This window comes from Panthera tigris, chromosome E1, assembly GCF_018350195.1.
Source record: "Panthera tigris isolate Pti1 chromosome E1, P.tigris_Pti1_mat1.1, whole genome shotgun sequence".
In the NCBI taxonomy this organism is placed as follows: Eukaryota; Metazoa; Chordata; class Mammalia; order Carnivora; family Felidae; genus Panthera; species Panthera tigris.
This window is the reverse complement of record NC_056673.1, coordinates 40932662-41058947: the sequence shown is the minus strand read 5'-3', so window position 1 is coordinate 41058947 and position 126286 is coordinate 40932662. Positions and strand designations below refer to the sequence as shown.

Below are 126286 nucleotides of genomic sequence, written 5' to 3'. Positions count from 1 at the left end.
CCTATCTGTGCCCCCGTGGACACCTTGTATGTCCCCCAGCTCTACTGGGACTCCTGGCCAGCCCAAGATTTTCTTTCTCCAAAGGGAAAACATAGGTACACAGAAACTAAATTATTTGTTTAGGGAAATAGAGAAAGAGCTAGAAATTTAGCTGAGCCAGAATTAGAACCTTCAGATCACATGGCATCTAAAATATAGTAATCAGTAAGACTTCATTCTTAAATAAAATGTTGTTTTAATAAAATACTGCACATATATATTTTTCTTTTCAAAGATGTCATGACCAGGATGATTGGTGTGAATGGTAATATATGGCGAACTGTATAATTAGTAGCAAAAACAAGGACTCTCAAATAAATAGACTTTAACATTTTTTTAAGGCATATTCTACAAATCAACTGAGACTGAAGAACAGACAAGGAAGAGCTGACTTTTCCTCCAAGAATGTGCTCTTGGTTGGCTTGGGATAGAGAAAGGAGTCATATTTACCCTCTAGGAATCAAAAGTAACATTGGAGTGACCTTTTGGAGAGAGGAATCCTTGTCTCTCCCTGCCCTCTCCTCGCCTTTTTGCCCAAGATTTCAGAACTTAACTAGACCATACAAAGCACTACCCAGAGTTGCCTTTAGGCATCTGAGCATCCGACAGGATGTGGGGCTAGTGGAAAATTCTAGGGAAAGCAGAGCTGAGCTAACAAGGAGGAAGATCTAGTGTGATAGAAGAGAAGCTGACTATACCTGAATGCTCCGACCTAGTACAAATCTAGGTCTCTGTGGCCATTCAGAAAGCCTCGTAAATACAATGACCATAGGTATATAATAGAAAAATACAAGAAGCAGAATTACCCCACTAACTACCTATAATTAGACTTTAAGTTGGTCCCCCACTATTGAGAGTCCCTTACCTAAAGATTCAAATATGAACAAAGCCATTTAGGTATTGTTTAACATAAATTGCATGATACACAAGATCCTAAAAAGTCTTCCTTAATGGTCCTGCTTTCCCTATCAAATTCACTGCTCCTTTCCCTTGTCTGGGTAAGGATGGGGACAGGTAGAAAATTTTCAGTGGGGATCTCCCACCTGGGATGATGAACTGACCCTTCCTGGAAGTCTTGCTTTTGTATGTCTAAAAGAACAAGCAAGTCTTCAGGGAAAAATCCAGAATGACCGAACTTTTAACAGACAAGGCTTTCTCAGCTGACTCTAGCACCTCTGGCCCAAAACAGGCTGGCAGAAGATCCTAGCCATCCTCAATCGTTGGCACAGTCATTGACTTTGAATACTGAAGACTCCACATCCTTTACAAAGACTTCTTGTCTGGCTGGCCCAGGACCCGGGCAAGACAGTAGGGTATGAGGCTGACAGATGCCAGGGGCACCGCTGCACTCTTGCAGAAGGACAGGATGTAGAAGATCAGCTCAATTTGGGATGGGGGTTTCAAAGAGTCAAAGAGGTGCAGGAGGATGAGAGAGACCACAATACAGCTGAGGCGGAATGGGAACCACTTGCTAAGTGTGCCCTTGCAGCTCTCCCGATACATGCTGGAGTTGAGAGCCAGCCCCAAGCCGAAGAGGGTGCCCACATTCTTGAGGAGGCTGGCAAAGGGCGTGGTGTCAATGTGGACCCATTCTGGCCGCTCACACCATCTCCTGGCTTTTTCTAGTGTCCACAGGAGGTCTACACCCAACCCCTTTAGCAGCAGGTAAAATCCAATGGCAAAGCTGAGCAGGAAGAAGGTAATGAGAAAATATTTCTTGAGGCTGGCATTGTAGATGCTCTGGATGTGGCGGAAAGTTTCAGCAACAGCAATGCCTGAGTGGAAGAAAGAATGGCAGTGAAAAATTGGGGAAGACTCTGAACCTTCAGCTATGGGTGGGTTTGGAGCAATGGGTGACATATCATCCATCCTGCCATTGTGGCATTAAATCACAGACGCTAGAACAGAGGGTCACCTGGTTTATTCCCGTATGTAACTCCAGTCTGTCCTCAGCCATAGACTCTTTCAAATGGAAGAGTCATGTCACATACATTCTCCTACTTCATGCATCTTTCCCGTCGGGAGTTCTCATATTTCTACTTGAATGTCCACAGGTATGGAGAGCTCACTCCCATTTGGGCAGCCCATTTCATCTTTGAATGGATTCAATTTTTAAAAAATGTTTATCTTGAGACAGAGAGAGAGAGAGAGAGAGAGAGAGAGAGAGAGACAGCATGAGTGGAGGAGGAGCAGAGAGAGAGGAGGGAGAGAATCCAAAGCAGGTTCTGCACTAACAACGCAGAGCCTGACTTGGGGCTCGATCCCAGGAACCATGAGATCATGACCTGAGCCGAAGTCAAAAGCCAGAGCTCAACCAACTGAGCCACCCAGGTAACCCTGAATGGATTTGATTATTTTAAAAGTTCTTCCTTGTGCTAAACTGAAATGTGGCCCCCTCTAATGCCATCTGTTGATCTCATTTCTTTCCATAGGAGTTAAGTAAATCTAGAGCCTTGTTAACACATGTGAAGACATTCTTCTCCTCTCTAACCTAAACATTCTCAGGTCTTTCATATAACATGGCTTCTGGGCTCTTTCTCAAATATGGCACCCAGTGCTCAATACTACATTACAGTTATGGCTGTCATGAAATTGTTATCTCCCTTGTACTCAACACTCTTCTTGTAATGTTACTGTATTCTGCTCTTACCCATCTCCAGGGGGGAAATTCTACAATTTCCCTAAGGTCTTATATTCCAGTACCTCCCACAAAGTAAAGAAATTCTTTCTTACACTTAACCTAAGTCTTTTCTGCCCCTTATTAATGGGATCTAAGAAAACAGAAGTATAGTTGACCTTGGGTTTGATCTAGGTGGGTCCACTTATATGCAGATTCAAAAAAATGTTTATTTATTTTTGAGAGAGAGAGACAGAGCGTGAGCGGAGGAGAAGAGAGAGAGAGGGAGACACAGAATCTGAAGCAGGCTCTGAGCTGTCAGCACATAGCCTGACACAGGGCTCGAACCCACAAACCATGAGATCATGACTTGAGCTAAGTCGGATGCTTAACTGACTGAGCCACCCAGGCACCCCCATATGCAGATTTTTAAAAATAAATACAGTATAGTAATATAAATGTATTTTCTTTTCCTGCTGATTTTCTTAGTAACATTTTCTTTTCTCTAGCTTACTTTATTGTAAGAATGTGGATATAATACATATAACATACAAAATATGTGTTAGTCGACCATTTATGTTATCGGTAGGGCTTTCAGTCAACAATAGGCTATTAGTAGTTAAATTTGGGGGAGTCAAAGTTATATATGGATTTTCGGTGTGTGTATGTGTGTGTGTGTGTGTGTGTGTGTGTGTGAGTGAATGCCCCTAATGCCTGCATCATTCAAGTATCAACTGTATTAAGAACTCTAACCTTATAAGAAAAACCAACAGTGGGTTTGAAAATTAATTTACCCAAATAAAGAGCTTTTCTAGGACACTGCTAATTTGGTAGACTCCCTTAAAACTAAACTAGGGGCCATTTCCATTCAAAGACCAGTAAGAAATAAAGAATATACAAAGTAAGGAAATTTAGAGGCACCTGGGTGGCTCAGTAGGTTAAGCGTCCGACTTCAGCTCAAGTCATGATCTCATGGTTTGTGTGTTTGAGCCCCATGTGGGGCTCTGTGCTGACAGCTCAGAGCCTGGAGCCTGCTTCGGATTATGTGTCTCCCCCTCTCTCTGCCCCTCCCTGTTCCTCTCTCTCAGGAATAAATACACATGAAAACCTTTTTTTTTTTTTTTTTTAAGTAAGAAAATTTCATGTTAATTCAAGTGGGTAAGTTAACTTGATGTATTGCAACGTTTCTGAAGCATATTTAATTATGTAGATCTGGGCACTCCTATAGAAATGAATAGTTTCAAGTTGCCCACCCTTGACTTTCAACCCACTGAAATGCTAACAGCATTGGTTATGCCCAGAACATGGATGGAATGCCGGGATTTTGTCCTGGTTTGGGAGACACGGTACAGGAGGGGAGGAAGGGAGACAGCCAGAGCAGCTGATACCTGATAGGACTCCAGCGACAACCTGATGGGGAAAATGAGCAGCAAGGTAGATTCGGGACAAACAGACGTTCAGCTGCACTGCCCAGAATCCCAACCACAAAATGACGTTCAAGCACCTGCAACGGAAGAGGCAGTCATAACAGAACCCAGATACAGATCCTTCAGCAAAAAGAACAGCTCTGGCAGGAATGCTGACGCTTGGCAGACTTAGGTACAGTCAGTGGAATTTTTGTAAATTGAAGCCCGTACTCAAAAGCTCAGAGATACTGGTGTCACGTGGTGAACCCTTACATGTGTGAATGTTAAATATTTTATGTTTGATAATTAAGCGTTTGCACAGTGGCTGTATTCTCGGAATTCCCTGTAACAGGAATGTCTTATGTTTCTCTTTCTATTTTAACCTGAACAAGGTGACTCTTTGGTTGGTACAGAAATGGTTTTTTTGTTTGTTTTTGTTTTTGTTTTTTGTTTTAAACCTGCCACTACTGCACTACCTGACCCCGAGAAGCTCCTTTACCATATTAGGCTTTGTTTCCTTATCTGTAAAATTCAGGGTTGCTCTCATCAGTCCCTTCCAACCCTGACATTCTGTGACTCTAATGTTTGCTCTCCGCAGAAAGACCACAACTCTGCTCAGGACCAACCCAAGACAGGGTGGGCTAGGGGTGGGGAATGTGAGGAAGAGCAAGGGGTGTGTCAGTTACAGAGTCACCTCCTGCCCTCCACCACCCACACCCCAGTGCTGGGGGTTCTTACCGAAATCTGTAGGTTGGCTTTTTCTTTCCCCGAAACATAGAGAGGGTGGATGTGACCATCACATAGTATACACCTGCTGTACCCATGGCATGACCAGAGGGACTTCCTAAAGGATAGGGAAGAGATGAATGGATGAACTAAAGGTGAAAAGTCTCCATCTGGGAGACTGCTAGGGGATGTCGTCTATCTTATCCACCCACTCTTCTCCTCCTTCTCCTCCTTCTTCTTCATTATCATCTTCTAACATCCTATATATTTTACTTATGTATGATGATTTTGTATATTGTACTTGCATGCCTACACCCATGGCACACCACTTGAATTTTAGTTACACCAGGGCCGGAATCTTTGTCTGCTGTATTCACTGAGGTACTCCAACTTTCTGGAACAGTGTCTGGCACAGAGGAGGTGCTCAATGAATAACATCTGAATGAATGAATATGCTCTGAAGTGAACAAAGGGCTTATGAGAACAAATAACTAAGGTCCATGCCCTAGTTTGGGAGTCAGGGATAGGGTCCCTGAGGAAGGGAGGCTAGAGCCAAGACTTAAGGGTGAGCAAAGGGGTTGGATATTCCACCACCTACTGAAAAAGGAAATCTATCATTCGATTTTACAATAACTGTCTGGTTGTCACTAGTAAAGTACAAGCACAGTGGGGGGTTGTACAGGCAGCTCAGGAAGATAGATCTACTTGACCAGGCCTTGGGGAAGGATAGCCAGGGGCATAGGCTTCTACTGCTTTCCCTTCCCTGGGCCAAGGACCATAATGCAGTTACTCTCATGAGAGTGCTTGGAGAGTGCCCTTGCCTCTCCGGACTAACAATTTATGTTCTGGAAATATTAGGTGATTTCTTTTTTTTTTTTTTAATTTTTTTAATGTTTATTTATTTTTGGGAGACAGAGACAGAGCACGAGCGGGGGAGGGGCAGAGAGAGAAAGACAGAGAATCTGAAGCAGGCTCTAGGCTCTGAGCTGTCAGCACAGAGCCCGACACAGGGCTTGAACCCATGAACCATGAGATCATGACTGGAGCCAAAGTCAGCCACTTAACTGACTGAGCCACCCAGGCGCCCCTCTTAGGTGTTTTCTAATGTAGCAGCAATATGTTATTCAGAAGGCCTTCTTGAATTGAATTAGAATGGAGTTGTACCCAATTAAAGACCATGACAAAAGCTTGAAGGAGTGGCTCTCCTCATGTCCCCTCAAAGACAGCTTCATCTACAATGAATACTGATAGGTGTCCACAGTGAGCAAGATGCACCCAGCTTCTGTCTCTACAGGGGCTGGGACTCTCACCTGGTCCAGTCTCGCAGGTGACTGGGAACTGCTTTATCAGTGGCACGGAGGTGTTGCCGTAGTAGTCGGTGTCCATGACCCACCAGTATGGACGCTGTCCAAAGAGAATCCTGTAAAAAAGCAGACCCGGCGTCTGGAGTGACTGAAAGAACCCTTTTTTTTCTCAAAGCCCACACCTTTGAGAAGAGAGAGTAGCTTGGGGAGAAGATTCATGCGATCCTAAACAAAACCCTGTTAGCTTTGGTTGCCTCCAAGAAGGAGAACCGAGTGGCTGGAGAGCGGTAGTGGAGGGAGACTTTTTCTGGTACATTCTTTATACAACTTTTGAATTTTGAATATTTGAATGTATTATTTATTCAAACAGAAATAAATAAACCCAAGATCCTAAAAATCCATAGTAATGGAAGCTATGTGACTTAAAAAAAATTTTTTTTAATGTTTTTATTTATTTTTGAGACAGAGAGACAGAGCCTGAGCAGGGGAGGAGCAGAGAGAGAGGGAGACACAGAATCCGAAGCAGGCTCCAGGCTCCGAGCTGTCAGCACAGAGCCCGACGCGGGGCTCGAACTCACGAACCGTGAGATCATGACCTGAGCGGAAGTCAGACGCCCAACCGACTGAGCCAGCCAGGTGCCCCAGCTATGCGACTTTTTAAAAACCCCAGCAAGAATCTGTCTGGAAGGATGCATACATTACAGTTTGCAGCTTGGACTTGCATATCTTTCTAGGTCCCTATTCTCTTTCGTCAGGCCTCCGGGAGTCTTGGGTTTCCTCTGACATCAGAGAATGTGCCTTAGCATTCTAGGGAGAAGCACCCTCAGGAGACTTGGCCTCCTTGTTATAAGAATTGTTGTCTGTAAAGACATATATAGCTTCAAGTGCTTGCTTTGTATCCTCTCTGCTTTGGAACAGGGCATCTCACACAAACCACTTTGCCTTTAAAGTACTAGACACATTTTTCTTTGTGGAAACAGGTGTCAAAGGTCAGCCACTCCAGAGGTGGAATAGTGATTTTTCACCGAAATCAAAGACAGTCACTAACTCTGACCTCAGAGAAAATCTATGGTTCTTCAACCGAGATCAGATATTTGAAGTAACTCTTTAGCTGTTTACTTTTTAGGATCATGCTATTGAATAAGGGGACATTACAGACAAAACTTAGTCGATTTTTCAACAGAAGTTTCAGAAGCACATCAATATGCCTTGGGCCTCTGAGCCCCATGACAACTTTTTACCCTACTTTTAAAGGACTTTTATTGTTTATGACTAAAGAATATTAGAGCTAAAAAGGTCTCAGAATTACCTGACAGTAGACATAGACAGTTTTAAGGATGTTAAAGGTCTTAGATGGCCCAATCTCTTTATTGTCTAGATGAGGAAATAGAAGCCAAACCAGTGATGTTCTAGAGTCCGATGGTACTGGCTAACTATTGAGAAATATTTAGGATTTTTGCAAGCTTGACTGATGAGTAGATTGAAAGTGGCCCCAATGGGAATATATATATATATATATATATATATATATATATGTGTGTGTGTGTGTGTGTGTATTGTGTGTGTGTATACACACACACACGCACACACATATATATACAGCAGAAATTGACAAACGCTAAAATTAGGGCTTCCTCCTGCTCCCCGAGAGAGTCAATTCATCAGCACTGAACATAACGTAGTTCTTAAGAGCCTGACCTCTGAAACCAGCTTGTCTGGGCTTAAATGCTGCCTCTGACATTGACTGTCTATGTTGATCTAGTTGTGGTCACTTAACTCAGTGCCTCTGTCTCTTCATCTGTAATATAGTAGTAACCATCCCATAAAAAAGCACTTGGCACATGACCTAGTACCTACTAAATGTTCAATAAATGTTAACTAGAATTATTATTAAGGTCCCAGAGATAACCTAAGTTTACAGATTATAAAACAGAAACTCAGAGAGTTGCTTTGACTTGCCCAGGACATAGAGTTGGTAGGTGGCTGAACAAGGGTTGGAGCCCAGTTCTCTGGGTTACTTCTCATTTGTCCATGCAATAGGTTTTTGAATTATCTACATGCTTCCTGATTTCATGCATCATCTTTCTTCTTTCCTGCATCTATCTTTACATTGCCTATTCTGCTTCAAAGTAATAAAACTGTACTTCTTTGCTTATAAGCTAGAATTTCAGACTTTTCACTAAGTCCAGCTGGCCTTCCATCCATACGAAATAGCCTTGCCTGTATCTTCAACTCATTGACAGGGTTTTCTCTGTCTTCCCTCTTTATGTAGATGATCCAAAGTCAGGAGGGGAGTAACCTGTAGCTCCCCGAATAGCATGGAGAAGGCAACTTCCAATGGACAGACATTTCCAGAGAGAATGCCAGCCTCTTCCCTTGCCGATCTCCTCTCTGTCTGGCTCTTACTCACCACTTAAAGACGAGGTTGAGCCAGTCTCCAATCACAGCTACCCAGAGGAGTTTAATGCCCACAGCTTCGCGAAGATGGAACCAGATGGGGAAGAGGACATAGAAGGCATTCCTGAGGTCTGCAATCACGGACACCAAGATGAACCAATCCTGGGAGTCCTGGTAATTCACCTGGAGGTAGTGCGTTGACTGGATCCCAAAGTCATGAAGAACATTCATTCCTTTCTCCATCCTTACTCTGTGGCCCCTCGGGCACCCTTCAGCTGAGCCTTTGCAGTTATTACAGTCTTGGTGGTGATTGCTCTGCTATCAGCCTGTGCCTTGCCCCTGTTTTTATACACCCTGTATCCAGTCTGCAGGTCAACCCAGCCCTGCTCTTTGGACTCAAAAACCACTTTTGTCTAAAATCTATTGATCAAAGGTGCATCACCAGTAGGTTGATGCAAACATGTTCGGGGTGATTTACGTAAAATAGAAAAACGGGCACACAAAAACAGCCTGATTTGCCATGTACTCGGCAGGGCCAATGATTAACTTTGGCATGCTGCTTGATAGTTCAGGGGCTGCCTTCCTGGCTCCGAAACCCAGCCAGAGACACAGGACAGAGTCTAAATCTGCCATGGTTCTTGCAAAGATCCTGATTCCCTGTCTGCAAGTGCACTTATCTGAGGACAAAGAAAAGTCTTGGTACTCTAGCTATCATGTTTTAAGAGTATCACTTTTAAAATAAAGTAAATTCGGGGCGCCTGGGTGGCGCAGTCGGTTAAGCGTCCGACTTCAGCCAGGTCACGATCTCGCGGTCTGTGAGTTCAAGCCCCGCGTCAGGCTCTGGGCTGATGGCTCGGAGCCTGGAGCCTGTTTCCGATTCTGTGTCTCCCTCTCTCTCTGCCCCTCCCCCGTTCATGCTCTGTCTCTCTCTGCCCCAAAAATAAATAAAAAAAATAATAATAAAATAAAATAAAATACAGTAAATTCTATTGTACTGGGAGCTCTCACCTTGCTGGGCCTTTCTTAATGGCATAGAGTCTATGAAGTGCCTCTGATTTGGGAGATCAAACCCTCTTCCCAGTATTGGCTCTGTATCTCTTAGGGCAGGAAAAGAATCATCTTCAAATGCACTGATTAATTCATTTAATGTCCTTCAAGTTAGGACCTTTGGGGTTTTAACACATAAATTTAAACAGTAGAATGAATGTGTGCTCCTGCAAAAACAATGTGATGAATATATGGTTCTAAATAAAACCACCAGCAAATTGGTCAATGGGGACTAGGGAAAGGGCTTATTTTTTGAAAAAATGTATTTGGATATAGTTGACATGCAATGTTACATTAGTTTCAGGTGTACGATGTGGTGATTCAACATCTCTAGACGTTACACTGTGCTCACAAGTGTGGCTGTTATCTGTCTCCACGCAATGCTATTACAATGTCAATGACTATATTCCTTATGTTGTACCTTTCATCCCTGTAGCTTATTCATTCCATAACTGGAAGTCTGTATCTTCTATTCCTCTTCAATCAGTTTACCCATGTCCCTCCCTACCGTCCCCTCTGGCAACCATCAATTTGTTGTCTGTATTTTTCTGCCTGATTCTGCTTTTTGTGTCCGTTTATTCATTTGTTTTGTGTTTTAGATTCCACCATGTATGAGTGAAATATATGAGATTTGTCTTTCACAGTCTGACTTGTTTCACTTAGCCTAACACCCTCTAGGTCCATCTGCATTGTCATCAATGACAAGATCTCATCCTTTTTTATGGCTGAGTAATATTTCTGTGTGTGTGTGTGTGTGTGTGTGTGAGTGTGTATGTGTGCATGTGTGTCTTCTTTATCCATTTATCTATTGATAGATAGTTGGTTTGCTTCCATATCTTGGCTATTGTAAATAATGCTGCAATAAGCATAGGGATGTGTATGTCTTTTTTGAACCAGTGTTTTTGCTTTCTTTGGGTAAATGCTCAGTAGTGGAATTATTGGGTCATATGGTATTTCTATTTTTAATTTTTTGAGGAACCTCCATACTGTTTTCCACAGTGGCTGCATTTATTCTCATCTACAGTGCATGAGAATTCCTTCTTCATCACATCCTTGCCAAAACTTGTTATTTCTTGTTGATGATGTTGTTGTTGTTGTTGTTGTTTTAGCCATTCTGACAGGTGCAAGGTGATTTTTTTAATTAATTAATTAATTAATTATTATATTTTTAAATTTACGCCCAAATTAGCATATAGTGCAATAATGATTTCAGGAGTAGAATCCAGTGATTCATCCCCTACATATAACACCCAGTGCTCATCCCAACAAGTAGCCTCCTTAATACCCCTTGCCCATTTAGCCCACCCCCCAGCCACAACCCTTCCAGCAACCCTCAGTTTTTTCTCTATATTTAAGAGTCTGTTACGTTTTGTACCCCTCCCTGTTTTTATATTATTTTTGCTTCCTTTCCCTTCTGTTCATTTGTTTTGTATCTTAAATTCCACATATGAGTGAAGTCATGATATTTGCCCCTTTGAAACAGCACATGTGTATCCTTTGGATAAATATCTAGTAGTGCAATTGTTGGATCGTAGGGTAGTTCTACTTTTAATTTTTTTAAGGAACCTCCATCCTGTTTTTCAGAGTGGCTGCACCAGTTTGCATTCCCACCAGCAGTGCAAAAGGGTTCCTCTTTTTCCACATCCTCACCAGCATCTGTCATTGCCTGAATTGTAAATTTCAGCCATTCTGACTGATGTGAAGTGGTATCTCATTGTGGTTTTGATTTGTATTTCTCTGATGATGAGTGATGTTGAGCATTTTCTCATGTGTCAGTTGGCCATCTGGATGTCTTCTTTGGGAAAGTGTCTATTCATGTCTTTTGCCCATCTCTTCACTGGATTATTTGTTTTTTGGGTGTTGAGTTTGATAAGTTCTTTATAGATTTTGGATACTAGCCCTTTATCTGATATGTCGTTTGCAAATATCTTCTCCCATCCTGTCGGTTGCCTTTTAGTTTTGCTGATTGTTTCCTTCACTGTGCAGAAGTTTTTATCTTGACGAGTTCATTTTTGCTTTTGTTTCCCTTGCCTCTGGAGACAAGTTTAGTAGTAAGTTGCTGCGGGCAAGGTCAAAGAGGTTTTTGTCTGCTTTCCCCTCTAGGATTTTGATGGCTTACATTTAGATCTTATCCATTTTGAGTTTATTTTTATGTATCCTGTAAGAAAGTGGTCCAGGTTCATTCTTCTGCCTGTTGCTGTCCAGTTTTCCCAACGCCATTTGCTGAAGAGACTGTCTTTAATCCATTGGATCTTCTTTCCTGCTTTGTCAAAGATTAGTTGGCCACACTGATATCTTTTTTAAAGTATTTACTTATTAAGTAATCTCTACACCCAGTGTGGGGCTTGAACTCACAACCCCAATATCAAGAGTCAGATGCTCCTCTGACTGAGCCAGCCAGGCCCCCCTGTAAAGTGATATTTTATTATGGTTTTAATCTGCATCTTCCTTAGGGGATTCTGTATTTTGAGCTTTCTTTCATTTGTAGTTGGAGATTATAAATATCTATATATTATATATATTATATATTTATTTTATTTATATTATATATGCATAAAATAGTCACCAGGAAGTCAATACAATTTTGTTATAGTCCTGGATATAGACAAAGAATAAATAAAAGTAACAAGTACCAAGTTATGAGAAACAATGCTACCTGCTCACCTGCATGAGCAGAAATCATTGTGTAGCAATGCACAGATCAAAACCTCACACACTTGGGTCACCTAAAACTCTGAATGGAGCAGGGGCTGAATCAGGTGACAGACTGACATTTTCAAGGATTAGAGCTACTGGGAATAAAGCTTTTCAAAACTTGCTTGGATTTCCCTTCAGCAAGTACAAGCCTTGTAAGGGGTGGGTCGGGGACAAGGAAAAGAAACTCAGAGCCAATGAGTCTGTAGCAAAGGTTGACAACATTCCATACTGGAAATGATTAAAACATCATCCAAGAGGTATGATCTGGAGTTTCATCCCCACCTCCCCTGGTCTCCCACCCAGCTCAAGCCAACTCCAACTGCCCTTGACCACATTGTATTTGCTGGTCCAAGCAACCCTACCCTGCCACCTCCAGCCTAGAGAGCTGGTGATGGTGGTCGTGGTGACTGTGGGGGCAATGCAGTTGGGCATGTACTTGGAAGTATTGTGGAGGAGAGCATTATGCATTGTCAGGACTGTGAGGCCACAGACAGTAGGCCCCATCAGAAGAGATGGCCCCTTCCTTTTACTCAGATAAGCCTTCCTCAAAAGTATTGAGTAACTATTGTGATGATCCCTGGAGTTTTTATGATCTGAGGTGATTCGAGGGTGAATAGGGCAGCTCCTCTGACCAAACACTCAAAGGCCACTGTCTGGGTCTACACAGGGTTGCTAAGAGCCAGAGACTCTGAGTCGAGTAGAGTTCCATCATGTGTTCAGCAGATGGGGAACCAGTGGACAGCCTTACCTTCTGGAGGAACCACAGAGAGATTGTTCGTGCTGATAAAGGGTCAAGATGGAGCTGGTACCCCCTTCTGGGCACACGGGGCAGCCTTCTGGCAGGCTGCCTGCCAGGGAGGGGGACCCTCTTGGTCAGAGCAATTGTGTACATCATAAGACCATTTGCTAGTGTTTATCTTTCCACCCTCCAGCTCCTTCCTGCTGCCTCTGGCAAATTTGTATCATGTGCAGGAAAAAATGAGGCCCCAAAAGACCTGAGCTAGAAATCTGTCAGCTAGAAAGCTGACTGAAGAGAGACATTGTAGAGTTCTCAGATCCTCAAAGGACTTGTGGATATTTGAGGTGAATATTGTGGAGAAAGCATTTGAGTTGCTAGAGATTTGGGTGAGGATCCACTCATTTGAAGACCTGTGTCCCAGAGGCAGGGTTCCATCATTTCCCCTACCTCCTGTCAGCTTCTTCAAGAAGCTTCCCAGTTTAACTAAACAAACATTTCCTGAGTAAAGCACCTTGCCTGGCTCTCTGAGGATCCAGAGTCAAATCCCCTGTGTTCTCGGGGGACCTTGACAATGTAGTGGGGCAGAGAGGTCAAGTATTCAACAGCTATGTCAGTTGGGGGATCCTTAAACCAAAGCTGAGTCCTCAGTGGATTCAGAGTCCTTATTATTTTGTCTTCAGTGGAGATGACTCAAGACTTACTAAGCCTTCTGGGGAAATGACCAACTGACTCTGGGAAGCAATGAAAATGGAAAATTATAGAGGCCCTTTTTTGACAGGTATACTAGCCGGGCACTCCTCAGGCACTTTCTCCACAAACAGAAACTCAGAGGCTTGGAGATCTTGGTTTGGGAAGAACATGAAGGAAAGGGGCCAGAAAGTACAGTCTGGTTTGCTACTAAAAAAGCACAGCTGCTTCCAGTGTCCTGGCACCTTCTTCTCCAAGAACAAGGTTGACTCATTCACTCAAACAAGTTTATTAGCCGACAGGAAAGTAAAGAGGAAAAGGAGCCAGAATTCACCACACACCTCATCCAAAAACTGCATTTCTTACCAAAAAGAAATTCTGACTTCACTTCCAGCCAAGTCCTGTATTCTGGTCGGGGCTCCGGGCTCTGTTGAGGAAGGAGATGCCTTTACCTTGTATCACTAGCGAGGGTCTTGTCTACACACTGTAGCAGGGATGCAAAACCCAGCTTTGATCTGCAGCTTTGAGCGGGGTAGACTTCTCTGAAGGGTAATGGGCCAAACTGTACAAGATAGAGCTTTATTATTTTTTTCTAATTTCTTTATTTGTTTTTTGGGTGGGTTCCCCCCCCCCCCTACCAAGTGATCACTGGGGGTAGGTGTTTATGGGTAGACAGTAGACACTGGCTGGATTGACTGCTGTCACCTTTTAAGCGAGTGACCCAGTTCATTTTTTACAAAAACATGTTGGGAAAAACAGGTAAAGGGAGATATGGATTAATCATTGTCAACCAGTGAAAATGGCTGACTTATCTCTGGCTTGGTGAGAAAGTTCAGCTTCAGGACCTTGAACTGTGCATTGATTGACCAGGCTGGGGGAGCATGGTTCATGTCTCAGGATGGGCTGGACATTTTGTCCACAGAAAAACACTGGAGGGCATTTGCTTCTTTGTAAACAGTTAAGAACTCCCCTCTCACTACCTTTCTCCTGCCACCCCAAGGTCTGTCTTCTACTAACATATGATGAATCATCAGAACTTTTGCAGGAATCACAGATTCCTATCTTTTGCCTGCCCCCATCTTGCTTAACCGTCCTCCCCAAAGGAGCTGTTGCTTCTTCCAGAGAATATCCTGTTTCCACAAATGGTCAACCAGCCCCCTCACCGCCGGGTGGTAGACATTTCTCTCACTCTTCTTCAACCCTTTGGCCCTGCCAGATCACATGAACGTTCAGGACAGTTCCTGCTGTCAAATGCAATCCTCCCCCACCAGGGGTTAAACTTTTTTGATGGTGCACACCAGAGGCAAGGGAAGTAAGCCTCCAAAACACTGGTCAGAACTTTTTGCAAAAAGCTCATCTTCCCCTTTGTTCTGGTCCGTAGCTCAGAAGCAAAGAGGGGCTGTCTGAGGAGAGACGGGAAATGTGACTCAAGCTGAGAATCCAGCCTCAAACAGCTGTCCCTCCTTGCTTCCACTCACTGGATTCTTTAAAAGAATCCAGGGGACCAAGGAAAGAAGGAGGGGAGGGAAACCAAGTCAGGTCGCAGCCAGGGCTCAGCCTGGTGGGAAGTGGAGTGAGGTGAGGGGGTGCGGGGCAGAAGGAGGGTCTTGGTTTTCCTTAGAAGATTTTCAGAAACACCCTCAGGCCTCCAGCAGGCAGCCCAGGAGACTGCCCGCCCCCCCCCCCACCACTAAGATTTAAAAGGAAAAGAAAAGATTACAAAGGAAGATTAAAGAGCTGTGTGACCTTGACTGAGTCGCTAGAGTTGTCTGGGTTTTACTTTTGTCAACAATTAAGTAATAACACTCAGCGTTAACATTCTGAGTCTTAGGTGCTCCTTTGAAAGTGACTCCAGTGAGGCGGTGCCTGACTTTTAATAATCTAACAGAAGTAAATGATTCATTACTGCCAGAAGGAAAAGATAAATGTATTCATATCTTTTTAATTAAAATATTTTCAAAAGTAATGTAGTCACGGGGCGCCTGGCACGCTTGGTCGGTGGAGCGTGTGACTCTTGATCTCAGGGTAGTGAGTTCAAGTCCCACACTGGGTGTAGAGATGACTTAAAAAAAAAAAAAAAGTAATGTAGTCACATAGTTTTTAGAATTTCAGAGTTCAAAGGAGTATTCAGTGAAGGCAGTTCTTACACCCACCTCTGGGCACCTTCCAGACACCAGGGCTGCCGGAGCCCAGCCGAGACCTGATGAGCACTGAGAAACCCCAGGGGATCTCCAGTGGCAGCAAGCTCCCTGCACGGATGCTGGCATCCAGCCCAGATGTAGGATGGAGGAGGGGGCCATCCCCTCCCCCTGTTCCCTCCCCCCCCTTCTTTTTCTCCCCCAGCTCCACCCAGTAGTCCTCTAATCAACTCTTTCTTAATGGCTGCAGAATTTTTATCCCAACAAAAACACCATGTTGTAAGTCAGTTATTAGGCCTTCCCTCTTCCGGAGCTTAGCCGGGGGGAGATAATTAGGAAATCAGTAGTCTTGGACCTTCTTAACCCACACCTTACCCCCCTCTGAGAATTCCCAAATGAGGACCACAGTGCAGAGAAAGAGGAAGAGGTGAGGCCCAGAATTGTCCTGAAAACAAACAGTGAGGTTTCCCCGCCCCCCAGGCCTGGAGAGGGACAAGGAACTATTCTGAGCTATGAAAACACAGCAGGGCTCTGCTAGGAAATAAACAGCCGTCTGTCCCGCCAACGCCTGTCTCCTTGGACACGAGTCCTGACAGCACCCGATCTCTGGCCAGCAGGCAGGAGACAGGGAGAAAGGCAGGGAGACTCTTGCGTGCCTCCCTCCTCTAGGATGAAAGGGAAAGACAGTGTTTGTTTTATTTTTAGGATTTTAAAGATTTCCTTCACTTTAGAAGGTTTGAAGGAGGGTGGCACTGGGGTCACGTAAGTCCAGGGGATCTCTCCAACCTTGAATTCCGGAGAGCAGGAAGCCTGTTGCTCACTCCTCAACCCCGTGCAATGTCAGTCTCCTCTGCTCTACTGGGAAGTCACCATGACCGTCTCACTGACACTTCTGACGGCCACCTTGAAACATTCACCCGCTCTGTGTTCAGTGCGACTCCAGCAAGCTCTTCTTTCCTTTCTCCTCTTCCTCCTGCCATAGCATGATGTTGGGCCCTTCTTGGACACCACCTGGATGTCCCATACATTCCCCAAATCCACGGGTTCCTTCCAGACCTGTTCCTCCTCCAGACTTTCTTGCTTTGCTTGTGTACCTCCTCTTCTCCTGCCATCCTCCAGGCACTGAGCCTGGCGACCTTTGGGTCATCCTTGAGGCTGCCTCATCGGGTTCTGACCATATATTTTCCACTCTTGCTGCTCCTTGTCAATCTCCCTGCCTAGACCTGTTAGCCCCTCCCTTACCTAATGATCTACTCCCTTTCCCACTCCCAGCCCAAGCCATCTGATACACTACTGGTAAAAGAGCCTTCTTACAACACAATTCTTCTCACCTGTCACCTGAAAAATCTCCAGTGGCTCCCCATTGCCTCCAGAGTGAAGTTCAAATTCAAGCTGACTCACAATCAGACCAGGTTATCTTTCTAGCCTTATATCTCCAATCTCTCCTTCATGGATCCCTTGTTCCAGTTATATATCAAATGGTTTGGATTCCCCAGAGGAACCTTGGGTTTCCTAAATTTGCACTTCCCTCTACCTGGAGTACAATTTTCCCCATCTCCAGGTGTCCAGATTCTAACCATGTTCAAGGCCAAGCTAATAAAGCCTTCTCAACCCACTGATGTGCACCCTTTCTCAGATACAAAGGATCACACTGACTGAACTCCCTTAGCACTTTACTGTTCTATCTTGGGGCACTAATCTTGTTCAAACCTTGCATTACCGTTGTTTCGCATATGTCTCAACATTTTTCCTGCTATCTTGAGCCCTGAGGACCAAGAAAACATCTCTTCCAGCCTTCAGAACTGAGCTCTACTTGTAGATCTGATATCAGTATGGTAGCCTGTGTAGGTGGCTGTGATGGGTTTTCCCATCATTGACATATGCCTTTTTGTGTTGTGACTTTGCCTCTCTTCCTATCAAGATGTGAACTTTTTATCTCCAACCTTTGAATCTGAGCTTGATCTTGTGCCTTGGCCAATGGGACCTTAGCAAATGTAATGCAAGCAGAGGCTTGAAAAGTATTCGTTCACTAGGATTTGTCCTTTTTGGGTTGCAGTGGGAACCCTGGACCGCAGAGGGGAGAAGTCAAGGCTGGTCTGTGGAGACTCATTGCTGTGAGTGACCTGAAAGCCAGCCCCAGCCATCAGACATGTGAGTGAGGCCGTCTTAGACCATCTGGCACCAGTCCATCTGCTGGATATCTGCAGCCCTGTGAGTGATCCCTGGTGACTCCAGCAAAAGAACTTCCCAAATGAGCCCAGGCCTGATGGCTGACCTATGGAAAACTGAACAAATAAAATGGTTTGTTGTTTTAAGCCATTAAGTTTCAGGGTGGTTTGTTATGCAGTAACAGAAACACCCAGCAGGTGCTCGTTAAAAAACTATTAAATACTAGCTAGTATTCATTGAGCATTTACTATACGTCAAGAACTAGTTTTGAAAAATTACATGGATTAATGCATTTACTCCTCATAAGAATTCTGAGGTAGATTTTATTACTGTCCCCATCTTACAGGTGAGGAAAGTGAGGTACAGAGATGTCAAATAAGTTGCCCAAGGTGTAAAAATTACCAGATCTAAACCCCAGCAATCTGGTGCCAGAAGCCACCCTATAAAACCATTATACCGTGTTGCAGAATGAGGAAAACATGAACTCATGGAGTTGCTGCCTCAGAAACACCCTTCCCCACATGCATGCCAAATTCTATGGCATTTGGGGTCCAATGCTCAGTGTCTGCCTCTAACCCTCTCACCCCATGCTCCTTTGGGTCTATTCCAGGCTCTGAGCCTCTCCTGTGTGTTTCAGGGAAATCCCAGGATGGGGAATTGATTTCCAGACCTGCCAATGTACACCTACGCAGAAACCCTTCTGTCCCATCTCCTCTGTTCCTGCGACCTTTGTTAGGTTGTTGATTCCTGTGGTGGAGGTCTCATCTGGAGAGGGAATGCTCAGGTTCAGCGTGTCAGTATCGCCCTTTGGACCCATGTCCTGGCTTAACCTGTACAGCCAGGGTGATTTTCTCCAAAGACTCAGAATCTTTGGGCTTCCTTAGACCTTTCTTTCTGAGTTAGTCAAAGGAAAAATTGGATACGAAATGGCTTTTTACAAGACCAAGAATTACTTGAATATACCAACAGTTATTGTTTGCTCAGATTGCAACAAAGATGTATTTAAGCACCCATAATGGGCATGACACCATGCTGAGCACCAGGCCAACGGGGCCAACAAGACATGGTTCTTGCCCCAGAGAGCTCAGTCTCTTGGATGGGGAGTGAAGGGAAGATATGTGTAGATAATGAACTAGAATCCAGTGCATGAACCTCTTCTATAGGGTTCTGTCCAACGTACTGAGACACCAGGGACAACAAACCAACTAGGTTTGCTCAGGGGGTGGTATTTGAGTTGGGTTTTAGAGGATGAATAAGCATCACCAGAAGAAGAAGGGAGGAAGGCAGAAGAGGGAGGAACCAGAGGAAGGCAGGAGGGAGTGCATGGGCAGAGGTGTGAATGGATTGGAATGGAGTGGGGAAGCACACACAGTTGGGCCATCTGGAGTTCAGGACACCATGATGGCAAGAGGTGCTGAAACTGATATACCTGACAGAGAGTGAGGAGCTCCAAAGATTTATAAGCATCAGTTGGCAGAAGGAAAACTATAGGGGGAGAAGGGAAGGAAGGTGGGGATTTGCTTACAGTGAATTTCTGCTCTGGAAGTTAGAAGTGAAGTCCAGGCAAGGCTGGGTGGGTTGTATTGAGAGAGTCTGGCTGATGTCTCCAGGACACCCTGGTTCTTTGGTGAATTCACCACAATTCAAGGGAGGAAACTAAATCAGAAACCGGATTCACGAGATCACCAAGAGGGGTGCGGTTCATCTTTCCGGGAAGATCTAACTTTACCAAAGTAACACCTACAGGCTAATCTTTATTTATAGTAACTGTCAAGGCAAAAGCAATTTTTATCAGAATACCAATTAGTTCATTTACACAAGGGGTATAATTGACTTGCCTGTTTTCTTCCCATGACCAAGGTGTGGTGGGAAGCTAGCCCGAGGAGCTGTGAATCAGAATCAGCAGTTGGTCATGAGATGGGTTTGCAGGGACTTGTGCCTCCATCCAAGTGGCTACTGTGCCTCCAGGGTTGGACTGGCCTTGGGCTGGGTCCTCTGTTCTAGACATGGTAGGATTGTCCTGCCAGGACAGACTCTGTGCCTTCTGTGCCTTCCAATGAACACATTATTTATGTATCTTAGATACATTCTTTCTATATTTTTATATATCAAGCCTCCTCTGGCAGACTTGGAACTGAACTACTGTCTCAGGGTTTTCTCAACTTTGGATATATGTTAGAATCACCAGGGGGGATTTAAAAGCTGCTAATAGCTGAGCCTCATTCTCAGAAATTCTGATTTTATTGGTTTGAGGTACAGCCTGGGTATGTGGAGTTTTACAAGTTCCGCCAATGATTTAATACATAGTTAAGGTCAAGAAACTTTGCTTTTTAAGGCAACTGTGCATATTTCTGCTGTGGTCCATTGAGTGTTGATCTTGCTCTTAGAGGGTCATTTACCATGCATCAGGTGCCAAATTCAACAATGATTCTCAAGCATCACCTGCCTGCCAGTGAAGAGCAGCGATGCAGGAGAAAACAGCCAGGTATAATTCCATGAAGACCTGGGTTCAATCCCAGCCCCACAGCTTACTAGCCAGATGACTTGGGGGCAAGTTACCTAATCTCTTTGAATATTAGTTTTCTCATCTGTAAAATGGGAATAATAATATCTGCTTCTCAAGGTTGTTATGAGGCAACAGATGGAAATAAGCTCACCCGTGGTAGTCTCCACCATACTGGCTTCATTTCAATGGGAGAAGCAGGAAAGACTGAGATATCACTTTCCTTGAGGGTCCTTAAGAAAGGGGGAGTTTCCCCATCATATTCTGGCCCACAGACATAAGGTTGCAAAGTATGAGAAACATGCCAAGGACAGGTGTCTAGAATATAAGCCTCATAACAGATTTAGATGTGGGGAGGAAGAATTCTACTGAACCTGCAGATACCCACCCACAGAGCCTGAGTGGAGCACACATGGCCAGCCATTGGCCACAGGCCAAGTGTTGGAGTGGGGACATGAAGCAGGTGCCACTAAGAGGTCAGCTCACATGGATAATGTGTATTTGTGTGTGTGACAGTGGTCGAGGTCCTTTTAGTGGGGTCTGTAGGCCCGAGGGTCACCAGAGGGCCCACATTCCCAAAGTTCTCTCCCCCTCACTGGGTTCCTCCTATACCTTTGCTACTCTCGCCCTTTAGATCTCTCTGGGCTACATTCCTCAGTGTCTGGTTGTTTTATTTTCTTGTGGCTGGAGGGTGTGTTCCCAGTAGGGCTATGCAATGGGGCTGCCTCGAGGCTTTTCCTGAGAGTTCCCTGTGCACACACTCTTTTGCAGTGGCTCCAATTGTCTCCTCTGACCCCAGTGGGGAGCCCCATCACACACTCACCGGTTAGCAGGTGAGCCACAGTAGCAGGGCCCCTCACACAGACTTCAGCCTGGGGGACACATGTCCCCTCCCCCATCCCTGCATGTGAAGAAGCAGAGGTGGAACAGCCAAGAGAAGCATCCCTGGCTCCCTCCACCACATTTGCTTGGCCATGAGGGAAGGGAAGATGAGAACATCTATACCCGTCTTGGTCCAAATTTCTTCACATAAGAAAACACAAGAAAGTCGAAACAGGATATTATCTGGGCTGAAAGAATAAAGAGACACTAAATCACTGAGCCTAGAAACAAATGGAAGGAAGCATCAGCAACTACCTTAACCAGCTCTGCCTTAACCCCTTCCGCATCTGAGCACTTTTCACGATACCCTGTTGCTGTTCTCGAACTGAGAGTGTGGCTCTTAATGGGGTTCTTGAGCAAGAGGCTAAGAAAATTCTGGAGACATCTTTGGTGCAAAAAGGTGATTTTATTGAAGCATGGAGACAGGACCTTTGGGCAGAAAAAGCTGCATGGGGGTTGTGAGGAGTGACTGATTATATACTTTTAAGTTAGTGAGGGTTAAGGGTAGGGTAAGTCTCTAAAGAATTTGAAAGTAAGGCTTTCAGGACCTTGAGGGGCTAGCTACTGCTAAGATAAGGTTACTTTTAGTCTTTAATAAAACCAAAACATTAAGGCAGTAAGGCAGTAAGGCAGCCATGAGTTCCCTGAGCAAGGTCACACTCTGCGTGTTTCAGGTGTCTACCAGTGGGCTGAGAGACAGATCTAATTCATGTTACATTTCTCTTGCTGTTGTTCCCCTCATTGGCTCCCATGGCTTTTAGTCTTTGTATGGAGGCCCCTTTTCCAGAACTTAGTTCCTTTCCAGCTCACCTGGTTGAGCCTGAGAGTGTAGGCAGCTGTTGAGGGAACCACAAGATTTCCATGGTGTCTGAGCTCTGGGTTTGCCATTTCTCTCTGGTCACAAGCTGAGCAGGACCCAAATTTCTGTGCCCTCAGTTGCCCTCTTGCCCCAGCCTGCCTTCCCTGAGGGCTGGGTCAGTGGTTTGGGCTTCCTCCTGGGGAAGGAACCCCCTCTCCTCCTGACTCGACAACCCCCTTTTCTAGAAAAGAGACTGAGAGAAGTAGGCATGCTGTAGAAGCAGAGGTGTAGACACCACATAACACATGGTTTCTCTGGTCTGGAAGCACCTGAGAAAGCTTGGTCTTTGAGCCCTACCTCTTCCCCACCTTACTCCTGCCCCCATACTCTTTTCTGGAAAATGTTCCAGTTCTTATTTATGCCCATCCATAGTCCACATGTCAGGAAGGCCAGTGGGGATGGGAGGTTCTGGAGGCTACTGCCAGACCAGGCTGGGCCAGTCCTCACTGGGACACCCCTGGCTCATTGGCATGCCCTCCCCTGACCAGACAGCTCCTGGCCTGGGGGCCAAGCTCCTGATGCTTTTTGGTTCCTACCTTTGGTGACATTTTGGTCATTCATGTTGGCTGCTGCACAGTAATAGAGGCCACTGTCACTCATAGGCCCTGGGAACAGATGGCCTTTCACCATTCCACTTACAAAACCTCCTGAACTGCTGCAGTCACTTGACCATCCTGCCCCCTCTCAAAAGCACACTCCACATGGTTACGTACATGGCAAGAGCTCAGAAGAACATTTGGCAGTGTAGACAGATGACGGGAGGAGCATTTTTGTTCTGATAGTGAGAAGAGGGAAATAGCAGGGAGTAGAAGTTGAAGTAGCAAGAGGAAGGGAAGGAGGAAGAGGGGGAACAAAGGGAGGAGAAGGAATGTGCAAGAACAAGGGAACATAACGACGGAAAAGCGCCTTCCTGGCTTCTAGGACACGGGCCTAGTGGGGACCCTGCCCTGGTACTTGAAAGAACAGGTGGTCCATAGAGGCCTCATCTTCAAATTCAAGGCCCAAGGGCAGAGGAGGAGCTGGGGAGGCCCCAGCAAGCTTCTGAATGTACTTAGTGACACTGAACTGTATGTTTAAATTTGGGCAATTTGTAAATTTTAGGTTATGTATGTTTTAGCACAATAGAAAAAAAGAAGAACAAGAAGAAAAGGAAAGGAAAAGTAATGATACAGCCACTTTGGAAACCAGCCTGCGGTTCCTCAAAAGGTTAGGGACAGGGTTTCTATACGACCCAGCAATTCCACGCCCAGGTATGTATGTACTGAAGAGAAATGAAGACACATGTCCTCACAAGAGCTTGTATGTGAATGTTCACAGCAGCTTTTTAAAATAAACTTTTATTTACTTGTTTGTTTGTTTATTTTAATGTTTGTTTATTTTTGAGAGAGAGAGAGACAGAGACAGAACGCGAACGGGAGGGGTAGAGACAGAGAGGGAGACACAGAATCCGAAGCAGGCTCCAGGCTCTGAGCTGTGCGCACAGAGCCCGATGCGGGGCTCGAACTCACAAACCGTGAGATCATGACCTGAGCCGAAGTCGGAGGCTTGACCAACTGAGCCACCAAGGCGCCCCCACTGCAGCTTTACCCATAAAGTGGAAACCACCCAAATGTACATCAGTGGAAGAGTGGATGAACAAAATGTGGTCTGTCCAGTGGAATCGCATTCAGCCATGACACAAGCTACAAAATGGATGTACCTCAGAAGCAAGATGCCGCGTGAAAGGAGCACAAAAGACCACATACAGTGTGAACCTGTTTATATATGAAATGTCCAGATTATAAACAAATCTATAGTGACATAAACACTAGTGGTTGCCTAGAGCCGGGAAGGGGTTGGAGGGAAACAGGGAGCGACTGCTAACGGGCCTGAGGTTTCTTTTTCGGATGATGAAAATGCTCTAGAATTGGATAGGGGTGATGGTTGCACACTTTGTAAATATACCAAAACCCACTCAATCTTACATATTGACAGGGTGGATTTAATGACATGTGAATCGTTAAAAAAAATCTTGTTACAAAAAATAAGATGAAGGGCACCTGGCTGGCTCAGTTGGTAGAGCATGTGACTTGATCTTAGGGTTGTGAGTTCGAGCCCCACATTGGGCGTGGAGCCTACTTAAAAAACAAAACAAAACAAAGATTAAAAAATTGTTAGAAGAAACACAAATCTTCTGGGAAAAGCTTGGCCACCAGTCCAGGCTTCGGCTGGCCACTCTCTCTGGGACAGGAACCCAGCAGGTCTGGGGCCAACAAAGCTGAGTTGTGTCTCTGCCCCTCCCCCAGGGTCAGGCATCACAGGCTCAGGATGCTCCCAGCAGGGAGGGGGTGTCAGGGAGGGCCATACAGAAGGGTCTTGGGAGAAAAGAGGGTACCAGGCTGCCTGGCCCAGTGCCCACTGTTCCCCTCCCCACACACCCTGGCCCTGGAGCCCCTGGCCACATTCCCCATCCCAGGGACCCCCCTAGCTGTGAGAGAAGCCCCCGTGAGAGAAGGCAGGGAGGTCTGGGGCACAGGCAGCAGCCTGGGGGAGGCAGGCCATGGGATTGACCTCACAGGCCCCAGCATCCTGGTCCCCCCGGAAATAGACGGAATCAGGAGAATCGAAGGAAGGGTCCTGGTCAAAGAAGTTGTAGGGTCGGAGGAAGAAGCCCACACCGTTCCCCACAGTCACCGTGTTGGGAATGTCTTCTGCATGTGGGATGTGCAGGAAACCAGCTGTCACCCAGGCCACCAAGTCCTGGCAGGGGAGAAGAAAGATGATCCTGAGGCCTGGCTTTGCGGAGGACATGCCTGCCTCCTCCAGTAGCCCTGTGTGTACGGATTCAGCTCACTAGCCCAGGAAAAACGTGAAATCACAAAGCTTTTTTCTTTAGTGGGTTCTAAAGACCCCCAAGGAACCTGGCTTGGGAGAGGATGAAGCAGCTCATCCCTGCTTCCCTCACCCCCCCATCGAGCCTCCCCCTCCATCCTCTCAGCTGACCTGCCCTGCAATGGTCTCGTTGTTGATGAAGTCAGTGAAGTCCACAGTGGGAGTCCAAGGGTCATTCAGATTGTAGACGCTGGTGCTGCTGGGCTCCTCTTCCTTCCGCCGGGTCACGGCCAGCTGGTACCTACCGGAGATTTGGATTAGACGCACAAGGTCATCAGCCTGTCCTACTGCCCGAAACGACACTGGAGAGGGAGCACAAAGAGGAAGTGAGCACAAAGGTCTCACAGCATCGAGCCTTTTTATTATTCTGTCTCCACTTGTTCGCTTTCTTTCTGTCCCGAGACTTCCTGAGTGTGTCCAGTGTCTCATATTTCAAACATCAACTGACCCGTTGTTCAGATCTCAGATAGGAATGTCATCCTTGTGCATCCGTCCAGATCTGAGCCTGCGCCCTGGATGCATGTGTGCAGACATGACCTGATTCCGATCTTAAGTCAGTTTCAGCGTGTCACCTGCCTGGGTTTTAGGGCATATTCCCTCAGATCTGTGCTCTTCTCGTGCTGTTTTTTCCTCCAATTTTTATTGTGAACATTTTTAACATACAGAAAAGTTGAAAGAAGGGCGTAGTGAACAGCCATATACCCATGACCTAGAACCCACCTTCAACATTTCATTATACTCGAGTTGGCACATGACTCTCCATTGATCCCTCCGTCCAGCAGGCTGCATCTTGAATACCACTAAGATCGTGGCTGCGGGAATGTGTGTGTGTGTGCACGATTGTGTATGTGCATGCACACCTGTGGGAGGTGGGGGCAAGTGGCTTCTGAGCAACTTGGGGCCCTTCTTATAGTCCACCTCCTCCAGCCGCTAACACCCTGCCACTCACCTTCCCCAGCTGAAGGCTCTCTCCATGGAGCTGTTCTGGGGCAGCGGCTCCCCAGCAAAGCTGAGCATCTGGATGCGGTAGCCCCGCGGGTGACCCCACTTGTTGCTGTGGTTGCTGGCCAGGTACACGTAGCGGGGTGGGGTGCCTCCCAGGGGGAAGGCGGCCTGCTCCTCAGTCTCCAGCAGCTTCCGGGTCACCTGCAGCCTCTGCATCTGGTGCTCGGGGCTCCAGGGTACCGCCGTGGGGCCATAGGACATGTCCTCAGCCCAGACCCAGTTCTCCAGTCCTGCCGGGGTGGGGTGGAGGTGGGCGGGAGGGAGGGCTGGTCACGCAGCTGCCCTGTCCCCTCTGGACTCTGTCCCCTCCCCTCCACTCACTGCTTCAGAGTGGGGCCAAAGAGAAACCCAGAACTGGGTGTGCCCCCTGCTCCCCTTCCCTCTCCCCAAGATATCTCCTATCCAGAGATTTGGAGAAGGTCCTGACTGATGTCGTCTCTGGTAATAATCCCAGGTGCCTTGTGACTGGATCTCTACTGACCTTCTCCTGCTGGGGACCTGCCAGGGAGGATGGTTTCCCTGAGGTTGGAGCAGCCTGGCTGGCAATGTGCAGGAGTCAGATTCTTCCTGACCCAAGGAAAGGGTCTACGCCTCACGTCTAAAGCCCTATAGCATCACCAGAACTACATTGCCATTAAAATAAAAATAGCTGTACCTCCTCCTCGAGGAGCTCTGCACAGGCAGGGCACTGGTGCTTTACTTGGACTACAACCTTATGAAGGAGGAACCACAATTGTCCCCATTGTATAGATGGGACAACTGAGGCTTAGAGATTTAAAGAATGTGCTCTAGTTTGTCATCAAGAGCATGTGGTTAGTATCACGGTAGTGCTGGGGACCCCTGTCTTACTCTGGCTCTGTATCGTCCACAGAGCAGCACACAGAGGAAAGCAACATAGAATGGCCCCACCACACATGGACGGCAGAAATGCTGGCCAGAGGGAAGGAAAAGCAGACCCCGGGCCCAATGCTGCTGGAGCTTGGGGGTATTTCTTATCATTTGAGGCTTGGCAAGGAATTAAGAGCAGGGCCAAATGCACAGTCTGTTCCCTGAACTCTGGGAATTTTGAATGACTTTATTAGAATCCAACTAGATCCCATATTAGGAATCAACTTAAGTGATCTGGGACCAAAGAGAAGTAAACCAAAACATGCCGAAACTCCCTCCATACCTTCCAAGGACCAGAGGACAGCAGAGACTGATGAAGCACACTCTCGGTTTCCTTTTGTGGAGTCACTGCCCCTAGTCCACACCCCAGGGTTTCTACCCATAGGTGATAATTAAAGGCCAAGAGGGGCGCCTGGGTGGCTCAGTTGGTTAAGCATCCGACTTCAGCTCAGGTCATGATCTCACGATTTCTGAGTTCGAGCCCCACATCAGGCTCTGTGCACAGAGCCTGGAGCCTGCCTCAGATTCCATGTCTCCCCCTCTCTGCCCCTCCCATGCTCATGCTCTGTCTCTCTCTGTCTCTCAATAATAAATAAACATTAAAAAAAAAAATAAAAATAAATAAAAAGGCCAAGAGTTCTTTCTGGTACATCCACACGGGCTCATGTGGAGGACAACAGCAGCAACAATGGCTAATACTCCTCACTATGCGTCAGGCACCGTTCAAAGTGCTTGAAGAGATATTGCTTAGGAGCAGAGCTAAAGAGAGGTGTGTGTGTCGGGCAGAATACATACCTATATTTTCTAGCTAAGTCCAATGAGCGATCCTAAAAGCAATGACATCCCAGTGACAATGAGCACTCTGGGTACCCAGCTCTTGGTTTCTAAATAGTATCTTCCAATTAGAAGGAACCAGAATACCTTGGAGAAGTGGTTGATTCCAGGGCGGGAGCAGGGAAAATACAAGATCAAATTCAAACATCTTGTGGGGCACCTGGGTGGCTTAGTCAGTTAAGCATCTGACTCTTGATTTTCGGCTCAGGTCACGATCTCACGGTTCATGAGTTCGAGCCCCGCGTCAGGCTCCACACAGTGCGGAGCCTGCTTGGGATTCTCTCCTTCTCTCTCTGTCCCTCTTCTGCTCACTTTTTATCTCTCTCTCTCAAAATAAAAAAAATAAGCATTAAAAAAAATTCGAACATCTTGTGCCAGAAAGTAAAGAAGTGCTCAAAAAAGGCTGGAGGCACATCAAAAGAACACAGGAACCAACCTGAAGCATCTCCCAATGGCCAAAACTGGAACAGTTCAAGGAACAAAATAAATGATAGTACTGGGTTATAACCCTTAGACTAAAATAAATATCCATGAATCCATGCAGTTGTGAATAATTACATATATAAATAAATGTAAAAGGAGGATAGCCCTTCCTTATGAAGAATTCTAATTAATAAATGAATAAAGAATAAGGAAAAAAATTTGAAATGACCAGTAGGGTAACACTGCAGTAATAATTGTGGCATAAAAAAAAGTCTACCAATAGATGCTAAAAATTAGTGGGCAAGAATTTGAGAAGAAAAAAAAAATAGGATATTCACATGGCATCAAAGTAATTGCCCCAAGATATTTATTAGCAGGAAATGGAAAAATATTAACTTTTACAATGGAGAAAGCTAGAAGACACCATCTTAACTAAGTGCTTGAGGTCAACGTCACTATATCTCTTGATATGACGGACTGAGAAGGGCATAATGTCATTTCTCTTGTTTTCTTGCAAAACAAAAAGTACAGTCTCAATCTAACCATGAGAAAATAACAGAGAACCCCACTTTGAGAGATATCATGCAAAATAATGACCAATATTTTCCCTAGTGTGAAGGTCATGAAAGACAAGAAAAGCCTAAGAAACTGTCACGGATTGGAGGAAACTAAGGAGATAAGTCGTGTAAATGCAGTACAGGATCCTGCGTTAGATCCTGGAACAGAAAAAGAAAATTAGTGGAAGAACAAATGAAACCCTAATTAGGTCTGTAGTTTAGTTAATAGTATTGTAATAATGTTAATTTCCTGGTTTGATGGCCATACGGTGGTTATGTAAGATGTTAACATGTAAGGAGCTGGGTGAAGGGTATATGGGAACTGGACGAAGTTTGCAACTTTTCTTAAGTCTAAAATTATTTCAAAAGATAAAGTGTTTTGGAGGCGCCTTGCTGGGTCTGTCAGAAGAGCATGTGACTCTCGATCTCAGGGTTGTGAGTTCGAGTCCCATGTTGGGTAAAAGGATTACTTAAATGAATGAATGCATGGATAAGTTTTTTTTTAAGAGACAGTGTTTTAAAGTACTCATCATTAATCCTCAAACAGTCTTACTAAGAATGTACTGTTATACCATTTTTACATTTGTGTAAACCGATGTATAGAGCAGTTAAGCATAAAAATGTTTCTATCACACGTATTTTTCAAGGTGCTGCACACGCTCTCCACTCCCCCATTAGAATGCAAGCCTCTTAAGAGCAAGGATGTTGTTTCTTTTGTTAAATTGCATTAATGCCGTGCTTGGCACAAATATGCATTCAGTAAATATTTGTTGCTTACATGAGTGATACGCTGTTATGTGAAAAAACAGATGTGGCAAAATATATGTACATTATGACCCAAATTTGGTAATAAAAACTTTAAATATTTATATCAATATATCCTATTTGTAGATAGTATACAATATCATAAATGTTATAATTTATTAAATATTGCAGATGCAACATTTTAAAATATGGAAGAATTTTTTTTTTTAATTTTTATTTATTTTTGAGACAGAGAGAGACAGAGCATGAACGGGGAGGGGGCAGAGAGAGAGGGAGACACAGAATCGGAAGCAGGCTCCAGGCTCCGATCCATCAGCCCAGAGCCCGACGCGGGGCTCGAACTCACGGACCGCGAGATCGTGACCTGAGCTGAGGTCGGACGCTTAACCGACTGAGCCACCCAGGCGCCCCAATTTTTTTTTTTTTTAAGTATGGAAGAATGATCTGCTAAGGGTGAAAATCTCTCAGGAATCCAATGACTTTCACGTTTATTTCATACACTTTTATATTTTTCATGTTTCAGTGACAATTTTTAAAGCTAGGCATGGAGACCTCAGCCCCCTCTTCTGGAATCCTTGTTTCTGCTGGAATATCTTACCTGCTACATCCAGATCCACCTTGAAGTGGGCGCTGTGGGTGTGGACGGTGCCCAGCGTGTGCTCCCCAACCTGGTTCCCGTAACTTCGGGCAGCACCAAAGAGAAATGCTGAGCTGATGTAGCCGGTGGCATGGAGTCGGACCTCTATGGCCCCATTGGCGTGGAAGACCATATCCCACACATAGTCATAGTTGAGCATGGTTGAGACAGATCTGAGGACCAGCACTGTCTCTGCAAGGCCCCCAAAATACTGGGAGTAGATATCTGAGTGGTGTCGCCTCAAGGGGAGGCCCTGGTTCTGTTCAAACACACAAATGGCATCACGTATTGTCTTAGGGGCTTGGGACTCCAGAAGGAAGTGCCAGTCCACGTAGGTGGCCAGGTAGGGGCAGTCCACCCCCCGGGTCAGGGTTGAAGAGAAGTGACCCAAGCCAAATCCACCATCTGTGTACCGGCTTCGAAGAGCAGAGGGAGAATTTCCACCATAGATGGCCAAGGCCTCCTGGAGACTGATCTCATAAGCTAGTCGTTCTCCCCGGAAGCGGATGTCAAAGATCCTTGGGCCACTGAAAGCTCCAAGGCCAAAGGAGAAAGTCCACAATGAGGAGGCCACTTGACTCCCCTGGACACTGAAGCGGGGGCCCTGGGGGTGGAACTGCAGAGGAGGACTCGGACCCCGAGGCACCTGGGACTTCAAGGACCAGGACCCACCTGTGCCGTTGTCTGGGATCAGCACCACATTCACCAGGCCGGCCTCAAACTGGTCTTCCAGCTGGGCCAAACTCTCATAGTAGCGGCCTTGAAAGAACACCTTCTGGATGGTCCAGTGGGCAGGCTCCAGAGCCCTGTGGTCTACCAGCAGCTCCAACCCCACGGGGTGCAGGAAAAACCCAGCCCCTGAGATGTTGTAGTAGAGGCCAAACCAGGTGGCCCGGTCCCCTGACTGCATACCACGGGGGGCCGTGTTCATCGCCACCAGGTTCCGTCCTTGGCGTTTATAGAAGCAGCAGTGGTGGAGGAGACCAGCAGCCTGGGGCAGCTCTCTGTCGAAGATCAGCTGGTCTATGTCCTGGTACTCTCGCATCAGCACGGGGCGTCGGTGATAGGGCAGGGGGCCCCCGTGACGCTCCACCGTCACATCCCGCAGGTAGGAGGGGTGCGGCAGCGGCCCCACCACCAGCTCACTCACGTTGGGCTGGGGTTGTCCGCCAAAGAAGACGATGGCCAGTGCCTCCCGGGCGGGCGGGGGACTCCCCCTGTCCAGGTGGGCCAGGGCAGCAGCCTTGGGGGGCAGCTGCAGCTCCACCGAGAAGACGCAGTTGTCCGAGGGGCGGGCCTGGGCTGCGTCCGCCAGGCCTGGCCCCAGCTGCTGGGTCAGGAAGCTCATCACAGCCGTCAGCTCCTCTGGGCTCAGGTCTGCAAACAGCTGGCTCTGGCTGGGGGGTGTCCGGGGCTGGGCACTGGGGGAGACAGAGGGGCAGCGGGGAGGCTGGCCAGGTTCATATTCCCTCTCCAATCCCTTTTCACTCCCACCATTACCCATGCCAGTCACCAGAACACTACACAGGGACAAAATAATGAAGATAGCCATAGGTAAATCTCCTGGACTGTCCTTAGGCTCCTGAATCAGAATGCAAAATGGGAAATAGAAAGATAAAAGACAGACAGGACTTGGGAGCAGGATGCCTCTTTGAGTCTCTGGAGGTTCCTGGTCTCTGAGCAGAGCTGTTGGGCAAGAGGCATGATGGACACATTGAAGATAAGCAGCCAAGGGCAGATGGGTGGGTGGGGGTGGGGGTGAAGCTGGAGGGGGCCAGAGGTCAGGCCAAGCTTGGGAGGTGGGGCTGAGGTAGGAAACTGGACTTTAAGTAGCCCATGTAAGCCTCTGTCCTCTTGTTCCAAATCAAACACTTAGGGTCAAGGCTGGGGAACCAAGTGGGGGGAAGGGTAGGTTTTGGAGATAACACAGGTAGAAGCAAGAGGAAGTAAAGGGGACAGAAAGGGACTGTCCTTGGGCTCTCCCTCCACCCTCCAGATGGAACCCTTCTCCTGGCTATAAGGCTGCAATGGAAATTCACCTGCCCAGACCGCTCCAGCCAGATTCCCCTCTTCCCTCCAGGCTCTGCTTCTCATCACTCTCTCCTGCTCCCCACCAGCTATCAACCAGAACCCTATGGGCAGGCATGGGAGTAATGCTAAGAACATAAAGCACCTGGGAGGAGCTGGGGGTGGTGAAGGGCTGAACCAGATCAACACTGTGGAGGCTCCAAGCACCCTAAATCACTGGAGGTGGGGTACACAGGGTGTGCAACCAGTCAGAAGTGGGGGCAGGGAGCAGGTGCACAGTGTAACAGAGATCCCCGTCTCCCCTTTGAGCAGGACTGACGGGCCAGGTCAGAGGTCAGGGGACTTGGAACACTGGCTGCGGAGTTACCTTGGCAACCCATCGCCCTCAATTCCAGGAAACCTTCCTCCAAAATGTTGCAGAGGCAGAGAGCAAAGCCACCTCCATTCTCTGCCAGGTGATGTGCAAGAGGCCACCGTCACCTGGGCAGTCAGGTCCTGAGAGGAACAAGGAGAGACCGAAGGTTCCAGGGAGGGGAGATGCTTGCCTCATGAACCTGGAGGAGAATCCTTCCCAACATGGACCTGCCCAGGAAGATTTCCCCAGAAACAGACATGAGACTGACCTTGCGGGAAGAATGCGTTCTCTGGGCAGAGAAGGGGAAAAACATGTCAGTCAAAGGAAACAGAAGGTACAAAGGTAGAGAAACTCGAAACAGCTCAGCATGGGCAGGGAATGGCCAAAAGGTCGGTGAGTTTGGTATGAGGTGGGGACAAAATGGGGGCAGAAGAGGTAAGATAGGGAAGTTTTGTGTGGCACATGTTTTTTTTTTTTAATGTGAAATTTATTGTCAAATTGGTTTCGATACAGCATCCAGTGCTCATCCCAACAGGTGCCCTCCTCAATGCCCATCACCCACTTTGTGTGGTACATGTTTTAAGCAAGGCAGTAATTGCGGGTAGATGGTGAGGTATCTGGGAGCCTGGGAGAGTTAAACCAGGTAAATTGATAACAAAAAGGTCAGCTTATCCAGAAATATTTATACATCCAGCTGTAGTTTGGTTTTGGTTTTGGTTTTTAAAGATTTTATTTTTAAGTAATCTCCACACCCAGTGTGGGGCTTGAACTCACAACCCCGAGATCAAGAGACGCACATTCCACAACTGAGCCACACAGGGGCCCCTCATCCAGTTGTATTTTGATATGGAAACTCAAAGGGTTTTCCTTTCCCTTGTTCTTTAAAGAGGTAGGAGTAGAGGTGCTCTCTCTAAAATGGTGAGAAAGTTGGGGTCCTCCATCCCAAAATAACCTCCCTCCCCAGGGAAGCAAGCCCTTGGGGTTGGGTCCTCAAGGAAAATGGAACTGGTTTTTCTTCTTTCTTTTGTAACTTTTTTTTAACGTTTTATTTTATTTTTTGAGAGACAGGGAGAGACAGAGCTTGAGCACGGAAGGAACAGAGAGAGAGGGAGACACAGAATCCGAAGCAGGCTCCAGGCTCTGAACTCTCAGTGCAGAGCCCCATGCGGGGTTCAAACCCACAAACTGCGAGATCATGACCTGAGCTGAAGTCGGACACTCAACCGATTGAGCCACCCAGGCGCCCCAGAACTGGGTTTTTCTTTCGCTGATCTGGTTTTCATACTCTGCAGAAGCTCTTTGTGGAAGAAAGTATTTAAAAATTTTTTGATTTAAAAAATGTTTTGAAAACATTTTGATGAACACACACAAGACAGTTGGTAAATACATGTAGAAAGCATAAAGGAGTGTACTGTGACAAATCCACTTCCCTTTCATCCTTCAGGTCCCCTCCACAGTCCCCTCCCCAAAACAAGAGCTTTAACCAGTACCTCTTGGGTCATCTGGGCTATTGTCAGGGCTCTTGTCAGGGCTATTGTCAGTGAGAGAAAAAGGAGAGAATAGGGCTTTTGCACAGGAGAGTGGGTGTACGTCAATCCCAGGGCAGGGCCCGCCTCCCAACTCTGCCCCAGCAAGGCTGGCCTCAGGGCCGCAGAAAGTGAACATAATAGCAGTGACCACTGTCATCTGAAAACTAGTTGACCATTCCCCCCAACCCCCACCCAAATCTCAGACTACAGGGTCTTCCCTAACCCTGAAGATGAGAACCCCCACAAGCATGCCCGTGAATGAATTTCCTGCCAACCAGGTACAAGGGCACCGAGCTTGTTATCTGATATAGAAGCATAAAGAAACATGACATTTCATACCTACCCCTGAGTGCTTGGGAGTAGAATCCACATCCAGTGCTCCCATCAACTGAGCAGTAACATAGAGACAAGGGACTGGAGAACTTGTGGTCAGGACAGAGACAACAGGATTACTACCACGAAGGCAGAACGGGTCATTGGAAATGGGCCTGTGTGGGATAAGAGGAAACAGAACCTAATGTCAAGGCCTAAGCCCTGGCCACAGGCAGCGCGTAACCCCGGGAACTCGGGTCCAGGCTCTTTGGTAAGTTATCGTCCCAGCTCCCAGCTAAGAGCACATCATTATGATGGCTCACGTTTCTTTGTCTTGACCTACCAAGCAGAAGTCAAGAATGTTCACTCCAGAGATGCCTGGATAGTCAGTCTGTTAAGGGTCCGACTTCGGCTCAGGTCATAATCCCACAGCTTGTGGGTTCAAGTCCCGCACGAGGCTCTGCACTGACAGCTCGGAGCCTGGAACCTGCTTTGGATTCTGTGTCTCCCTCTCTCTCTGCCCCCCTCCTGCTCATGTTCTGTCTCTCTGTCTCTCAAAAATAAATAAACATTAAAAAAATAAATAAAAGAATGTTGGCTCCAGTAAGGTATCACAGGGCTCTCATGTGGGGAGGTGGGTCATGACTGGGGGAGAGCCCTTTGCCTTGGCTGGTGGGGAAGCAGGTATATAAAAGATGCCCCCCCAACCATCTTTCCTAGGTGTCTTGCTGTCACACTGTTCCCTCTGATACCTCTTCGCAATTGTCACAAAAGGTGTCCCTTTTGAAGCATTACTCCGGAGACAGGACCACGTGCCTCTCATTAGGTCTTATTTCCCTTTGAATAAACTTGACCCCTGGCCTCTGTGAATAGGATGAGTTTATTCCCTGGAGCCAGAGGCCACCCCCTGCCTGCGGGCTGAAGACTGGGCCCCAGAACGAGCTGTGTCTCAGCGGGGTTGCTGCTACCGAAGCCCAGGGGGGTCAACCCTGTGCACACAGGTCATGCTCCACGCAGGTCTGCAGTGTAGGGTGACAGCTGTGGCAACAGTGTGGAAGTGTGGAGCAGCGCTGGGGTGTGGGGTGGACTCAATGAGGTCAGTGACCTCAAGAACAGAGAAAAAGGAATAAGTCTAAGATGTTGAAGAGCAGAGGTGACAGGACTGGGTGCCCAATTGGGTGTGGGTAGGCGAAGAAGAACACAGTGTTTTAGGTGACACAAAGGTTTCCTGTGACTGGATGGGTGATGGGGCTTTTCACCAGAAAGGACATACATGAAGAGTAGCAAGTTGTTTTTTTTTTTTAATGTTTTTATTTATTTTGAGACAGTGAGAGACAGAGCATGAACAGCGGAGGGGCAGAGTGAGAGAGGGAGACACAGAATCCGAAGCAGGCTCCAGGCTCTGAGCCATCAGCACAGAGCCCGACGTGGGGCTCAAACTCACGAACCGTGAGGTCGTGACCTGAGCCGAAGTTGGACGCTCAACCGACCGAGCCACCCAGGCGCCCCGAAGAGCAGCAAGTTTAAGGGGGAACCAACGAGGTTGAGTTTGAAGTGCTCATGGGAAGTCCCATCACAGAGGCTTAGAAATAGGGCAATTGGCTTTATGGGTCTGGAGCACAGGAGAGACGTTCTAGGCTAGACATAGACATTTCAGCCAACAACAGTATTAGCAGTTAAAGAGAGGCTGAGATCACCCCAGGGAGGACTTCTGGAAAGAGAAGAGAGGAGGCCCAAGATGGCATCCTGGAAAATGCCACGGTCTGGGCCTATGTGGGCTGGTGGGGGAGCAGAGGTAAAGGAGCCAGCATATGAGACTGAGAAGCAGCATGGATAGGGAGGGGTCAGAATGTGGGGAAGTCAAGGCAGGAGTAGGTGGTGTTGTCAAATGCCACCAAAAGGTCCAGAAAGTAGGCGCCTGGAAAAGCCCGTCGATTCTGCATTTAGAAGTCACTGGTGACCTTTGTCAGAGCAATGTCTGTGGCTGTGGGCCGGCAGAGGGAGGGCAATGGGTCGAGAGTGACTGGGGAGGCAGAGGAAGCAGACCCAGGAAGGATAGAACATGCCTCGGAAGAAGGGGTTTTGAAAAGGCACAGACTGAGAGAGAGAGAGAAGACCCTGCCAGGGAGATGCAGGGTCCCCAGGAAGGCTTAGCAAGATGAGAGTCGAGAAGAAGAGCCAATAAAGAGGGAGAGATAAAAGATACAGACAGAGGAGTGGATAACTGAAGAAGAACCTTCTGGGGGGAGCCCGAAGGGTGGGGTCCCCCTTAAGCAGGTAAAAAGGCTGTGGAATTAATGAGCCCATCCTCATCACGGAACAGTCAAAGAAGCTGTCACGGGGGCACCAAGTTCCTTTTCTTTTATAGGGGTTTAAGTTTTCTCAAACCCCCTTTGCATTGTATAAAGTCTACAAGGATGAGTTAACCAATTATCACGTAACTGCACCAACTATAGAAGAGCCGCACTGTTGGGATTTTTCTTCAATCAGCATCTGACCTTCCCAAGTGATCTGTTAAGTGCTCGTTAAATAAAATGCTCTTCCGTTCTGGAGGAAAAAGACCAGTTACTGGCCAGAGAGCCCTCCTCATTTTCCCAGCAACCTCAGCAGAAAGTGTGGGAGGGAGAAGGGAGGAGGGAGGCATGCAGATGTGGGGTTCTGATTGGAGCAGCTCAGAAAGGCCAGACTCCCCACAGGGGTCCTCCCCAGGCCCTGCCAGGAGTTCAGGCCACCATCATTTCTGACTTCTGACCCACTGCCCATGGCCAGGTCTTCTGTCAACTCTGTGCTTTGTATCTGGGCCAGAGGGAATGTTCTAAAAGGCAAATCTGACACTTGTCACTCTCTTGCCCCAAGTCTTTCCATGGCTCCCCGTTTCTCTTAGAGTAACCATGGCTTGCAAGGACTCCCTCCCTCATCTGTTCCCTGCTTGCCCCTCCAGGCTCTCCCTATAGCCCACATGCCTCTCATTGAACTTGGGTACTTGGATGGTGCCACCTTGTCACCTCCTGGTCTTTGATCATGCTGTTTCCTCAGCCTGGAAAATTCTCTCCACTGTCCTTATCCCCAGTTTGGACATCATGTCTCACAGGAAGCCCTTCCCAAACCCAAGTCAGAAGCCCCTGCTATTGTCGCCCTCCCACCTCCCTTTTAACGGTCCTGCCTGCAACTATTCTTTACTGGCCTCACTTGCCCGAGGACAAAAAATATGCCTCCTATTCACTGGTGTATCCTAGTGCCTTGCATGTGCCTGGCCCTTAGAAGGCACGCTGTAAATCTTTGTTGGAAGCATGAAGGAATCTTCTTGTACTTGGAGCTGGGGCCCTTCCTGGGGGCCACAGGAGAGCAGAGGCAGGTGAGTACATGTGCTCCTTCCAGGGCGTTCTAGTGTCTACATTCCCAGAGAAGTCCCAGTTATGCCCTCTGACCCAAGCCTCAGGGCTCCCCTTGTCCAGCTCCTCTTAGGGCGATGAGTCCATGTCCTAAAGATTTTAGCACTGGGGCACCCGTCCCTTCAGAATTTAACATCCTTGATAAGTATTCACTCCTATCGCTTGATCACAAATGTGACACCAACACACTAAGCTGGCCTCAGTGGTCTAAGGAAGAGATTGGATTGGGGTAGGGGGCTGGAGGTCCACCTTGTAGCCCTCCTGACCCCAGCTGGGTGGACGTTCTAATGATCCACAGGTCCATCTTACCTCCTCTTATTTGAGGCTGGGGCAGGTGGTGTCATCCTTACGGTGACATGTAGAGACACAACCACACACAGTTACATTTTCAGACAAATGCTGGCGAGCATTTGCACCCACTCACACATATGACGGCACACAAGCGCTCACGCTCTTTGGTGTGGACATGGGTTTCGAGGTCATAAGCTTCATGTCAGTGTGATGGGGAGGGGGGAGGGGTGGACACCAGCATCCCTTTATTCCATTTCCCCCAGCAGTGACCACTGTGCAGCTGCCCATAAGAAGAGTCAGCCTGTAGCGGAGAAGTTAAATTACTTAGGTCGGAGAAAGAGAAGTACAAAGTCAGTGTCAGAGCCCACAGCTGGTCATGACATCCTTTTTCTCCTCTGTCTCAGTCTTCAGTCACTCCTTGTCCTCAGTCTCCTTCTGTGTTGTCACTCCTTTCACCCCAGGCAGGCAGTGCCACAAATTAACGCAGCTGTCACTGGCCCGCTGTCCTCGCTGAGGTCTTCCTCCCTGTTCTTTGGAACCTAGTTTCTCTCCAGCTTACTGATGTATCCCCACCCACTGTTTCATTGACCTAGAAGTGAACTTGGGCTTGGGGCAGCACAGAAGGTAGCAGAAGCTTCTGTGATGCCTGAGTTCCCCAGACAGGGTCTCCCTCTGGTCAGAGGCTGAGCGGAAGCCCAAACTGGTTTCCTGAACTTCACCTCCTGGCCTGGCCTGGGCTTCCAGCAGGCAGAGGTCACTTCTCTCCATTGTTTCTCATTGTCCCCTCTTTGAAGAGAGACAGAGAGGAGGAAAAAAGAGAGAGAGACAGAGAGGGAGTGAGAGAGGGTGGCTGAAGTTTCGCATTGTTATCGGGGATAGACAGACAAGAAAGTGCAAAGGAGTTACCAGAGGCCACATCCATTCTCCGGGTCTCAGAAACTTTACCAAATTGAGTCCCTGGGTCCATACCTTCACTTACTTTACCCTCCACCTACCCTCAACCCTTCCTAAAAGACTTGTCAATTAAAAAAAAAAAAAAGTCAGGTCCTGGTTGGGTCCATTTTTTATTAATTTTGAATAGGTAATACAGTCACATGGCTCAAAATTCAAAATATACAAAAGGGTATATAGTGTGCTAAGTCTCCTCCCTGCCCCGTCCCCACCTCCCGGTTCCCCTCCCCAAAAGTATCACTAGTCTCTTGTGAATATGCATATACAAGTGAATATGTATTTATTTATTTTTTTAAAGCTTATTTATTTTGAGAGAGAGAGACAGAGAGAGATAGAGAGTGGGGGAAGGGCAGAGAGAGAGAGAGAGGGAGGGAGAGAGAGAGTCCAAGGAAGCTCTGCACTGACAGTCCCAATGTGGGACTTGAGCTCACAAACTGTGAGATCATGACCTGAGCTGAAATCAAGAGTGGGACGCTTAACCAACTGAGCCACCCAGGCACCCCCACGTGAATATGTACTTATAGTTTCCTCCCTTCTACAACCCAGAGGGGAGGGGCACTACATACACCTTGCTGTTCGCATTGGAAGATCATTCCATATTAGTATACAAAGAGAGAGAATTCTTTTTATAGCTGCATAGTAAGGCGGTACAAGAATTAAGTTAACCAATCCTCTAGGAAAGGATGTTTCTGTTGTTTCCAATCTCTCACTATTGGTATACCCATCCCTCGCCCAGACCCCCTTGAAGGACAGCATGGTAGGAGCCACCCCCAGCCCCTCCCAGCTCATTTGCATGGCCACCTGTGTTGGACACCTCTAGGTTGCTGGAATTCTTGGGTCTCACTGCTTCTCACCATTGGTGCCCACCAACTTTCCATGTCTGTTGCTGTGGGGTAGAGGTCACCGGTCACATACACCGCTGGCAAAAATGACCGCTCCTCATTGCCACTGTACCCACAAATCCACCTCAAATGCTAACTTGAGCGGCTGCTGTCCGTGTGACCATCCTCTGCCAGAGACTTCGAGGCAGGTGAATACAAAGGGGCGGAGGGAACTTTCTCGGGGAAATTATAGCTTGCCCCAGGACAGGGGTGGGGACAACTCCTAGTCCGGTTTGTGACAGACACAGGGGACAGACAGGGATTGTCCTCTCAAACTAGATGCCCCTTGCATTTTGAGACTTCCACAGGCATAGAGCCAGGGGAGGAGACCTAAGTTGAGAAATCAAGGCTAGGGGAGCATCGGGACAGAGGAACATCTTCTCAGGGCTGGGAGGGAAATCTCAGGATATAAGAACAGGTGGGAAATGAAGAAGAAACAGTAGGCAAAAGGGAGAAGGAGGGAGAGAAGGAGGCCTTGTATAAGAGGAACATGGGCTAAGGAACCCTTTCTAGCTCATCCGTGGATATGTAGGCCTGGCAGGAACCCTGCCCTGGGGCTTCTAGGGGACTATCCCCAGGGCAGAAACGCCACCCTCACCTCCCAAGTGAGGGACTGAGGAGGCTCAGGAGAAACCTGGAGATGGTGAAAAAGATTTGGGAAAGCCAGAAATAAAAAACAAAAACAAAAACAAACCCACAAAAAACAGGAGTCTTCTGGAAAAAGCTTGGCCATCAGTCCAGGCTTCAGCTGGCCACTCTCTCTGGGACAGGAACCCAGCAGGTCTGGGGCCAACAAAGCCGAGTTGTGTCTCTGCCCCTCCCCCAGGGTCAGGCATCACAGGCTCAGGATGCTCCCAGCAGGGAGGGGGTGTCAGGGAGGGCCATACAGAAGGGTCTTGGGAGAAAAGAGGGTACCAGGCTGCCTGGCCCAGTGCCCACTGTTCCCCTCCCCACACACCCTGGCCCTGGAGCCCCTGGCCACATTCCCCATCCCAGGGACCCCCCTAGCTGTGAGAGAAGCCCCCGTGAGAGAAGGCAGGGAGGTCTGGGGCACAGGCAGCAGCCTGGGGGAGGCAGGCCATGGGATTGACCTCACAGGCCCCAGCATCCTGGTCCCCCCGGAAATAGACGGAATCAGGAGAATCGAAGGAAGGGTCCTGGTCAAAGAAGTTGTAGGGTCGGAGGAAGAAGCCCACACCGTTCCCCACAGTCACCGTGTTGGGAATGTCTTCTGCATGTGGGATGTGCAGGAAACCAGCTGTCACCCAGGCCACCAAGTCCTGGCAGGGGAGAAGAAAGATGATCCTGAGGCCTGGCTTTGCGAAGGACATGCCTGCCTCCTCCAGTAGCCCTGTATGTACAGATCCACCTTGCCAGCCCACCTTTCCTCGAAAGGATCTTAAGCCTTTAAACAGTTTTCCCACTGGCCCAGGAGTCCGAGCATAGTCAGCTTCATACTGGGAGCAGCCCCTGCCTCCCTGTCCCAGCCTGTGCTCTCCATTTCGGACATGTTTCATCATGCCACCATCAGCCTATCCACCCCCAGAGGAATGACGCCCACAGGCTACTTTAGCTAGCCTCTCTCTCGCTCTCCGCGTGTCCCCACCTATGATTGAGAGGAGGATGGAGTGGGGAGACCAGGGCTTGGGAGGCAAAAATGTCTGACATTCAGAAATTAATCTTTTAGAGGTCAAGCCAGAAATGAGAGAAGCTTTACACACAAGAAGTGTGGTCTTCCAGCCCTCCTTGAATCCTGGGGCCCCAAAAGGACAAAGTCCATGAAGCTAAGACTCAGAAAGCCACAGGGTCTCCAGGAAGGGTTGCGGCCTCAGCCAGTGTCTGCAAATGAACTCCCATGAGGTAATGATGGATCCGCAAAAGCGAGGGAGGCAGGAGTCAGCTCCGCCCCTGGGGGACCAGATGGGTTTCAGGGAACTAAAGAAAAGGTGGGGCTCCTCTTTGTGCCCCTGTCTCCCTCCCCTCACCCTCCCACAGTCAACTGACCTCTCCAGCAATGGTCTCATTGTTGATGAAGTCGGTGAAATCCACAGTGGGGGCCCAAGGGTCGTTCTGATTGTAGACGCTGGTGCTGCTGGGTTCCTCCTCCTTCCGCCGAGTCACTGCCAGCTGGTACCTAGGGAGGCACTGGTCAGGCCTCCATGGTCACTAACCCTGTCCTGCCGCCTGATTATGATGGAAGGGGGCTGAGTGCACAGACCTCCGGCTTCCCATCTCACTCGTACCGTGACTCTGGTGCTACCTCAGTGGGTCAGCCAACCTTTTTCCACATCCTCCTTTCTGATCATCCCCCTGCCATTTCACAGCATGGCGTCTCCCCCCATCCAAAATGAGGAAGGGGTCTCCCGCCTGGGCCTTAGCCTTCCGCAGGGAACATATGCCCGGTGCATGCATTTTGGCAACTGGGAAATCCTAACGGAGCTCCCACCTCTCCCTCGAATACAGTTTCAGCTGGGTTCCCACTCCTTCTCACTCCTCCCCCAGCCCCTCTCTGACACCCTGCCGCTCACCTTCCCCAGCTGAAGGCTCTCTCCATGGAGCTGTTCTGGGGCAGCGGCTCCCCAGCAAAGCTGAGCATCTGGATGCGGTAGCCCCGCGGGTGACCCCACTTGTTGCTGTGGTTGCTGGCCAGGTACACGTAGCGGGGTGGGGTGCCTCCCAGGGGGAAGGCGGCCTGCTCCTCAGTCTCCAGCAGCTTCCGGGTCACCTGCAGCCTCTGCATCTGGTGCTCGGGGCTCCAGGGTACCGCCGTGGGGCCATAGGACATGTCCTCAGCCCAGACCCAGTTCTCCAGTCCTGCCGGGGTGGGGTGGAGGTGGGCGGGAGGGAGGGCTGGTCACGCAGCTGCCCTGTCCCCTCTGGACTCTGTCCCCTCCCCTCCACTCACTGCTTCAGAGTGGGGCCAAAGAGAAACCCAGAACTGGGTGTGCCCCCTGCTCCCCTTCCCTCTCCCCAAGATATCCCTGATCTTTCAGCCAGAGCTGTTGACCTGTAAAGTATTTCCTCAAGGATTTCATTCATTAATCCTTCACACTTATTAATGGAGAGACTGTGCTCAGCCCTGGGACACACGGAGGAATGAAATCCTGTGCTTTCCCTCCTGCTCTCACGGAGGCTGCAGCAGGCAAAGCCCTGGCTGGCTTGCTGTGCGAGAGGAGCACATTCCCGGTCCAAGGTCACAGGAATACAGGCGCAGGCCGGAAAAGGGGGCCTTCCTGGGTGCCTTTCAGCCTTGTATCAGGACATACGACCAGCACAGCAGGGCGTTCTAGGCAGGGACCAAACATGAGCAAAAGCATAGAAGCCTGACTCGTGTGTGACTGGGGTGACTCGTGTGTCCCGGGCCTCGGAGGGGTGGGCGTGGCTAAGACAGCCGGGGGAGGAGCCTGAAAGGCGGGCTGGAGCCGCACTCTTGAGGGGAAGGGCCTTGCACCCTCTGAGTGCGGATCTTATAGGTGATGGGGAAACTTGGAGCTACCCAGGGGAGCATGCAGGCACAGGCTGATAGGTGGCCCCTGGACCTGAGAGGAAGAAGAGTGGAAACAGCAGAGAGAAGGCTGGCCCAGCAAGGCTTTGACACATTTTGGAGGCAGACCAGAAAAAAAATGGGTGATTGACTTAATGTGGGGAAGAAAAGTGGAAAGACAGACTCCAAGACCTCACGTATCTTTGGCTCTCTCGGTGACCACTAACCCCAGGATCTATCTGAACACTCCACAGCACCTATGCTATAAAGTGTATTGTGCCCAGAGAGAGATGGAATTTCAGGGAGGAGGGGGGCTTCATCTCCCAAGGAAATGTACAGCCTGGGGTATTCCATGACGGGCCTGCATGTGCCAGGGACTTGGCACAATGCAAACAGAGCCTCCAAAACCTCAGCACCACAGGCCACACACAGAGAAATGAACTGAAAAATGAAGGGCTGACTCCCTGAAGTGGGGCCTGTATAAGAGGGAGGGAGGGAGGGAGGAGGGCAAAGGGGACCTTGTGAGCCCAGAGGCTGCCTCCTCCCTGAGCTTTGCCATTTCTCAAGATTTTCAGATGAGGTCATGTGGAGGGAGGGTGACATTGCTCTCAGCCAATGAGCTAAGATCCAAATAAAATTCAGCAGCCAACTTTCTCCCGTCCAACAAAAGTGGAAGTGTGAAACTCCCAAACCACAACTCATGCTCAGATCTGCCTTTCCTGATAACTTCCAGAAAACCCAAAGCAAACAGACAACTTTTCAGTCCCCTCTTCTGGAATCCTTGTTTCTGCTGGAATATCTTACCTGCTACATCCAGATCCACCTTGAAGTGGGCGCTGTGGGTGTGGACGGTGCCCAGCGTGTGCTCCCCAACCTGGTTCCCGTACCTTCGGGCAGCACCAAAGAGAAATGCTGAGCTGATGTAGCCGGTGGCATGGAATCGGACCTCTATGGCCCCGCTGGAATGGAAGACCATATCCCACAGATAGTCATAATTGAGCAAGGTCGACACAGATCTGAGGACCAGCACTGTCTCTGCAAGGCCCCCAAAATAGTGGGAGTAGAAATTTGAGTGGTGTCGTCTCAGGGGGAGGCCCTGGTTCTGTTCAAACACACAAATGGCATCACGCATTGTCTTAGGGGCTTGGGACTCCAGAAGGAAGTGCCAGTCCACGTAGGTGGCCAGGTAGGGGCAGTCCACCCCCCGGGTCAGGGGAGTGGAGTACTTGCCCATGCCAAAGTTGCCATCGATATAGCGGGTGAGCAATGCTGCGGGGGAATTTCCACCATAGATGGCCAAGGCCTCCTGGAGACTGATCTCATAAGCTAGTCGTTCTCCCCGGAAGCGGATGTCAAAGATCCTTGGGCCACTGAAAGCTCCAAGGCCAAAGGAGAAAGTCCACAATGAGGAGGCCACTTGACTCCCCTGGACACTGAAGCGGGGGCCCTGGGGGTGGAACTGCAGAGGAGGACTCGGACCCCGAGGCACCTGGGACTTCAAGGACCAGGACCCACCTGTGCCGTTGTCTGGGATCAGCACCACATTCACCAGGCCGGCCTCAAACTGGTCTTCCAGCTGGGCCAAACTCTCATAGTAGCGGCCTTGAAAGAACACCTTCTGGATGGTCCAGTGGGCAGGCTCCAGAGCCCTGTGGTCTACCAGCAGCTCCAACCCCACGGGGTGCAGGAAAAACCCAGCCCCTGAGATGTTGTAGTAGAGGCCAAACCAGGTGGCCCGGTCCCCTGACTGCAAACCTTGGGGGGCCGCGTTCATCGCCACCAGGTTCCGTCCTTGGCGTTTATAGAAGCAGCAGTGGTGGAGGAGACCAGCAGCCTGGGGCAGCTCTCTGTCGAAGATCAGCTGGTCTATGTCCTGGTACTCTCGCATCAGTATGGGGCGTCGGTGATAGGGCAGGGGGCCCCCGTGACGCTCCACCGTCACATCCCGCAGGTAGGAGGGGTGCGGCAGCGGCCCCACCACCAGCTCACTCACGTTGGGCTGGGGTTGTCCGCCAAAGAAGACGATGGCCAGTGCCTCCCGGGCGGGCGGGGGACTCCCCCTGTCCAGGTGGGCCAGGGCAGCAGCCTTGGGGGGCAGCTGCAGCTCCACCGAGAAGACGCAGTTGTCCGAGGGGCGGGCCTGGGCTGCGTCCGCCAGGCCTGGCCCCAGCTGCTGGGTCAGGAAGCTCATCACAGCCGTCAGCTCCTCTGGGCTCAGGTCTGCAAACAGCTGGCTCTGGCTGGGGGGTGTCCGGGGCTGGGCACTGGGGGAGACAGAGGGGCAGTGGGGAGGCTGGCCGGGTTCACCCCCATCTCCTCCCCTGCCAGCTAGCAGGACACACACCAAGGCAAAAATTGTGATGACAGCCAGAGCGAGGAGCACCAGAGTGGTCTTCTGGTTCATTGTCAGTGACAGCAGGACAGAGAATTGAGCTGGAGTGGAGACGTGTATTCTCAGGTCAGCAGAGGAAGGTCTCTTAGCTTCTATACAGGGGTCTCCTGGACTCTGGCTAAGGTTCTGGCTATTCAGCGGTTCAGGATACTGAGGGTGGGGAGGGTGGGAAGGACTTGGGAAGGCTGGGGAGGGGGCGGGGCAGGCTGGGGTTGGGGGGCGGGCCAGAAGCAGGGCGGCAGAGATTTCCACAGACCTTACATGGCTTTGTCTTCCAGGCTCCAAATCAGACTCTGCTCTCTGGGTCAGGGTTGGAACTGGGGAAAGCTGGGGTAGGCAGAGGAGAGTGCGATTTCAAAATAATGCAACTGATCAGCCAGAACCTGGAAAAGCACCACCAGTAAGGAGCTGGGTGGGTCTGCACAGAGCAGACCCCCGTCCCCTTCAGCCTGGCTTCTTCCCCCAACCCCCACCTTCCCAGGGCCAGATGTTCCCTTTCCTGTAACTTGGAGCTATTGTTCTCCTTCCAAGGAAACCCCCACCCCCAGCCCTGTAGCTTCCCAAGCAGCATTCCTTGGCCAGGTCTATCCCCCTTGCCCTCTCTTCTTCCATTGCTAATTTCCTTAGCCAGAGTCCTTAATATTCCCCGGGGGGTGGGGGGTGGGGTGGGGTGGGGAGGGAGGGTTGGAGGGGGCACGGGGGCGGGGGGGGGGGAGAGGGGGGAAGCCAGATTCTAGATACTTCAAAAGTCAAATAGAAGAAATTCAAGCAATAAAAATCTTGTAATACCTTTTATTATAAATCACACACACCATCTATTTTTACAAAATTCCATCTATTCTTCCATTTCAATGCATATGCATAAAGAAATGTCTGGCATAACATTCACCAAATGTGAACACTAGCTATTTCTGAGTGGTAGAATTGTGATGTTTTTGCTTGAATATTTTAATAATATCATTTGTATAAATTCATCATTTAAAATGAACTGAAAATAGGAATTAATGGAGGGGATATATAAGGGTATAGTATGGGAGGCTGTTTCCTAAGGAACATTAATAGGTAAGAGTCAAGGGAGCAGGAAGAGAGAACAGAGAGAAAGGTACAAACATCTCAGCAACCTCCCTCCATGTCCCACCACACCCTTGGGGCTAAAAGTCCTGGTAAAAGAAAGGGGGCAAGTCTGGGACACAGGCCGCCAGGTGGGGGACACAGGCCACAGGGTTGACACTGCAGAGCCCAGCATCCTGGTCCCTCTCAAAGTAGACGCTGCCAGGGGAGAAGATGGAAGGATCCTCATCAAAGAAGTTATAGGGTCGGAGCAAGAAGCCAACTCTGTTCCCCAGAGTCACAGTGTTGGGGACATCCTCAGCATGGGGGATATGCAGGAAGCTGGCCGTAACCCAAGCCACCAGGTCCTGCAGGAAGAGGAAGAGGCTGAAAGACTTTGGAGGCAAGACCCAGAGAACCACCCCCCTCAGCCACGATGCCCAGCCCCTAGCCTCAGCCTTGCTTCCACCTCTGCCCAGCCCTGGACCCACATTGTAGGCGGGGTGATCCTGTGAGAAGTGTCGGAGTGGTCAGGGTCTCAGAGCTAATCTCACCCCAAGAGGAATGACCCTTGTTGGCCCCTGAATCTGAGAACTGGAAACCTACCATGCCCTCCAACCTACGGTCAGGGATTGGGCAGCCAAGACATTGGGCATAAATTGACCCTCTCCTCTGCCTCTAGGGCTACCAACCTCTCCTAAGAGGGTCTCATTGTTGATGAAGTCAGCAAAGGCCATGGTGGGTGTCCAGATGTCATTCTGGTAATAGATGCTGCTGCTCTGTGATTCCTCCTCCTTCCTCCGGGTCACCACGAGCTGGTATCTGACCAGGAATGTTGAAGGAAGGTGGTGTCAGAAAATGTCAGGGTCCGTTACTGGCCTAGAAGTCTTTCGGATCAGATTCTGTGTGAGACCACTCCCCATTCCATATCTACTTGGATCTTAGAGGTAGGGGGGTGAATGGTAGGCTAAGGGTAGTGAGTTGGGGTCTCCAAGAGCTGGGATGGGGAAGCGGACCAGTCCTTCCCTACCACCCAGTGCCCAGAGCCCTCCTCACCTCCCCCAGCTGAGGGCCCTCTCCATGTCGCTCTCCAGGGGCATGTGAATGCCGAGGGGGCTGTGGATCTGGATTCGGTACCCGCGCTGGTGACCCCAGACATTAGTCTGGTCGCTAGCCAGATAAAGGTAGCGGGGAAGGGGGTTTCCCAAGGAAAAAGCTGTCAGGTCCTCCCTTCCCAGGACCTGCCGAGTCAGCTGTGGGCGCTGCAGTTGGTGCTCTGGACTCCAAGGGGCTGCCACAGGTTTAAACACCACGTCTTCAGCTACCACCCAGTTTTTCAGCCCTGCCAGGGGGAGGAGGGGGGAAAGGAGGTCCACACCAGGTGAGACGGTCCCTTGGTTCCCCCATGATGCCCACTGCACTGGCCTGACAAGGGGCAGCAGAGCTCATCAGAGAGCACTCTGTGCTGGGACCCAGGTCTGGATTCGAGTGCTGGCCCATCTTCTTTGAACCTGCCCTGTTCAGTACGGTTAAGATCACAAGTGGCTAGACCCATTTAAGTTAAAAATGCAGTTCCTCAGTCACACTAGCCACATTTTGAGTGCTCAGTTGCCACGTGATTAGTGGCTAACGTATCTGACAACGTAGCAACTGGTCTACCTAGTAGATCTTGGACCAATTCTTGGCTCTTCTGATTCTTTCTGAATCTCTACAGCGGGCATAGTAAGAGCTGTTCTGTGGCTGAGCTCTGTAAGTGGAAAAGAATATGCAGGTGGCTAGTGACATTCTTGTTAACTATGAAAGAGAGATTTGTCTTGGAGAAGCTGGCTGGAAACACCCAATCCCCTTCCCAGGGTGCTCTACATATTTCTCCCAGCTCTGATATTTTGCTTCCTTTTTCCACAAGGTGGGGACCACTTTGGTTTTTCTTTTTCAGAAGTGAGTCGGTTTAGATTTTATATTGGCTGAAACCTCCCCGGGATTCGATTGCACTCATAATGTACACTCCTCTTCCCACTTGGCACATGCGTATACTCTTTCTGCAGGCTCAGGCTGTCCGTTCCTTTAAACAGGACCTATTGTGAAGGCACCTGGCATGGTGCACAGAGCGCTGCACCGAGCCCAGTTCCTCTGCAGGCTGTCCGTATGCAGGCGCCTGGGCTGCGCACTATAGGGACCCCTAGACAGGCTCTTTAATACCAGAAACGCTCAAGAGAAACTTCACATCAGAAAAGTCCTGTTCCAAATACGTCAAAGAATAGTTAATATGCTCATTTCAAACATGGAATGTTCTTAGTTTTCCTCCCACCCCAAATGATGTCTTTATAATCAAGAGGATAGAAAACGTGTCACAAGATGTGTAGTTGCAGAGCATTATACTTGGCCAGTCCCTTCTTGTCCTATCTCCCCCCACCCTCCTTAGGCCAAAGGGCCGGAGACTTCTATTTTCCTTTCTGGGTCTCCTAGTCTTTGATTTATTAAGTTAGTTATTTTGTTCTTGATAAAAATCTGCCAGGAACAGTAAGTCCTCTCTGTGCTTTGAGCCCCACTTGAGAAATCCCTTTCTACACTTGCAGCACGACTTACATGCCTGCTGTGTCACTGGAGGGCTGGTTATGACATGTGCTGGCAGAGATGAAATGACCCTCCCCAGGAGGATGGTGGGGCCACTGTACTCTGTCTAGTTTTACGAAATCCTGTGAGGCAACCCCCAACTAGTGTCCCCACCCTTCTTATGCCCCAGGACCACCTCTACTCTGAAAACCTTGTTAGACTGCTTCCTTTTCCTGCTTTCCCCATAACCACTGACCCTCAGAATCCATTAGGAAAATCTCAGAGCCCCAACTCCAGCCCCAAATGACGGGGCAAATTCACTACCCGCGGAGTCACTCGAGACTAAGGCAGCCAGGCACAGCCATTGCATTTAAACTAGTTTCACAATCGCTAGTTTCACAGCAAGTCAGGGGAGCCGGGTGAGGGCATCCCTCCTCTTGTGCCAGGTCAGCCCGGTGTTTCGGGCTGACTGCAGTTGAATACACACCAGTCCCTCTCTGTTGCCACAATAGATCGTGGTGCTAGCATGCCACTCTCTGCTTGTGGCTTGATTTGGGGGTCTCCCTTCCCTCTCCTCCACCCCAACTCTCAATCCTCACCCAAGCACTCACCTGCCACGTCCAGGTCCAGCTTGAAGTGGAAGGCATGCGTGTGCACCGCCCCCAGCACTCGTTCCCCCACGCGGTTCCCAAAGAGGAGGCTCTCCTCACCCCCACTCAGGAAAGCCGTGTTGATATAGCCTGTGGCATGGACCCGCCCTTCCAGAGCCCCATTTGGGTGCAATACAAAGTCCCAAATGTAGTCATAGTTGCCTACGGATGACACAGACCTGACTACAAGGGCTGAGCCAGCCAAACCACCATAGAAATAACTCTCAAGGTGATTGTGGTGCCTCCGAAGGGGTAGTCCTTGGGCCTCCTCGAACACACATACAGCACCCGGGAGCAGCTGGACTGCCCCAGTGCCCACTAATATGTGGATGTCCACCATCGTAGATTGATAGGGGCAGTCCACTCCCCGAACCAAGCCCCGGCTGTGACGGCCAAGTCCATAGCTGCTATCCAAGTATCGGGTCATCATTGTCTTGGGTGAATCGGCACCATAGACAGACACACACTCCTGGACACTGACTTCGTAGGCCACTCGCTCGCCTTTGAACCGAATATCAAAAATCCTCATGCCGCTGAACACCCCGTGACCAAACGTAAATGTCCAGAGGGAGGACGCCACCAGGTTCCCTTGCACACTGTATCGGGAGCCCTGAGGTGAGAACTGAAGAGGGGGGAGAGGACCTGGGGGGGCTCGGGACTTCAGGGATGAAGCCCCATCCGGCAGGGGTAGAGGAATTCTAGCAACTTCCAGCCGGCCAGCCTTAAACTCCCACTCCAGCTGGCTCAAGTCTGCATAGTAGCGCCCAAGGTAGAAGACCCGCTGGACAGCCCAGCGGGCAGGGTCCAGGGCCCTGTGGTCCAGCAGTAGCTCCAGCCCCACTGGGTGAAGGAAAATCCCAACACCTGAGATGTTATGGTAGAGGGCTATCCAGGTAGCACGGTCCCCTGAGCGCAAGCCACTGGGGGTGGCATGCAGAGGTGCCAGAGTGGAGCCATTGTAGTTGAAGACAGAAGCCAGAAAGACTGGTGCCTTGGGTAGCTCCACCTCCTTCAAATGTTTCCACATCTGAGCAAACTCTGCTCCCAGCATGGGGCGTCGGTGATAGGGCAGGGGGCCCCCGTGACGCTCCACCGTCACATCCCGCAGGTAGGAGGGGTGCGGCAGCGGCCCCACCACCAGCTCACTCACGTTGGGCTGGGGTTGTCCGCCAAAGAAGACGATGGCCAGTGCCTCCCGGGCGGGCGGGGGACTCCCCCTGTCCAGGTGGGCCAGGGCAGCAGCCTTGGGGGGCAGCTGCAGCTCCACCGAGAAGACGCAGTTGTCCGAGGGGCGGGCCTGGGCTGCGTCCACCAGGCCTGGCCCCAGCTGCTGGGTCAGGAAGCTCATCACAGCCGTCAGCTCCTCTGGGCTCAGGTCTGCAAACAGCTGGCTCTGGCTGGGGGGTGTCCGGGGCTGGGCACTGGGGGATACAGAGGGGCAGCGGGGAGGCTGGCTGGAGCCACCTTGGCTGGTCAGCAAAACATAGGCCAGGGCAAAGATGGTAATGAGGGACAGTGCCAGGAACACAAGGACTACCTTGAGATTCATGGTGAACTCAGAAAGCTGAAATGTGAGTCCTACCAGCTGCTCCTTCCCCCTACTGACATCAAATCAGGGTTTATATTCAGTAGGATGGATAGGAATGGAGAAAACTCCACCCTGTGGGCTGGACAGGAAATTTCTGACTTTAATTTATATAATTCTGTTCCAATTTTCTGTTCCGTGGTTTGGCTCAAGGCACTACATCCACGTGCACAGCCTGTCCCCTGCCCCTGAACTCCTGGTGGCAGCACTGGTAAGAGTTCTGATCACTGTCACTCAGACTAGACTCAAGGGATTAACTGTAAGCTCTACCTTTCACTCAGAATGGGTCTGAGGCAGAATGCAGATCTCAGATGCCCAGTGAAGTGCTGTGTGCTACACCCAGGCACGGAACTATCCATTTTCCTACCTCCTAGCGGGCACTACCCCCAATATTCCCAGGACCCAGTTCAGCAAGAAGCACTTGGCCAGCTGCCAAAGGCCAAGCCCCTGCTTTGTAATATCAGGCCTCTCACCTAGTTAGTGGGACAGAAGCAGTGAGCACCTGGGCTCAGCAGTCGGATTTGTACACCAATCACCACCCACCCCGTCCCTAAGCTGTGGGACCTCAGAGTCGTCACTTATCATGAGTTTCAGTGTCCTCACCTACAAGAAGGGGTAAACTACCCAAGATTCATGAAAATTAAACACGGCCATGCACATAACGTGCTTAACAGAGCCCAACACAGGGGAGGCATTCAAAAACTGTTAGCTACTGGTACCAAGCTCTGAAACCAAATACAGCAAATGTTCCTCCGCTGTTCAAGATCTCAAATCTCTTTCTGCAGACAATGAGGGGATCGCTGGATACCAGAAGGCTACTTTGCAAGGTAGAAGTTAAGGAAACTTTATTTCAGCTACAGTCCTAGACAGCCCTCCAAGTCATTGGAAAACCAAAACCAGGAGTCCCTGGTATCTCCTCAAGAAATTTAAGCCACTACTCAGTGGGGAAAATTAGTATAAGGTATAGAAAATGACAGGGTAGGGTGTGCCTTGAGCCAGGTGATTCCCCACACGTGGAACTAGAGTGGCCTCTACTGGCAGTTCATGGGTATCACCAAGGAAGAGAGGAAGGAGCTGGGATCTTGAAGGAGAGAGACAAGCAGCTTAGGTTCGGGAAGAGCAAACTTTCACATTAATTCAGACTGAACACAAATGAAGGACCACCCCGGCCTCTGGGTTGGCGGAAATCTCAGTCTTCCCATTATTTTAGGGAAAAGAGCTCAATTGGTATAAAAATCCCCAACAGGGTGGCTGGCGGTGTATGTGGAGGTGGGTGTGCCCATGTGCACGCACTTGAGTACGGGTATGTCCCTAGTCACCAGAATATCGCACCAGGATCTGCAGCTTTAGAAAGAGGTCAAAGTACCTGCATTTTTAATAATTTCTTGACATGGTAAAAGAATTTTACATTACGATCCAAGGGTGGTAGAGTGAGAAGAAAGGGCAGAATAATCCAACAAACAAAAAGGGAAACTGAGAAACACATGGTGGCAGGAGGGAAGGGTATCAGCTGGAAGGGATCTGGAGGGTGGGTAGGGGCACTGCCCAACTAAAATGCAATTGGTTTGTTACTGAGTACTATTCATGGGAAGACAGCATCCTGACTCCTTCTCTACAGCATACTGGGAGTAAAAATGATGCATCTGGGCGGAAATGTGATTGGGGTTGAAGGCAAGGAGACAGGGGAAGAATAAAAGTCAGAAACAGATACTGAGAGTCACTGGCAGGCTGACTGCAGATACGGACTCTCCAGTAGTGGCAGAATGAAAAAGTGGGGGTTTGATGACGGCTAACAGAAAAGCTGTATCAAGTGGTATCTCTGGAAGATTAGAGAGATAGGAGGCAACTCTTCTATAGTTTTGACTTGCCCAGCAGATTTTCACATACACACGATGCGCACGTGCACGTGTGCACGCACACACACATACACACACACACAGGTGCTGCTTTCCTTGGAAGCACAATACTATAAATAAGAGAAATATTTTTCCCATAGGAAAGCCCAGCAGGAGCAGCAGCATCTGGCCCTCACAGCTGCAGACAGCCCCACCCCATTTACAACTGGCCTGGGAAGAGGCAACCAGGAGTCAGAGGACCATCCTTTGCAATAACGCCCAAAAGGACCCGAGTCACAGAGAAAGGGGCCTTCCCCAAATCCTCTGCTTCTCATCTCTTAGCTCTCCTCCAACTTACCAGCCTCTGGGCACCAAGAGGCTATAATAGCAAAACAAAGGGCCCTGGGGGGTGAGGACTAAGACAACTATCACTTTCTGAATGATGTGTGACAGGGTTCATGGGATTGGGGGGGGGGGGGTGTATGGGACAACACCACAGATGAAGGGATGGGGAAATCAGGTAACAGAGTAGGAAGGCATATGCTCTGTCTGTCTGTGTATACCACACACATATGTGTATGTGAAAATCCTAGTTATAAAAACATCTCAAGGAGCTAGGGATTTGGCTGAAGGCCTAAGGTGTTTCTTGTCATGATCAGGTTCAAGGTGGGAGGTATGTGAATGGGAAACCCTAAGTCATTACCAGGGAAACTGTGCGAGGGAGGATCCAATGTCCCACACAGTGGCAAGAGACACTAACCTTATGTCAGAGGAGAGGAGCTGGTCCCCCCCGACTCCAGTTCCTAAAAAACACCTAGCACTTTCCTTCCAGTTCCCTCAGCTTCTAATCAACTAATCAAAAGAAAGAAAAAAACACAAAGCCCAAGACACAGGAGGGAAAGGGCAGGGAGAGAAAACACAAATATTCTTGTGCTGATATCCTGCACACACAAACCTGGAGTTCTCCAGAAATTGGGACAGGTCGGGTGTAGGGTATTAGGGAAGGAAATAGAAGAGTTCCTGAGGCCTGAAAAAAGAGGTAAACACGTCACAGAACTACATGAGAGTTTCATTAGACTCTAACTAAAAACAGAGAGAGGTGTGATTACTATTTCCAGCCAGTTTCCCCATCACGATAGTCATGTAACAAACCAAGGCAATGTCGGTCTTGAGCCAGACTCACAGAGTCCCCTGGCCCTGGCCCTGGCCTCAGTACAGTGTCTCTGCATTGCTGCTCCGGGGCCGTTTGATCTTCTCGATATTTTTCAGGATCATGTCATGTAGAGTGACCTGGGAGAAAAGGTCAGAAAATCACACATTTATTCCACCCCAACTTCCCAAGGAAACAAGATACCAACCACAAATCCCTAAGCAATCATACGCATAATCCCAATCTCACTCACCGGAATGCAAATTCAGGGTGGCCACCTCCCCTCTCTAATACCCACACACGGGATTCCCGGGTACTTCCCAGGACCCAAGTGTCTAGCAACAACTAACATTTACTGAGCACCTAATGTACTAACAATTACACTGGGTCTTTGATGTGTTATTTCACTCATTTTTTAAAAAATGTTTATTTTTGAGAGAGTGAGAGACATAGTGTGAGCAGGGGGAGGGGCAGAGAGAGAGAGGGAGACACAGAATCCAAAGCAGGCTCCAGGCTCCGAGCTATCAGCACAGAACTCAACGCAGGGCTCAAACCAATGAACTGCGAGATCACAACCTGAGTCAAAGTCAAGACACTTAACCGAATGAGCCACCCAGGCGCCCCTATTTCACTCACTTTTAAAAACCACCTGGGTGCTGTAGATACTCTAAGTTTCATCTTAGAGATGAAGAAACTGGAGTTTTAGGTTCAACAACCTGCCCAAGGCCACAGATTACAGGAAGAATTGGTTCTGAACCTAAGCCTGTCTGACTCTAATGCCCGTATCTTCACGCCTACACTGCACTGCACTCCCTGCTGTCCAAAGAGAAAGGGGGCCCCCAGCTACGTGCTCCCAAAGATTTCATGGTTCTCAACACTCAGTTGATGAGAATTTATCCTACTCATTTTATCGTACTCCATCCCCTGTCTTGACCCCCAGAGCACAGCAAGAAAATGATCCCCAGAACTAATAGCCAGGGTGACCGTGGGCAGTCAGATAATATGTCAGGCTACTTACATATTGATTCCTTAACTCTGATATGATGAGTCGAAGGCTGATATATTCTTTCTCATCAATCTCTGTCACGGTGCGGCGATAGTCCTCCTGAAAGGAGGGCAGAGAACAGGCTAGTTCCCGACGCCAGACTGCGCACAGGCAGCTCTTGCCCAGAAACGGTCTCCCTCTCCTTCCACTTCCACCCTCAGACCCCCAAACCCTTACTTACCACATGGGGATATTTAGCTATTTTAGAAACCAATTTGGCTCTTGTAATATAATATCTGGAAGGAGAGAGAAGAGGAGGAAGCTGCAGGAGACCCTGGACAGTGCTTGCCACATCACCAGTCCCTGATTCCTGGGCCAGGCCCAAGCAGCCCTACCTAGAAATCTGGTCCAGATAAGATGCAGCTTCACTCTCAACAGTTCTTAGTTCTGCAACTGTCTCCTCCTAAAAAAAACCAAGTGGGTCAAGTCACTTCCAAGTCACCCAGAGAGCAGACCAAAGGGAAAGGGAAAACAGGCAAAGCAGGGGAAAGGAAAGTAAACCTCCTAAACCTTCCTCTCCAGTTTGTAATACGAGCACATTACCTGAATGGACACCCCAAAGTTGTTCCCATCTTCTATCCTAGGAATCAGGAGCTGTACCCACATTTTGACCTGGAGGGTGAGGGGACCAAAATACATATGATAAGTAATACAGTATATAAATGAGGACCCTTGCCTTTTCTGCTGAAGCCATGAAAGTATACAATTCATGCCGCTAGGGCCACATGCCAGAAGCACAAGAGCCAAGAAACTTAATGTGCCAACCCCCCTATAACCTCCATGCCTCCCAATGCACATCCAACATTTTTCAGTTCAAGCCAGGCTATTTGGGTCTGGGGCTATGGGGTCAGCCCATAGGTCACAAGCCCCCGCCTCACCGTATTGCATTTCTCAATCAGCAGCCGGATCTCAGGTTTCACTTTCTCAATAATGTCCACCAGCTGCTGGTTGCTTTTTAGCATCCCATTGGGCATCACAAACACCTTGGTTCCTGGCAGGGACACGAAGGTCAAATGCTTGGGGTAGGGAGGACATTAACACCCCCCACCTTTCTCTCTTCTTCCCAAACCCATGAGATGCTATGACCTCTGCCTTTTATCTATCACAACCCTATCTGCAAACCATGACACCACCAAGAGAATCAAAAAGAGAAAATGTACGTATTAGCGAAGGAGTGTCTGAAGTATAACCAAAGTCTGAAGAATAAAGAAATTAAAATATGCTCTAAAGATTTAATGTACCAATATTACTAAGGAAGAGAAAATAACACAAAACTGGGACTTCTGTGAAAAATCTGAGATGTGCAGCCACTTCTAATCTCTCTCCCTTGGCAGTCCACACTACATTAAACCCTCTCTGTTTATTGGGAAATTAGGTTTTGGGTGCTAAATAATGATTATGTTTGGAGAATCTGAGAATGCTAACTCTGAAAAATAAAATCTGATTCTATCTCCTGACCAGGAGACCACCAGACCCAATCCTCCTGCTCAGGTTGCTAGCCAGGGAGTGGGTAAGGTGGGGCAGGCTCTCACCTTGGAAGGCCTCTTCACACTCATCCAGCCTTCGCTTCTTGTAAGTGGGCTAAGGACACAGAGACGGGAATTAGCCTGCTCTTGACATACCCCCATCACAAGTCACCCTTCAAGCAAGTCCAATCCCTTCTTTGGCCCCATTAGTTGTTTTATTAATTTATGCACAATTTACTAAGCACACACAAGGCTTTAAGAAAACATTCTTGCCACAAAACAACTTACACTTTTTCCTTTCAAATAACACATTAAGCAATTAGGGGAGGGGGTGGATACTATACACAACAGGGAAAATGAACCATCAAATGCAAGATGAGGATAATTAAGGGAATATGTACAAATCTTCTGGTTCCACAAAGAAGCACAATATTCAATCAACAAACATGTATTTAGCACTTAATACATGTAGCAGGTACGGTACTAAGTGTTGGGGATACAGATGATTAAGACAGTTTCTGCTTTCCAGAATTGCAAGCTCTATCGATGAGACAGTAATTCAAACAACAATACAGTGTTATCAGTGTTATTTTAAAATGTGAACGAACAACTTGACAAGCGCTAGGTGCTAAAGATGCAGGGGCAAAGACAGGGACTACAATTCTATAGCAAGAACTACTCATCCTGTAAACAATGCTCAAGACATTCGGATGGGTAAGAAAAATCTTGCTTAGAGCCAGAGGGACAGACCAGATAACTTGAGGGAACCTGTAGCTATTAGTCCTATTTGGAACTCACTCCAGGACAGTGGAGCATTAGGTTATACACTTCATGCTATAAATGAAAATTAGGGTTGAAAAGGGGTGTACTGGAATCATCATGTCTGTAAGAGCCCTTGTTCCTAGATCCGAATCCCGCTGTCTCCTCGTACATGTTCAAACTGACCAGGAAATAGAGAACAGAGAATAGAGAACCTATTGCTTCAGAATACAAAGAAAAACACAGGACACTCACACCGTCCAGTCCATCGTGGCTATTGGTGAGAAGAATGGGGTCAGGGACTGGGAGATTCATGTCTGAGTGGATCTGAGTTAGGTCATGGATGTTTAGGATTGGTTCCTGAAAGAGAGACACCCACCCCCAAAACAACATTAGTCTTTTCAAAATGAACAAAGAAGTATTTCATTTGAAGGGCAAGAAATGAGAGTGTTTTACAGTACAAAACAAAACAGAATCAACACATGATTTGTCCCACTTGACAGAAAGACCAGTGCCAAAAAAATTGGGGAATCAGAAGAAAATAAAAGGGTCTCTCACCTTCAAAAAACTATCAAGTTCTAACAACTTCTTTGGGAAAAAATTTGCCACCAAGTCTTCTGCCTACAGATGAAGGAAAATACAGCTCAATTAATAATTGTGGGATGGTCTCTCTCTACAGATCTCTTCTTTGGAAACTCCCAACTACCAACCAACACTTCTGTTTCTGTTTATTGTACTCACCTCACTTGTGATCCGCTCCCTGAAAGAATCAACCTAAAATTAACAAAGAGAGCAATTCAGTAACAGCCAAGTCAGTACCTGGCCAATAGAGGTAAGGGCAGGATGGGAAAACCCAAATCCAGCTGTCTTCCCCTCACCTTATAATTGTAATGAGAAGCTGAGAGGCCCCCAGACTGTAAATACTTTATTTTTTTGAGGATCCATTTCTCCATCTCGGAGAGGGAAGCGGGGCTTAAGAGCAGCACCCACCTGTCTTCCCTCCCACCCTCCCTCCAGTGTCTGAAGCTGTCTGAATTTGAGAGCAAACAAAAGACAGGTAGAGAGGGGAGGTGTGAGCTCACAAACGTGCCATCCCCATCCAGACCCAGCCTTTGATACCAGGCAGGCCTGACGCCAAGGGTAGGGGGAGAGCAGCGGTAGCATCCGGAGGCGGGGGGACGTTTCTGGGCTGGGGGACTTCCAGCTGTCACTGGCCTACAGTGCTGAGTCCACCACGTGTCCGCGGAGGTCTCCCAGGGGCTCTCCACCACCAGACGCGGTTTAGAAGGCCACCCTATAATATCCTCTCCCCCGGTGCCATCTCTGGGAGTGGGGGGCTGGGCTGAGCCGAGCGGAAGCTCAGAGCTGGTGTCCCCAGGGAGACAAAGACGCCATGGGGAGTGGGGAGCCGGTCAGACTGCTCGGAGATCGAAGCGAGGGGTAAGGAGGCCCGGACCGGTGCCGCTACCTTGAGCTTCACTTCCTGATCCACCTTCAGCAACGAGGCCATGGCCGGGCCGGGCCGTGTCCGCTCCACTGGAGACCGGAGGCGCTGTGGGCTCCGGGGAGGGGGTCAGAGGGACGGGAGGAATCTCGGCTGTTCTAGGGACTCGGCCGCCCTCGCTGGCTCACTCACTGCTCGCTTGCACCCTCCCTCCGTGCCGTCCGCCCGCCCGCCTGCTGCCTGCTGCCTGCTCGCTCTCTCGCTCGCCCTCCCGGCTTTCGCCGCTCACGCCGGAAGTTACGTCACAGCCAATCGCCGGGACTCCGGCGAGGATGAGCACGTGCCCTGCGCAGCCGCGCTGAGGTCTAGCTCTGGACGCGGCGGGCTGGAGTCTTATCTCCCGGCTTCCTGAGCGGGTAAGGGTGAAGAAGTGGGGAGGACGGCAGAAGGTAGTTTGCCGAAAACTGAACATTAGAGAGACTCGAGTACTGTTTGACCCTCTGTCGGCTCGGCACTCGCCTTCACCGAAGGGACCTTCTGAACCGCAGCCGCCTCGAGGACAGGACGGACAACGCCGTCGCGCCCCAGTGACGTGGGACCGAGGAAGCCGGCGGTCCCGGCGCTGGGCTCGGGGGTTCTAGTCTGTGACTCTTGCTGCCTCCTCCCGTCGGCCCAAGCTCTAGTGTTAGTCTAGAGCCAACTGAAGACAAGTTCTGTTGTACCAGGCTTCCCCGCCTTTCTCCGCCACTTACTCTCATACACTTCCAGACCTCAGAGAACAGCTGCCTGCCTGATGGGCAAGTTGGCGCCCAGAGTCGGGCAGTGCTTGTCCAAGGCTACACAGTGTTTCCAGTAAATCCTGGACCAGAACCCAGATCTCCTGACTTCCACGACAAACGCCATATCCATTCTCCTAATAAAAGGCAGAGACCGTATCTCTTCACTCATCCATTCATTCGGCCTGTCTCTTAACATTGGTTCTTTCACTCAATAAAGTAGAAGACACTGCACTAGGCCGTGGGACAGCGTTGTCCCGGAGCCTAGAAATAATGTTCTTTATGTAATTAAAATTAGATAGTAGCCACATTAAAAAGTAAAACAGGTGAAAGTAATTTTGATCAGTGCTTCAACCCAGTTTATCCAAACATCATTTTAACATGTCATCAATATAAAAATATGAATGAGATCTTATACACTCTTTTCTCATGCTAAGTCTTCGAAATCCAGTATGAGTTTTATACATACTGTACATCTCAGTTCAGAGGTGCCACACTCCTGTATTGAAAAGCACATCTCTGGGACATCAAAGGTAAACAAGCGTCAAGTTCTCTGGCCTCCTGGGTCTTAATACTGGGGAAAGACATTAGAAAATAACCTGACAACATAATTGCAAAATATGGTAAATATTTTAAAAAAAAAATTTTTTTTTTTAACATTTTATTTATTTTTGAGACAGAGAGAGACAGAGCATGAACGGGGGAGGGTCAGAGAGAGGGAGACACAGAATCCGAAACAGGCTCCAGGCTCCGAGGTGTCAGCACAGAGCCCGACGCGGGGCTCGAACTCACGGACCGCGAGATCATGACCTGAGCCGAAGTCGGCCGCTTAACCGACTGAGCCACCCAGGCGCCCCGCAAAATATGGTAAATATTAGGAAACAAGTGACTGACATAGAGAACACCAGGGGTCTATTTTACGTAGAATGGCCAAGGACAGCCTCTCAGATGGTGTGACAAGGGAGGATCTAGAGGATGTAAAGGGTTTAACTGGGGAAGAGTGAGGGGAAGAGGCTCCGAAGGTACAAGGTACTTAGAGATGCAGCACAGGCAAATGCCCTGGGGAGGGGAAGAGGTTGTTCTGTTGAAGAAATTGAAAGACTCCTTAGTGAACTGCGGGTGGGAGTGGGGTGGCAGGATTGTTAGGAAAACACTTTGGATTAAGTGCAAAGGCAGGTCGTCTGATTTACGTTTTGGGGTCATTCTGGCCGTTCAGCATTATTCCTGGGCAGGCCAGGAATAATGTGGGAAGCACAAGAGAGATGGTGGGAATATGCGGTTAAATGAAGTGCCACTGACTGGGGTCTTCAGAATCAGACCTAGCTGCAGATCCCACCCCAACTCCTTACTAACTGATATTTTGGGGAAGATGACTGAAACGCTGAGTCTCAAATCCCCCATCCGTAAAATGGAATTTTGGTAACAAATAAATAATATGTAACTCCGTGTTTGTGAATATTGGAAATTAGGAATATGTAAAAGAACTAGCACAGGGGCGCCTGGGTGGCGCAGTCGGTTAGGCGTCCGACTTCAGCTCAGGTCACGATCTCGCGGTCCGTGAGTTCGAGCCCCGCGTCGGGCTCTGGGCTGATGGCTCAGAGCCTGGAGCCTGCTTCCGATCCTGTGTCTCCCTCTCTCTCTGCCCCTCCCCCGTTCATGCTCTGTCTCTATCTCAAAAATAAATAAACGTTAAAAAAAAAAAAAAAAAAGCCCGTGGCAATTAAAAAAAAAAAAAAAAAAAGAACTAGCACAGTGTCTGAACACAAGGCAGGCAGCAGATAAATAGCAGCCACCAGTCGGATATGCTACCTGCTAGTGCTTAGCATGAAGAGGTTACTCCTTAAACTATATAATTATTATCATCCCTGCTTCCAAACTCAAAGTCCTTTTCCATTTCTTCCAGACTACATACGACATAGCCCATACTGCCGATCTTGCTTATTAACGTCTGCTAGTTTTCTCTCTTTTACCTCTGCTTTTTGTTAACACTTTGCACCTGGTAACTTTTGAACTCTGATCTGGAACCTCAGGAATCCTTTCCCAAATCAACTTCATCCTATGGTAAGTATGCCATTGCCCTGCATTTCTTTCAGAATCAGTAACTTTAAGTTGAAAACTTAATATGTTTGTGCTTGTCGAAATATGACTTTGTTCTCAAATAATTGTATTTTGTCTTCAGATAGGTTGTAAGAAGATGGATACAGGGTACACATTCCTTCTTTATTTCCCTTCCTCTCCTATCCAAATGTTTTATGTAATACTCCACTCATTTTTTATTTATTTATTCAGCGAACAGTTGTCGAGGGCACCACTATATTTAACAAACTGTTCATTCTTGGTGCTTGTGAATCAAACGTGATCACCGATGACTGGTCTCACCTTAAATTCATGTTCACAGATCTCAAATGGGTGCACAACACTGCCTGAGAGCCTACTACATGCTCTTGACAAGTTTACTCTCCCACACTGCAAAGTCATTTCCCTAATCATTTATCACCCCTCCCTCCCCCATCTCCACTGAGTACATAATGTATGATTCCATTTACGTGATGTTCAAAACAACTAATCTATGGTGTTTTAGAACTGAGGGTATTGTTTACCCTTGGGGTGAGTAGCAACTGGAAGGGGACATGGGGGAGGGGAGTCGAGGGACAGTTACATGGGTGTGTTCATTTGTGAAAATTCATTGAGTTGTACATTTAGGATTTTTGTCCTTTTCTATATGTGTTTTATACTTCAGTACACAGTTTTGTTTGTTTTAAGTATGCCAGATGGAGAAAACAAGGAAGATGGTGGTGGGGTTGGAGGACCGTAGGCTAGTCTCGTCTTTTTTTCTTTTTTTAATGTTTATTTATTTTGAGAGAGAGAGAGAGACAGAGACAGAGTGTGAGCAGAGGAGGGACAGAGAGGGAGACACAGAATCCGAAGCAGGCTCCAGACTCCAAGCTGTCAGCACGGAGCCTGACGCGGGGCTTGAACTCATGAACCGTGAGATCATGACCCGAGCCGAAGATGGACGCTTAACCGACTGAGCCACCCAGGCACCCCCACATCCATCTTTGTATCCAGATTGTCCCTTTTTAAAGGACATCAGTCAAATTGGATTAGGGCCCAACCTAATGACCTGATTGACTTGATCATCAGCAAAGACCCTATTTCCAAATCAGGCCATATTCACAGGTACTGGGGGGTTAGGACTTGAACACATTTTGTGGGGACACAATTCCACCCTTAATACCTACCATTACCGATCATCTTATTTGTTTATAAGTTTACTGTCAAATTCTCTCCTCCAGAATATAAACTACTAGAACAGTTCATTAGTGTATCCTTACAGAGGTAGAAGAGTAACTAGCACATAGTAGGTCCTCAATAAATATTTATTGAATTGATGACTTAGGGTACTGTTTTTTGAGAGACAGTACATAAGCGGTAGAGGGAGAGAGAATCTTAATCAGGCCCCAGGCCCAGTGCAGAGCCCAACGTGGAGCTTGGTCTCACAACTGTGAGATCATGACCTGAGCCAAAATCAAGACTCTGATGTTCAACCACATGAGCCACCCAGGCACCCCAATGACAGTGTATTTTGTCCATTATTGACAATCCCTCAAGCATTATGCATGCTGACTGTCACATATTCCCCAAGCAGCAGGGCACAGGCACTTTACTAAGTGCCAGGCATTGCTCTTTGTGTTTAATATTAGTAGTTTATTTAATCATCACATCACTCTATGTGACATATACTATTATTCTCATTTTATAAATCAGAAAACAAGGCACAGAGCAGTTGAACAACTTGTTCAAGGTCAGAGCTGGGGAATGACAAAGATAGGTTTTGAACCCAGGCAGTCTAGACTTCTAAGTCCCTAGTTGTAATCTCTATATGCTCTTCTCTTTGTTTTTTTTTAGTTTTTTAAAAAAATATTTATTATTGAGAGACAGAGCAAGACATGAGCATGGGAAGGGCGGACAGAGGAGGAGACACAGAACCGGAAGCAGGCTCCAGGCTCTGAGCTGTCAGCACAGAGCCCGACACGGGGCCAGAACCCACTAACTGGGAGATCATGACCTCAGCCGGAGTCGGATGCCCAACCGACTGAGCCACCCAGGTGTCCCTATGCTCTTGGCTTTAAAAGCTCATTACATCTCTGGACCTTTCTGAGATGGTGTTGGTGGCAGCCAAGCAGGAAGAAATGTAGAACTATGAACTGGCCAAACCAGGCCAAGGTGAGAATTCTTTGGGGATGATTCCATTCACCTCCTCCAGGTTGTGTATGTGTTGGAGGGGAGGGGGTGTCATGCTGAAAGACCCAAGAGGAAAAAGGTTGTAATCTCTAATTAGTTAGCAATACCAGGAGAAGAGCAATCTAGTCCCACACATTGCATCTAATACCAGTTATAGAAAGGTCACATACACTTAAAATAATAGGAAAGTTATTTCTGGAAGTGGGAACAACTGTCTTTTTTTAAAAATAGAATTTAATTTTAACATTTATTTATTTATTTATTTATTTATTTATTTATTTATTTAGTACAACCTTCTAAGCAATATAAGTCACCAAGAAAAAAAGGAAAGATTTGATTTCATAAAACTTTGAAACTTTTCCACATCTGGAAAACACCTTAATAGACCCTTCACACAGATTGATGAAAAATATTGAGAAAAATATTAAGGGCCTAGCAGATAAATGAGCAAAGGATGGAAACAGAAAATTCACAAAAGAGGAACTCCTACAGCAAGCCAGTATATACAAGTAACAGATGATGCCAATTAAAATGACAGGCAAGTGCCATTTTTTAGCCCATGTTCCTCAGATATATGATACCTAATACTGGCCAACACATCGTGAAACAGGCTCTCTCATTCTGGAGGCAGAATGTAATTATGTGCAACCTTTTTTGAAAGCAATTGCTAATGTTAATCAGTAGACATGGAATAGCCATGCTCTTTTAATTCAGAAATCCCAATTGTGAGACCCTATCACAAGGCATCAGTCAGCTCTTCATGGCAGCATGAATGTAACCACCAAAACTGGAAGCGATGGAAATTTCCAGCAAAAAAGAAACACATTGGGGTGCCTGGGTGGCTCAGTCAGTTGAGCGTCTGACTTCGGCTCAGGTCGTGATCTCACGGTCTGTGAGTTCGAGCCCCGGGTCGGGCTCTGTGCTGACAGCTCGGAGCCTGGAGCCTGTTTCAGATTCTGTGTCTCCCTCTCTCTCTGCCCCTCCCCCGCTCATGCTCTGTCACTCTCTCTCTCTCTCTCTCTCTGTCAAAAATAAATAAACATTAAAATTAAGAAAAATACATTAAGGTCACTCATTGGATGTAATGCAGCCATGAGAATGACAACTATGAAAATTATGTAGCAAAATGAAAAATAATATATAATGTTAAATTTTAAGGTTTAAAATTTTTTTAAATTTATTTTTGAGAGAGAGACAGAGAGAGAGAGACAGAGTATGAGTGGGGGAGGGGCATAAAGAGAGGGAGATATGGAATCCAAAGCAGGCTCCAGGCTCTGAGCTGTCAGCACAGAACCCGACGTGGGGCTCAAAAGTGTGAACTGCCATATCATGACCTGAGCCAAAGCTGGACGCTTAACTGACTGAGCCACCCAGGCACCCCTAAAGTTTGTTTTTTTTGTTTTTTTTTTTTGAGAGAGAGAGAGAGAGACAGAGAGAGAGAGAGAGAAGGGGAGGGGCAGAGAGAGAGGGAGAGAGAGAATCCCATGCAGGTTCTGCGATGTCAGCACAGAGCCCAATGCAGGGCTCGAACCCATGAACCCTGAGATCATGACCTGAGCTGAAATCAAGAGTCGGACACTTAGCTGACTGAGCCACCCAGGTGCCCCTGTAATGTTAAATTTTAAAAGCAGGATACAAAAATTGCAGATAGGTTATAAGTACAAATACAACTGTGTTAAAATCCATAGGAAAAACACACCTTAATGGAGAATATAAAAAATAATAACTTCTTGTATTTGTTATATTATCTTTCTATAAAGGTTTGATTTTGTTGTAAATGAATTACAGGCTTATTGTGGAAAACAAAACAAAACAAAACCCAGCAATACAAACTTGCATTAAGTAGAAGAAAAAGTCTCTGTCCTATTGTTCAGTCACAGCTTGTTGTGTATCACTTCCTGTAACATGTAACATCATATCATATACCATGTTTTTTTCTGTACAAATAAATTCATACCATGTATACTGCCTATAATTTTTATTTCAATTGACAATCAATCATCTCTTGCCTCAATTCATGGAAAACCTCTTAGCTGGTCTCCCTGCTTCCACCCTTGCCCTGCTTCAGACTATTCTCAAAGTGGCCAAATGAACCAAATAAAAAGCAAGTTTACTTTATTTTCTTTTAATGATTGCATGGTATTCTGCTGAATGAATAACACCATAATTTATTTAAACAATCCCCTATTGCTGAAAGACATTTAGCAGTGAACATTCTTGTACATATACATTTGTGCACCTGAATATCTATTAGGAAAATTCCTAGAGATTTTATAAGTCAAAGAATATGAACATTGAAAATTTTGATAGACATTTCCAATTTGACCTCTGAAAAGATTATACTAATGGACACTCCCAGCCAATGGTATTCTATAGTTGTGCAGATGTTAACAGTGGATGTTATCAACCGGTTCAGCTTTTATCAATCTCATAAATGAGAAATGCTGCCTCACTTAAGTTTAATTTCCATTGACTTGGTTACAAGTTAAATGAAACATCTATTTCTTTATCAATCATTTGTTTTTCTGTGAGCTGCTTTTTCATATTTTTTGCCCATTTCATTCCAGGCCCATTGGTATTTTTATGCATTGAATAGAGTTCTGTATATTGAGGAAATTCCCTTCTATCTTGAGCTGCAACCATTTTCTACATTTTTCTTTTGTAAATTTTTTTTACAGTGTCATTGATGGTGCAGAAAGTTTTAATTTCTAACGAGTAAAATTCAATATTTTCCTTTTTTCGGGTTTTGATTTTCATGTCCTGCTTAGACAGACCTTCTCTACTGAAGATTATAAAAAATATTCACCAAATGCTTTCATCGAGTGCCTTTAGTTATTGTATTTTTTAAAAAAATATTTTTAATGTTTATTTATTTTTGAGAGAGAGAGCAAGCAGGGGAGGGATAAAAAGAGGGGAACAGAAGATCCAAAGCAAGCTCTGTGCTGACAGCAGAGAGCCGGATGGGGGCGCTGGAACTCGTGAATCATGTGATCACGACCTGAGCCAAAATCAAAGGCTTAAGGACTGAGCCACCCAGGCGTCCCAATCATTGTATTTTTGATGCTTAAATTTGTGACCAAACTTGGAGCTTCTTTGGTGTAACCAGGGAGGCAGAGATTCAGCTCACTACTACGCACTATCTACTATCTTCAGGCTCTTTGGCTCCATTCATCACTTATTAAGTAGTTCATTTCCCCACTGAAATGGAATACTAGCTTTACCACCTACTAAATACCCTGTACACTTGGTCTATTTTTGGACTATATTATTTCCATTGATCGGTCTATTCCTGCACCAAAACAAAAAGGTTTTCGTTTTATAATTTTAATATCTGAATATTTAGTATCAGAAGGGCTCGATTTTTCCTGATTAATAACTGAAAATTTAAAATATATAATAAAACAATAAAATTTACCTTCTCACCTTCCCTTCCAAGTGTGTCTACCACTTTCAGGGGTGTTTAAAAGAAAGCCGGGTTCTCCCAAGGAGAAACTTTTAAAACTGATACTGCAAGAAGAATTAAAGTGGTTCTGCTCGGAAGTGACACATCTAAAGAAAAGTCACAGAATTACAAATCGGCAGTCTCCTCATTCTCACTCAACTCGTCCTTCACCTCCCCTCGCTACCGTTGCCCACCCGCCGACGCCTGCCGCGCTTCCCAGCTTAGCCTCTAGGGGGCGCGACGGGGCCCGTAGGCGAGTGGACCCGTTCTGACCTCTGGAGCGCCGGCAGGGCGGTCGTGGCGTCACGTCCGGTCCGGGCGGAAGTCCTCCCCTGGCCGACCGGGAAGTAGCTGAAGACTGGGCGATGGCAGTTCTGGAGGCCTCCCTCCGGGGCAGACCCGACGCCACGGTGCCCCCGCGGTAGACCGGACCACGGTGGCGGGCACCGGGTTCCAAGGTGACGGGCGTCGGGGGCTGAGCCGGGGCCTTAGAAGGGAGCCTGGGAACCCTGACGGCCCCTGTTGCAGCCCCTCCCTGACTCTGGGCTGGTAAATTGCCTTTGCCAGCGCTGCCCCGGAAACGGGTCTGCCTGGTATCAGACCGTTCCTACAGGGAACGGCGCGGGCGAGGATTTGCCCCCTTGACTACACCAGCAAGGCAGGTGGTAGCCCCGGACCAGGGGCTCGAGGGCGCTGATTCTCCCTAACATCGCCTCCTCTCCACCGCCGCAGGGATGGAGGGGTCTAAAACGTCCAGCAGCACCATGCAGGTGAGCTTCGTGTGCCAGCGTTGCAGCCAGCCCCTGAAACTGGACACGAGCTTCAAGATCCTGGACCGTGTCACTATCCAGGAGCTCACAGGTCAGCGAGACCCTTGAAAAGAGGGTGGTCAAGATCGTGGAAAATGGGCAGCTTTAGAGATGTAGGTCTTAAGGTAGCTATCTTTGTAGTCGGCCATAGACTCTCGCTGTATGAACCTAGGAAAGTCATTTCATCTCTCGGGCTCCCTATTTTCTCTTTGGGAACGTGAAGAAGTTCTGACACTGTATCCTTCTGAGAGCTTCCTATTCTAAGGAGAGGTCCTTAGTGTTCTGCTCCTGCTGTTTCAGAGTAATGTGTGTGTATAATAATAAGCACCATTTGTTGAGGGCTTACCATATACCAAGTGCAGTGCGTGCATTACTTCATCTGTGCAACAGCCCCTACGGGACAGTACAATCATCATTTTACACATGAGGAATTGAGGCTCAGAGAGCTTAAGTGACTTATCAGTGGCCAACAGCTGGTAAATGGAGGAGCAGAGTGTTAAAGTCCCACAGTAAGATGAAGTTAGAAAAGGAACAAAAAGGCTGAATAGGTAGTTTAAATAAGCTCAAGGGTCCAGAGTCAGCCTGCTTGGATTTAAATCATAACTCAATTACTAGCTGACTGACTTTTTGCAAGTTACTCTACTTTCTAAGCCCTGGTTTCTTGGTTTATCTGTAAAATGTAAAATGACCTCAGGATAGTTGTAAGGATCAAATATGATGAACATAAGTACTTAAGAATATACTGGGCAAATAGTACTCAATAAATGTTAGCTATTATCATTACTACCAATTTCTCTTTTTTGAGTAGAATTAACTCTGATACATTTTTAGCCTTTTATTATGGAAATTTTCCATCGTATGGTCAAGAGAACAGCGTAATGAACTCCCTTGTATCCGTGACCCAGCTTCAACAATTAGCCACATTCTGCCATTCTTGTGTTCTCTATATCTTCACTCACCTCCCATCCCCGCTCAATTATTTTGCTTTTTATTCTTTTTAAAAAATAAATTGGCATGTCTTTATTTTTTTATCTTTTTTTTTTTTTAAATATGAAATTTATTGTCAAATTGTTTCCATACAACACCCAGTGCTCATCCCAACGGGTGCCCTCCTCGATGCCCATCACCCACCTTCCCCTCCCTCCCACCCCCCATCAACCTTCAGTTCTCAGTTTTTAAGAGTCTGTTATGTTTTGGCTCCCTCCCTCTCTAACCTCTTTTTTTTTTTCCTTCCCCTCCCCATGGTCTTCTGGTAAGTTTCTCAGGATCCACATAAGAGTGAAAACATATGGTATCTGTCTTTGTAGGACTTATTTCACTTAGCATTACACTCTTTTCACTTAGCATAATACTCTCCAGTTCCATCCATGTTGCCACAAAAGGGCATATTTCATTCTTTCTCATTGCCACGTAGTATTCCATTGTGCATATAAACCATAATTTCTTTATCCTTTCATCAGTTGATGGACATTTAAAGTCTCTTTCCATAATTTGGCTATTGTTGAAAGTGCTGCTATAAACATTGGGGTACAAGTGCCCCTGTGCATCAGCACTCCTGTATCCCTTGGGAAAATTCCTAGCAGTGCTATTGCTGGGTCATACGGTAGATCTATTTTTAATTTTTTGAGGAACCTCCACACTGTTTTCCAGAGAGGCTGCACCAGTTTGCATTCCCACCAACAGTGCAGGAGGGTTCCCGTTTCTCCACATCCTCGCCAGCATCTATAGTCTCCTGACTTGTTCCTTTTTGCCACTCTGACTGGTGTGAGGTGGTATATGAGTGTGGTTTTGATTTGTTTATTTCCCTGATAAGGAGTGACGTTGAGCATCTTTTCATGTGAATTGGCATGTCTTTAAATGCACAAGTGTTAGCTGTGCTTTAAAACAATTTTTTTTTAATCTTTATTTTTGAGAGGTGGGGGGGGGAGTGCAGAGAGAGGAAGGTACAGAGGATCTGAAGCAAGCTTTTCACATACAGCAGAGAGCCTGATGTGGGGCTTGAACTCATGAACCGTGAGATTATGACCTGAGCCGAATTTGCACACTCAACTGACTGAGCCACCCAGACACCCCTAAAAAAATTTTTTAAGGTTTATTTATTTAATCTCGACACCCCACATGGGGCTCAAACTCATAATCCTGAGATTAAGTTGCATGCTCTCTTGACCAAACCAGCCAGTTGTCTTTAGCTGTGCATTTTTGACAAAATGGGTAACTCCGTATAACTCAGATCATGGTGATGTAGAAAGTTTCCTCATGTTCCCTCACTTTCCTTCCTAGTTACTCTGGAGGAAAGGGGATGTTGACATTTGTTGTGGAAAACCTCAAAGTATATAATGAGCCCTCACATACCCATCACCTCCACAATTATCAGTGCCTATTTAATCATGTTTCATCTACAGGCCCATCTATTCCCCTCCCACCCTGGAGCAAATCCCAAACATAAAAATACTGTAAATGTTTTGGTAAATATTTTTGAAAGACAAGGTGTCTTTTTGTTTTTAATTTTTTTTAATGTTTATTTATTTTTGAGAGAGAGACAGAGTGTGAGCAGGGGAAGGGCAGAGAGAGAAGGAGACACAAAAGTCGAAGCAGGCTCCAGGCTCTGAGCTGTCAGCACAGAGCCCGATGCGGGGCTCGAACCCACGAACTATGAGATCATGACCTGAGCTGAAGTCGGCCGCTTAACCGACTGAGCCACCCAGGCGCCCCAATAAGGTGCCTTTTTTTTTTTTTTTAACGTTTATTTATTTTTGAGACAGAGAGAGATAGAGCATGAACGGGGGAGGGTCAGAGAGAGAGGGAGACACAGAATCTGAAACAGGCTCCAGGCTCTGAGCTGTCAGCACAGAGCCCGATGCGGGGCTCGAACCCACGAACTGTGAGATCGTGACCTGAGCTGAAGTCGGACGCTTAGCCGACTGAGCCACCCAGGCGCCCCAATAAGGTGTCTTTTTAAAAACACAGCCATTAGAGGCTCCTGGGTGGCTCAGTCAGTTAAGCATCGGACTTCGGCTCAGGTCATGATCTCACAGTTTGTGGGTTCAAGCCCCTCACCGGGCTCTGTGCTGACAGCTCGGAGCCTGGAGCCTGCTTTGGATTCCATGTCTCCCTCTCTCTCTGCCCCTTCCCCTCACACACACACACACACACACACACACACACACACACACACTGTCTCTCTCTCTCAAAAATAAATAAACATTTAAAAAATTTCAAAACACAATCATACACATAATCAAACACAATATAATCATACACATAATAATGATACACATAATAATCATACACAATTATCAAACACATAAAAAATTTAACAGTTCCTTAATCTGATTTTAATGGGGGCAAGGGGAAGAAGAGATTTCATCTATGTGCAATTGGTACTTTAAGAAAAGGGTGGTGGGGCGCCTGGGTGGCTCAGTCAGTTAAGCTTCTGACTTTGTCTCAGATCGTGCTCTCGCAGTTTGTGCTGAGCTCAGAGCCTGGAACCTGCTTCAGATTCTGTGCTCCCTCTCTGCCCCTCCCCCACTCACACTCTGTCTGTCTCTCAAAAATAAACGTTAAGGAAAAGGTGGAAGGCAGCGCATGGGTGCCTCAGTCAGTTAAGCGTCCTACTTCAGCTCAAGTCATGATCTCACGGTTCCTGGGTTCGAGCCCCTCATCGGGTTCTTTGCTGACAGCTCAGAGCTTGGAGCCTACTTGGATTCTGTGTCTTCCTCTCTCCCCAACCCTCCCACCCCCCCTTGTGCTGTGTCTCTGTTTCTCTCTCTCTCTCTCTCTCTCTCAAAAATAAATAATAAACATTAAAAAAAATTTTTTAATAAATTTTAAAAATTAAAAAGGTGGAGGTGGGAGTGGTGATGAGAATTTGTTTTTATCATTTCCCATATTTTCATACACAATCTGGCTTTGTTAAGACTCTAACTCAATATTTTCCTTGTCCTTAGCTCCATTACTTGCCACAGCCCAGGTGAAACCAGGAGAGACCCAAGAGGAAGAGGCTAACTCAGGAGAAGTATGAAACACTGGAATGCAAACTGGGTTTCTGCAGGGTACTTGGTGCTTCTAGAGTGCCCAGACTTTTGGAAACTCTGGTTAACAAGAGACATTCTACATGATCAGGCCACTGTGGGTCGTTGGGGAGGTATAGAAGTACACCTGAGGTTACAGGATTACTGACTGAGGCATCAGTTTAAAAATGTGGGGAGGGGTTTTTTATTTGAAGCAGAATTACAAGCCATTAGAGGTAGGAGGTGAGATGACCTATGTGTCCAGGTCATCCCAGGGCATGCCTGGTTTATGTCTATTGTCCTAGCTAATTATTAATATCTACTGCTCTCCATTCTCAAAAGTGTCTTAGTTTGGACTAGAGTATGATTACGCTAGCCAGAAGGGATTGTCAGTATCAGAGAACATGTCATTTTTAAGCTGTGGTAACGTTAGTAATAATTTTCTTTGCTGAAGGTAGATGTCATAAGAGTTTGATGACATATCAATTATGTCAAAGTATCAAAAACATATAAATCATCTACCTTGTCGTATGCCATGGCAAACTTCATTGCAGTCTGATCTGCCTTTTTCCTTGTGCCATGATTTAGGGCCTTCTCTCCCCTACCCCTGACTGGTCAGTGTTGAGAAAATGCAGATTTAACCACACAGTAACTACTATCACATAGATATCACATGGTTTGCCACAAAAAATCACATGGGACTTGGGGTTTGTCTGTATGAGGGGTCCTTTCTTAGTGCACATATACCAAGGATTGGCTAGATCATACCCATTTCTTACGTCTCTGTGGTTTATCAGGTCCTGTGGTTATCAATCAAAGGTAAAGCCAAATGGTTCTGAGGCTCTTTGGGAAATAGACTCCCCTTGTAAGCTGCCAGAATTCTAATGCCCTCTTATTTCCTTCCCAGGAGCCATTTATTGAAACTCGCCAGGATGGTGTCTCTCGCAGATTCATCCCCCCAGCCAGGTGCCTACTACTCCTCAGCCCCCTGTTCCTTGCCAAAGGCCAGTAGAATTTTAATGGAACCCAGAATTGAGACCTGGAGCCAGGTGATGGAAATAAATCCTCATCCAGCCTTTTGGCTCTTCCAGAAAGGGCGTATTCTCTTATACCTGGCCCGTCACCTTCAAGTATTGATTTTTTCCTGTAGCCGTTCACACAGTGGGAAGGGACAGTAGCTCTCATGACGAAGAATTGAGAAAAGTTGAGGAAGTGAATGACTAATAAGAGAGAGGGGCTCTTGAAAAGTTTTAAAATAGCAGATGTTGTTAGATGTTCAAGTTCTTAATCGTTGATGCATGTGAAGGCTGCTGGTGAGGGGTATGATATTTAAAAATGGTCTTTCCTGATTGTCCTTCCTTTTCTACTATAGACACACACACATGTCAGTTTTTGATGCCCCCTCTCCCTCCTTAGTCCATCCAGGCCAACCTTCGTGCTGAGTGCCCCTGTGGAAGACCAGCATGGCCTTCCCTTGGGAGAGAGGTACCCTTGGGAGGTCAGTCGGGCTAGGAGTGGGTATGCGCCTTGAGGCCCCTCAGCCAGTGCTTGAGAGTCTCTGCCACTGCCACTGCAGTAGGTGGAGTGGAGGAGGCCTCTCTGCTCCCTCATGTGGCCCGTGGGCGGGGGGCTGTCTGCAGGATGATGTCCACAGAAAGTGCCAACAGCTTCACTCTGATCGGGGAGGCATCTGATGGCGGCACCATGGAGAACCTCAGCCGAAGACTGAAGGCAAGTCAGCACCGTAGCAGCATCAGGCGGCGGGCCTGGCTGGTAGAGGGGGTGGCCGGGCAGGTAGCCTGGGGCAGGCCCTCCCCTGACTCTCCCACACCCCACGCTTCCAGGTCACTGGGGACCTTTTTGACATCATGTCAGGCCAGACAGATGTGGATCACCCACTGTGTGAGGAATGCACAGATACCCTTTTAGACCAGCTGGACACTCAGCTCAACGTCACTGAAAATGAGTGTCAGAACTACAAGTGAGTGCCTCTAGAGCCAGTGCCCGGAAGCGGAGATCTGGACCGTGAAGCTGTCACTGCTCGGAGACTGCTTGGCTCTTACCCAGGCGCTGTGCTCCGCTCAGGTAAACAGAATGACAGGTTCCCCGCGGTGAGTGTATTCTGCCCGTGTCTTTGGCAGACGCTGTTTAGAGATCTTAGAGCAAATGAATGAGGATGACAGTGGACAGCTACAGATGGAGCTGAAGGAGCTGGCGTTAGAGGAGGAGAGGCTGATCCAGGAGCTGGAAGACGTGGAAAAGAACCGCAAGATAGTGGCAGAAAATCTCGAGAAGGTCCAGGCTGAGGCCGAGAGACTGGATCAGGAGGAAGCTCAGTGAGTGGTCACCCTGTTCCTCTGTCTCCCTTCCCACGAGGCTCCAGGAGAAGCAGTGGCTTCTGACTGAATGTGTCTGAGCAGTTTGTCAGCTGCAGTCGCCTGTCATTTGGTAGCCTGTCTGCTCCAGATCCCGCATACTGTTTGCGGGCCCTGCTTCTCAAGGTCTGTTGGGAGGGTTATGTGTGAAGGGTCAGCATGATTAAGTGAAAAAAGCATGTTGGTTGAATAGAGAGCAGAGAAAGAAGGGTTCTAAGTTGCATTGCTGCCCTGCGGGGGGAGCTGAGCTCGTTTGGGTAAGTCAGCCACCGAAGCTGGCATCCTCCTCTAGAAAGGTGGATGTGTTGGCCTACATTCGTTCTTTCCCAGCCCGGAAATGTCACTGGTGATCTTGACCTGAGAGAACCCCCTGTGTAGTGGAGGAGACACAGTATCCACATTAACTAAAGTTGGGGGGAGTGATGGACAGAGAAAAAAGTTAATGTTTTCAAAGGAGTGAACAAGTTACATCGGAGATGGTGTATGCCAACTATACAGAAGGACAGTGAGTGCACAGAAGTGAAGTTTTGGAAGTTCACCTGTGGTCAGTTCCTGGAAGAAGCCACTCTTAACGCCCTGACCCCACTTCTGGAAAAAAATTAGAAATACAAGAGGCATTTGGTCCTGGTTTAGGAAGAGTCCTGTTTGCCTCTATCTTTTGCACGTGGGCAGCTGCAATTTGAGACATTTCTGTCCCTCGCAGGCAAAACAGCTAGGATCTGTATGTTCCTTTGAATGGGATCTGTGCCAAATGGAAAGGATGCTGTGACTAGGTCTAACCATAACCACTAGAATACATCGTTCTGGGGGGTGGTGAGAGAGAAATTCTAGCCCTGAACCTACAGCCTTCAATGGCCACCTTGCTGCTCACAGGTATCAGAGGGAATACAGTGAATTTAAGCGACAGCAGCTGGAGCTGGACGATGAGCTGAAGAGTGTGGAAAACCAGATGCGTTACGCCCAGATGCAGCTGGACAAGCTGAAGAAAACCAACGTCTTTAATGCAACCTTCCACATCTGGTAATGCGGGTTGGAGGGTGAGGAGTGCCCGGAAAGCACTGCACGCCTGCGCCTTAGCTGGTGACCGCCAAGCCGGGGTGCCCGCCTCCATGAAATAGGGCTGTGCGTCGTCTCCCCATCCAGGTTGCTTTCATTCCTTGTGATGGGATAGACGTCTCAGGGGGTTGGAATTCTAGAGCTTGGTGACATTCACTCTCCCAAGGAAAGGGAAAGATCTGAGCCCTCCAGCCCCATGAAAACTTTGTCATCTGCCTGGTGCTGATTTCTTAACCCCTAGGGTCATTGATGTATTTATTCGACATTTCATCCATTTAACTAGTATCTGTTGAGTATCTCACACGTGGTAGGCACTATGGTAAGCGCCAGAAGGGCAACAGCAAACAACATGCGTTCTGCCTTCTGGTTGCTTACAGCCTCGTGGAAGAGACGGATACGTGACAGACTGTCGTTATGCGGTATGATAGCTGTAACCCTCGGGTGCTCTGGGGCCACCTAAAGACACTTTGCCCAATTTGGGAAGGCCGTATGCAGAGTTTTCCCCAGGGGAGGTTGATGCTTAAGCTGAGGCACGAAGTGGAAGTTTGCAGAGGGAGGGGGCTTGTTCCTGGCAGAGGAACATCATGTGCAAAGACACGGAGGAACGTGGGAGTGGGGCATCCGAAGAACTGAAAGGAGCTTATTGTGACTGGAGATCGAGTGTGAAGGGGAGAGTGACAGGATATGAAACTGGAGAGTGACCAGTTCCCCCAAGGACCTTGTAGGCCTCATTAAGGGATTTGGACTTCATCCAAAAGGCACTGGAAACCACTGAAGCATTTTAGGCAGGAAAGTGACATAATTACTTTTGCATTTGTAAATGATAGTTTCACCTGCAATGTGGGAGATGATGGGGGCGGGGCGGGGAGAGGACGCCCCCTTTGGTAAGGAGACTTGTCAGTAGGACTCTAAGCAGGAAAAGATAGAGCAGTGGCATGGAGTTTGGAAAAAAATGGACAAATTGAAGAGATTTAGGGAGTCCAATCAAGAGAGCTTGGTGGGTTTTTTTTTTTTAATTTTTTTTAACGTTTATTCATTTTTGAGACAGAGAGAGACAGAGCATGAATGGGGGAAGGTCAGAGAGAGAGGGAGACACAGAATCTGAAACAGGCTCCAGGCTCGGAGCTGTCAGCACAGAGCCCGACGCAGGGCTCGACCTCACAGACTGCGAGATCGTGACCTGAGCCGAAGTCGGACGCCCAACCCACTGAGCCACCCAGGCGCCCCGAGAGCTTGGTGGTTTTTGAGGGGAGGGAGCAGGGAGAGAGCATTCAAGGGTGATGCCCCTGTTTCTACTTTGGCATCTGAGCACAAGGGGTAAAGATGACAGTTCATATTTGGACATATATTTATTTATTTACTTACCTACCTATCTATGTTTGTATTTGTTTAACATGTTGAGTTCATTTATTTTGAGACAGAGAGTGCGAGTAGGGGAGGGGCAGAGAGAGAGAAAGAGAATCCCACACAGGCTCTGCAATGACAGTGCAGGGCTTGAACTCACAAACTGTGAGATCATGACCTGAGCCAAAATGAAGAGTTGGATGCTTAACCGACTGAGCCAACTCATGCGCCCCAGACGTGTATTTAAAGTGCCAAGTAGAGGGGCGCCTGGGTGGAGCAGTCGGTTAAGTGTCCGACTTCGGCTCAGGTCATGAACTTGCGGTTTGTGAGTTCGAGCCCCGCATATCAGGCTCTGTGCTGACAGCTTGGAGCCTGCTTCAGATTCTGTGTCTCCCTCTCTCTCTGCACCTTCCCTGCTCATGCTCTGTCTCTCTCTGTCTCTCAAAAATAAATAAATGTTAAAAAAAAATAAATAAATAAAGTGCCAAGTAGAGGGGCGCCTGGCTGGTTCAGTCAGTAGAGCATATGACTCCTGATCTCACGGTTGTGAGTTCAAGTCCCACGTTGGGTGTAGAGCTTACCTAAGAAAAAATAAAGTGCCAAATAAAGCTTACCATGAATCTGAAGATGAGGGAGATCTATACCAGCGTTTAGGTGCAAACAGGAAGCCTCAAAGTTGCCGAGTGTTGAGTTCTCCCTGTATTTTCTCCTGCCCTCCTGCCTTAGGCACAGTGGACAGTTTGGCACAATCAATAACTTCCGACTGGGTCGCCTGCCCAGTGTTCCTGTGGAATGGAATGAGATCAATGCTGCGTGGGGCCAAACAGTGCTGCTACTCCATGCCCTGGCCAATAAGATGGGTCTGAAATTCCAGAGGTAAGAAGTGCACCCCTTTCTTGGGGTGTGGCATGTCTTTGTTTTTTTTTTTTTTTTAACGTTTATTTTTATTTTTGAGAGACAGAAATAGAGCATGAGTGGGGGAGGGTCAGAGAGAGAGAGAGGGAGACACAGAATCTGAAGCAGGCTCCAGCCCCTGAGCTGTCAGCACAGAGCCTGACATGGGGCTCGAACTCATGGTCCGCGAGATCATGACCTGAGCCGAAGTCGGACGCCCAACCGACTGAGCCGCCCAGACGCCCCCAGGTGTGGCATGTCTTTGATGTAATTTGTATTTCCAGCCTGGTACTCTCCTCTGCTGCGGCAAGAACCCTTGTTCACAACACACCGAGAGTTTTCTGCCTGTGGAGACTCCCGTCGGCTTCTGGTCGGCTTCTGGTAGAGACTCCCAGAAAAGTCGCTTTCCACTCATCAAGCAGTCCTTGAGCTGCATGACCGTGGCTGTGGCCCCCAACCCATCGTCTCCAGAACCTTGGGGGTTCCTCAGGCTGTTTTTAGCTTTTGTTTTGTTTTTTTTTTCAGCCTAAACCAAAACCTACATTTACCTGTGAAAGACCCCCAGACAATTATGTAATAAATGTAGTTCAGCAAACAGAATCTTTTAAACATGGGAGTCTATGGGGAGATGAGAGACAGAGGTGGAAATAGTAAAAGTAGTCCTTGGATAGGATGAAGCATGAAAATCACTGGGTTATAACATTTCAATAATCGCTTCAGGAGGAGCCCTGTATCCACCTCTGTATGCGTCTCCATTTTAGGTATCGACTTGTTCCCTACGGAAACCATTCATATCTGGAGTCTCTGACAGACAAATCTAAGGTACTCTGGGAAGCCCCATCTTCAGTGGGATGCAGAATCCTGGTACCTCCTGACAAAATGGTTTGCTTTTGATAATAGCGTTTCTTAGTTTGTTCCTTAGGTGGAGGTGTCTCATGATCCTATGTCTTGTTCAATGCCTTGTCTAGTTCAGGATTAGCTCTTTGGGGCCTACAGACAAAAAGTAGGTTTTTACAGTCTGTTGAAAAGGGCTAAGGGCAGATCAGAGGGGGATGTGTATGGTAGGCTAGGAAAGGAGTCACTGTGAGGTATTTAATACATCTCTGGTGATAAAACAGTTCCTGGGCATTGCATTTGCCCAGGATTACTGCTTCCAGTGAAATACAGACAAACAGGACTTGAGAAATGGAGAGTCTTGGGAACACCCTCTGGTAGCCTGTCTTGGTGCCACACCCTCAGCCAGTTCTCTCTTCTTGGGCAGGAGCTGCCATTATATTGTTCCGGGGGGTTGCGGTTTTTCTGGGACAACAAGTTTGACCATGCCATGGTGGCTTTCCTGGACTGTGTGCAGCAGTTCAAAGAAGAGGTTGAGAAAGGCGAGACACGTTTTTGTCTTCCTTACAGGTCAGTATTCCCTAATGCTCCATGAACCTAGAGTAGGACCAAATAGAGCATAACCAAAGGGACAGTAAGAATGGAGGCAAAACATAGTCTAAATGGTAGGAAAGCAAAATCATGACACTGATGGGCAAAGAGTGATTCAACACTATAAGCAGGACAGAATATGACCATCTGGTCACATATTCTCTTCGGTGCTCTGGGGGATTTTCTTAGCACAGAGCTCAAGCTGGCTCTCTAATTTCAGGAAGCTTTCCTCTTAAGCCCTTGGAGATACATAGGAATGCTTCCTTTGGTCAAATGTTGTAGGAGCCCAGTGATAGATGCAGACCTTAGTTCAAGAGAACAAGGCTGAGCTGCTTCTGTCACCCCAAAACAAAGCATTTCTTTTCTCCTGCCTCCCTTCTCTCCCCATGAGTTCAGGGATGCCTAGGAAAACAGTCAGGGGTACTGTAACCCTCACTTACCCTCTGCTCCAGGCTTCTCATTTGTTTGGGTGTGTGTCCTGTCCCTGTACTCTGCAATGACAATGAGGCTCTTGTGACAGCCTTCTTGATGTTTGGCTTTTAAGCAAATCCAAAATACACTACCATTCCTCGCCAAGAGTTCTTTAATAGATAAAATGACGTGAATGGTCCCATGATCAAGTCCCTGCCCGTTTGCCTGAACTGACTTAACTTGGATCTCAGTTACTAATGAGCTCTGCTGTGTGCATCTGCAGGATGGATGTGGAGAAAGGCAAGATTGAAGACACAGGAGGCAGTGGCGGCTCCTATTCCATCAAAACCCAGTTTAACTCCGAGGAACAGTGGACAAAAGCTCTCAAGTTCATGCTGACGAATCTTAAGTGGGGTCTTGCTTGGGTATCCTCACAGTTTTATAACAAATGACTTTTTTTCTTAGGGAGATGTTTGCCTTAAAGGCTTTAAATTTTGTTTTGTTTGCAAAAAAAAAAAAAAAAACGTTTTAAATTAAATTCGGGTACTATTAACAGCACATGTTTACAATACCAAAACAGAAAAAAATCTACAAAAGCCACTTTATTTCAGGATATCATGTGACAGATAGTTTCCAGAGCTACAATGTGTCATGTACAGATATCAGCCTTTGTCATAGGTTTGACTCTTAACCCCAAACCTTCCTTTCCCTCTCTCCCCCCAAAACAACTAATTTAAAATTGTTTTTGTTTTTGTTTTGTTAACTGAGTTGAATTGAGATCAATGTGTTTTCACTGGGTTTTATCTCTCTCAACTTCCTGCACTTACAATATGAAATAGAAACTTTTGTCTCCACTGAGACGACGAGATGTGTGAGATGTACAGCTGGATAACGTGAGAAAATGACACATAAGCTTTGGTCACCAGATGATGTGATCAGAAGCTTGAAATTTAACACTTGTCCTCACTTGCTTCCAGTGCTGAATGCCTACTCTGCTCTCTGTTAGAGATATGAAATGGTGTTTGATATTGTTTGAGACATTATGGAGAGATTTAATTATTTGTAATAAAAGATTTACTGCAGTCTGATTACTGCCCAGAAGTGCACTGCTGGTTTTTTTGTTGACTAAAATAGAGCACTTTGTATCCTGGGAGTATTGAGTTCAAGTGCAGGTATGTGAAAGCTCTGTTGAAACATGTTTAGAGATGGATTGGTGTTAGTTTTAAAAAAGACTAATGGAATAGACAGCTGTGGAGGAAGCCCTATTTGTGTACATGTCAATGACAGAACAGAGATGTTAAACTAACTTTAAGGGGAAATAAAGGCTGCCTCCTTGATGCTCAGTCAAGGTCACCCAAACAGTCTCGGTTTTCAAGCCCCTGGTTAACACTAATTTCCACATCCTATGTTCTCTTTCCGTGAAATGAACAGTTAAGGAAAAGCTATAAATACCTTGTTAAACAAAAACGAACCAACTTCACTAATGTTCTATCTCCTCCCAGCTCCTTGACGTTTTCAGTCTGATACAACAAAAAGGACATGCTTGTCAACTTTAACTCTTTGTCCGATGCAGAAAAGTGCACATGAAGTTGGAACACAAAACATAGTCCAAAAGATACTTGGAACTTTTGTACCCTGAGTTGAAGAGTAAACAAAAGGAGGGATAAGCGCAGTGGTGAAGGCTGTTGAATACTTGGCGGGTGGAGCCCGCCTCACGTGTTGGAGGAAGTGGCAGCCCGCAGAGCTCTGGCCTCCAGGTGGGGGGGGACAGGCTGTCGCCCCGGAGTGTTGGCGCCCACGCTGTGAGTCAGGATTGCGTAAGAGAACTCAGCGATGCTTTCCAGGGCAATGCCAGTGATGCTCTGCAAATGCTCCACAACCTTCAGAAATAGACGGATTTTTTTTATTACTAAATAATCTCCACGTGTTTTAGTGCACAGACACATCGCTCATGCTGTTCTCTCAAGCCAGATGTAAATTTTTTCATTTCAGTTTACCGAGAAGATTAAATCCAGATCCCAGTGTTTGCCAATGGCCGAATTACATTAGGATGGATACCTTTACCCTGATAGTGTTAGCCTGGAAAGTTTCTGCTAGACATCTCGTTGTGCTGGAGATAAGGTCTGTGAAATATAAATGGGACACTTGGGCCTTGACATTGTCTTCTATTTGGGACGATATACTTATTGGACTTGAACTATCTGATAGTGGATGTTGTCAGAGAGGGAAATGAACGAGCTGAACACGGACCTCCATTTCCAGCTCCATAAGGGAAAAACTGGAGAGCGCTTTTCAGACCTACTCTAGCATTTCCTCTCCCAAATCCTGCTTATTCATCCTAATCCTGGGTCTTGACTTATCATTTAGAAGTTGTCTTTTCTTTTCCTTTAACTGATGGGAGAATGCTTTCTATTAAGTGAATTCTGACCGTGCTGGTCCTGCTCAGTGGTGCGTACCTGGCTCCAGCACTCATGGTTTTGGATGAAAGCACTTGCCGCAATGATTCCTACTCCCAACAGCATGAAGTCTTCCTTCACTGAGACAAACTTTTCCCTGAGTGATTAAAACCATATTAATTTTGGAGCTAGAATGAAATTTGATCTTCCAAACCCGAGGGTCATGGAACTTCAACTAAGAGTTGTTTATGTTGATCATCTTGGACTTTTTGAGATATGGAAGGAAATGGCCAAATAATAGCTAATTGACCCCCTCCCCAGCCCAACTGGGATTAAAACCTGAGCCTTCTGACTCGTTTATGGGCCTTTTGTTGTCCCATCGGTCTTCCTAACAAATGTAACTGCGAGTCTTTTTACCAGTCTGACTTTACAGTAATCAAACACTTTTGTCCAAGTTGCAGCCCTGTGACTATAAGGGCCGTCCAGTAATCTCAAATTTAAGCAGCCATAAAGGAAGAACTAAGAAAGAAAGTATGTTAATTACCTGAAGTCATTTAAATTTAAAACGAAATACTTCAGAGTTTTGCTGATTGGGCTTAGTCATCTGCATCCAAGCAATACTGGAAGTTAATTAAAAACAGGTAACCTGTGCAGGTTATCTGTGGCCTGGATGCCTTACTGGGGAAATTCCATTCCCATGGTATGTTCTCGAGGTATGTTCCTAACTCGCTATTTCTGGAAGAGGCCTACCCTAAAGGAGTTGCCTTACCCTTGCAGCTGACTGGGTATGGAGTTTTCAATTGAAGCCCTGAGCAGGCTCTCATATACGGGTTCGTGCAGGAGATAGACAAGGTCGAGCAGGGTCAGGCAGGTTGCATGCAGCTGTGTGGCTGGAACCAAACAGCCATTGTATCCTAGATGGAGTGTGGGCATGGTAAAGAACATTAAGTGCATCTTCTCTGACCGTAATCACCATTGTCATGTGACATAAAGCTCTTGAGCTAATGATAATGAGTTCTGTAGGAGATCTCTTTAGTTGGGAGGTCAATTTTATTTTATTTTTATTTTTTTGGAGGTCAATTTTAAAATGTTTATTTTGAGAGAGAGTGTGTGCGTTCGAGCAGGGGAGGGGCAGAGAGAGAGAATCCCAAGAAGGCACCGTGCTGCCAGTGTAGAGCCCGACATGGGGCTTGATCTCACAAACCATGAGATCATGACCTGAGCCTAAACCAAGGTGCCCCAGGAGGTCAATTTTAAAGGATAAAGGGAGGGGTGCCTGGTGACTCAGTCCATCAAGCATCCAACTTTGGTTCAGGTCATGATCTTGCGGTTCACGCATTTGAGCCCCATGTCAGGCTCTATGCTGACAGCTCAGAGCCTGGAGCCTGCTTCAGATTCTGTGTCTCCCTCTCTCTCTTCCCCTCCCACCCCACACTCTCTCTCTTTCTCTCTCTCAAAAATAAACGTTAAAGAAAAAAAGGATAAAGGGAGAGGTAGAGAACTCTCCATCTACAGTATATATACAGATAATAGTATATTTGTTTGTTCCCATCTTATCTCATACCTCTCTAGAAAATCACCTCTTTGATCCTACAGCAAGAGTGCCTAGTGAGTCCAAATAGAAGCCAGGTGCTGAGACCTGAGTTTCCCTCCCTGACAAGTACCAGAGGGGACACTTGACTGTGTCCCCAGTCTTCCTGCTCCCCCCGCCAGACTTCCTGCTGTTTCTCATTGGCAGGTTCTTTCCACGGCTTCCAAACCTCTGGGCACATTCTTGTTGCCTTCTATGGATGACTCCAACCCATATTCTCTGACACACGTAATAAAGTACCTAAAACCTCCAGAAGCATCTCTACATATGCCAGGGGAGTAGGCAGATTGATTTGGAAGTTCAGGGACTTCAAAACATCAAGCTCTGACTCCAGCAGTTCCTCCTTAGTGTGCACATACCCCAGAGACTGGAGGAAATTCAGGACTGTAACGTTGCTGATAATCTGAGCAAAGAAAAACAAAACAGTGAGAGGGAGAGAAGGGTGTCAGAATAAAGGTCATACATCTTGGCACAGTATACAAAGCTTTTCACAATCCAGCCCATGCCTTCATCGCGTCTTCTCTCTTAGTAATTGCCCCTTACGCCCCCACGCCGTCATATAGGATTACTTGCAGTTTCTGAGCCCGTCCAGCTCTCCAGGCCTGTATGCGTGCTGTTTCCTAGGTCTGGATCTCCCTTTCCTCCCCCTCCTCTCCCCCCGCTTTCCTTAACTCCTCTCCATCTTTTTTAAGGACCTTCCCATCTCCTGCCCATACCCCCTTCAAAAAGTCATGGTCTCTAAATATACTTCCTTGACTCTCCAAGGCTGTGGGTGTACATTCATAGCCATCTGTATTTACACTAATCAGAGCACTCTCCCACATTATTTGCCTGCATGTCTTTTCTCATTGGATAATAAATTCCTTGAGATCGCAGGCAACATGTTTAATGTTGTACCCATGGCACCTAGTGCAGCATCTGACCATAGAAGACAGTGAACATTTGTTGAGTCAATGGTATTTTACTATACAGGCATTGGGTAGGGGTATGGAAACATTTTATCCCCTATAAATGTGACCATTTGTCTTTAATACTGATAGGTCTGTTGGTAATTCAGGCACCTTATCTAAACTGTCCTTGAGTCCAAGGGGAGGAAAGGTGACCTGTATGAATGGTGGCATCTGTCCAGCAATTATACTTTGGGAACAGAACTTCAGGCTATTTAATAACTGCCTCTGTGTGACTGTGTGTGTGTGTGTGTGTGTGCGCGCGCGCATGTGTAGGAGGTATGCCTAAGAAGCATAATCACACTCTGGAATTTCCACAGGAGTAGAAACACCTAGCTTAGGAGCAGGTTTCTCACAGTCACCTTTGGACGAGCTGGTTTCTCCTAACATTCAGGTGTCCGTGAGAGACCCCAGTTCCTTACTTTGTAGTGGAAGGAAAGTTTGCTCGCCAGTTGAACACATGACACAAGACGCAGGATAAACTTGTTGAAAAGCTGTTCTTTCAGAGCTTTCCAATTCTGAGGCTCCGTCTTCTCTCTCAGCTGGGTCGTGGCTTGCCTACAGATATTCTCTGCCTGCTTAACCATAAACCTGTAAGGAAGGGCAGAGGAGAGTAAACCATCCGCACTCACTCAAACTAAAGGGAGTTTGTGCTATCGAACTATGCTATGTCTCCTCCTCTCCAATATCAGTCCCTTGGTGAGACGTGCATTTGTAAGTAACAGAGGGTGTAAAACCAGGTCTCATGGTAAGGGACAACTGTACTTTTTTAAGACTTGGAGACATTAGGTATTCTGAGAGGTACCACTCACAAAGACCTATGCTCAGGGCTTTACCTTTCTAGGATTTCTACAGCCTGGTAGCTCACGGATTTCTCCAGACACCATTGTTCAGACAGGAGAAAAACAAACTCTGCCAAAACAGGAAAGAAGAGCCTAATTCACAAGGTGCAACCAAAACCACTCTGTGAACTCCTGGCATTGTGTAAAAGCCACGAGGGGGCCGAGGGAAGAGGGTCAGGGGCTGAGAAGGCGGAGACTGGAACAACACAAGCTGAGCTTAGTTCCCTTTCCTGCCAACAGGCAGATCCAAGCTGACAGAGCCCCCTTGGTGACCCTTGAGCCTTCCTGTGGGTCTCAGCTGATAAAAGGCTTGGCCAGCTACACACAAACATACCAGCTGGTCCAGTTGGCCTCTACACCATGCTGGGAACCTCCAGCTTCAAGAGAGATTCTTGGATGGATAAAAACCCTAACCCCTATATTCTGTTTTCAGTGGAATGTTGACAGGAACAGAAAAGTCCCTCCTGGAGCTTCAATACTCTTCGTAACAGTGTTTGTTTAGTAACCACCCTCTGGAGAACTCCCATTGCTTTACAAACAGGATTCACCTTACAGCTGGACACCATCTCTCCACCACCAGTTTGTTGGGTAAATCTGCAGTGGCTGAGCCTGTCCGCAGGAGCAAGTTTGTTACTGGGGAGTGGCTTGTTTTGAAGAAATATCCCCTACGTCAGGGACCACAGCCCACTTTGTGAGGGGGGCAAGGGCATTGAGAAGATGGGAAGGGCAAGATACCTTGGCAAAATCTTAGGCCGCCTCTGTTTCTCTTTGAAAGAACAGCCCCAGATAGAATTCTATTTAGTTTGCATTATCATTAGAGGGTGGAAACAAGGGTAAATGTTAGTTCTCAACAAAGAAAGCTCCACAGAACTTGGGACTTTTAGTGCTGGTTAGCAAAGAATTATGCATAGTCAAATGACCATGTGTCTTCAGAGAAAATTTGCCTTTCTTAGGCACATAAAAGTTAAGCTGGCGCAAGACAGTTGAACAGTCTGCTCAACACATGTTACACATATGTACAAAACCTGGCTGTTATAGAAACTAAAGCCCTGCTAGCAGTGCCCAATGCAGAAGATAATTAGTTTAAGCAATTAAGCAAAATACCCTAGCACACGTAACTGTGTGTTATTAGTCCTTTTGTTTGCTGGAGGTTAGGCCTTACTTCTTCGGGGTGTGTGTGTGTGTGTGTGTGTGTGTGTGTAGTTCTTTGGGTTTGGTTTGGGACTGAATTATCTGGGCTGTTGTTTCTATTTTCTAGTTTAATTTGCCAAGCAAACTGAGCTAGGGTTAGATGCAATAGATGATGGTTATGCTTTCCCTTCCTGCTGGCTCTCCCTCCAGCACTTAAAAACATACATCATTTACCTAAAAGACCCTCCCCTTCTATCTTCTTAAGCTAGTTTTGCATCACTGTTAACTTTCTTGAGAGCCTTTGCTTAAACCTGCTGCTTCCACTTCCTCATAAATTCCCTGATGTTCTGTGGTTTGGCTTCTGCTTTTATCAACTTGCCGAAATGATGGTCTCAAAGGCCAGAAAACAGGTCCAAACTGTTAACCATCATCACCTTTTTGCAACTTTCAATCCCGTCGTTCATATCCCTGAGGCAGCTGAAATTGCTGACCATCATCCTTCTTGAAACTCTCCTCTTGGCTTCCAGAGGTGCCTTGGTTCTGTTCCTATCTCCCTATTTTTAAGAATTTCCTTCATGACTCTTCTCCCTACTCCAGTTGCCTGAACACAAAATGTTTCCCAAGGGAGGAAATGTCTTTGACTTGCTTCTCTTTTCTCCTTCTCAGACTCATTCTCTACCAGTTTCAACAGTATCACTATGGAGATAACTCCAAAACCATTATCTCTAATTCTGACCTCTCTTCTGACTTTTTTTTTAAAAACATCTTACTAGAAACCTTCCTTTAGAGGTTCTACAAGCCCCTGAAACTCAGTGGATCTGAAACCAAAGCTGTTCTCTTTCACAAACAAAAGTCATGCCCTGTTTTATTATTTTTTACTAGATGTATGTATTTCTCTTAATGGCACCACTATATTCCCATTCTCTTAGACTCAACCCTTTGGCATGGTCTTCTTTGCCTTCTCCACCTCTTAAATTCACCCACGGCAGAACCCAAGATTTTGTCTCTGAAATGTTTTTAATCCATCCTCCCCTGTCATTCCCTCTGCCCTATTGCCTAAACTACTGACAGAGATTCCTGCTGGTCTACCTCTCTCCTATCCCTCCCTACTCCACTCCATTCTATACATCGCAGCCAAAATAATTTTTTCTAGGGGGAAGGTTACAGTCATATCACTCCCCTATTTGAAAACCTTCAATGCCTTCTTGTTTTCCTACTAAGCCAAGTATAAACAGTCCCCCACCCCGGCCCTTGGCATTCAAAGTCCCATATTCAAAGTCCCATCTACTACTAAACTAAAGTACTTTAGTAGTACTAAACTAAGTACTACTACTACTACTACTACAAGTAGTCCCAAACTACTTTTCTGGTCTTAATTTCAACTCCTCTTCCACATGCTCTGGACAACCTGGACTTAACCACTGTACCCACACTCACCCAAAGCTTCCCTGTTTCCATGGCTTTTACTCAGGTCAGCCCCTTTTGGTAGAAATGCTGCCCCCTCCTCCACCTTCATCAACCAAAACCTCATCCTGCTTTGTGGTCTACCATGCCTGGAGAACACTCTTACATCTTCCTAACCTCACCATACACTATCGCTCCTTTCCATCCCCAGAAAGCTTCTTTTATCTGCCATGTCACTTAACTAACAGTACCTGTACCTGGTCATTTACAGATTTGTTCTAATATCCTCTAAAGATTAGGCATGGTTTGAAAGCAGGGGCTGAATCTCTATTTTGTCCTTCTGTGCCAAGCGGTGTGGGGAAGCACTCTACATGGGTTGAAATCAAGGGTAGGGTGCTGGTGTTATCTTGTTCATCACTGTATCCCCCGTACCTCGCATATAGTGGTTACTAACAACACTTATTTGAATGAAGAAGGCAAACAGAATCTCCAGGCTGGGGTGCCTCCCAGACAGGTGCCCCAGTCTCCCACAAAACCATCTCCCGGGCCCTGGGTCCACACCCACGATCCGGGTCTCCCTGAAGCTGCCCATCCGGCCGGCAGCCCCCTGCACGGCTCGCTCGTTCTGCTGCGCCAGGTGAAGCAGAGCGTCTTCGATCGTCTCTGTGGCAACAGCTCCAAATTGAAAGTCACTGAGGGAGGCCAATCTTGACCTCACAGGTTCCTGCATTTTCAGAAGCCTTTGGGGGCACCCGGACGGCTCACGGGATCCATAAACCGACCCCCTTAGCTTCACCCCAGAGTCTTCCGCCACACTCTGTCTGGGACTCCTCGTCCCCTTCTGTGTGCTTGTCTTCACCTCGAGTCTGAGGAAAACCCAGTTTCCCCCACTGCCTCGAGCCTTCTACTGCCCTTTCTCGCCCTAACGGCCACGGACCCCTCAGCCAATCAGAGAGCTCGGCTGGTTTGCCACCCCCCTCCCCCCACCCCAAGGCCAAGAGCCGCACTCCCCTCGCGAAAGAAAACGCGGACTACAATTCCCAGAGTCCGCTGCTGCGGCCAAGGACGGCTATTCCCAGCAAGCCCCGCGCCTTGGGGCTACGAAGGGCGGAGCGGCAACATGGCGGCGCCAGGAGCTGGTGATTCTCTCGATGCCAAGAGTGGAAAGGCCCCCGTGGCTCAGCGCATCGACCCAACTCGCGAGAAGCTGACTCCCGCGCAGCTGCAGTTCATGCGGCAGGTGCAGCTCGCCCAGTGGCAGAAGACTCTACCACAGCGGCGGACCCGGAACATCGTGACCGGCCTGGGCATCGGGGCCCTGGTGTTAGCTATTTGTATCCGTTCGAACTGTAGGCTCAGGAGACGGCATATGGGGGCAGGGACAGGGGAACAGTGGCGAGTACTAGGTAGTGTGGGGGTGGTAAAAAGAGCCAGAGCTGTGAAAGTCTTGGCCATTTCTGATGCTGAGCCAAGCGTTTAATGTACCTTACTTTGTCACTGTAAGATGCTCTTTTAATATGCCTTGTCAATAATAACGGAATAATCAAGGCTCAGAAAAGCAGAGGGCGGAAGATCCAATCACTGATTTGGGAGGGTGAGAGAATAACAAGGGCGGTGGAACAAGGCTAGGAAAAGGCAATGTGCATACTCCAAGTGGTTTCCTGAACCCACTTCCCCAGATGGTTACACCTTCTACTCCGTGTCCCAGGAGCGTTTCCTAGATGAGCTGGAGGACGAGGCCAAAGCTGCCCGAGCCCGAGCCATGGAGAGGGCATCGGGACCCTGAACCAGATGGGCGCTATGCATCTCCAACCTGCTGGAGCCCCTTCACGTGGTGGATGATACCCCATGACCCTGTGGAAATCAAACCCTGCACACAGATTTGCTGGCCTCAACCTTGGACGATGAATGAGCCCAAGAAGCCAGGGATTTATTGCGTTTGGCCTGGTCAAGGGAATATTGGCCACTTCATGCTCACTGTGTCCAGTCACTGAGCCCTTCTTATAGTATGTTTCCTTATTTGAGAGTTGTGCAACCTTGACCTTGGCTTTTCTCGGTCTTTCTAACTTTGTGGTTTACCTTCTCCACCTCCCAGGGGCTTAGCTGTTATAGGGGTGGGGTGGCAGCTCTGTGTGGTGTTGGAGCCTAAAGTGGAAAAGATGGGGTTAGGTTGAGAATAATAAACTGAGTCACCTCTCTTGGAGCCAAGATGAGTGTGTTGAAGCTGAGGGATGGCATGACCATGCTGGAAAGCTCCACAAGCAGTAGCTGCAGCAGTGGCATTGCCCCAGGGAGCTGTAAATGTTTAACTAGAATTACTTTTTTCCATGAGATGTTTCCATCTGATTTAAGGGAGAGATCATGGTAGGTCACTGGGCTGTGTGAGACCAAACTATGTCTCCAGGGAGGGAAGGTCACTCTTTTGTCCTCTACCCTTAAAAACAATACACCCCAACTCCAACTTTCCTGCCTTTACCCATTCTGAGAGGTGTAGATGAAAGATGAGGGAATTAAAATTCTTTGAATTTCCACTTGGACCTTGCTTTGTAGGCCTAAGGTGGAGTCTAGATGAGATCTTAGCTTGGTCAAGTGCATCGTTGGTTGATCTTGCAGTTTCCTCATGAACTGCTGGCAGGAAGCCAGAAAGCTGGGCAGCTTCTAGCCTTTCTCCCATTGTGAGAAGAGTCCCTTCTAAATTTTCCCCTGCCTTACCCCACAAGCCTTTACTCCCAGTTCTTAAGACACAACAGAGTCAGAATCACAGATTCCTAGTTTTCAGCATTTTAATTGACTGTTGCCAATTCTATGTGAGTACACCCCCTACACTTGTTCAGCTGGGAGTGTGCCCTCTAGAAGCATTAGGGCTTGAGTGGAATTGCTTAGTGGTTGACCTTTGGCTGGGGAGGTGGAGGAATGAGGATGGTAGGCTGCAGAATTGACACCTTCTACACAGTAAATCATTCCCTGTGTTTGGCTCTTCCTTCTAATGGAGCAGCACTCTCCATGCCCCTTTGGCCTTCTACTTCCTCAGTACTGGGGTCTTCTTGCGGAGCTGTGTTGGTCAGCAGATTCTGAGAGCACGAACTCCATCATGGGCCCTGGTATGGGAGAGACACATGGCTTCTGTTCTGAATTCACTGGAGGGAAAAGAAAAAGCACTGACGAAACCTTCAGGATGGGAGAAGGGTGAAGCTGCAGCCAGTTACCATTCCCTGGGCTCGCCCTCCCTTGGGCCCGCCCTCACCATCCTGCCAACATCCCCGGCGAATGTCACCCCCTTGCTTGCCCGCTGCTCCTGGGAGCCGGTGCTGCTGCCACTCAGGGAGTTCCTTCGCATGATGCCTGGGTGCAGGATGGGGAGGGAGAGCACTGAGTGAAGGAAGGGGCCACGGGGAGAGGGGGGCTAATGCCCCCAAACCAAGGGGCAGACCCCCAGGGCCTGGAAGAAAGCCAGATCAGTAGGGAAGGGGACCTGGGAAAGAAGGGAGCCTGGCCACTGCGGTCTCACCAGGGCCCGGGGGCTCAGAGCGCTGCAGGCTGTTGCGGCGGGAGGTGGGGAAACTGCCCTTGGAGAGGCGGCGCTGGCGGCTGGACAGCATAGCAGCTGGGGCCACGATACCCGGCGGGGGCTGCTTCCCAAGCCGGCTGTACAAGTCCTCAATTTCCTTTTTCTGTAGTGTCTGTAGTGCCTCCACCTCCGACAAGTGCCTGCGGAAGCACCCGGACCATGAGGGCTAGCCACATGCTTTGCTCTCCCAAGTCCACCTCTTATCCTTCCTCCCCAGACTCACTTCTGCCGAAGACTCTGAAGCTGAGCCCAGAATTCCTCATCCTCCCCGCTGCTCTCTGACTCCTCACTGCTCAGACACAGGCTGCTGTATGAGTAGTTCATCCACACTGGGCTGGGATGGCTCTGGGGTGGGGGGCTGCCCCCCCCTCGGGGTTCCTTCCCATCGTCCCCTTCCTCCTCAGCTCCAGCCGCTAGGCCTTCAGCTGCACGGTCACTTTCGGCTAGAGCCTCCCTGGCCTCCGGCCCGCCTCCAGCACTATCCTCTGTGTCTGAGCTCTCCGAGGTCAGCTGAGGGGTTGGAGGCTTCAGGGAAGTGGAGAGAGTTGGGAATGTTGGTTGCAGGGGTAGAGGCTCAGCTGGTTCCTTGGATGAAGTCACTTGGAAACGCCCCACAAGCTGTGGCTTTCCCTCTGTCGAGAGAGAAGGAAAGAGTCATGAAAGAAGGGAGAGAAATTGGCAGGGTATGAAGTGGAAAGTGGCAGGGGAAGGTCAGTGGTCAGAGGCCTCACCTTCAGAGATGGGCGCTAGTCTGGCTTCGCCCAGGAGTGGCCGAGCAGGATTTGGTGGGACCTGCAAAGTGTGGGTCCATGAGAAGGGAAATGATCCAGAGTGGAGCTCCCCTAACCATCCCTCTTGGTTTCCTACTCACCTCACTCTCGGTCTCAGCTGTTGGGGGTGAAGGCCTATCCTGGCCACAAGGAGCAGGGGGAGGGGGCAGGGGCAAGCTAGGGAGGGGAGCAGGAGGGGCTGGAGGAGACTGGGACAGGAGCCCAGGTGAGGGAGACAGCAGGGACTGGGCCACGGTCATCACAGCCAGTGAGAAGGCACTAGCCAGAGAGAGGAGAGGGGCTGCTGTGGTGGAGGGAAGGGGGGAAGCAGAGGGGCAGTGGGGAAAGGAAGGAGGAGTAATGGTGACCTGAGAACAACTGGGAGAGAAGGCAGGTGGAGAAGGGAGAAGGCAACTCGGCAGAGACTGAGAGGCAGGGCCAGGGAACTGGACAGCACTGGGGGAGAATGCCAGTGGGGAGCTGAGGGTCTGTGGAGAGAGATTTGAAGAGACTTGGGAGAATGGGACAGGACTGGGGCAACATGGGGGAGAAGTGATGGGGAAAATGGGACTTGGGGAGACAGGAGTTCCGGGGGAAAACAAGTTTCCAGGAGACAAGGGGGTTCCAGGAGAAGATGGCGAGGTGGAGAAGGCTGCCCAGCAACTCTGCTCCAGGGAGGTGCTGCTCTGGAGCTCTGCTGGCGAGAAAGGTGTGCTGAGTGCCCTGTCCCCCAATCCCTAAGCCCTTCCCAGGAGCAGCTGCAAAGGTTGTGATGAGTAGGGACAGAACGCAGTACATACCACGGGATGGGTCTGGGAGGGGGTCAGAGAGGGCAGGCAATGATGCTGGCTCCACCTGAGGTGAGAGGAAGGGGCCCATGGTCACAGTGGGGAAGAGCTGAGTCTTAGATGGCAGTTCAGCCAGGGCTTAATCTAGGGCTCATGAACTTCTAGGAGCCTAAAGAGGAGTTTCAAGGGACTCAAAAGTGCATGTGCTAAAATATTTACAGGTAGGGGGGTATGATGTCTGCAATTCACTCCCAAATGGTTCAGAAAAAAATAATATGTGCACATACATACAGAGACGGGAGAGAAGAAGAGAATGATAAAGCTAACATGACAAAACAGTAATAGTTGGCAAATCTGGGCAAAGAGTAGGAGTTCTTTGTACAATTCTTGCAACTTCTCTCTGTAAGTCTGAAATTCTACCAGAATAATGGGTTAAAAAGAAAAGTATGCATTGAACACATTTTTCTAGAACAAGGGCCCATGGCTTTCATCAGATACTCAAATGGGGTAAGAACCACTGTGTTAGGGTCACACAGATGAAGGAGTTAGAGTCACGGGGGCTGGTGTTGGCAGAGAGTAATGAAGTCTGGAGCAGAGAGTCTGTCCCCCCCCCAAAGATGATCTAAGAGGTCTGACCTGGGGGCCCAGGGGGTCCTCAGCAGCCTCCACAGGGCCAGTATCTCTCTTCAACAGGGTCTCCACTCGCTGGATGATCTCCCGAATGCGGCTCAGGAATCCGGCTCGCTCCGAGGGCAGAATGAACTCATTATACACCTGGCAAGGGTCAGCAGGAAGGGGACAGAGGGCTGTTATCTCGCTCATCTCTCTCCCCTGCACTGATCTTTAAAAACCAACCCTTCGGGGCACCTGGGTGGCTCAGTCAGTTAAGCATCCGACTTTGGCTCAGGTCATGATCTCACAGTCTGTGAGTTCGAGCCCTGCATCTGGCTCTGTGCTCACAGCTTGGAGCCTGCTTCAGATACTGTGTCTCCCTCTCTCTGACCCTCCATCGTTCAGGCTCTGTATTTCTCTGTCTCAAAAATAAATAAACATTAAAAAAAAGTTTTTAAAAACCAACCCTTTACCCCACTGCTCTGCCAACCACCCACCTAAAATAAGTATTCAGTAAGTATCTACTGTATGCCAGGCACCATGTGGTGCGAGGAGAAATATACCTTCGAGGACAGGAGCTAACATCCCTAGGATGCATCATGGCCCAGATGCTTTACATGTCTGAGCTCATCTAACACCAACAACAGCTCTCTCGGGTCTGTGTTAACAACCCCATTTTATTTTATTGATTTTTTAAAAAAAGATTTAATTTTAAGTAACCTCTACACCCAACATGGGGCTCGAACTCACAACCCCAAGATCAAGAGTTGCATGCTCTACTGACTGAGCCAGCCAGGTGCCCCAACAACCCCATTTTAGAGTTAAGATAACCAATGCTCAAAAAGGTTAAGTTCAGTCTGCCTAACATCACAGGATTTGCCCCCAGACTTGTCTAAAGCCGGAGCCTGAGTTCTTCCCATGGTTGCATCATATGCTTTTGGACATAACTCCTGCTCTCATAGGGCTCATAAACCATGCAGGCTTACACACACACACACACACACACACACACACACTAAGTGAAAATAAGGCAATAAATGGCAAACATAACATTCAATTTCACAAACACTAGAGCACATACTATGTGCCAGGCATTGTTGTAGGTACGGGTACATTGTTCTAGGTGAGGAATGCAGAAAAGCATGTAACAAAGTCCTAGTCCCGAAGAAGTCCAAGATCTAGTAGAAGAGACACATATCTACACAACTCAATTTACTGCAAGTCAGTCCATGGTAGGAAAGGCACTGTGGTCAAGGTACAGATCAAATGCAATACCAGCAGAAAGGGAGAGGTGTCTAATGGGTACAGTTTCAGATTTGCAAGATGAAGAAGTTCTGGAGATCTGTTTCACGACAAAGTGAATATACTTGACCCCACTGAACTGTATACTTAAAAATGGTTAACATGGTAAATTTTATGGTATGTGTTTTCTGCCACAATTTTTTTTAAATGCCATTCCAAAGAGAGAGCAGGTCATGCCACCGAGGGGGAATATGGGAAGCTGGGATGGCCACACAGAGCTGAGCCTCAAAGCAACCCTTCATCGAGGACCTACCATGTACGGACACTTCTCGTATAATTTCATTTCTCATATGTGATCTCACTTCTCATAAATTACATATCATATCAGAACACCTTTGCCAAATGAGTACTATCGTTTTACTGATGAGCAACTGAGGTTCAGAGAGCTTAAGAAATTTGCCCCAATTCACCAAATCAGTAAATCACAGAGCTGAAATTTGAACTCGGGTCTTCAGTGAAAGCCCACTCTTTCCTGTTCCATGCTGTTCGTCGGGAAGAGAAGGGCAGAGAGAATGGCATGAATTAACAGCTGTGAGGTATGAGAGGACATAGGACATTCACAAAACAGTCAAGACCAGAGCAGAGCTGGGAGTGCTGGGAGTTTTAAAGGCCATGCTCCAGGGGTGCCTGGGTGGCTCAGTCAGTTAAGCATCCGACTTCGGCTCAGGTCATCATCTCCCAGTTCGTGAGTTCAAGCCCTGTGTCAGGCTCTGTGCTGACACATCAGAGCCTGGAGCCCGCTTCAGATTCTGTGTCCCTCTCTGGCTCTGCCCCTCCCCCACTCATGCTCTGTCTCTGTCTCTCTCTCAAGAATAAACATTAAAAGAAAAGAACTTAAAAAAAAAAAGGCCATTCTCCAGAATTGGGACCTTACTCTGTAACTACAGGTAGCCATTAACAATGTAGGGGCAAGGGGGCACCTGGGTGGCTCAGTCAGTTAAGCATCCAACTCTTGGTTTTGACTCAGGTCATGAACTCAGGGTTTCATGAGTTCAAGCCCTGCATTGGATTCTGTGCTGGCAGCATGGAGCCTGCTTGGGATTTTCTCTCTCTCTCTCTCTCTCTCTCTCTCGCTCGCTCAAAATAAATAAGCTTAAAAAAAAATGTAGGGACAAACAGCAGGAAGAGCAGACCCAGGTCTGCTGTAGACGTGTGGAGGGTGACCCCTGTGGTCAGGGGGAGGGGTCCCTTTGGCTGTGTGGGATCTGAGTGTGCTTGAAAGCCTAGTAGAGAAGCCTTTCAAGGCAAGAGACCCCTGAGGAGATGGAGGCAGAAGCGGAAAGGCAGCCAGCCTCGTCAGGGGACCATTCAGACACCAGTGTGGTCGGAGGAAAGATTCTTGAAGGGTCAAGTGGCTTGATGGAAGATGATAAGCCGGTGTGCCGAGTGATATTTTGTCTTTGTCCTGGATACAAGGTGAGTGACATGATGGAGGGGAAGCTTTAAAGAGAGTTCCCGAAGCCTGATGCTTCTCGCATTCCCCTCACTCCTTCACCACAGAGGCTGGCATCCATTTCCCCCACTCCAGGGAAGCTGGTTTCGCACAAAGACCTTCTCCTGACAAAAGTCAGTGTGGGCTCGCCTCAGGCTTTACCCCACATCACCTCCTTGAAACTGTCTTTTCCCTCAGTTTTCCCTAACATTTTCTGGGGCTCCTCCTACCTCTCAGGCTCCACCTCTGTGTCCTTTGATGGCCTATTTCACCCATCCCAGAAATGGGGGTATCCACTGAGACCCACTCTCAGACCCTCTCTGCCTCTGGCTTCTCAAGCTCGTCTCCCTTCACTCTCCCTTTCATGCTGACAACTCCTCGATCCACTTCTGCCTCCAGGCCTGCCTGACCATGTTGTGCTCCCAGGGAGGATCTTGCCTGCCTCTCTGTCATTCAAGCTCATCATGACCCCTAAGAACATCTACTTTCATTTTCCAACTTCTTCTCTCCTTTAACGGTCTACTCCCACTAGCTTCTCCACGCTCCAAGTTGCCCATGATATCCTCTCTCCCTAACTCCCTATCATTTCAACTCAGCAAATGTTTCCTGAGCATCTATTATTTGTATTGTATTACATCAATAAATGTCTGGAAGGGTGCCAGGATGGCTCAGTCAGTTAAGCGTCCAACTCTTGATCTCAGCTCAGGTCATGATCTCACGTTCGTGGGATCGAGCCCCGCATTGGGTTCTGTGCCGACAGTGCGGAGCCCTCAAGGGATTCTCTCTCCTTCTCTCGCTGCCCTTCCCCTACTCATGCTCGTTCTCTCTCTCAAAATAAATAAATACACTTAAATAAATAGAATAAAAAACTGGATTACAGAGTAACTTATTTTCCTGAAACAACCCTCAGATGCTCCCCTTTTCTTCTTTTCTTCCCCCATAATCCATCTTCTCCTTGGACCATTTGTGGCTTCTTGTATCCATCTGCCAACTGGATTCCCTACCCCCCGACCCTCTCCCACTTCCCATGGCAGAATGGTCTTCTTAAAGCCTATTCTCACCATGTTACACTCCATCTAACTCTTAAGACTGTCTATAATCTGAGCCTACTCCACATGCCCAACCTCACTTCCACAAGTCTCCTAGAGGAACTCTTAGTTCTAGTGACAGTGGTCTCCTCATGAAGCCCCCCTCCCCCACCCCATATTCCAAGTCACTCCCTGCTTCCATGCCTGTCCTGATGCTGTACTTCCTCTAGACCTGCCCTTTTCAGTCTTCACTGCTGTTCTTAACCATCTGTCACGACTTTGAATAAGTTCTACATCTTCTCCCTGTTGCCCCCAGACCACCCTTTACTCATGGCCACAGTATCATGTGTCTAGCGTGTACCTCACCACAGCATCTGTGTGTACCCTATGTTAGTCTGAAATTGCTCTAGCTGAGGATCCAAACCTCACTGAATAGATAAAAATTGCCCTCAGAACAAGAGCAGATGTCTTCAGTGTCATCATGCTTTAAAAACCCTTGCTGTTGGGTGGGAGGAAGGGATAGTTCAGTACCAGGGGACATCCGGAGGGAGACTCTTATCCTAGACCCAAAGACTCTGTCCTCCTCTCCCTCCCCCCTCACCATGGCAGCCGCAATCTCTTCCGGGCTGTCGCCATCCAGATCAAATCGGAAGGTCACCATCTTGCTGTTGTGCGTCTGTAGCTGGCACTCAACCACTCTGTCATTCTGGTCTGAGACCTTCAGATTCAAAGTCAGCAGAGGAGAGGAGGTCAAGCCCTCTGTCCTCATCACGTGCCCCCACCCCACTCCAACCAAGTGACAGTGGCCAGACTGGAACTGGACAGAAGCAGACTCTGCCCCCAAAGTCTGATATTAGAAACCAGACTGGCTGCCTCTATGGTACCAGTCACACACTGTTCTCCCCTTTTTTGGCTGACCTCCCTCACCCGCCCCTGACAGTTCCCTCCTGGTCCCGTAGGTTACTCCCCATCTCCTATGCCCCTTCCTTACACTAGTGACCCGAAGCCGGGATCGGGGTCTACGCCGGAGATTTCTCCCTGGGGGTCTCCTCATGCGTCCCATCCCTTCTCCCACATCACTAAGACCTGATGCTGCATCTGAGGCATAGCTAGAAAAGAAAAAGGACGTAGGAGTGTCAGAATGGACACTGGGACCCGCCATATGTCTCACCCTTGCCCCCCAACCCCTACCAGAACCTACCTGTCTCCTGGGGAAAAGTCACTGCCAGGGCCAGAACGTGGAATGGACAGGGCAAAAGCCTGAAATGGGAAATAGGTTCACGAGGTCAGAGGAAGACAATTGTGGGGGTTCAGGGAGATGGTGTCAAGGATGCTGGGGGTACTAGGCAGAGGGAATTAAGGAAGATGAGGACAGAGTGGTGGATTTCCAGGGACATGGGGCTAGGTCATGGGGTTGGGTTTTACAAGGAGAAAGATAGGTCACAGGCTTGGAATGTCTGGGAGCCCCCCACGTGACCCCCTCTCACCGAGGGCAGGCAGAGATGGGACTCAGCGGGGCTGGATGGCACCCCCCCAGGGGGCTGAAAGGCAGGGTCTGAGGCATCCAGGAAGCCGGAGGAGCTGAGGTAGCCATCAGTCTCGCAATCCGCTGGTGGGGGAGGGAGGGGATCAAAAAAGGGGAAATAAAGGGTGGCAGAGCAGGGTGGGGGGGCTGCCTGAGCAAGAAGGGGCCTGGAGCTGTGGGAGTTCTTTCCCAGAAGGAGCTTCGTGGCTAGTTGTGGAAGGCAGGGTAAGTGACAGTGCTGCTGGATTGGACTTCTGGGTGGGGCGGGGGCAGAGGCCAAGGGTTCTGGGACCTAGGTCACATCCCATATCCCAAGGTCAGGGGTGGCTTACAGGTGGTAGATGAGTAGCTGGCATGGCGGAAGAGGAAAGACTGGTGCTGGTCTGCCTCTGGCTCCTCAGGCTCAGGGGGGAAGACACTGGGGGGACCAGGAGTCTTGGGGACAGCTGCTGGTGGGGGTCCTGGTGCAGGGGGGAGGGCTTCCAACTCCCTAGCTTTGCGCAGCTTCTCACGCTTCCGCTGGATGGCAGCAACTCGTTCACGTACTGCGCGGGCCACTGGCTGGTAGTCAGCTTCACAGACTAGACCCAGGGCCACCTGGAGTTAAGAGGGCGAGGAGCACGGTTTGAGGTGAGGACTCCACTCAAAGACCCATCAGGACACCTTCTTGAGGCCTCGGGATATTTCTCCTGGAGAAAGGACACTAATATTTATTGATCATGCACTGTGTCCATTAACTGGCAACTCTTTACATTATCATCGTTAAATTCTCCCAACAACCTTCTGAAGTGGGCTTAGCCCTGTTTTAGAAATAAGTAAAGCCGTGACTAGTTCATGGTTATCTAGTAAATCAACTGCTCTCAGGGGTAAGGGGGAACATTTGGCAATATTTGGAGACACCTGTAGTTGTCACACCTCAGTCCTACTGGCATCTAGTGAGTAGAAGACAGGAATTCTCAACATCCTACAATACACAGGACAGTCTCCCAACTAAAGGTATCAATAATGTGTCATCATCAAGAATCCCCTGTTTGGGGCACCTGGGTGGGCTCAGCTGGTTGAGCAGCTGACTCTTGATTTCAGTTCAGGTCATGATCTCAGGGTCATGGGATCAAGCCTAACGTGCTGAAGATTCTCTCTCTCCTCCTCTCTCTTTGCCCTTTCCTTCTGTTCCCTCTCTCTCTCTCTCAAATAAAAAGTGGGGGGGGGGGGCACCTAGGTGGCTCAGTCAGTTAAGCATCTGACTCTTGATTTCAGCTCAGGTAATGATCTCATGGTTCATGAGTTCAAGCCCCCATGTCAGGCTCTGCGCTGACAGTGTGGAACCTGCTTGGGATTCTCTCTCTCCCTCGCTCTCTGCCCCTCCCCAGCTTGTGTGCCAACATATATGCATTCTCTCTCCCTCTCTCTCTCAAAAATAAATACATAAATAAACATTAAAAAAAAAAAAAGAAAAGAATCCCTGTACATAATGGATCAAGATTTGATCCTAGGTCAGGTTTGAGCTGTGCTAAGGACACCTGTTCTGCTACATTTAAAAACACACTCTCAGGTTCCCTATCCAGACCTACCATAGAGGATCCCCACACTTTCAACTGCCATTCTTCTATCAAGAACCTCATACTCTCTCCCCTTCTCAGGCCTTCCTAAACAGTCCTGCATCTTCTCTCTCCCATGTATGCCTCTCCTGCGCTGGCAGCTTCTGTTCATCAACTCCTTATTCATCTCCAACTTTGCAGCACATGTAAGGGAGGTGGGGCAGGGTGGTCTGACTTAAGATCTGAACAGCCTGAGTTTAAATCCAGCTCTGCCACTTACTTGCTCAGGACCTTGGACAAGATATTCAACCTCTCTGAACCTTCCATTTCCTCATCAATACATCAGGATAAAATCACTCCCGGCAGGGTTGGTAACAACAATCGAATGCATGTGAAAGTGCTCTAAGCCATGTACAAATGTGGGATTATTAATGAGCTCCAACCATGTGCCGAGCACTGTCAGAGACAGAAAAATCAATAGAACACAGTCTCTGCCCTCAAGGAATTTATAGTCCAGTGGAGGAGAGAGACAGGAGTGTATCCTGGTATAAAACAGAACCAATGGTGGTGGGTCCTGTAATGGAGGACCTGCTGAACTGGAACAAAGCATTTAATTTTGACCCTAGAGGGGGCAGGCTTCCTGAAATTCCTGGTTCTGAGCACGGAGGAAGAAAGAGGGGAGGAAGAAAAAAAAACAAAACAACAACAACAAAAAAAAAAAACAAGGCGGGGGGTGGAAAAGAGAAAAATAAATAAATTGGAGAGAAGAGCATTCCAGGGAAATCAGAGCAGCAGGAAGCAGAGCAAGGCAGGCTGGAGGACCCAGGGCTTGCTCTGGAAAAGGAAATGTGCAGTGAGCCCGCACTTGGGGCGTGCGTGTGTTCAGGCGCGCGGGCCAGGGGGACACTTACCAGACGCTCTGAGAGGGGCAGGTTGGGTGCCCCTCCCACCACCCTGGCGCCCCCAACCGCATGGCACTGACCGGCCGCGCACAAGCCCAGCCGCAGGGCAGTCTGTCCTCTGCTCACCATCTCCTGCGCCACCTCCTCTGCCGCGTCCCGGCCCAGTTGGAACAGGAACTCTATGGCCTGGTTGTCCCGCGGGCGCCCCCCGCGCCGCGCGTCCTCCATGCGCAGCCAGAGCTTGAGGCCGGGCTTCTCGCCGTCGTCCTCCTCCGCCAGCTCCACGTGCACGCCGCGCTCCTCGCGGAAGAAGGCGTGAGCCAGGAGGTCCTGGATGGTGAATCTGGGGGGAGTGCTGCGGTGAGCGGAGCCTTGCCGCCGTCCCCCCACCCCTGACCCTGAATCCACCCCCATCCTGCCCCCTCCACCCCACCTCTCGTTCTTATCTGTGCGGATGCAGCCTTCAATGATCTCCTTCACCTCGGGCATCTTCACCTTATAGAAGCTGTTCGGCTTTGTGCCCTAGAGGAAAGGGGACGCATGAGGCCTCCAGGCCTCTGCGCCGCAGCTCTCTGCTTGCCCCTCACCCCGTCTGGGGCAGCAGGGCATGCAATCGCAAAGGCACCGCGACAGCTACTGGACGGTTTGATTTCAAATCCCAGCCCAAGTATCGACAGTATGACCTTGAACAAGTCTCCCAGTGTGCCAGTTTTCCCATTTGTAAAGCGCAGGGCAGGACGAGACGCCCTGCTCACGCTGCGGGTGAAAGATCAGATGTGAAATCGTTTGCAAACTCTAGAGAGTGCTACACACATCATTATTCTAAACAGCTAGTAAGGGGATAGGGCGTGTGTGCATCCAATATCCTTCAGTGTTTACCAGAGCATCTTTGCGTCTAGCCTGCTTTCTCTAAGGGAAAGGGCATTGACGCGGGCTGGTAAGGGTCGGAAAATGGGAGGAGATCTGGAATTGTCTCCCCTCCCCGCCCCCTCTCACCGAAGTGACTTTGCGGTAGATTTGCGCGGCATTCTGGCACTCGGAGTAAGGGTACTCTGAGGTAGCCATCTCCAGCATGCACATGCCAAACGCGTACACGTCCACCGCCTCATCGTACTTTTCCTCGTACATCTCCGGGGCCATGAACTCCGGGGTCCCTGTAGGATCCACAGCAGGCATTAGGCTGCAGAGCCTCCCTCTGGCTTCCTCCTTCCTCTTGGGCGTACCACAGGCCAGGTGGGAGGGAGGGGGGAGGACGGGGAGGGTGAGCAACCTCACGAGTTCTGGAGTGCTAGTAACGGACCCTTCCCCACCGTGTGTGTGTGTGTGTGTGTGTGTGTGTGTGTGTGTGTGTGTGTGAGGGGTGCGGGGGAGAGAGGATGCCATAAGTCTCCCCACTTTCCCCATGCTCTTGTAACTCCGTGCAACTCCAAGGACCCAGCTGGGGAGACTGGGCCCCCAGGGTCTCTTCTAACGCGGGGGAGGTAGGAATAGCAAGGACCTCCTGGAGGAACGCACCTATCACGCTCTTGGCAAAGGAGGCGCGCTTGAGCGTGGCCAGGCCCAGGTCCCCGATCTTGACCGACCCTGAAGGGCCAGTGATAAAGACGTTGTCGCACTTGAGATCCCGGTGCAGAATGGGGGGTACCCGGGTGTGTAGGAAATGAAGCCCCCGAAGGATCTGGCGGCTCCAGCGCTGAAGAACTCTCGGCTTCATCTCACGGAACCGCCTCAGGTATCTGGGGGAGGGGCGCAGAGCCAGGGTCAGGGCGGAGACACGGGGGGTGGGGGGGGGGGGGTGGGGGGGGTGGGGAGGAGACCCCCACTGGGAAGTTACCCTAGTTCCACCGGCACCGCCAGGTACACATTTTCTCTCAGCATTATTCTAGCTCAGTCCGCGGTGCGCCCCACAGAGAAACTGAGTCGGGGGTGTGGTAGTAGACCCGAGATTACAAAATGGGTCAGGCATAAATTCACAGATAAGGCTGCGCCAAGGGGCTGTGGGGGTGCCGGAAGGGATGACTAACTGCCTTGGGCGTGGGGGAGGGCTTCGGAAAGGAAATAACTTTTATGTTGCATCTTGAAGGATGAGTAGGGGTTCAAGGGTGAAAAGGGGAAGGGATGGAGACTTTCCAGGCCGAGGGGACACTGTGCTCCAAGGCACGCAGGCGGTGATAGGGCAGGGTGGGAGGAGGTGCTGGGAATTCAGTTTTTGTAGAATTTAGGCTCAAGAGGAGGCTAAATCCTAAGGACTTTGTGAGTAGGTTAGGGAGTGTGGACTTTTTCCTGAGGGTGGTGGGAAACCTTTAAGGGGTTTTAAGGAATGGAGAGAGGCTGACCAGACTGCGGGAAGACAGGACTGCTCCGAAAGGTGAGGGCAGAGTGGGGGAAGGCCCTTTAGGGGGCTGCTGCAGGGCTCCAGACCACTGAGGTGGCAGCGCATGGAACAGGGAAAGCAGAGTGGGGCATTTTAAGAAGGGCCTTGGAGACAGACTGGTGGAGAAGGTGGATGTACAGAGCGGAGACAAAGGAGGCATCTGGGGAGACGCCCAAGTTTCAGCTGGAGTGCTGGGTAGACCCTGCCACTCACCAAGGCAGGGATGCAGTAGGGGTGGGTGAGCGCCTGATTTTGGACCTAAATCTGGAGTTTGGGGAGCCTGGGAGAAGTTCCAGAAGGAGTGGGGACCTCCCACCACCAGTTCACCCACCAACCAACACTACCACCAGGCGCAGAGCTCACGTCTTGAGCGTGCCGGAGGTCATGAGTTCGGTGACCAGTACGATGCAAACCTGGCCCTTCAGCACCGACTTCCACGAATCGTAGAAGCGGACGATGTTGGGATGTTGCAGCCCCTTGAGCATCTCCACTTCCTCAGAGAATCGCTGCCGCTCCGTTCGAGAGAGTTTCCGAGTCTGTGGGGGTAGGGGATGGGTGGGAGTCAAGATCACATCAGGCCCAGGACCCCCCCAGAAACGAGGAAGGGCCTAGGTCGCGAATGGGGCTAGGTCATCGCTCGCCCAAGGAGCTGTATACCCCGAATTCTCGGTCCGCCCCCTCCGGCTGCTGCAAGGACACGCCCATCCTGGGCCTGGGGCCGCCCCTGGACCCCCCGCTGGACACAAGGGCCTTTATGCAGCCCCGTCCAGGAGCCCTGAGCTCAATAGCGCCTTTGTGGCCTCCCTGGCCAGCCGTGGGGCGGGAGGGGACGCCCCAGGGGCTGGCAGCGGGCAGGCAGCAGGCGGGCAGCAGGCTGACAGCGGGCAGAGAATTGGGGCCCTCAACGGGGTTGGCCCCAGAAACTGGGAACTGCTAGATCCAGACAGGAGGCCGGAGGGCTGCAGAGGGAGTTACAGAGAGAGAGAGAAAGATCCAGGACCAGGAGACCGCCCCCTGCCCCTGGCCGTCCCGCCCCCCTCTCATATCCCTCGCCACCCGTCCCCCCACCCCATTGGTTTGGCTGCCTCTCCTTGCCTGGCCTACAGCCTAGGGCGCGCCACTGGCAGGCGCAAGGGGCGAGCCCAGTGCCAGGGCTGGAGGGGAGGACCCTTACCCAGGCTCTGCCCAAAGCTGCTGCTGGCCCAGATTTAACTGGGTTCTTCCCTCCATGAGAAGAAATCCTTCACACCAACATCCCCCTAAAGCCCATTGGGTTCAGTGCCTTTGGGTCTGGGAAGGGAGAGCCCAGGTAGACAGTGGGATGGGGAGAAGGACTGGATTCAGGCCAGGGCTGGAGCTCTCTGTCTCCCCCTCCCCCAGTTGTGGAGAAGTCTAGAAGTCTGACTGTTCCAGAAGGGGCCTGGGAGGGCCCCATCCTGCTACCACCACTCTAAATCTTTTGGAAATGGAGAGGACCCTGCCCCAGCTTCTAGCTTCCATCATCCCAGCCTCCTAATCTGCAAAGATCCAGGGTGAAGGAGGAGGACCAGGGTCACACTGAGGGTTTCAGTACTAAGGGGAACGGGAAAGGAAGAGATTGTTACTACTGAGGGAAATTGGTCCCCTTCAGATCCAAACTGGCTACCTCCCCGATTTAGCATCCTATCTTCCACCTCTCAGGGTTGAGTACAGAGACTTCAAAGTTAAAATGTCCACAACCCATAGGGGAGCTTCCATGTACCCCCTGCCTCAGTTTTTCCTTCTGCAGCCCAGAATCAGTCAGATCCATTAATCATCAGAGCAAGGTGGGGCAGGAGTGTCCAGACATTTGACTGGAAAAATAGATCTCTCCCTTGCTGCTGTCCCCTAGGTTTCTCATCCCCAGACCTCCAAAGGGTCCCATCCCAGGTGCCACAGAGGGGGTGCCCAGCCGCACCTGCAGCTCACACCAGGCCACCTCCACCGTGGTGTCGGTGTCCAGCCCTCGATACACCGTCTTGAACGAGCCACGTCCAATCTCGATGTCAAACTTGAGGTATCGGCCGTCCGGGGACGTTGCCACTGCCTGGGTCTCCGTGTCTTCCTTTTCCTCCTGCTCCCTCTGCCGCTCCCGAGCCGCGGCTTCGGGGACCCTCGGCGGTTCCCGGGACCCCGGGCCTCCTGCCGAGACTGCTAGCTCTGGACGCGCTGAGTCTGCAGCCTTCGCGGGGGCTCCCCCGGTCCACGTGCCCTCGGGAGGTTCTGGGCAGCTAGGCGGTGGGCTTTTCGCGGGGCTGGGTTCAGCGGAGTCCGGAGGCTCAGGGGGCTCCGGAGCGGGTGAGGCTGGCTGGGACCAAGAGCTCAGCAGCCCCAAGTCGACTGAGCTGCGGCGGCTGAGACGGGAAGAGCGCGGCCGGGTCTCAGCCTTCCCGGAGAAGCGGCGCGCCCGGCGAGGAGGGGGCCCGAGGCGGGGCGGCCCCGCGGCAGCGAGAGGCGGCGGGGGCCGCAGGGCCAGGTCGGCCTCCGCCTGGGACATGGGGACCGCAGTCTCGGAGGCCGGGGGTGCCAGCATGAGGAAGGGCCGGCGCCGCAGGGCAGCAAGCCGGGCGGCTGGAGAGGAGGCGGTCTGACAGGCGGACTGGCTGGGTGCGCAGCGCTCGGGCTGAGCTACAGGGGCCCCAGTGCGGGCTCGACCGTCCTGCAGCCCCGCCCCCGGCCCCGCCCTCATCCCCCCAGGGCGGCCCCCTCGGAGCGGCCAGCCGCGCGGAATCGGGTGCGCAGCCCCTCACCTCGGCCGCCCCGCCCCCGGCCGCAGGCCCTCCTCTCCCTCGCCTCCCGGTGCACCGCCCGGAGGCTCATTCCGAAGTCGACCGGGTGCGAGGCGGCCGCGTGTCCTCCCGCACTAAGAGTGAGCAAACCTGTCGGGGGGCGGGGGTAGCTGGGGGAGGCACGATGCTGGGGTTGGGAGAGGAAACGTGACGGCGGCCCTCCGGCCCTAGAAGCGTGGGGGGAGAGAGGGGTGGTTAAGGGAAGGTTACCACCCGCCTGCAAGCCCCAGATAAGGTAGCGCCACCCCCTCCTGTTCGTCCGGAGTAGCCCCAGGCCGACAATACAGAGGTCAATGGAAAGGTCTGGTTTTCTCCCAAGCCGCTGACCCTCTAGGCTGCACAGGGATGGGTGTGTGCACCCCAGGACAAGTCCCTCCCCCAAGCCAAGGACCCGGTCACCCATCCCCTCCGCCTTCCTACCTTGGCCGCAGCCTAGCCCTGGCCACAGTAGCTGTTTTTGCTCTGTGGGTTCTCCTTCCTCCTCCTTCTGTTTGCCCAAGTTCCCAATAAACCAAAGTCCATATCCGGTTTACACCCCTTCAGCTCCCCTTGGCCTCAACTACCCCACCCCGGACCAGTGGGATGGAGGGAGGGGCTTCAGAGCAGTTCAGGACTTTCATGGGGGAGAAGGGGAAGCCATGAAGTTATTCCAATTCAGAAAGCAGTCTGTCCCTAAGCTGTGTTCCATCAGCACTCCCCCACACAGCCCACCCAGCAGATGTAAAACCACAGGCCCCCTGGAGCCTGCCAGCACGGGGGCACCTTTTCATTTACAAAGGCCATAGGCCTCCTCTACCCTCTCCTAGGCTGGGATTCACTTGGGGGGCAACACTGAATTCACAGCCCTCCCTATGCCCATTCCAGTAGTAACTTCCAACAGGAGGCAGTGGGGATGAGCTTTTTAATATCATAAAATCAGTGTCGGGCCTGGCCTCTCACTGCCAGGCCCCTTCCTGGGCCTCCTATCTTCATGTTGCCTGGAAGGCTGCCTGCAGCCAGGGCTTCTCCCATCCCCTAAGAAGGATCCAGCACCAGCCTGAGAGGGGAGGCAATAGCAGCTAAGGGGGTGGGAAGGGGAAGAGACAGAAGCTTGTGCAGGCGTGTGTATGTACTTACGTGTGTGAACACATGTGGAGTTATAGGTTTACAGACCCTGACTCAGGGACAGTCTAGGATGGGAGAGGAGGTAGGGCAAGGAGAAGCACATCTTTTCTCCCAGGCGCCTCAGCCTCGCCCTTCCCCAGGGACAGAAACGTGGGGTAAGTGGGAAACCCATCCCTGGACTGGAGCCCTTTTGAGTCTGGTGGAGTCACAGATCCAGTCTGTGGGGTCACTGGGTCTGTCTCCTTTTGAAAGCCCTGGAAGGGTGGGAGGTAAGAAGTAAAAGGAGACAGGTCTCTGCTAGAAGAACTTGACGCCTCGGCCATCGCTGACAGTGATGATCTCAGCCTTGTGCTCCTGCTGTAGGGCCTGCAGAGCCCGGAGTAGGGTTGCTTCATCCAGCCCATGGAACTCTGGAAGGGAGAGATGGGTAGTCAGGGACACTTGGCTCCTGGGGGCTCAAGGCCCCTGAGGAGAAGTCTAGCTGGAAGCTGGGACCCCTTGAGGCCGGGGTAGACATGTACCACCTATACTGCTGCCGCTGCCACCAATCCTTCCTGGGTACGCCTTAAGAGTAAGGGGTGAGAGAAAGCCAGAGTCTGCACAAAATGTGAGTTCACACTTATTTTCCCCTTCTGGGTTCTTCTGTTGGACTCAACCCTCATGTGTATCCCCCACCCATGTGCCATTAGTATCTGATGTATGAGAGTGACACCATCTACTTTTGGGCCACAAAGTGGGGGACAATTAAACCTAGGAACGTCAAGGTCCTTGACACTGGACACTGACCCTAGTTTGCACACCTGTACCCATTAGGAGCACCTGTCCTAACACAAAGTATAGCCATACCTCTGACCAGGAGACTGTTAAGGGCCAGCACAGATATCTGCCCTTTCCTAGTTAAAAGGAACGAGGCTGGGAGCCAAGGGCCAGCTGAATATCTGGAGATATGGCAAGATATTGCAGGGAGATGTGAGAAGCAGGTGGCAAGCCCTAACAGGCTCGCACACCTCACTCCCTGCGGGGGCCTACGGCTTGAGTCAGGGAGCTTGCTTTCTGAGGAAGCCTCCAGTTTTGCCCAGCGTGAGTGGTGGGCTGGGCATGGTTGCGGCACTGAAGTCATGGGGCAATGGTGGGAGTAGCAAGCAGAGGCCTGTAGGGCAGGGGGGAACAGCCAAGAGCTATAAACTCTGTTACGGCAGCCAGGGCCTGGCAGAAAGGGGAGCTGCCCTTTCTTCCCCAGCTGAGATTGGAACTTTTGGTGATCCTGGGATCAGAATATGAAGTCAGAGATAAAAAAGCTAAGAGTATATTTACACTATGTAAAAATCAAACAGTATATAAATCCTCACCTGGCTAGAAACTAAAGTATTTAAAAGGCCTAGGGGTGGGGATGGTGGTGTTGGCCCAATCCCTTCAGCTGACACCCACAAATCTTGAGCCCTCTGTAAGTATAAAGGGTGAAAGAAAGCCAGCGTCAGCAAAGAATGAGATTTCAGGCTTAATCTTCTGCGCCGGTTCCTCATTCAGTATCTACACTGGGAATTCTTAACTTTTCATGGATCACAGATGCCCTTGACAATCTTTTAATATGGACTCTATCCCTAGAAAAATGCACATATCCCACTGACAAAATTTGGGGGTATTTTGCATGTAAATTCAGGTGGCTTAGGGAAACCTTGGACATGGGTTAAGAGCCCTTCTATCATGTAGTATTTGGAATTCAAAGGCAGGGATGGGAAGTCTGAATGTCAGCTGAACAAGGACTGGAGGATTCAGATGACAAAACTGGAGGGAAAGGGAGAAGCATTACCCTCATCCTCTGTGTCTTCCCCATTGGTCAGCTCATAGAGAGTGAACACGGAGTTGTTCTGGCCACTCCTGGAAACCTATAGACACAGAAAACAGCGACTGAATAAGGACCAGGGATCTCCTGGAAGGTGAGCTCACTGACTCCACCTATCTGACCCACGAATGATACCTGTTCCCAAACCAGGGCTCACTGTCACCTCGGCAGGAGTGGCCTAAAAACCACAACCCCTACAGGTGCTATATTTATACGTGTATACACATATACGGAACCACTAAACCACAGGCCTTCACATGTCTGAGGAGTGACCTCTCATTTTGTTTTCCTGTTCAGGAATAGGTGGCATGTGTTTGTTATATTTAGGTTGTTGATGCTTCTTCCCCTCTTCTCTCCCTTGGGAAAGTTTAGGACTGGTGGTGGCTAGGAATTTGGGGAAGACAGTTTGTCCCTACACCCATACTGGTTCAGAATGTCTCATTCATATTGTGGACAGCCCCAAAGCGCCTAGTGGGGGAGGGGCCCCAGGGTTGTTGTTTTTTTTGTTGTTTTTTTTTTTTTTTTTTTTGCCTTTCCTTTCCCCATTTATCTTCTGTGGCCAGAGACGCCAGCCAACAATAGTACTCATGGTTCCCAGCACTGCATTCTCCAAACATGGCCTCACGTAGCCTCTGGCCTCCTATAAAGGTAGGGAAGTTCTATGCAGCCTAGGAAATTGAGTCATTGAAAGAGGTTTGCCTGGAAGACCTATACTTCCTCTTTCTTTCCCTTCCCACTTTGCTCAGTCCAGACCTAGGAACACCAGGTATCTGCTGAACACAGATATAATTCTCCTTTGCCATGGGTCACTGCGGCAGAACAGTCTCACCCACTGATAGATGAGTTTCCCCCATTCTTCTGGCCTTCGCCACATGATCAGGAAGCTAGATTTGTTCTTATCCAACCACTCCAGGTTTCCTACAAAAAAGATACTTATGAAAGTATCTTACGCTAAGAAGGGACAAAAGGCAAAACCAAGGTATAAAGAGTGGAAGAGATTCAGCTTTCAGGAAGTGAAATCCAAGAATTGTTTTACTATTATTATCTGCAAGGCACCAATTCTCCTTCCACCTCTCTCCAGGTCTCAGAACACAGATGGAGAGATTTCAATAATGAATACCAATAGGGAAAAGGACCCAGGGAATTGGACTATCTTCTATATAGAACACTATCGGCTCCAAGCCAGGGGAGAGAAAAAGAAAGTTGTTAAAAGCAAAGACTCGTGGGGCACCTGGCTGGCTCAGTCAGTGGAGTGGGTGACTCTTGATCTTGAGGTTGTGGGTTCGAGCCCCATGCTGGGTGAGAGAGATTACTTAAAACTAAAATCTCAGAGAAACGTGGCTGGCTCAGTTGGTAGAGCATGGGACTCTTGATCTCAGGGGTTGTGAGTTTGAGCCCCATGTTGGGTACAGAGATTACTTAATAAATAAAAGTTAAAAGAAATAAAATAAAATAAAATAAAATAAAATAAAATAAAATAAAATAAAATAAAATAAAAAGCAAAGACTTGTGCCAAGCTGCCCTCAGGAAAACCCAACTAGGAGGAAAAATAAGGAAATCTGAGGACCTGAACCCACCTTTCTTCCTCAGTTCCTCTAATACAACCTGGATTGATTCCACAGGAAGCTTCCCTGGTTTAAAGTTAAGGGAACAGCATTGATGGAATGAATTAGATGGGATAAAAACTCTTGAGGCCAGTCTCATGCGAAGAACCACCTGTCCCCTTCCTCTCCCTCCCACACACATATATATGTGCAATTCCCCAAAAAGCTATAAATTGGCACTTCCTGGATAAAGGGGGGAGGAAGGTAAAGAGATACTAGTTCAATTAAAAGGAAGAGCTTTATGGGGGCACCTGGGTGGTTCAGTCGGTTAAGGGTGGGACTTCAGTTCAGGTCATGATCTCACAGTTCCTGAGTTCAAGCCCCGAGTTAGGTTCTGTGCTGACAGCTCAGAGCCTGGGGCCTGCTTCGGATTCTGTGTCTCTCTTTCTCTCTCTGTCCCTATCCCACTTGTGCCCTCTCACTCTCAAAAATAAATAAACATTTAAAAAAAAAAAAAAAAAAGGAAGAGCTTTAGAAATGAAAGGCACTCCCTTTTGTCACCATCTGTCTCCTCTTCTTCCTTCAGACTTTCTCCACAGATATTTTAGCAATGAATCAGGAAGCAAAAACAAATGACCCTTACTTCCTGGGAGAAGGAGAGTAGGTGGAGAAAATTACTTAAGGTAGTACCAGAGTTTGAGCTTCACTCAGAAGAGGACAGGAGATTCAGAGTCAAAAGGGCTCAGGTTGGAAAACCCGGGACTTGGCTTTGGGTCAGAGATTCTAAGCCCAGAATGACACCTGGGTATTCATCACTACCTAGGACTGGAGGGTCTGATGCTGCATTTGCATTGGGGGTTGGGGCTTAAAATGGAAGTCAGCTACACATATGGCTCCTTCCCAAGTCCAGTCTGGGTGGGAACCTGCCTACTGGGGTGAAGGGGGTGTGAAGTCTGGGCATGTGTGCAAGTGCAGAAGTGCGTGTGTGGGGGCTGTGGAAGAGCCTGAGGGAGGATACGCTGTAGCTTCACGTTGTTGAAGAGCGGGCTCTCCTGAGCTTCCATCACCGTCATGCTGGACTGTCTGTGCAGGCGGCAGAAGGACAGGACCAGCGAGCACCAGGCGGCCAGCTGCTTCTGCCGAGTGTCCACATTCGGCTGCAACCTGCCGGGTGAAGGGGGTGGGGCGCAGAATTAGAGGGCGTGAGAGGGCGAGAGGCAGCACAGACGCAGGCGCGTCTGGGGGACAAAGTGAGGGACTAAGGGTGGTGGCGACCGGGTCCTTTCTCCCCCTCCCCATTTGAAGCATCAGGGCTGAGCCCGGGGTCCGGGGCAGGGGAGGGAGGCACAGCGGGGCTTCTCGGGGTCTGAGCCTCACGTAAAGAAGGGCGGGAAGCGATACTGCCACGGCCACTCGAAACTCATCGCCATCGTAGTAGCCCAGGAAACCCGGAACCTCCGGGCAAAGGACTTCCGGCCTCCGCTTCTGCACGTCCGGGCAAAAAGCACAGCAGAAAGGTTCCGGAGGCCTTTCCCGAGAAGGGCCGCCCAACGGAAGGTATCTTGCTTCTCTGCCAGTCTCTTGCTATGAACCTAAAAATCCGTACCGTTTAGAGCCCAGAGAAGTCTCATTCAGCTCTAGAAATGGGCAGTGACTTCCCCCAAAGCGGCACAGCTTGATAGTTTGTTTCACTCTGCTAAGGCTTCTTTTAATGTTAACACGTGTTAGTTGCATTTAACTTCACTCACAATTCCCCAGCCTCCTCAATTACTGTGTCCTTCGACTCCACCATTCCCTGGTCTCCTGCAGCACCCATGGGAGCATATTTGTAGCTTTTATTGCTGAAAATGGGTCAGATTCCATGATTCACTGCTGCCATTTTGGACCACAGCCATCTATCTCTCACATCCTCACCTTCCTAGTCTCAAGACTCCGGACCCATTGTGGTCGTATTTGACTCCTTACCCAGCCTAGACTACCCAATTCTGTCTGAACATGCTAGCTGAACCCCAGATTCCCTGACTAACCTCACTGCTGGGCTCTCGGTGCAGCCCAACACTTTTATTGACTCCCTGTCACATCCCTCCAGGTAACTCTTCACATTTTTCCAGTCGTCAAGTCATTCCACCTGTCTCCGTCTTCCTCCTTTCTGCAGAATGCCTTTCTCTATTTTGTGAACTTGAGGCTGAACATGTGAACTTCTTAATCTTTCCCTTTTTGTCCCTCTTTGTCACCACACTTAATGCATCCCACAAGAATTTCTCTCCACTTTTACCCCTTCATTTTGGATTCAAAGGAAGAAGTGTCACTCTTCCTTTACAAGGCCAACCTTTGGCATATCTTCTTGCCTCTCTTTTCCAAGGGCCTCCAGGACTTCTCTGGGTGTCATCTACCCTCTTTTCCTTTCCTCTGGCTCCTCTCCCCTAGTTGACAAATATGCATAGGCCATCCCTACTTGAAAATATGTACAGTTTCCTTGACTCTGTCACCCTCTCAATTTCCTATCTGATCTTTTTTTTTTTTAATTTATTTTTTTCAACGTTTTTTATTTATTTTTGGGACAGAGAGAGACAGAGCATGAACGGGGGAGGGGCAGAGAGAGAGGGAGACACAGAATCGGAAACAGGCTCCAGGCTCTGAGCCATCAGCCCAGAGCCTGACGCGGGGCTCGAACTCACAGACCGCGAGATCGTGACCTGGCTGAAGTCGGACGCTTAACCGACTGCGCCACCCAGGCGCCCCTCCTATCTGATCTTTAACCTTTCCCCCACCCAAGTTCACCCTTCATTGTGCACAGTTCCTGATCCACAGTAGTACCCAGCAAATATTTGTTGCATGAATGGATGAACCATTCTGTTGACAATGTTCTTTCAAAAGGCACTATCTCCTTTGCTTCCATGGCACTGCTTTATCCTTGTTCTGCTAGTGTCTCTCTGATCTTTCTGTCTCATTTCCCCCTCATTCTTTAAATGTGTAATTTTCCATGGGGCACCTGGGTGGCTCAGTCAGCTAAGCATCCAACTTTGGCTCAGGTCATGATCTTGCGGTTTGTAGGTTTGAGCCCTGTGTCAGGCTCTGTGCTGACAGCTCAGGGCCTGGAGCCCGCTTCGGATTCTGTGTCCCTGTCTCTCTCTGCCCCTCCCCCACTTGCACTCGCTCTCTCTCTCTCTCTCTCTCTCTCAAATATAAACATTAAAAAAATAAAATAAATGTGCACATTTCCTAAGAACCTAACCTCAGCTTTCTTTCCTTTCCTTTTCTTTTTTTCTTTTATTTATTTTGAGAGAGAGAGAACCATGCGAGCAGGGGAGGTACAGAGATGGAGAGAGAGAATCCCAAGCAGGCTCTGCACTGTCAGTGTGGAGCCCGACTTGGAGCTCAAACTCATGAACCATGAGATCATGACCTGAGCTACATTCAACCGATTGAACCACCCAGGTGCCCTCTCAGCTTTCTCTTCTTTCTTTCTTCCTTTCTTTCTTTCTTTCTTTCTTTCTTTCTTTCTTTCTTTCTTTCTTTCTTTCTTTTTTTAATGTTTATTTATTTTTGAGACAGAGAGAGAGACAAAGTGTGAGTGAGGGAGGGCAGAGAGGGAGACACAGAATCTGAAGCAGGCTCTAGGCTTTGAGCTGTCAGCATAGAGCCCAACATGGGGCCTGAACTCACGGACCTCGAGCTCATAGCCTGAGCCAAAGTTGGAAGCTTAACCGACTGAGCCACCCAGGTGCCCTTTTAGCTTTCTTTTCAATACATCTTCTGTCTTGAGAACTTTCATCCTTCTCATGGTTTCACTTGACATTTCTGTGCAAAAGATTCCTAAATCTGTATTTCCAGCTCCAATCTCTTTCCACCACCAACACCCCTCCCATTTCTAACTCTCTGTGGGACATAAAAGCTTGTTCCATTTTTAGCTCATATTGTAAATCCCTTTCTTCATGCCAGCTTCTCTCCCTAATGGCCATTTTCTACCATTACTTCCATCATTGTCCTAGTAACTCAGATGCAAAGCCTCAATCAGCTCTAACCTCTCCTCTCTTTCATCTCCTTCATATCCAAAGTCCCTCCCCTGTTTTTAATCATTTCTTCTACTTTTTATTTTCTACTTCCCATTCATCGCTCCTTTGACCCATGTCCTCTTTTTCTCAAGCCTGGATTATCACAATATTTTCCTAATTCACCTGTTTTCCTATTCTCTTCCCTAGGGGAAATGCACTCCATCCTAAGGCCTAGTCATGTACAAACTCTGCAATCACCCTCCTGTGATCACACCTCAGCTAGGTGTGACCCCTCCTTTTTTTGCACTTAGATAACATTTGGTTTGTATCCCTTTCGTGACTCTAATCACACACTCCATTGCTTTTGTTGATTGGTACACATGTCAGCTCCCGTACTAGATGGAAAGTCATTGAGAGCAGAAACCAAGTCCTAACTTATCTTTCCAACACAATATACCATACACAGTATTTTATACCAGTATGCCCTTGATGTACATTAGCAAAACACATGAAGGCAAATATGGGCCAAAAGGAGGATAGATATATCCCTGGGGAAGACCAATGCATTCATGGGAACAGAGCAGAGACTTATCTCAGGTGAAAACCCAAAATGTCCTAGGGAACAGGTATGCCCCTAGAGAGACAGATATGCCCTGAGAGAAGTCTATCTCAGAGGATGAGTAGATACATTCTAGGAAGCATACGGGTATCTATCTGTGGAATAGACAGGCATGTCCCAAGGAAATGGATATGCATGTACTCAGGGAGGCAAATATTTCAGCAAGGAGGGAAGGAAAGTCCCTGACAAGGCTCCATGTGCCACAGAAAATAAACAGGGGTCTTTATGGAGAACAAAGTTGTTCTCTAGTATTTTTTTAATGTTTATTTGTTTTGGGGAGAGAGAGACAAACAGAGCACAAGCAGGGCAGGGGCAGAGAGAGGACACACACTCCAAAGCAGGCTCCAGGCTCTGTCTGAGCTGTCAGCACACAGCCTGATGTGGGGCTCGAGCCCACAAACCATGACATCATGACCTGAGCCAAAGTCAGACACTTAATTGACTGAGCCATCCAGCTGTCCTTGTTCTCTAGTATTTTTGATGATCTGGAAGAACTGAAGATGAAGGTCCTCTGGGGAAAACTGGGCCTCACTGTCCAGGGAACATGTAAGAGTATTCATATACAGAAATGGTGAGTTCAGAGGCTAGGTATGTCCCTAGAAAGTGGGAAGGTGTCTTAGAGGAGTATCAGTATGGATATTAGGAAGCTGATAGAAGGGTTTGCTAAGAACTAATGGTTGCTATGGGGATGACAGATGTTTGATTCCACGGTCCAGGCTCCTCAGCTTTGCGCTTCTTCCAGGTCATATCCATCTTCTGGCCGTTAGCTCCAGTGGACACCAGGGGGCAGTGTGCTAACAGGCTGTAGGCCACACCCCCAGGGTCCAGGACAATGTAGGATGAGGGCCAGGGACCTGGACAGGGAGTTCTGTGGTGGAGTTAGTAGAGTAAGTCCCACTGCCTTTCCCTTCAATCCTGAGCTCTTTAGGAATGAACTCTTTTTGGTCATATCAAGGTTTCCATTCCTAGGCCCTGGGAGTAAACTGAGGCATGAAAAAGAGGAAAATTCAGAGCCCCTAGGCAGTCCCCCTTCCTTCTCGCAGGAGTCACAGCAGAGATTCCACCCTTGCCCCTTCCCCCACACCTCCCCAGCTGCCATCCAAGCCGGAAGGGAGTCTCTTCCTGCAAGTTTCCTGGTGTTGGTTTTGGATAAGGACAGGAAAGGCCCAGCCCTGGGAGGAAGCAGTGTAGGGGGTGGCTTTCAAGTGGGGGGAGAGGAATAGTGAGGAGCAGACAAGTGAACAAGACAGTGCTGGTATCCAGATTTTCCAGCTCTGCTGCCCAGAGCTGTGGGAAATGGTAGAGACTCTGGGATGGGGAGGGGATAGTACCAAAAAAAAAAAAAAAAAAAAAAAAAAGTTTTATTTTGAAGATTACAAAACTTGTGCCACCACTGGGCTTCCATTTCCAGCAATTCAAGGGTCTGTGGTGGGGGTGAGAGTGAGAGAAGGAGGCAGGGAGGGGAAGAGAGAGACCTGGTGGTGGCAGGGGAAAGGAGTAAGATGACTGCTAATAGCTCATACCACCACCCTAGGCCTGGGCCTCGCTGTCTTTACTCCTCCACACCACAAGGGTGACAAGGAAGGGGATGAGGCAGATGGGGGCTATGATCATGGCCAGGAGCACATCCTCTGGAGGGTCTGATAAGGTGGGCTGCATCAAGGAGCAGTTGGCAAAGTGGATCTGGTGAGTCTCAAAGATGATCTCTTCTGCCAAGGGATTGGGGAAACCCAGGCCAAATGCTTCTGCAAAATGCTCCAAGCAATATTGCAGGTCGCTATAGGGCCTGGAAGCAAGGGAAGACTAGAGTGAATATGGGGTTGGGCCCAGAGAGAGGAATACCCCACACTCAAGGCCCACACACAAGGAGCAGGCCCCACCCCTGGTCCAAGCTGCCCTAGCACTGCCCCTACCTGCTAATCATGGTCCAGTCGCACCAGTCCTTGGGGATAGAGTCCATCTGCTCCTTATAAGATTGCCAGCAAAACCGGGCATTCACCTTATAGTCCTCCATCTTGTTCTCTGTGGGCACAGATGCTGCACATTGACCAACCCCCTGGCCCTCCCTCCAAGCCCTCAGGTCCAGGTACTTCCACTGTTCCTGTCTTCAGACATGGCAGCCACCAGGAACAGCCTCAGAAAGTTTCCCAAGGAGAGAGTCTCAGCTCAGAAAAATGTTAATGCCTTCCATGTGCTCAGCACTTCCCAGCCTGACGGGAACATCCATATACGTTTTTTTCTGGGGTCTTCTAACCCACCTGAGGTGAGCCAGCTCAGAGCTGGGGGGGGGGGGGAGGGGGGGAGGGGGGGCGGGGAGGGTGGGTTGTGGGCTGAGAGGGAGAAAGACCACAAGGAACCCCAGGAGAGAACGGAAGGGAGTTTAGTGCGATTTCATTTGGGGTTGGGGCCTGCCTTGTGGGAAAGGGACCCTCCCCACTGACCTAGCTCTCCTCGTTGCCCTCGGCCACCTTCCCAGAGTCGCGCGGTACACACCTTCTGACTTCAAGCTGCCTTCAGTGGGAAGAAGCTGAGCCAGGGACTCCTGGGGCTTCAGGACAGCTGTGAGCAGAAATGGGGGAGGGAAGGAGGATGGCGGGGATCTAGGCGGTGGAGCCTGGAGGAGGGGTCTGAGACCCTTGGAAGTCAGAGCTACTCGCAGAAGAGAAAGAAGAATAATCCAGGCTCCCAAGGGGTGCTTCAGTGACTGGAAGAGAGGGCTGATACCAGCTCCCTCCCACTCACATCCAGACCCCAAACCCTCTTCCTCCAGGCCAGCCCCAGATCTCCCAAGACCTCTCCGCCGGGCCCCCGGCACCCCACGTTCCTCCAAGTGGGAAGCAGTTCGCGCTGCGCCTTCGCCGAGGTGGAGCCGGGGACTGTCGGAGGACAGCGCTGTTCCGCCCTCACCCCGGGGCCCGTTTCGGCCTCGGCGGTCCAGCCCCCCCGCCCCTCCAGGCCTCCCGCGCCTCCCGCCCGAGCCCCGGGGCGCAGCGCTCACCGCCCAGCAGGAGGAGGAGGCGGAGCGCTGCCGGTCGCCCCGCGAGGGTCGTAGAGAACCGCGGGCCGCCGGCGGCGCGCTCTGCCCGGAGCGAGGCCATCGCGCGGCTAGCAGGCGAGGAGGGGCGGTGGCGCTGAGCCGGGCCCGGGCGGGGGCGCCTATATCCCCGGCCCAAGCCCCAGGAAGCCGCGCCGCTTCCTCGCAGGGGCTGGGACGGCTGCGGCCACGTGGGGGGCGGGGGCGACGCCCGGGGCCCGCGGGCCGGAGGGGGAGTCGATGCCCCACCCCGCCCCGGCGCCCGCCGCTCCCTCCGGCGGGTCGGCGTTGGCCCACTCTTTCTTCTAGCTCACCCTGCGGGGCTGGACAGCTCCCCTCGTAACCCCAGAACCGGGACGCATTTCCTGGGCTGAGCCGCGTGGCGCCCAAGGACTCTCCCGGGTCTCTGAGCATCCGCTCCCGGGACCCTAGTCGTCCCATTCTCTTTCGATGCGGGGGCTGAGGAAGGGGGTTAGCGTGTTGCTATCGCGGACCTGCAGAAGAAAGGGGCTGGGAGTTCGGAGGGCCTCTCCACGCCGCAGTATCTAAGGAAGGAGGTTGGGGCTGTCTTGGGACGTGGGGGAAGGGGCTCCTGGAGCTGGGCTCAGAGTTCCCCTTCCCCGGGAACACCCACTGATGTCAACTCACCCGCCAAAACTGGGGAGGAGGAGATGAGGGAGCCAGCCCTCCAGAGTCAGGAGAAGGCCTGGGGACCCGGGCAGAGGGGAAACCAAAATCCAAATACCCTCCCTTCGGAGGCACCTCCTGGGGCCTCGATCCACACATCTGATTGGGGGGAAGGGCAAAAGTAAGATTATTTCATTCCTAGGAAAAAGGTGCCATAAACCGGATGGGGGGGGGGGCAAAAGTAAAAGATTACTCCATTCCTAGGAAGAAAGTGGCCACTACTCTTCAAGACCAAGGTTGTGAAAAGGGAAGGGTTTATTTAGAACCTACTATGGGTGACTTCATTCGCAAAGTGGATACCTTATTGTCCCTGTTTTACAGGGAAAAAAGCGAAAGCTCAGGGAAAAGAGCCCAGAACTTGAGTTCAGAAGCTCTGACTGGTATTTCTGTCTTCCCACTCCCTAGCCAGATAGCCCAGAATGATCTCGGTTACCTTGATGATCTCCGCTTACTCTCCTGTAAAATAAGGACATACATCATCCTCCTGGATAAACTGTACTGAGGACAATGTATGTGAAAGGGCATTGGACTCACTCAGTGGACGTTTCCTTTCCTTCTTTCCTAAGGACTTGCCTAAGGTTACACTGCTACGAAGCAGCCAGGCTGGGCCTGGGGCCCCAGGGGCCCTGACTTCTGCCATACCACAGCTGTCTCTGTGTCCTGAGCCAGAGCTTCATTAGCCTGAAGTAGCCGAGCAGCCCAGGAGCTGGTTTGGCCCTGGCGTTCAACTCCAGACACAGCTGTCAGCACTGAACTTTCCTAAATTACTCCCAGACACTGACCCCTGGACTCAGCTGCTGCTCTTGTCCCAGTTTACTGATTTCTGCCCACCATAAATTATCTTTCATGATCTCTCTTCAAATCTTCATCTCAGGGTCTTAGGCTCTTCAATTATGGCCACTAAAAGCCTGTTGTCCTCCTCCATCACTAGGGTCAAGAGGTTGCCTTGATAAGGCATCCCAAAGAAGAAAGGAGGTGGCCCAGTTGGCAGGAACCCCAAAGCCCTCCTGGTGATTGTCATCTTCTGCAATGTGCAGGAAAGAGCCAGACAGCCTCAGAGCCACATCAGGCCAGGGACCGAATCCATTCGTTTCCTCCCACCCATGACTGCCCTTTTCAAGAAAGAAACATGGTCAAGAGGGAGATTTCTGGGTGATAAGATGGGAAGGGAAAGCATGGAGGGACAGAAAACAAAACAAACCATTTCCACTGGGCTGGGGCCAGAAACACCTGAGCCCACCGTGAATTAGGAATGGGGTTGGGGGTCAAGATTAAAGTTGACGAAAATAAATGCTGGGTTTTAAATAGGGCAGTATAGTATCGTTTGATAAAAACAAACAAACAAACAAACAAACACAAACGAACATTGGTTGGGATTCCAAAGGCAAGTTCTGCTTCTGTGTTGCTGTCTAATCTTGGGCAGGTCATTTCATATCTCTAGAGGTCAACATTTTCATATATAAAATGACCTTAGAATCAAAAGGGAAAATATAGGTGATTCAGTAGAAAATGTTATCTTTAGCCTGGAGCTGGGGTTCAGTTTGCAGCATGACATGGAGACCTCCAAAGGGAAGTTTGATGTAGTCATTCCTGAACTTGGGAGTCTAACCTTCCCATTGGAGAATCTGGGAATTTTCCTTCCTCCTGATTTTCCTCTTTCTACTTTTCCTTACCAGTTGGACATTTGGCTGTTTCATTGACTCCTGAGGGCATCCTGGTAACTGGGGGGTCTGGTATTGGGGTACTCTGGGGCTGAAAGAGGACCAGAGACTTCGCTTTGCCATAGAAGACAGTCCCATGTTTTGCAAGGAGGGGACAGAGAAGGGCTTCATTAAGGACAGAAGCTGGTTCTTTTATGCAAATCCTGTATTCCACCCATGGACGCCCTCTTCCCTTCCCTTTTAAACCCTACTGCTGCCTTAAAAACATACTTTATGCTATAAAAATATACTTAATTTTTTTTAATGTTTATTTGTTTCAAGAGAGACAGAGAGACAGACAGAGTGTGAGCAGGGAAGGGGTAGACAGAAAGGAAGACACAGAATCTGAAGCAGGCTCCAGGCTCTGAGCTGTTAGTACCTGAGCCAAAATCTTACACTTAACTAAGTCACCCTGGCACCCCAAAAATATACTTTCTAATTGCAGGTAATACACAAGTATATACTCATTGCAAAATATTTAAACACAGAAAACTTTATACCTTTATTCCTTTCTCACTTCCCTATATATTTTGGACTTAAAAAAACATAAATGGGATATAATATCTCTGTTGTTTGATGACTTTTTTTTTTTTACTTTAATAACATGTTTTGGGCTTCTTTTCACAATAGCACATACAGATGTGCCTCTTTTCTTTTAACTGTAGTATAATATTATCTGTAGTCTTTTTGTCTCATATCCAGTGGAGTCTGGTCTTTGTTTCCTACACACTTCCTTAGTCCTCTGTCCATATTCCACATCCACTCCTACTGCTTAGGAAGAGAGGGATCTAGTTCTGGTCCAGCTGGACATTAACCTGAGATTTATGGCCCCAACCTAGATTGACTTTTCCTTGATAGGGATCCTACTGCCAGGTAAATTCCCCTTCTTGTTACAGGGGAAGGGACATCCTGCCTGAAACAAGAAGAGAGGTGAGTTGATCCTTAAAAGTGCGATTTTTAATCTTCACCCTTCCCCCTACACCCAAATCCAGAACAACATAGTGTGGAGTAAAAAGCACTGGGGGCCTCCTACACAATGAAATTGCATGCAGAGCATCCCGGAATCAGCATCTCTACCATGTAGAGACATTCACATATGCTGGCGTCTTCTCCAGCTGTCTGCAAAATAAAGAGCAGAGCTCAGGAGAGGATGTGGGGGAGAATCAGGGTCAGGGGAGCCAGAAGTCCTGGCTGGGAGGGGCTGATCCTTCCAAGCTGGAGAGAGGAAACAGATTTCTTTAGAGGGCAGGGAGGTAGCAGAGAGAACCAGAAGAGCTGCAGCTGGGGAGCCAGCTAGCTAAGGGAGGGAAGACAAAGACGTAGGGACACAGCTCCATCTCTCCCCATCTCCTCATCTCCAGAATGATGGAACACTCAGTGTGAGTATGGCCATCCCACAGAGGGAAGAATGGTTATTGGAGAAAACTTTGGCTCTCAAGTTAGAAGAAGCAGAGAAAATGATTAGGCCATATTCCTCATCAAATGCTGGTTCTTAATGTAGCTACCATTTATTGAACAATTACTATGTGATGCATAGTGTGTTCTCTGACACATGTGCTGAGCTTTGCAAATATGTCTTAAAACCTTACCACCGTAACATTAGAATTATCTTGTTTGTGGGTAAAATGGGGAAACAGGAACGATGTGCCCAAGGCCTCAAAGGTAGCAACTGACAGTCAGGATTTAAACCTGGGACTGCTTGATGCTAAGCTTCATGTCTTAACCATTGTGATGTATCACCTCCCTCTCAATCTACATCTGAATATTGATTTCTTACTGGGTCTTGAAAATGAGGTTGAAAAGAGGAGAAAAGGATAGAGAGTTTCTTCCAGGGCCAGATAGACCCCTCCAGAAATAAGAAGATGCTGCTTTACCCAACTACATACATACAACCTCCTCCTCCCTTCCTTCCCAGATCCAGGCTGGACCATGACATCATATGGTGGAGGCTGTTTTTCTGAAAGGGAAAAAAAAAAAAAAAAAAAAAAAAAACCAGACCAGATTTATAAGAAGGACATTCAGACAGCATGACTGAAGAGGACCATGGCCAAGTGACCATAGCCCACGCCCAGCAGTGCTGAGAACACTGCTGGTCCCTCGGCACCTGGGGCTGACTCATGGTTGCTCTCAGGACCCACTGCCAGACGCCAGGGTTGCTTTCACTCTTCCTCCGTTCCTCAGGACTGTCCTATGAAACCATCCGCAGGAATGCTTCTACCTGCTCCCAGCACCCCAAGAGTTTAGATGTTAAGTAACACGAAGATGCCCTGATGATGCCCACCAGTATCCTTGGTACTTCATACAGATTGTTTCATTTAAAACTCATGACTTAGGGCACCTGGGTGGCTCAGTTGGTTAAGTGTTCGATTCTATCTCAGCTCAGGTCTTGATCTCAGGGTTATGAGTTCAAGCCTCAAGTTGGGCTCCATGCTGGGTGTGAAGCCTAAGGATAGACAGATAGATAAGATAGATAGATAGGGTAAAATTCATAACTCTATTAAATCAGGTACCATAGCAATCCACTTTCCAGATGAGGAAACTGAAAAGTTAAGTCATTTATCCAAGCTCATGCAACTAATATTGGCAGATATCCAGGTCTTCTTAATGCTGAAGCCAGAGTACTTAACCTCTGCTCCACAATACCTGACAGAACTCGTTAGCCAGCCTGCTAGAAAGAACCAAATAGAAAGGGATGCAAAAGACAGGCCGGAAGGGTAACCAGACAGGATTCCTCATGCCACAGAGGACTTTCCTCCCTCTGTATGATCCCTCTCCTGACAATGCTTGTTTCACTTACAGACAGCATCTTTTCACATCCTTTCCCCCAACACCTTAATGCATTAGATGGACAATGAATAAAACTCATGATATTATGAAATACAACATTTTTGGGGCACCTGGGTGGCTCAGTTGGTTGAGCAACTGGCTCTTGCTATTGGCCCAGGTCACGATCTCGTGGTTCATGAGTTTGAGCCTCACATCAGGCTCTATGCTGACAGCTGCTCTCACTGCCTTCCCCTGCTCACATTCTCTCTCTCTCTCAAAAATAAATAAACATTTTAAAAAAACAAACACACACACACAAAACATTTTCTAGATCTTAACATCTCACATATGTTGTGTTGAACACTTGTGGTATCTGTGATGTGAGCTTAATACTACAAAAGGCAATATTTTCTTCACTTGTAAAATGGGAATAGTAATAATACCTATAAGTTGTAAGATTTAAAGCACTTAGAGCAGTATATAATATTATTATTATCATATAATTATAATCAATTACAATATATAAAGAATTATAATATATAATTATATAATGCTATATAATTATATATTATAATCAATTATTATATAATTATAATGATATTTAATTATATATTATATATTTTATTATTATTATTATTATTTCTATTACCTTAGTGGTTAAGAGAACACATTTTGGAGTGAAGTAGACTTGAGTTTGGAGCCATCTCCATCACTTATGTAGCTGTTTGTGACCCTCTGCAATTACTTAACTCCTCTGGGCGTGTTTTCTTATCTGCAAAATAGGGTTACCATTGTGTATCTCACTTACCAGTAAAGATAATGCAGGTCAAGCATTTGACCCAATGCCCGGTGCTAGTAAGCATTTGATAAATGGTAGTCAGTATCATAAGGTGTAACATATATGGTTATGACAATTGTATTTCCAAGATACTCTGGGATACTTCCAGTTCTATAATTCTGTTCTTTTCAATACACAATTTTATTTATTTATCCATCTATCTATCTATCTATTTATTTATTGCTTATTTTATTTTATTAAATATTTTATGTATTTATTTAAAAATTTTAAAAAATATATTTATTTATTTTTGAGAGAGAGAGAGACAGAGTGTGAGCAGGGGAGGAACAGAGAGAGAGGGAGACACAGAATCCGAAGCAGGCTCCAGGCTCTGAGCTGTCAGCACACAGCCCAATGGGGGGTTTGAACCCACAAACCAAGAGATCATGACCTGAGCCAAAGTCAGACGTTTAACCGACTGAGCCACCCAGGCGCCCCATATTTTATTTATTTTTGAGAGAGAGAGAGAGGGAAAGAGAGAGAGGTTGGGGGGAGGGGCAGAGAGAGAGGGAAACACAGAATCCGAAGCAAGGTCCAGGCTCTGAATTGCCAGCACTGAGCCTGATGCAGGGCTCAAACTCACAAACTGTGAGATCATGACCTGAGCCAAAGTTGGATGCTTAACTGACTGAGCCACCCAGGCACCCCTCATTACACAGTACTCTTTATTTAAAAGAATAGAGACTTCAAAGCCAGATAGAATTCCAGCTCTCCTACTTACCAGCCATGTGGCCATGTCCAATGTTTTCAATCTCCCTCTCAATGCCCTTCTCTGTAAAATGGGGACAACAATACCCACCTCTCAGGCATCTTGCAAGGATTACACAAAATAACGTAGGTTCACACCCAGTCCAATATCTAATGATTACATGAATGTTAAAGGTGATTTGTTAAACACGTAAATAAATGTAATCTATGTTCCTTTATGTACAGTGTCGTGGATGTAATCTGTAGATGTATGTAATGTACTTTTCTTGCTCCAAAAGTGTCTCTGTGACCTGGTGTTCCATCCTAACTAGACTAGGGTTCAAAGGGCCATAGTATCAGCAGTGTGAAACTCTGCTGATAAG

The 126286-nt window shown here is 48.7% G+C and overlaps 10 protein-coding genes across 27 annotated transcripts; 2 read left to right on the top strand and 8 right to left on the bottom strand.

Moving 5' to 3' along the window:
• Positions 1 to 960: 960 nt before the first annotated feature.
• Positions 961 to 8837, bottom strand: G6PC1 (glucose-6-phosphatase catalytic subunit 1). Its single transcript, XM_007087683.3, has 5 exons — positions 8503 to 8837; positions 6099 to 6208; positions 4801 to 4906; positions 4045 to 4160; positions 961 to 1814 (listed from the first exon to the last, which is right to left on the bottom strand). Exons 1-5 carry the CDS (start codon positions 8730 to 8732, stop codon positions 1303 to 1305), a joined length of 1074 nt encoding a protein of 357 aa, XP_007087745.2. The 5' UTR covers positions 8733 to 8837; the 3' UTR covers positions 961 to 1302.
• Positions 8838 to 24363: 15526 nt separating this feature from the next.
• On the bottom strand, positions 24364 to 45937 carry AOC3 (amine oxidase copper containing 3). Of its 2 annotated transcripts, XM_042967099.1 has the most exons (5): positions 44615 to 45937; positions 30152 to 30548; positions 26031 to 26316; positions 25193 to 25322; positions 24364 to 24949 (listed from the first exon to the last, which is right to left on the bottom strand). In XM_042967099.1, the coding sequence occupies exons 1-5, from the start codon at positions 45815 to 45817 to the stop codon at positions 24674 to 24676; spliced, it is 2292 nt and encodes a 763-aa protein (XP_042823033.1). In that variant the 5' UTR covers positions 45818 to 45937; the 3' UTR covers positions 24364 to 24673. The 2 variants fall into 2 exon arrangements, with proteins under 2 accessions (XP_042823033.1, XP_042823032.1); XM_042967098.1 differs by lacking the exons at positions 24364 to 24949; positions 25193 to 25322; positions 26031 to 26316; positions 30152 to 30548 and adding exons at positions 39491 to 41209; positions 41934 to 42063; positions 42458 to 42743 and having other exon boundaries at positions 44218 to 45937.
• A 655-nt stretch (positions 45938 to 46592) lies between these two features.
• Positions 46593 to 52903, bottom strand: AOC2 (amine oxidase copper containing 2). Its single transcript, XM_015540029.2, has 4 exons — positions 50020 to 52903; positions 47912 to 48197; positions 47548 to 47677; positions 46593 to 47223 (listed from the first exon to the last, which is right to left on the bottom strand). The coding sequence occupies exons 1-4, from the start codon at positions 51605 to 51607 to the stop codon at positions 46957 to 46959; spliced, it is 2271 nt and encodes a 756-aa protein (XP_015395515.2). The 5' UTR covers positions 51608 to 52903; the 3' UTR covers positions 46593 to 46956.
• Positions 52904 to 54526: 1623 nt separating this feature from the next.
• On the bottom strand, positions 54527 to 59634 carry PSME3 (proteasome activator subunit 3). Of its 2 annotated transcripts, none has more exons than XM_007087682.3 (11): positions 59367 to 59634; positions 58640 to 58672; positions 58457 to 58519; positions 58154 to 58258; positions 57206 to 57254; positions 56552 to 56664; positions 56217 to 56285; positions 56009 to 56076; positions 55855 to 55909; positions 55647 to 55733; positions 54527 to 54768 (listed from the first exon to the last, which is right to left on the bottom strand). In XM_007087682.3, exons 1-11 carry the CDS (start codon positions 59406 to 59408, stop codon positions 54688 to 54690), a joined length of 765 nt encoding a protein of 254 aa, XP_007087744.1. In that variant the 5' UTR covers positions 59409 to 59634; the 3' UTR covers positions 54527 to 54687. The 2 variants fall into 2 exon arrangements, with proteins under 2 accessions (XP_007087744.1, XP_042822329.1); XM_042966395.1 differs by lacking the exon at positions 59367 to 59634 and adding an exon at positions 58777 to 58903.
• Positions 59635 to 68135: 8501 nt separating this feature from the next.
• Positions 68136 to 81217, top strand: BECN1 (beclin 1). 2 transcript variants are annotated; one of them, XM_007087678.3, is made up of 13 exons: positions 68136 to 68263; positions 68538 to 68666; positions 72562 to 72629; positions 73532 to 73590; positions 74041 to 74109; positions 74265 to 74355; positions 74469 to 74605; positions 74766 to 74960; positions 75873 to 76019; positions 78126 to 78275; positions 79055 to 79115; positions 79555 to 79697; positions 80413 to 81217. In XM_007087678.3, the coding sequence occupies exons 2-13, from the start codon at positions 68540 to 68542 to the stop codon at positions 80579 to 80581; spliced, it is 1416 nt and encodes a 471-aa protein (XP_007087740.1). In that variant the 5' UTR covers positions 68136 to 68263; positions 68538 to 68539; the 3' UTR covers positions 80582 to 81217. The 2 variants fall into 2 exon arrangements, with proteins under 2 accessions (XP_007087740.1, XP_007087741.1); XM_007087679.3 differs by lacking the exon at positions 74041 to 74109.
• Positions 80717 to 89335, bottom strand: CNTD1 (cyclin N-terminal domain containing 1). Of its 7 annotated transcripts, XM_042966279.1 has the most exons (8): positions 89002 to 89019; positions 87471 to 87590; positions 85900 to 85975; positions 85486 to 85654; positions 84357 to 84519; positions 83295 to 83439; positions 82586 to 82682; positions 80717 to 82009 (listed from the first exon to the last, which is right to left on the bottom strand). In XM_042966279.1, exons 4-8 carry the CDS (start codon positions 85648 to 85650, stop codon positions 81842 to 81844), a joined length of 738 nt encoding a protein of 245 aa, XP_042822213.1. In that variant the 5' UTR covers positions 85651 to 85654; positions 85900 to 85975; positions 87471 to 87590; positions 89002 to 89019; the 3' UTR covers positions 80717 to 81841. The 7 variants fall into 7 exon arrangements, with proteins under 7 accessions (XP_042822213.1, XP_007087742.1, XP_042822215.1 ...); XM_007087680.3 differs by lacking the exon at positions 87471 to 87590 and having other exon boundaries at positions 89002 to 89335; XM_042966281.1 differs by lacking the exon at positions 85900 to 85975 and having other exon boundaries at positions 89002 to 89020.
• A 102-nt stretch (positions 89336 to 89437) lies between these two features.
• Positions 89438 to 90648, top strand: LOC102962366 (cytochrome c oxidase assembly factor 3 homolog, mitochondrial). The gene is made up of 2 exons (XM_007087677.3): positions 89438 to 89774; positions 90120 to 90648. Exons 1-2 carry the CDS (start codon positions 89561 to 89563, stop codon positions 90224 to 90226), a joined length of 321 nt encoding a protein of 106 aa, XP_007087739.3. The 5' UTR covers positions 89438 to 89560; the 3' UTR covers positions 90227 to 90648.
• A 550-nt stretch (positions 90649 to 91198) lies between these two features.
• On the bottom strand, positions 91199 to 106961 carry WNK4 (WNK lysine deficient protein kinase 4). Of its 8 annotated transcripts, none has more exons than XM_042966727.1 (19): positions 106216 to 106961; positions 104643 to 104815; positions 103421 to 103641; positions 102902 to 103059; positions 102339 to 102427; positions 102032 to 102248; positions 99798 to 100062; positions 99428 to 99549; positions 99142 to 99200; positions 98932 to 99049; positions 98542 to 98658; positions 94203 to 94340; positions 93579 to 93633; positions 92880 to 93475; positions 92740 to 92800; positions 92232 to 92640; positions 91949 to 92148; positions 91685 to 91782; positions 91199 to 91538 (listed from the first exon to the last, which is right to left on the bottom strand). In XM_042966727.1, the coding sequence occupies exons 1-19, from the start codon at positions 106828 to 106830 to the stop codon at positions 91530 to 91532; spliced, it is 3720 nt and encodes a 1239-aa protein (XP_042822661.1). In that variant the 5' UTR covers positions 106831 to 106961; the 3' UTR covers positions 91199 to 91529. The 8 variants fall into 8 exon arrangements, with proteins under 8 accessions (XP_042822661.1, XP_042822664.1, XP_042822660.1 ...); XM_042966730.1 differs by having other exon boundaries at positions 92880 to 93472; XM_042966733.1 differs by having other exon boundaries at positions 91454 to 91538; positions 91727 to 91782.
• Positions 106962 to 107968: 1007 nt separating this feature from the next.
• On the bottom strand, positions 107969 to 113051 carry VPS25 (vacuolar protein sorting 25 homolog). Its single transcript, XM_007087676.2, has 6 exons — positions 112955 to 113051; positions 112596 to 112741; positions 111611 to 111664; positions 110863 to 110951; positions 110001 to 110076; positions 107969 to 108600 (listed from the first exon to the last, which is right to left on the bottom strand). Exons 1-6 carry the CDS (start codon positions 113005 to 113007, stop codon positions 108488 to 108490), a joined length of 531 nt encoding a protein of 176 aa, XP_007087738.1. The 5' UTR covers positions 113008 to 113051; the 3' UTR covers positions 107969 to 108487.
• A 4483-nt stretch (positions 113052 to 117534) lies between these two features.
• RAMP2 (receptor activity modifying protein 2) lies at positions 117535 to 119366 on the bottom strand. 2 transcript variants are annotated; one of them, XM_042966843.1, is made up of 4 exons: positions 119190 to 119366; positions 118685 to 118840; positions 118105 to 118213; positions 117535 to 117977 (listed from the first exon to the last, which is right to left on the bottom strand). In XM_042966843.1, the coding sequence occupies exons 1-4, from the start codon at positions 119287 to 119289 to the stop codon at positions 117722 to 117724; spliced, it is 621 nt and encodes a 206-aa protein (XP_042822777.1). In that variant the 5' UTR covers positions 119290 to 119366; the 3' UTR covers positions 117535 to 117721. The 2 variants fall into 2 exon arrangements, with proteins under 2 accessions (XP_042822777.1, XP_042822778.1); XM_042966844.1 differs by having other exon boundaries at positions 118685 to 118750; positions 119190 to 119361.
• Positions 119367 to 126286: the final 6920 nt, after the last annotated feature.

Bases quoted from the DNA above. Each gene is read 5' to 3' on its own strand.
- WNK4 (XM_042966726.1), bottom strand. From the start codon at position 106,830: ATGCTGGCACCCCCGGCCTCCGAGACTGCGGTCCCCATGTCCCAGGCG. The intron at 99,550-99,797 runs GTAAGCCACCCC...CTCCCCCACCAG, and splicing joins CAGCTACTCATCTACCACCT to CGGATTGCGAGACTGATGGC. The intron at 98,659-98,931 runs GTAAGGAAGGGG...TTGAATCTGAAG, and splicing joins CCCGGCTTCGGGTCACTAGT to GTCTCAGACCAGAATGACAG.
- G6PC1 (XM_007087683.3), bottom strand. From the start codon at position 8,732: ATGGAGAAAGGAATGAATGTTCTTCATGACTTTGGGATCCAGTCAACG. The intron at 6,209-8,502 runs GTGAGTAAGAGC...GCTTTTTTACAG, and splicing joins CTCAACCTCGTCTTTAAGTG to GATTCTCTTTGGACAGCGTC. The intron at 4,907-6,098 runs GTGAGAGTCCCA...CCTATCCTTTAG, and splicing joins CACCTGCGAGACTGGACCAG to GAAGTCCCTCTGGTCATGCC.
- AOC3 (XM_042967099.1), bottom strand. From the start codon at position 45,817: ATGAACCAGAAGACCACTCTGGTGCTCCTCGCTCTGGCTGTCATCACA. The intron at 30,549-44,614 runs GTGGACTGCCCC...CTGACCCGGGGG, and splicing joins CCACTCCCCTGACCCGGGGG to GTGGACTGCCCCTACCTGGC. The intron at 25,323-26,030 runs GTGAGTGGCAGG...AATCTCCGGTAG, and splicing joins AGAGCCTTCAGCTGGGGAAG to GTACCAGCTGGCCGTGACCC.
- PSME3 (XM_042966395.1), bottom strand. From the start codon at position 58,851: ATGGAGAAATGGATCCTCAAAAAAATAAAGTATTTACAGTCTGGGGGC. The intron at 58,520-58,639 runs GTGAGTACAATA...CTTCATCTGTAG, and splicing joins GGGAGCGGATCACAAGTGAG to GCAGAAGACTTGGTGGCAAA. The intron at 55,734-55,854 runs GTAAGTAAGGGT...CCCTCCTTTCAG, and splicing joins TAGCTAAATATCCCCATGTG to GAGGACTATCGCCGCACCGT.
- LOC102962366 (XM_007087677.3), top strand. From the start codon at position 89,561: ATGGCGGCGCCAGGAGCTGGTGATTCTCTCGATGCCAAGAGTGGAAAG. The intron at 89,775-90,119 runs GTATCCGTTCGA...CCACTTCCCCAG, and splicing joins GGCCCTGGTGTTAGCTATTT to ATGGTTACACCTTCTACTCC.
- AOC2 (XM_015540029.2), bottom strand. From the start codon at position 51,607: ATGAATCTCAAGGTAGTCCTTGTGTTCCTGGCACTGTCCCTCATTACC. The intron at 48,198-50,019 runs GTGAGTGCTTGG...TCCCCCTGGCAG, and splicing joins GCTGGACCTGGACGTGGCAG to GGCTGAAAAACTGGGTGGTA. The intron at 47,224-47,547 runs GTTGGTAGCCCT...CTCTTCCTGCAG, and splicing joins ATGAGACCCTCTTAGGAGAG to GACCTGGTGGCTTGGGTTAC.
- VPS25 (XM_007087676.2), bottom strand. From the start codon at position 113,007: ATGGCGATGAGTTTCGAGTGGCCGTGGCAGTATCGCTTCCCGCCCTTC. The intron at 112,742-112,954 runs GTGAGGCTCAGA...TTCACCCGGCAG, and splicing joins CGCTTCCCGCCCTTCTTTAC to GTTGCAGCCGAATGTGGACA. The intron at 108,601-110,000 runs GTAATGCTTCTC...TCTCCCTTCCAG, and splicing joins GGAAGACACAGAGGATGAGG to AGTTCCATGGGCTGGATGAA.
- BECN1 (XM_007087678.3), top strand. From the start codon at position 68,540: ATGGAGGGGTCTAAAACGTCCAGCAGCACCATGCAGGTGAGCTTCGTG. The intron at 72,630-73,531 runs GTATGAAACACT...TTTCCTTCCCAG, and splicing joins AAGAGGCTAACTCAGGAGAA to GAGCCATTTATTGAAACTCG. The intron at 74,356-74,468 runs GCAAGTCAGCAC...CCACGCTTCCAG, and splicing joins ACCTCAGCCGAAGACTGAAG to GTCACTGGGGACCTTTTTGA.
- CNTD1 (XM_007087680.3), bottom strand. From the start codon at position 89,170: ATGCAGGAACCTGTGAGGTCAAGATTGGCCTCCCTCAGTGACTTTCAA. The intron at 84,520-85,485 runs GTAAGGAACTGG...TTCTTTGCTCAG, and splicing joins AACTTTCCTTCCACTACAAA to ATTATCAGCAACGTTACAGT. The intron at 83,440-84,356 runs GTACTTTATTAC...CACTCCATCTAG, and splicing joins GATGCTTCTGGAGGTTTTAG to GATACAATGGCTGTTTGGTT.
- RAMP2 (XM_042966843.1), bottom strand. From the start codon at position 119,289: ATGGCCTCGCTCCGGGCAGAGCGCGCCGCCGGCGGCCCGCGGTTCTCT. The intron at 118,214-118,684 runs GTGTGTACCGCG...CTGTGCCCACAG, and splicing joins AGGCAGCTTGAAGTCAGAAG to AGAACAAGATGGAGGACTAT. The intron at 117,978-118,104 runs GTAGGGGCAGTG...CCTTGCTTCCAG, and splicing joins GACTGGACCATGATTAGCAG to GCCCTATAGCGACCTGCAAT.